A 144,179-nucleotide genomic window follows, 5' to 3' on the forward strand; every position below is an offset into this window, starting at 1 on the left:
AGCCTCCAACTCCATGACTCTCTGAAAGAAATCAAACACAGTATGTGTAAATGTTTTTCAGTATGTCCTACTGTATGTACTGTAACCCATGTTTACATGTAGAGTAGCATAGTGTAAAACTCACTACAGAACAAGACTTTTTGGACAGACACCATACCTGGACGTATTGCTGCCAGAGTTCCTTGACCCGCTCACTGTACATCACTGGGGCCAAGCTTCCTGCCATCCAGGACCTCTATACCAGGCGGTGTCAGAGGAAAGCCCTAAAAATTGTTGAAGACTCCAGCCACCCTAGTCATAGACTGTTCTCTCTGCTACTGCACGGCAAGTGGTACTGGAGCACCAAGTCTAGGTCCAAGAGACTTCCAAACAGCTTCTACCCCCAAGCCATAAGACTCCTGAACATCTAATCAAATGGCTACCCAGACTATTCCTGTAGTCCATGATCAGCTTCTTTGTCTTGCTCACATTGAGAGAGAGGTTGTTGTCCTGGCACCACACTGCCAGTTCTCTGACCTACTCCCTATAGGCCGTCGCATTGCTGTTGGTGATCAGGCCTACCACTGTTGTGTTGTCAGCAAACTTAATGATGGTGTTGGAGTCATGTTTGGCCACGCAGTCGTGGGTGAACAGGGAATATAGGAGGGGACTAAGTACACACCTCTGTGGGGCCCCAGTGTTAAGGATCAGCGTGGCAGACGTGTTGTTGCCTACTCTTACCACCTGGGGGCGGCCTGTCAGGAAGTCTAGGATCCAGTTGCAGAGGGAGGTGTAAAGTCCCAGAGTCCTTAGCTTAGTGATGAGCTTCGTGGGCACTATGGCGTTGAACGCTGAGCTGTAGTCAATGAACAGCATTCTCATATAGGTGTTCCTTTTGTCCAGGAGAGACAGGGCAGTGTGGAGTGCGATTGAGATTGCGTCATATGTGGCTCTGTTGCGGCGGTATGCGAATTTGTGTTGATGTGATGCTGTTGATGTTGATGTGAGCCATGAACAGCCTTTCAAAGCACTTCATGGTTACCGACATGAGTGCCAAGGGGCGGTAATCATTTAGGCAGGTTACCTTCGCTTCCTTGGGCACAGGGACTATGGTGGTCTGCTTGAAACATGTATGTATTACAGACTCGGTCAGGGAGAGGATGAAAATGTCACTGAAGACACTTGACAGTTGGTCCGCGCATGCTTTGAGTACACATCCTCGTAATCCGTCTGGCTCAGTGGCTTTGTGAATGTTGACCTGTTTAAAGGTTTTGTTCACATCGGCTACCGAGAGCGTTATCACACAGTCATCCAGAACAGCTGGTGCTCTTGTACATGCTTCAGCGTTGCTTGCCTCAAAGTGAGCATGAAAGGCATTTAGCTCGTCTGGTAGGCTCGCATCACTGGGCAGCTCGCGTCTGGGTTTCCTGATTTAAGTTGGCCTTATAGAGATGGTTGAGAGCCCGTCTTAGTGCCAGCTTCGCTTTGTGGTGGTAAATAGATGGCTCCGAATAATACAGGTGAGAACTCTCTTGGTAGATAGTGTGGTCGACAGCTTATCATAAGGTACTCTACCTAAGGCGATCAATACCTCGAGACTTCTTTAATATTAGACATCGCGCACCAGCTGACAAAAAGACACACCCCTTGTTTTACCAGAGGTAGCGTCTCTGTTCTGCCGGTGCATGGAAAATCCCGCCAGCTCTATATTGTCCATTTCTTCATTCAGCCATGTCTAGATGAAACATAAGATGTCACCGTTTTTAATGTCCCGTTGGTAGGATAATCTTAATAGTAGGTCATCAATTTTATTTTCCAACGATTGCACGTTAGCAAGGAGAATAGAAGGCATTGGGAGTTTGCTTGCTCGCCTCCGGATTCTCAGAAGGATCCCTGATCTGCGTCCCCTTTTCCGCCGTATTTTCTTCACGCAAAAGGTGTAGATCTGCGCCTGTTCCAGAGAAAGCAGAATGTCCTTCTCGTCACCCTCGTTAAAGGAAAAAGTTTATTTCAGTCCGTGGTGAGTAATCGCTTTTCTGATGTCCAGAAGTTATTTTAGGTCATAAGAGACAGTAGCAGCAACATTATGTACACAATAAATAAAAAAATAAGTTACACAAAATTAAAAAACATTGGTTGGAAGAATGTAAAACGTGAGCCATGTTCTTTGGCGCCATCTAGCTTGTCGGATCTAGAAGCATAAGCATTTTGCAACACTCGCAATAACATGTGCTAACCATGTGTATGTGACAACAACATGGTAGCAACACAACATGGTAGCAGCACAAAACATGGTACAAACATTATTGGTTACAGACAACAGCACAAAGGGCAAGAAGGTAGAGCAGTTAGCGGTTATTATATAAAGGTTTGGTTTGGAAACATTTTCTCGCCTGGTCACAGAGCGTTAAAAAAAAAGTTAAAAAGAAGAAAAACTCGTAGGAGGTGAAAGCTATTTGAACTCCCAGAGTTGTGACATTATTCCATAACAGCGAGATGTGGGAAGAAGAAATGAATGCCCGTTGCAAAATGCTCGCTAATGGCTGACAGGTTCAGGGGTTGTTTTTACGACTGTGTAATTATAAACTTCAACACTACCCTGGTCTGCGGCCAACACACACAGTGACCCATGCAGACGTTGCATTTTTAGAAGATGTAAATTGGTCCTTTTCTATTGAATAGAATATGAATATGATTATCACCAGACTTTAGCTTCAAAGAGGGATTTATGAGAGCATCACTGATGAGTGTGTGTGTGTGTGTGTGTGTGTGTGTGTGTGTGTGTCTGTCTGTCTGTCTGTCTGTCTGTCTGTCTGTCTGTCTGTCTGTCTGTCTGTCTGTCTGTCTGTCTGTCTGTCTGTGTGTGCATCTGTGCGTCCATTTGTGCATGGGTGTTCGTGCGTGTGTGATCATATGTGTGTGTTTACTTTTCCATATGGCTCCAGTAAAAACTGTGGAAGTGGAAGAAGCCTTTGTTTCCAGTGACAGTTTGTCTTGGCCGTAGGGAAGAGTGGACAGGACAATGAACAAAAAGAAGAGCTAAGCTCTCCTTATGTCAGAAGCACATCTTGGTTATTTTAGGCTCCAACCTTAAACAAGCAACCAAATGGACCATTAAGGAGGCAATCAATGAGCTCATTGCAATGTCTCCGGAAAGAGTGAAGAAAGTCAAACTGAAAATAATTCATATTTTATTGGGAAGAAGTCTAATTAACAAACACACTAGGTTGACAGGTTCTCTCTTGAGTATATAATTGTTATACATTTCTTAACTCTGGTGCCAGATACTGGACTAATTTAACTCCTGTAGTCATCCTCTCCTCTCCTTGTCACACCTTGCCCCTCCTCTTCTGTCCGCTCCTCCCTTCCCCTCTCCTCCATTCCCCTAACCCTCCTCTCCTCTGTCATCCTGTGACCTTGACTAGTCTGGCCACGAGGCGCTTCACCCTCTCCACTGACCACTTCCTGAAAGCATCAGCTTTAGCATCAACTAGATTTGGCAACAGGGAGCAAGAGAGGAAGAGAGAAAGTGAAAGGGCAGAAACCCAGGTGAGTTGAGCTCTCTGGGGGCAGTCGGCAGTAGGAGTTATGACAGAGAGAGTTGGTGGAGCGCTTCAGTGTTAATGCCTTCCATTATGTTTCTGGGCTTGGCTGCAGCGTCAACCGCAGCTCCTAAGTGATTGGCTTTCTGCTTGGCGGAGTAAGAAGGCGGGCGCCGCTCGTCGCAGGTTAGAATCAGACCCTCGCTCTGTTGTTCTAACAGCTGTTAAAAGGGAGAGTGAAGAATGACAGCTCCTACCTCTTTGGCCAGGTGTACTACATCACCCACTAACCCAGTCTCTCGCCCGGCCACCCTTCCTCTCAGCCACCATGCCTCCCTGCCTCCCAGCCACCCTGCCTCTCAGCCACTCTGCCTCTCAGCCACCCTGACTCCCTGCCTCCCAGCCACCCTGCCTCCCAGCCACCCTGCCTGCCAGCCACCCTGCCTGCCAGCCACCCTGCCTCTCAGCCCTCCTGCCTCTCAGCCACCATGCCTCCCTGCCTCCAAGCCACCCTGCCTCCAAACCACCCTGCCAGCCTGCCTCTCAGCCACCCTGCCTCCCAGCCACCCTGCCTCCCAGCCACCCTGCCCCTCTGCCTCTCAGCCATCCTGCCTCCCAGCCACCCTGCACCCAGCCATCCTGTCTCCCTGCCTCCCAGCCTCCCAGCCTCCCAGCTACCCTGCCTCCCAGCCACCCTGCCTCCCAGCCACCCTGCCAGCCTGCCTCTCAGTCACCCTGCCTCCCAGCCACCCTGCCTCCCTGCCTCACCAGCCACCCTGTCAGCTTCCCTCCCAGCCTCCCAGCCACCCTGCCTCCCAGCATCCAAGCCAGCCTTCCTCCCAGCCACCCTGCCTCCATGCCTCACAGAAGCCCAGCCACCCTGACTTCCCAGCCACCCTGCCACCCAGCATCCCAGCCACCCTTCCTCCCACCCACCCTGCCTCCCAGCCATCCTGCCTCTAAGCCACCCTGCATCTCAGCCACCATGCCTCCCTGCCTCCCAGCCACCCTGCCTCCAAGCCACCCTGCCAGCCTGCCTTTCAGCCACCCTGCCCCCAGCCACCCTGCCTGCCAGCCACCCTGCCTGCCAGCCACCCTGCCTCTCAGCCCCCCTGCCTCTCAGCCACCATGCCTCCCTGCCTCCAAGCCACTCTGCCTCCAAGCCACCCTGCCAGCCTGCCTCTCAGCCACCCTGCCTCCCAGCCACCCTGCCTCCCAGCCACCCTGCCCCTCTGCCTCTCAGCCATCCTGCCTCCCAGCCACCCTGCACCCAGCCATCCTGCCTCCCTGCCTCCCAGCCTCCCAGCTACCCTGCCTCCCAGCCACCCTGCCTCCCAGCCACCCTGCCAGCCTGCCTCTCAGTCACCCTGCCTCCCAGCCACCCTGCCTCCCTGCCTCCCAGCGACCCTGCCTCCCAGCCACCCTGCCAGCCTGCCTCCCAGCCTCCCAGCCACCCTGCCTCCCAGCATCCAAGCCAGCCTTCCTCCCAGCCACCCTGCCTCCATGCCTCACAGAAGCCCAGCCACCCTGACTTCCCAGCCACCTTCCACCCAGCATCCCAGCCACCCTTCCTCCCACCCACCCTGCCTCCCAGCCACCCTGCCTCTAAGCCACCTTGCGTCTCAGCCACCATGCCTCCCTGCCTCCCAGCGACCCTGCCTCCAAGCCACCCTGCCAGCCTGCCTTTCAGCCACCCTGCCTCCCAGCCACCCTGCCCCTCTGCCTCCCAGCCACCCTGCCTCCCAGCCTTTCAGCCACCCTGCCTCCCAGCATCCAAGCTAGCCTGCCTCCCAGCCACCCTGCCACCATGCCTCACAGAATCCCAGCATCCCAGCCACCCAGCCGCCCTGACTCCCAGTCACCCTGCCACCCTGCCTCCCAGTCTCCCTGCCTCCCAGCCTCCATGTCTCCCAGCCACCCTGCCTCCCAGCCACCCTACCACCATGCCACCCTGCCACCCTTCCTCCCAGCCAACCTGCCTCCCAGCCACGCTTCCTCCCAGCCACCAGCCACCCTTCCTCCCAGCCACCCTTCCTCCCTGCCTCCCAGCCACCCTGCCAGCCGGCCTCTCAGCCACCCTGCCTCCCAGCCACCCTGCCTACCTGCCTCCCAGCCACCCTGCCTCCCAGCCACCCTGCCAGCCGGCCTCCCAGCCACGCTGCCTCCCAGCCACCCTGCCAGCCTGCCTCTCAGTCACCCTGCCTCCCAGCCACCCTACCTCCCTGCCTCCCAGCCACCCTGCCTCCCAGCCACCCTGCCTCCCTGCATCCAAGCCAGCCTGCCTCCCGGCCACCCTGCCTCCATGCCTCACAGAAACCCAGCCACCCAGCCACCCTGACTTCCCAGCCACCCTGCCACCCTGCCACCCAGCATCCCAGCCACCCTTCCTCCCAGCCACCCTGCCCCCCTGCATCCCAGCCACCCTGCCTCCTAGCCACCCTGCCCCCCTGCATCCCAGCCACCCTACCCCCCTGCCACCTGCCACCCTCCCTCCCAGCCACAGGGCCAGAACAATGACAGTTCAAAGAAGGCGAAATCACTCCTTCTCTCTCTCTTTCTGTCTTTCTCTCTCTGCTAAGGTCTTCCTAATGCACTGCATAAAAAATCCTTCGCTCTACCCACATCAATTCAATGGGAATTATTAGCATGGGAAACATATTTATTATTAATTTAACTAGGCAAGTCAGTTAAGAACAAATTCTAATTTAGAATGACCGCCTACACCAGCCAAACCCGGATGATGCTGGGCCAATTGTGCGCCACTCTCCATCACATTCAGTTGTGAAACAGCCTGGATTCAAACCAGGCTGTCTGTAGTGAAGCCTCTAGCACTGAGATGTAGTGCCTCAGACCGCTGCGCCACTCAGGAGCCCATATGTTTACATTGCCAAAGCAAGTGAAATAGATAATAAACAAAAGTGAAATAAACTATAAAAAATGAACAGTAAAAAATACACTCACAAAAGTTCCAAAAGAATAAAGAAATGTCAAATGTCATATTAAGTCTATATACAGTTTTGTAATGATGAGCAAATAGTACAAAAGGGACAATAAAAAAAGGGTTTTGTTCTTCACTGGTTGCCCTTTTACATTTATGTCATTTAGCAGACACTCTTATCCAGAGCGACTTACAAATTGGTGCATTCACCTTATGATATCCAGTGGAACAACCACTTTACAATAGTACATCTATATCTTTTTTTGGGGGGGGGGGGTTAGAAGGATTACTTTATCCTATCCCAGGTATTCCTTAAAGAAGTGGGGTTTCAGGTGTCTCTGGAAGGTGGTGATTGACTCCGCTGTCCTGGCGTCGTGAGGGAGCTTGTTCCACAATTGGGGTGCCAGAGCAGCGAACAGTTTTGACTGGGCTGAGCGGGAACTGGGCTTCCGCAGAGGTAGGGGGGCCAGCAGGCCAGAGGTGGATGAACGCAGTGCCCTTGTTTGGGTGTAGGGCCTGATCAGAGCCTGAAGGTACGGAGGTGCCGTTCTCCTCACAGCTCCGTAGGCAAGCACCATGGTCTTGTAGCAGATGCGAGCTTCAACTGGAAGCCAGTGGAGTGTGCGGAGGAGTGGGGTGATGCGAGAGAACTTGGGAAGGTTGAACACCAGACTGGCTGCAGCGTTCTGGATGAGATGTAGGGGTTTAATGGCACATGCAGGGAGCCTTGACTAGGACCTGTGCCGCTTCCTGTGTAAGGCAGGGTCGTACTCTGCGAATGTTGTAGAGCATGAACCTACAGGATCGGGTCACCGCCTTGATGTTAGCGCCAAGGCTCTTAGCACTCTGGGAGGAGGACACAATGGAGTTGTCAACCGTGATGGCGAGATCATGGAAAGGGCAGTCCTTCCCCGGGAGGAAGAGCAGCTCCGTCTTGCCGAGGTTCAGCTTGAGGTGGTGATCCATCATCCACACTGATATGTCTGCCAGACATGCAGAGATGCGATTTGCCACCTGGCTATCAGAAGGGGGAAAGGAGAAGAGTAATTGTGTGTCATCTGCGTAGCAATGATAGGAGAGACCATGTGAGGATATGACGGAGCCAAGTGATTTGGTGTATAGCGAGAATAGGAGAGGGCCTAGAACTGAGCCCTGGGGGACACCAGTGGTGAGAGCACGTGGTGCGGAGACGGATTCTCGCCACGCCACCCGGTAGGAGCGACCTGTCAGGTAGGACGCAATCCAAGAGTGAGATGCCCAACTCGGCGAGGGTGGAGAGGAGGATCTGATGGTTCACAGTATCAAAGGCAGCAGATAGGTATAGAAAGATGAGAGCAGAGGAGAGAGTTAGCTTTAGCAGTGCGGAGAGCCTCCCTGACACAGAGAAGAGCAGTCTCAGTTGAACGACCAGTCTTGAAACCTGACTGATTCGGATCAAGAAGGTAATTCTGAGAGAGATAGCAAGAGAGCTGGCCAAGGACGGCACGCTCAAGAGTTTTGGAGAGAAAAGAAAGAAGGGATACTGGTCTGTAGTTGTTGACATCGGAGGGATCGAGTGTAGGTTTTTTGAGAAGGGGTGTAACTCTCGCTCTCTTGAAGACGGAAGGGACGTAGCCAGCAGTCAAGGATGAGTTGATGAGCGAGGTGAGGTAAGGGAGAAGGTCTCCGGAAATGGTCTGGAGAAGAGAGGAGGGGATAGGGTCAAGCGGGCAGGTTGTTGGGCGGCCGGCCGTCACAAGTCGCAAGATTTCATCTGGAAAGAGAGGGGAGAAAGAGGTCAAAGCATAGGGTAGGGCAATGTGAGCAGGACCAGCGGTGTCATTTGACTTAACCTGTTGGGGATAGGGGGCAGTATTTGCACGGCCGGATAAAAAACGTACCCGATTTAATCTGGTTACTACTCCTGCCCAGTAACTAGAATATGCATATAATTGTTTGATTTGGATAGAAAACACCGTAAAAATTCTAAAACTGTTTGAATGGTGTCTGTGAATATAACAGAACTCATTTGGCAGGCCAAAACCTGAGAAGATTCCAAACAGGAAGTGCCCTCTCTGACCATTTCCTGGCCTTCTTGATCATCTCTATCCAAAACAGGGGATCTCTGGCATAACGTGACATTTTCTAACGCTCCCATAGGCTCTCAGAAGGCGCCAGAACGTTGAATGATGACTTTGCAGGCCATGGCTGAAAAACAGTAGCGCATTTGGATAGTGGTCGATCTGAGAACAATGAGACTGGGGCACGCGTGCACGAGACTCCACCATGTTTACATTTGCAGTCTTTGAACGAAAACAGGATTTCCCGGTCGGAATATTATCGTTTTTTTACGAGAAAAATCGCGTAAAAATTGATTTTAAACAGCGTTTGACATGCTTCGAAGTACGGTAATGGAATATTTTGAATTCTTTTGTCACGAAACGCGCCGGGCTCGTCACCCTTCTTTACCCTTCGGATAGTGTCTTGAACGCACAAACAAAACGCCGCTATTTGGATATAACTATGGATTATTTGGAACCAAATCAACATTTGTTATTGAAGTAGAAGTCCTGGGAGTGCATTCTGACGAAGAACAGCAAAGGTATTCCAATTTTTCTTATAGTAAATCTGAGTTTGGTGAGTACCAAACTTGGTGGGTGTCAAAATAGCTAGCCTGTGATGGCCTGGCTATCTACTCAGAATATTGCAAAATGTGCTTTCACCGAAAAGCTATTTTAAAATCGGACATAGCGATTGCATAAAGGAGTTCTGTATCTATAATTCTTAAAATAATTGTTATGTTTTTTTTTATGTTTATCGTGAGTAATTTAGTAAATTCACCGGAAGTGTTCGGTGGGAATGCTAGTCACATGCTAGTCACATGCTAATGTAAAAAGCTGGTTTTTGATATAAATGTGAACTTGATTGAACAAAACATGCATGTATTGTATAACATAATGTCCTAGGAGTGTCATCTGATGAAGATCATCAAAGGTTAGTGCTGCATTTAGCTGTGGTTTTGTTTTTTGTGACATTATATGCTAGCTTGAAAAATGGGTGTCTGATTATTTCTGGCTGGGTACTCTGCTTACATAATCTAATGTTTTGCTTTCGTTGTAAAGCCTTTTTGAAATCGGACAGTGTGGTTAGATTAACGAGAGTCTTGTCTTTAAAATGCTGTAAAATAGTCATACGTTTGAGAAATTGAAGTAATAGCATTTCTAAGGTATTTGAATAACGCGCCACGGGATTCCACTGGCTGTTGAGTAGGTGGGACGCCCACCTAGCCCAGAGAGGTTAACAAACGAGGATCGGATGTCGTCAACCTTCTTTTCAAAATGGTTGACAAAGTCATCCGCAGAGGGAGGAGGGGGGGAGGAGGATTCAGGAATGAGGAGAAGGCGGCAAAGAGCTTCCTAGGGTTAGAGGCAGATGCTTGGAATTTAGAGTGGTAGAAAGTGGCTTTAGCAGCAGAAACAGAGGAAGAAAATGTAGAGATGAGGGAGTGAAAAGATGCCAGGTCCACAGGGAGGCGAGTTTTCCTCCATTTCCGCTCGGCTGCCCGGAGCCCTGTTCTGTGATCTCGCAATGAGTCGTCAAGCCACGGAGCAGGAGGGGAGGACCGAGCCGGCCGGGAGGATAGGGGACATAGAGAGTCAAAGGATGCAGAGAGGGAGGAGAGGAGGGTTGAGGAGGCAGAATCAGGAGATTGGTTGGAGAAGGATTGAGCAGAGGGAAGAGATGATAGGATGGAAGAGGAGAGAGTAGCAGGAGAGAGAGAGCGAAGGTTGCGACGGCGCAATACCATCTGAGTAGGGGCAGAGTGAGTAGTGTTGGAGGAGAGCAAGAGGGAAAAGGATACAAGGTAGTGGTCGGAGACTTGGAGGGGAGTTGAAGTGAGATTAGTAGAAGAACAGCATCTAGTAAAGATGAGGTCAAGCGTATTGCCTGCCTTGTGATTAGGGGGGGACGGTGAGAGGGTGAGGTCAAAAGAGGAGAGGAGTAGAAAGAAGGAGGCAGAGAGAAATGAGTCAAAGGTAGGTTAAAGTCACCCAGAATTGTGAGGGGTGAGCAATCCTCAGGAAAGGAACTTATCAAGACGTCAAGCTCATTGATGAACTCTCCAAGGGAACCTGGAGGGCGATTAATGATAAGGATGTTAAGCTTGAATGGGCTAGTGACTGTGACAGCATGGAATTCAAAGGAGGAGATTCAAAGGAGGAGAAAGAGAGAATGTCCACTTGGGAGAGATGAGGGTTCCAATGTCACCACCCCGCTGACCAGATGCTCTCGGGGTATGCGAGAACACGTGGTCAGACGAGGAGAGAGCAGTAGGAGTAGCAGTGTTTTCTGTGGTAATCCATGTTTCCGTCAGCGCCAAGAAGTCGAGGGACTGGAGGGTAGCATAGGCTGAGATGAACTCTGCCTTGTTGGCCGCAGACCGGCAGTTCCAGAGGCTGCCGGAGACCTGGAACTCCACGTGGGTCGTGCGCGCTGGGACTAGCAGGTTAGAGTGGCAGCGGCCACGCAGTGTGAAGCGTTTGTATGGCTTGTGCAGAGAGGAGAGAACAGGGATAGACAGACACATAGTTGATTGGCTACAGGAGAGGCTACGCTAATGCAAAGGAGATTGGCATGAAAATTAACTAAACAACTGGGGAAGCGAGAGAGCAGGGCCTCCCTCACTAACCATTCACTGAAACACTCTTTTGTCAACAGGTCACAAATCTTGCTGCTGTGATTGCACACTGCGGTATTTGACCCAATAGAAATGGGAGTTTATTTATTACTGGATTTGTTTTCTAATTCTTTGTGGGTCTGTGTAATCTGAGGGAAATGTGTGTCTCTAACAAATCCTTAATTTTGGGTCAGTCACAGTGGTCAGGTATTTTGCCAATGTGTACTCTCTGTTTAGGGCCAAATAGCATTCTAGTTTGCTCTGTTTTTTTGTAAATTCTTTCCAATGTGTCAAGTAATTATCTTTTTGTTTTCTCATCATTTGGTTGGGTCTAATTGTGTTTCTGTCTTGGGCTCTAAGGGTTCTGTTTGTGTTTGTGAACAGAGCCCCAGGACCAGCTTACTTAGAGGGCTCTTCTCCAGGTTAATTTCTATGTAGGTGAAGGTTTGGGAATCGCTTCCTTTTAGGTGTTGTAGAATTTAACGTCTCTTTCCTTGATTTTGAAAATTAGTGGGTATCGGCCTAATTCTGCTCTGCATGCATTATTTGGTGTTTAACGATGTACACTGAGGATATTTGTGCAAAATTCACATTGTTGAATTTTATGTTCCTTTTGATGGCATATAAGGCCCTTCTTACCTTGTCTCTCAGATCGTTCACAGCTTTGTGGAAGTTACCTGTGGCGCTGATGTTTAGGCCAAGGTATATATCGTTTTTGTGTGCTCTAAGGCAACGGTATCTAGATGGAATTTGTATTCGTGGTCCTGGCAACTGGACCTTTTTTGGAACACCATTATTTTTGTCTTACTGAGATTTACTGTCAGGGCTCAGGTCTGACAGGATCTGTGCAGAAGATCTAGGTGCTGCTGTAGGCCCTCCTTGGTTGGGGACAGAAGCACCAGATCAGCAAACAGTAGACATTTGACTTCAGATTCTAGTAGTGTGAGGACGGGTGCTGCAGCCCTCGCCAATTCGTTGATATATATGTTGAAGAGGGAGGGGCATAAGCTGCATCACTGTCTCACCCCCCCCCCCGGCCCTGTGGAAAGAAATGTGTGTTTTTTGCCAATTTTAACCGCACACTTGTTGTTTGTGTACATGGATTTTATAATGTCGAATGTTTTTCCCACAACACCACTTTCCATCAATTTGTATAGCAGACCCTCATGCCAAATTGAGTCAAAATACTTTTTGAAATCAACAAAGCATGAGAAAACGTAGCCTTTGTTTTGGTTTGTTTATTTGTCAATTAGGATGTACATGGTGAAAATTTGATTAAAAGCCAATTTGACATTTGCTCAGTACATTGTCTTCGCTGAGGAAATGTATGAGTCTGCTGTTAATGATAATGCAGAGGAGCCAAGCCAAGGTTGCTGGTTTAGAGTTTTCACATTTTCCCAGAAGAGGTTAGATTCTATGGATTCTTCAATTACATTGAGCTGATTTCTGACATGCTGTTCATTCTTTTTCCGTAATGTATTTCTGTATTGTTTTAGTGATTCACCATAATGAAGCCATAGGCTCAGGTTTTCTGGGTCTCTATGTTTTTGGTTGGTTATGTTTCTCAATTTCTTTCTTAGGTTTTTGAATTCTTCATCAAACCATTTGTCATTGTTGTTCATTTTCTTAGGTTGTCTGCTTGAAATTTGATAGGGAAGCTGAGAGGTCAAATATACTGTTTAGGTTTTCTACTGCCAAGTTTACGCCTTCACTATTACAGTGAAACATTTTGTCCAGGAAGTTGTCTAAAAGGGATGAAATCTGTTGTTGCCTAAACATTTTTTGGTTGATTTCCACACTACTTTCGCTCCAACTATAGCATTTCTTAATATTATTCAGTTACTTTGGCTTTGATGCCTCATGATTGAGCAAAGCTCTGTTCAAGTAGAGTGTGAATTTGCTGTGATCTGATAGGAGCACACATGAGGACATTTTTCTCTGTTGAGATAATTTCCTTAATAATTTCTATCCATATTTAAATTGTTCCTGTTTTGAGTAATTTAATGGAGTGGGTTAGGTCTGCTCTATACCAAATTAGAAACCACCTGAGTCTCTTCCTTCATTCACAACTGATAGTTTGGTGGATGGGACTACCAGCTCTTTGTAATCTAGAGGGCAACCAGTGGGTCTGTCTTCTTTATACCATGTTTCTTCTTGGAATTTATTTGATAAAGTCTTGGTTCCTGCTCTTTAGGCCAAAGGCAGATGACCTCAGACCCTGTATATTCCTGGATGAGAGAGTAAAAGCTTTGTGTTCCATAGTCTCTAGTGTTGTTTTTGTGGTTTAGGCCCGGACTATCACAGTACGTGTGAGCAGAGCATGTTGAGCATCTGATCCACACCTCTCTGCTCACGGCCTGGGCATATGTCCTGCTGTCACGTTGAGGTTCTTTCCACAGTGGCGGGGGGCATGGGTTGGGCAGAAGGAGCATAGGTCTAATATGGGGGGCCTATATAGGGTGTGGCCAGGGTTTGCTTGGAGTTGTCTTAGCTGGTTGGGGTGTGGCTGGTGATGCTGTGGTCTGTTGTTCTGTTGCTCCTGTGTGAGGTGCTGGGGCTACGGTTGAGGGTGACGTCTTCCAAGATTGCTGCCTTGTACAGGTGGACCTGATCGTAAAGGCTGTTCAAGTCCAGGGTGGAGTGGCGTGCCAGGTAGACATTAGGTTTTGAGGCACAGTCTCGCGAAATGCTTGCATTCACCGGCTGTATGGTGGCAGGGTAAAAGTATCTTTGTGGTAGCAGGGTGGAGATAACCATTTATTGTGTTGGGGAAAGTGAAAGAAGCCTTTTCAGTTACTCCCTTGAATGCTGTGGCCACCCTTTCCTGCTGGGCCCTCAGGTCATTTGTGCCCATGTGAATTATGATGTGGCTGGGGGACCCTAGTCTGTCCTCTGACAACAGCTCCAGCACATGCCTAGTGTTTGGTCACCAGAGTTTAGCCACTTTGTGTTTGGGAAAAAGTTTATCCTCTTGAATGTATTTGCCATTTGAGTCAATGAGGAGCACAATCTCAGTGGATGTGGGGGGGTTGTCAGGAGGGCTATCACGGGAGCTGACAGGAGGGCTGTTAGGAAGGGGTGGGGTCTGTTGGGTTGGTGGGTCCTGTGTTGTCTGTTTCATTGCGGTGTTGAGGTTGTGGTCGGGGTCTGAGGTGGGCTGTTCTGCTGGCTTCTCTGGGGGAGTGTCCTGCTCTCTGTCACACCTCAGCTTTCTAACCTCAACCTTCAGTGCCATGTGTGACTCTTTAAGTTCTCTCACCTCAGTCCAAAGAGCAGCCAGCTCTCTCAGACAGCCGTCCATCTCCACCTTCTGCCCTCCGGGTCTTGTTGGGGGGGGGGGGGGGGTGTTGTTGTGCTGGTCGGTTTTGTGGGTATTTTTGTCTGGATTGTATGGACTTGCTCTCTGAGCTCCACCATTTCTCTCTCCAGTTCTGTGAATTTATCCCTCTCGATGATGGAGGAGCATTGTATTTGTGGGACCTGGGTGTGTTCAGTGTTGGGGGGGTGACTATCCTCGTCTGCAGGACAGTTTGAGAAGGTGTGAACAGACTGGCTCAGGATGGTGGAGTCATCAAGGAGAGATAGCTTTTCCTGCTGTGCTCTCACTTTAATCCTGTAAAAGTCCTGGTGGAACTGCATGAGGATGCCCTGCACCATTACTGTCCCAGACTTGTATACGTTGACAGAGGTTTTTTCAATTTCCTCAATGTCTAGTATTCAGAATTTCCACCCTGGGCCAATGCCCTCTCTCTCTCTTGACATAGTGTTAGTGTGCTCTTATAGCACTGTGCCATGCCAGGGGATGGTCTGTGTGGAAAATGAAGTTGCTTACGTCCCCCTCTTTGTAGCAGTCAGCTAATAGTGTCTCTGTACTGTCCTTGAGGAGCTTTTTTGTACTTATTCCATGCAGTGTTATTTTTAATATCCATGGGGTACTGTATTGTAATGACCTCTGCACAGGGGGCTTCAAAGGCCTCTGCATTTGGGTGGGGGGGATGTGAGACTCTCCTGCCATTGTTGGGCTCAAGTGTTTTCACACATCTGACTTCACACTTCAGTGCTAATTGAAGTTGCAGCCAGTCGGTTCTGTTATTGACTTAGCTTTATATAACAAAATTACCTAGAAATTGGGCTCCCGAGTGGCCCACAATTGGCCCAGCATTGTCCAGATTAGGATTGGGGTAGGCCATAATTGTAAATAAGAATTTGTTCTTAACTGACTTGCCTAGTTAAATAAAGGTGAAATAAAAAAATAAACAATAAAAAAACACTGGACCGACCTGTTAAAAGCCTAGTTCAAATCAGGGTCGCATACACATATTTAGAATATGTTATTGCGTTTAATTTTCTGCTCTCCTCTACGAGGGTTGAACGACTGAGGAGGTGTCACTGTGAATACGGACATCACCATGGAGTGTCTGCCCATAGTGCCACAGTCTTCTGGCTGGCATTGGAAATTCACAAGAAACTTAAAATTCATGAGCCTTCTAGGTTGAGCAAGGTGCGGAAACGGAGAGTATCACTTAATACACAGCCTGGAGAGGAGAGTGGGGCGATGTTGCAGAGAGACGAGTGGCTGGGCTGACAGTCCGGAAGGCAGTGTGAGAACCAGAGGGGGTGTTGATCATTGGCTAATGATTTGGGCCAATTATTTGATAGGGATTTATCCCCCACTCTCCTGGAGCATGGTAAGTGAGGGAGGCAGAGTGAGAAAGAAAGAGGGCAAGGGGGTAGTGTAAGAGACAGACATAAAGAGAGAGAGACAGAGAGAAACAGAGAGAGAGAGAGACAGACAGACAGACAGAGAGAAAGAAAGAAAGAGACAGAGTGACATAGAGAGAGACAGAGAGCCATTAGACTGCAAATGTTTTTACTTTTTATTCAACCTTTATTTAACCAGGTAGGCAAGTTGAGAACCAGTTCTCATTTACAATTGCGACCTGGCCAAGATAAAGCAAAGCAGTTCGACACATACAACAACACAGAGTTACACATGGAGTAAAAAAAACATACAGTCAATAATACAGTAGAAAAATAAGTCTATATACAATGTGAGCAAATGAGGTGAGATAAGGGAGGTGAAGGTAAAAAAGGCCATGGTGGCAAAGTAAATACAATATAGCAAGTAAAACACTGGAATGGTAGATTTGTAGTGGAAGAAAGTGCAAAGTAGAAATAGAAATAATGGGGTGCAAAGGAGCAAAATAAATAAATACAGTAGGGGAAGAGGTAGTTGTTTAGGCTAAATTTAGATGGGCTATGTACAGGTGCAGTGATCTGTGAGCTGCTCTGACAGCTGGTGCTTAAAGCTAGTGAGGGAGATAAGTGTTTCCAGTTTCAGATATTTTTGTAGTTCGTTCCAGTCATTGGCAGCAGAGAACTGGAAGGAGAGACGGCCAAAGGAGGAACTGGCTTTGGGGGTGACCAGAGAGATATACCTGCTGGAGCGCGTGCAACAGGTGGGTGCTGCTATGGTGACCAGTGAGCTGAGGTAAGGGGGGACTTTACCTAGCAGGGTCTTGTAGATAATCTGGAGCCAGTGGGTTTGGCAACGAGTATGAAGCGAGGGCCAGCCAATGAGAGCGTACAGGTCGCAGTGGTGGGTAGTATATGGGGCTTTGGGGACAAAACGGATGGTACTGTGATAGACTGCATCCAGTTTATTGAGTAGGGTATTGGAGGCTATTTTGTAAATGACATCGCCGAAGTTGAGGATCGGTAGGATGGTCAGTTTTACGAGGGTATGTTTGGCAGCATGAGTGAAGGATGCTTTGTTGCGAAATAGGAAGCCAATTCTATGGACTATATCAGATGAGGATGATGTCATATTGATAGACTACACCTAATTTACCATAGTGTGAAGAGAGATAACCTCACCAGTGATGAGAATAGTGTCCTATTGCATGTTTCTGGGGCACTCCTCTAGTATGGTAATGTGTCCATGTGGATGGATTAGATCTTTCCATATGACAATATTTGAACCTACAGAAGGGAGCGAGAAGTGAGCAAGGGAGGGGGAGAGAGAGAGAGAGAGAGAAGGGGAGGAGGAGGAAGAAAGAGACATGCAAACAGTTTATTCTAATCTGATAACACTCTTCTTTGTCATTAACCTTAGAGCGGCCTCAGCTGATCCAATTTTACCTTCCTCTTTCTCCCCCTTCTCTCCTCCCTCTCCCGCTCTCCCTCTCCCTCCCTCCCTCCCCAATAGGGAGGGAGAGGCCACTGTGATGAAGGAGAAAGGGAGTAGACAGAGGAAAGAGAGAGAATATTAGATAGTGTGACCCCGGACCTCTGGCATTCCGCTTCCATTCTTCTCCATGCACAGTCATCATTAAAGGTTCATCCAATACCAACAGGCCACAAATACGTCCCTCCTCAGTGGTGGCACTACTGGTGTCACCACACATACTGTAGATGTAATGAAGAGAGACAGTTGAAATAAAGAGAGGGAGAGACAGGTCTATAGAAAAGGTGAGTGCAAGTCAGCCATGTGTATGTGTGGAGGGAGACTGAGCTATATGCAAAACCATACAACAAACATCCTGATAAAAAAAACATGCAACAAAATTCCAAGATGGCGTAGCAGTCAGACGTCTTTTGTCTTCGTCTTGTCGTGTCCCGTGTATATATCTTTATATATATATTTTTTCTTCGCATATATTTTTTTATATTTGTCTTAACCCTAACTTCAACATACTCTCCTGCAACCCGCCTCACCCAATGTGGTATGGATCTGCTATTTTTTTTTTACCTCTGAACCGGAACCAGAACTGCTAGCGGTCATCAACTAACCTTTAGCCAGGACAACTCTTGTCAGTCTGTACAGCGTGTTTCAACTCAGAGCTTATCAAACTTGTTTTTCTCCATATCACTGGACTCCTACTGCAAGCTCTGAACCTCTTCACCTGGATCACCGCAGCTAGCTAGCTGCTATCCGATTGGCTTCTCATGGCTAACGTCCCTGTCCCGAAGCAAGCACCAATTAGCCTGGAGCTAGCCTATGCTAAGCCCATCTCCCGGCTAGCTGAAGAGGACCATCAGCCACTCCTTGGGCTACAATACCTATTTTCCCAATTGGCCTGGACCCCTTTTATTGCTGATACAGAGCCCCGCTGATCCATCACGACTGGACTACTGATGTAATCCGCCCGTGGGGGATTTTCAAATGGCTCCTTCGTTGCGACGTCCTCTGAATGCCCATCTGCTAGCCGTGGCCCACTAGCTATCTAGAGTATACCGGACTGTTAGCTGGCCCATCAATCAATTTATTGGGCTACCATTCCTATTTTGCCAATTTGCCTGGACCCTTTTACTTCACGGACACCTGCTGATCCAGCACGACTGGTCTGCCGACGTAACCGCATGAGGGGGCTATAACAACTGACTTCTTCCATTGCGACGTCCCTCTAAGGCCCTTCTGCTAGCCTGCTAGCCCCGGTCCGCTAGCTGTCTGAATCGCCCTGTTTCCAGCCCGTCCAGCTACTCATTGGACCCTATGATCACTCGGCTATGCATGCCTCTCCCTAATGTCAAAATGCCTTGTCCATTGCTGTTTTGGTTAGTGATTATTGTCTTATTTCACTGTAGAGCCTCCAACCCTGCACAATATGCCTCAGCTAACCCTCTTGTCCCACCCCCCACACATGTGGTGATCTCACCTGGTTTAATTGATGTCTTTAGAGACAATACCTCTCTCATCGTCACTCAATGACTTGGTTTACCTCAACTGTATTCACATGCTACCATACCTTTGTCTGTACATTATGCATTGAATCTATTCTACCGCGCCCAGAAACCTGCTCCTTTTACTCTCTGTCCCGAACGTACTAGACGACCAGTACTCTCTTGCTTTTATGTGCACATGGCTCTATCTTAGACTGCACTGTTGATATATCTGAAATACTGTAGTGTTTTTACATTTGGTCATTTTTTGGCCCTTAGCCATACCCTTATCCTACTCCTCCTCTGCTCCTCTGGTGATGTAGAGGTTAATCCAGGCACTGCAGTGCCTAGCTCCACTCCCATTACCCAGGCCCTCTCATTTGTTGACTTCTGTAACTGTAAAAGCCTTGGTTTCATGCATGTTAACATTAGAAGCCTCCTCCCTAAGTTTGTTTTATTCACTGCTTTAGCACACTCTGCCAACCCAGATGTCCCAGCTGTGTCTGAATCCTGGCATAGGAAGGACACCAAAAACCCTGACATTTCCATCCCTAACTATAACATTTCCCAACATTATAGAACTGCCAAAGGGGGCGGAGTTGCAATCTACTGCAGAGATCGCCTGCAGAGTTCTGTCTTACTATCCAGGTCTGTGCCCAAGCAATTTGAGCTTCTACTTTTAAAAATCCACTTTTCCAGAAACAAGTCTCTCACCGTTGCCACTTGCTATAAACCACCCTCTGCCCCCAGCTGTGCCCTGGACACCAAATGTGAATTGATTGCCCCCCATCTATCTTCAGAGCTCGTGCCGTTAGGTGACCTACACTGGGACATGCTTAACACCCCGGCCATCCTACAATCTAAGCTTGATGCCCTCAATCTCAACCCCAAATCTGTAAACACGGGCACACTCATAGATATCATCCTAACCAACCTGCCCTCCAAATACACCTCTGCTGTCTTCAACCAGGATCTCAGCAATCACTGCCTCATTGCTTGCGTCCTTAATGGGTCTGCCGTCAAACGATCACGCCTCATCACTGTCAAGCGCACCTTAAAACAATTCAATGAGCAGGCCTTACTAATCGACCTGGCCCGGGTATCCTGGAAGGATATTGACCTCATTCCGTCAGTAGAAGATGCCTGGTTATTCTTTAAAAGTGCTTTCCTCACAATCTTAAATAAGCATGCCCCATTCAAAAAATATAGAACCAGGAACAGATATAGCCGGAATGGCGCCGGAAGAAATGGCAGCAGTTTTACGAGCGCCCAACCAATTGTGCTATTATGTGTTTTTTTTCGCGTTATTTGTAACTTGTTTTGTACATAATGTTTCTGCAACCGTATCTTACAGCAAAAAAAGAGTTTCTGGATATCAGGACAGCGATCACTCACCTCGGATAGGACAAACACTTTTTCTTCAACAAGCAAGACGCACAGGACATTCTCCAAACACCCGACAGGGCCAACATCCCCTTTATTTGCAAGAGGAAGCGACACAGGTACAGAGGACAAAGAGCCGGATGCCTGGTCAGGACCCGAAAAAGGCGAGTGGGATAGCTGCCGTTACCGTCAATACTACTCGCCAACGTGCAATAATTGGACAATAAACTAGACGAGGTATGATCAAGAATATCCTACCAATGGGACATCAAAAACTGTAATATCCTATGTTTCACAGAATCGTGGCTGAATGACGACATGGATATTCAGTTAGCGGGATATACGCTGCACTGGCAAGATAGAATAGCACAATCCGGTAAGACGAGGGGGGTGGTCTGTGCATATTTGTAAACAACAGCTGGTGCACGAAATCTAAGGAAGTCTCTAGATTTTGCTCGCCTGAAGTAGAGTATATTGTGATTAATTGCAGGCCACCCTACTTGCCTAGGGAGTTTTCAGCTATACTTTTTGTGGCTGTTTATTTACCACAACAGACAGATGCTGGCACTAAGACCACACTCAGTCAGCTGTATAAGGAAATAAGCAAAAAGGAAACCACACCCAGAGGCGTCGCTCCTAGTGGCCGGAGACTTTAATGCAGGGAAACTTAAATCAGTTCTACCAAATTTCCATCAACATGTTAAATGTGCAACCAGAGGGAAACAAAATTCTAGATCACCTTTACTCCACACACAGAGATGAGTACAAAACTCTCCCTCGCCCTCCATTAGGTAAATCCGACCACAACTCTATCCTCCTGATTCCTGTTTACAAGCTAAAATTAAAGCAGGAAGCACCAGTGACTCGGTCTATAAAAAAGTGGTCAGATGAATCAGATGCTAAACTACAGGACTGTTTTGCTATCACAGACTGGAACATGTTCCGGGATTCTTCCGATGACATTGAGGATTACACCACATCAATCACTGGCTTTATCAATAAGTGCATCGAGGACGTCGTCCCTTCTCATCGAGGACGTCGTCCAGCTGCCCACTGCACTGAGGCTAGGAAACACTGTCACCACCGATAAATCAACAATAATTGAGAATCTCAATAAGCATTTTTCAACGGCTGGCCATGTTTTCCACGTGGCCCCACCTACCCTGGTCAACACCCCTACAACCCCCACAGCAACTTGCCCAAGCCTCCCCCATTTCTCCTTCACCCAAATCCAGATAGCCAATGTTCTGAAAGAGCTGCAAAATCTGGACCCCTACAAATCAGCAGGGCTAGACAATCTGGACCCTCTCTTTCTAAAATTATCAGCCAAAATAATTGCAACCCCTATTACAAGCCTGTTCAACCTCTCTTTCGTATCATCTGAGATCCCCAAAGATTGGAATGCTGCCGCGCTTATCCCCCTCTTCAAAGGGGGAGGCACTCAAGACCCAAGCTGCTACAGACCTATATCTATCCTACCCTGCCTTTCTAAGGTCTTCAAAAGCCAAGTTAACTTCTTTGGGATAGGGGGCGGTATTTTGACGTCCGATGAAAAGCGTGCCCAAAGTAAACTGCCTGCTACTCAGGCCCAGAAGCTAGGATATGCATATAATTGGTCGATTTGGATAGGAAACACTGTAAAGTTTATTAAACTGTTAAAATAATGTATGTGAGTATAACGGAACTGAAATGGCAGGCGAAACCCCGAGGACAAACCATCCCCCCCAAAATAAATTCATCCTACCACTGATTTCAATGGCTGGCACTTTTATAATAGGGTGAAATTGTGCCGGATTGCAGTTCCTGGACCTTCCACTAGATGTCAACAGTCTTTAGAAAGAGTTTCAGGCTGGTTTTTGGATGAATGACCCAGAAATTGTAGTTTTTCTAGGTGGCTCCCATTTTGGCTGTAGTGTTTCCAAGCGTGTGAATGAGAGCGCGTTCTTTGGTATTTTTCTCCGCTAAAGAAAATAACGATTCTCCGTCTTAAATTGTATTGTTTATTTGCGTATTAGGGTACCTAAGGTTTGATTATAAACATTGATTGACTTGTTTGGATAAGTTTATTGGTAACGTTTGGGATTAATTTTGTATGCATTTTGAAGGAGGGAAACCGAGTGGATTATTGACTGAAGCTCGCCAGCTAAACTGAATATTTATGGATATAAAAAAGGACTTTATCGAACAAAAGGACCATTTGTAATGTAACTGGGACCTTTTGGAGTGCCAACAGAAGAAGATCTTCAAAGGTAAGGCATATATTATATTGCTATTTCTGACTTCCATGTCGCAACTCCCTGGTTGAAAATTATTTGTTATGCATTTGTGTGCTGGGCGCTGTCCTCAGATAATCGCATGGTTTGCTTTCGCCGTAAAGCCTTTTTGAAATCTGACACCTTGGCTGGATTAACAAGAAGTTAAGCTTTATTTTGATGTATAACACATATATTTGAATATAGTATTTTTGAATTTCGCGCTCTGCAATTTCACCGGATGTTGCCCAGGTGGGACGCTACTGTCCCATGGATCCGAAATTAACAAACAGATCACCGACCATTTTGAATCCCACCCTACCTTCTCCGCTATGCAATCTGGTTTCCGAGCTGGTCATGAGTGCACCTCAGCCACGCTCAAGGTCCTAAACGATATCATAACCGCCATCAATAAGAGACAATACTGTGTAGCTGTATTCATCGACCTGGCCAAGGCTTTTGACTCTGTCAATCACCACATTCTTATCGGCAGACTCAACAGCCTTGGTTTCTCAAATGACTGCCTCGCCTGGTTCACCAACTACTTCTCAGAGAGAGTTCAGTGTGTCAAATTGGAAGGCCTGTTGTCCGGACCTCTGTCAGTCTCTATGGGGGTGCCACAGGGTTCAATTCTCGGGCCGACTCTTTTCTCTGTATACATCAATGATGTCGCTCTTGCTGCTGGTGATTCTCTGATCCACCTATACTGATCCACGCAGATGACACCAGTCTGTAAACCTCTGGCCCTTCTTTGGACACTGTATTAACTTACTTCCAAACGAGCTTCAATGCCATACAACTCTCCTTCCATGGCCTCCAACTGCTCTTAAATGCAAGTAAAACTAAATGCATGCTCTTCTACCGATCGCTGCCCGCACCTGTCCGCCTGTCCAGCATCACTACTCTGGACGATTCCGACTTAGAATATGTGGACAACTACAAATACCTAGGTGTCTGGTTAGACTGTAAACTCTCCTTCCAGACTTACATTAAGCACCTCCAATCCAAAATTAAATCTAGAATCGGCTTCCTATTTCGCAACAAAGCATCCTTCATTCATGCTGCCAAACATACCCTCGTAAAACTGACTATCCTGCCGATCCTTGACTTCGGTGATGTCATTTACAAAATAGCCTCCAACACTCTACTCAGCAAAATGGATGCAGTCTATCACAGTGCCATCCGTTTTGTCACCAAAGCCCCGTATACGACCCACCACTGTGACCTGTATGCTCTCGTTGGCTGGCCTTTGCTTCCCATTCGTCACCAAACCCACTGGCTCCAGGTCATCTATAAGTCTTTTCTAGGTAAAGCCCCGCCTTATCTCAGCTCACTGGTCTCCATAGCAGCACCCACCCGTAGCACGCAATCCAGCAGGTATATTTCACTGGTCACCCCCAAAGCCAATTCCTCCTTTGGCCGCCTCTCCTTCCAGTTCTCTGCTGCCAATGACTGGAACGAATTGCAAAAATCACTGAAGCTGGAGACACATATCTCCCTCACTAACTTTAAGCACCAGCTGTCAGAGCAGCTCACAGATCACTGCACCTGTACATAGACCAGCTGTAAATAGCCCATCCAACTTCCTCATCCCCATACTGTTATTTCTTTATTATTATTATTTTTTGCTCCTTTGCACCCCAGTATCTCTACTTGCACATTCATCTTTTGCACATCTATCACTCCGGTGTTAAATTGCTAAATTGTAATTATTTCACCACTATGGACTATTTATTGCCTACCTCCCTTATCTTACCTCATTTGCACACACTGTATATATACTTTTTCTCTACTGTGTTATTGACTGTATGTTTGTTTATTGTATGTGTAACTCTGTGTTGTTGTTTGTGTCGCACTGCTTTGCTTTATCTTGGCCAGGTCACAGTTGTAAATGAGAACTTGTTCTCAACTAGCCTACCTGGTTAAATGAAGGGGAACTAAAATAAATAAATAAATAAATGATCTTCTTCAATGGGTTAGTGCTCCTATGGAGTTCGAATAGGTTAGTGCTCCTACTGAGTTTCAATAGGTTAGTGCTCCTACTGAGTTTCAATAGGTTAGTGCTCCTATTGAGTTCCAATAGGTTAGTGCTCCAGTTGAGTTTCAATTGGTTAGTGCTCCAGTTGAGTTCCAATAGTTTAGTGCTCCAGTTGAGTTTCAATTGGTTAGTGCTCCAGTTGAGTTTCAATTGGTTAGTGCTCCTATTGAGTTCCAAAAGGTTAGTGCTCCTATTGAGTTCCAATAGTTTAGTGCTCTTATTGCGTTCCAATATGTTAGTGTTCCTATTGAGTTCCAATAGGTTAGTGCTCCTATTGAGAATGCACTGCCGGAGTCTGGTGCAGTGGTTAAGCTCCCGACTCAGGACCACACACACTGCCATGGTGGTTTGAGCCTCAGCTTGGCCGACTGTCTGTGCCCTTCTAACTTGTTCCTCCTCTTCCATTGTCTATCCTTCTGTTGTACTATCCAGTCTTTAAAAAATCTACAAAAGAACATCAGGAAGTTTGGAACACTTTTTAGAATGCACAGAGGCTACTTGTGGATTCTCCTCCGTCCCTCCTCCTCCGACCGAACAGCAGGCTACTCCCTAACATGGCTACTTCTCGGCCCTCACGCTCGGCCCTGTATCCCTGATAAGGCCTTGGTACAGGATAGTTCAAGAAATCTCTTATTTTTACACTGCACTCAGTTCCCTGAGTGTTAGCATTGCATTGCACACACAGCACGTAAGTATACACACATACACATATACACACATTGCAAGCATGCACGTATACTCACAACCTGGCCTTGAACTGGCAACAAAACCAGGGACACTAGCTACCTCCTTATAGAATAATTACAAACACCACCACCCACCCTACTAGCCCATAGAGAACACAGCACTATGGTTTATCAACGCTTTATTATGTATTATTATGTATGCTGAAAGACTGCATTAGCAAGTAGGACAGTAATGATGGGACCTTGAATACCAAAATGTGTGTATATCATCTGCAAGGGAGAATATAAAATTGCTGTACTGTATATTTTGTTTGCCGATTTGCATAATAGCAGGACGTAAATCAGTGGACAAAATGGCACACGTATTTGCTTTACATTTTTCATGACCTCATGTTTATGTATACGGTTAGAGTAGTAAGGCATATAGGCTAAGACTGAACATACAGTACAGTATATAAATACCTGTGTGACTGTGACTGTCTGAGTCATAGGCCTCTTCTGCCCATGTGCAGGTCTTGCTACAGTAGTAGGGGAGAGAGAGGGAGAGGAAGAAAGAGAGGGGATGGAGAGGTTGGCGTGAGGGTAGAGGGGATGGGAAAGGGGGAGAAAGAGCAAGAGGTGGTAGAGGGAAAGAGGAGGGAGAGGAGGGAGAAATAGAGGGGGAGAGGTGGGGAAGAGGAGGGAGAGAGAGAAAGAGCAGAGGGGGAGAGGAGGGAGAGGATGGAGAGGAGGGAAAGAGAGAAAGAGGAGGGAGAGGGAGAGAGGAGGGAGAGGCGTGAGAGGAGGTAGAGGAGGGAGGGTGGAGGTGGGAGAGGGGGAGAGGAGGGAGAGGAGGATGAGAGAGTAAGAGGAGGGAGAGGGGGAGAGGAGGGAGGGTGGAGGTGGGAGAGGGGGAGAGGAGGGAGAGGAGGATGAGAGAGTAAGAGGAGGGAGAGGGGGAGAGGTGGGAGAGAGGGAGAGATGGGAGAGGGGAGAGGAGGGAGAGGAGCGAGAGAGAGCAAGAGGAGGGAGAGGAGGGAGAGAAGGGAGAGAAAGCAAGAGGAGGGAGAGGGGAGAATAGGGAGAAGAGGGACAGAGAGCAAGAGGAGGGAGAGGGAGAGAGAGGAGGGAGTCGAGAGGAGGGAGATGGGGAGAGGAAGAAGGAGAAGAGGGACAGAGAGCAAGAGGAGGGAGAGGGGGAGAGAGGAGGGAGTCGAGAGGAGGGAGATGGGGAGAGGAAGAAGGAGAAGAGGATGAGAGGAGGTAGAAGAGTAGAAAAGGTAAGAGGGAAGAGTGGGAAGGGGAAGGAGAGGAGGGGAGGTACCAGCGTTAGTTTGCCTCAGTGCGTCACAGGTCCCCGGGCTTCATGGCAGACAAGCAGAGTGCACCGACATCAAAGCACACAAGAGTAGAAACGTGTCCTCTTATCAGACGCAGTCCCATTACCCAGCCCTGCATACATCTGAGCAGGGGGCACTCACTGCACCGCTACACCGTAGCCCCAGCAGCCCTTGTCCCCATACACCCTTTTCCCCAGCCCCACGACACCACGCTGACAGCTAATTTAATTAGATGAGATAAACGACAGCAGAGGCTTCTGAGGTAAACTTGAAACTATGATTTCCTGGTGGTAATAGGAGAAAATGTGTTAGTCTGCTGGAGAACATTGTGTGTGTGTGTGTGTGTGTGTGTGTGTGTGTGTGTGTGTGTGTGTGTGTGTGTGTGTGTGTGTGTGTGTGTGTGTGTGTGTGTGTGTGTGTGTGTGTGTGTGTGAGGCCTTGAGTCCGTGAGTCCGTGTGTGCCTGCGTGTGTGTGGGAAAATTGATTTGCATGGATGGACCTGGGTAAATGAAAAGGCCAAGGGCAAATATAGAGACGCAATAGAGTCAGAGGAAATCTGGAGAATGACATTTAGGTCGGACTGGATGACGTCCTCGACACAATCAATCTGGATCCACTCTCTGAATGCCTCGTTCAGACTACAGATTGTCTTTGACGACGTGAGGAGAAGTGTTAGCACTGTGAAAGATAGGACTGCTATGGGAGTGAAAGTCTTCAAGTTTCCTATTTTCTCTATTCAAAAGGCCAAACACACTGCCTGAATTAACAGACTGATATTTAAAACACAGATGTAAACCTGGGACGGACAGAATGTGATAAATATTCATGATGTAGTTTGAAAATCGTTTTGTCTACTTGTTGTTCTTCTTCCAAATTTTGAAATAAATGAATGTACAAATGGGAGAGTGATGAACTCAGAATCTCATTGTCTATACTATTGAAAGCCTGAAAGAGGTTCTGTAAAGAACTCTCCAACCATTCTAATATAAAATATAGTTTGTCTGACAGTCTACTTAGTGTAGAATGGCTGTTAGGCCAACAAAACCATGCAAGCAAACGTCACACTATTTTAGTTCTTTTTTTGTGTAATATCTCAGATTTGATTATGTAAGACCAAGGGGAGTGAAGGTAGGGGGGTGCTGGAAGAGTGGACAGCTGTATTACTAGAGGCAGTTAGTTACCTGCTGTTTCTACCTCAGGTTGTTGTGGCTGTAGGCGTTGTTATGTACACAACGTCCTAACTCATACTATCCACATAGTAGCTGCAGCAAGCCTCTCAGCAGGAGATGAATACTGTAGTGGGAAAGGAAAATAAAGAGATGGGGGAGAGAGAGAGAGAGAGTGAAACACAGAGAGCATGGGCTCCTGAGTTCTCCTGAAAAAATATAGAATTAGAGAAAGGATAAATGTAGATAAACATGAATTTTAAAACCTTGATTTTGGACAAAATTACCTGAATGGACTATTACTACCAAGGACTATCAAGAAAAAAACTTCTAACAAACCAAAACCTGCAAAAGAAACACAGCCGAGGCTGGAAATACCATCCAACACAAAACTGAGTGAGTAATGTTCAGTCCGAACCTACTTCTGAAGGCTAAAAGTAAAATACAATAATCTCTAGGGAATTTTGTTACAAAAAGCTTAAGAAATAATGCTACTAAGCTAGGTGGGAACTGACCTGATCAGTTAGCACTGAAGTGTGAAGTGAGAGGTGTGAAAACTCTTGAGCCTAACAATGGCAGGAGAGTTCCAAGAGCTGGCTGCTCTTCAGACTGAGGTGAGAGAACTCTTGAGCCTAACAATGGCAGGAGTTCCAAGAGCTGGCTGCTCTTCAGACTGAGGTGAGAGAACTTAAAGAGTCACACATGGCACTGAATGAAGAGGTGAGAAAGCTGAGGTGTGACAGAGAGCAGGACACTCCCCCAGAGAAGCCAGCAGAACAGCCCACCTCAGACACGGACCTCAACCACAATGGGACAGACAACACAGGACCCACCAGCCCAACAGACGCTACTCCCTCCTTACAGCCCGCTCTCCACCCTGCGACCACAAAAATACTTTCACCCTGCCACCATACAGCCGGTGAATGCAAGCATTTCGCGAGACTGTGCCTCAAAACCTCATGTCTACCTGGCCCACCACTCCTCCCTAGACTTGAACAGCCTTTACGACCAGGTCCACCTGTACAAGGCAGCAATCCCAACTTTTGCCAGGACCCTGAAGGACGTCACCCACAACAGTAACCCCAGCACCTCACACAGGAGCAACAGAGCAACGGACACCCGGCCCAGACCAGCGAGACACCCTCCCAGACCTGCAAGACCCCCGCCTGAAGGACCTACACAGAGAGAACCCACGCCAAGAGGACCTACACCCAGACCACATCATTACCAGCCACACCCCAACCAGCTAAGGCTGTGAACAGAGAAACAGGCCCAACACCCACTATTACACCCGCCCAAGCCCCATCCTGCGACCTACAGTAAGAGGTATGTATCAGATGCTCAACATGCTCTGCTCACACCTACTGTGATGGTCAAGGCCTAAACCACACAAAAACAACACTAAACACTAAGGAACACAAAGCTTTTACTCTCTCATCCTGGAATATACAAGGTCTGAGGTCACCTACCTTTGGCCTAAAGAGCAGGAACCCAGACTTTATCAAAGAAATTAGAAATACAGACATTGTCATCCTACAAGAAACATGGTATAAAGGAGATGTACCCACTGATTGCCTTCTGGGTTACAGAGAGCTGCTAGTCCCATCCACCAAACTACCAGGTTTGAAACAGGAGGTATGCTAATTTGTCAAAACAGAAACATTTTACATCTGGCTAGAAATTAATAAGGAAATTATCTCAACAGAGAAAAATGTCCTCATGTGTGCTACCTATATCCTCCCAATAGGATCCCCATACTTTAACGCTGACAGCTTCTCAATCCTAGAGGGGGAGATCAACAATTTCCAGGCCCAGGGACACGTACTAGTCTGTGGAGACCTACATGCCAGAACTGGACAAGAAAATTGATGTAATCATTTTATCACTTGCCACTTTATATTATTTATATTAGATAATGTTTACATAACCTACATTACTCATCTCTTATGTATATACTGTATGCCATACCATCTACTGCATCTTGCCATCTTGATGTAATTAGATGTATCACTAGCCACTTTAAACAATGCCACTTTATATAATGTTTTCATAACCTACATTACTCATCTCATATGTATATACTGTACTCTATACATCTACTGCATCTTGCCATCCTGATGTGATGTATCACTAGCCACCTTAAACAATGCTGCTTTATATGTTTTCATACCCTACAATACTCATCTCATATGTATATACTGTACTCCATACCATCTTTACATCTTGCCTATGCCGTTCAGCCATCACTCATTTATATATTTTTATGTACATATTCGTATGCATTCCTTTACACTTGTGTGTACAAGGTGGTTGTTGTGGAATTGGTAGATTACTTGTTAGATATTACTGTATGGTCGGAACTAGAAGCACAAGCATTTCGCTACACTTGCATTAACACCTGCTAACCATGTGTATGTGACAAATAAATTTGATTTGATTTGAACCTGACACCCTCAGCACCACAGGGGGACAAACACCTACCTGGAGGTGACAGCCTTCCCTCCTCCATATGACCCCTAGACACAACTACGACAACATTACCAACAAAAACGTGTCACAACTCCTGCAGCTCTGTCAGACGCTGGGTATATGTACATAGTCAATGGTAGGCTTCGAGGGGACTCCTATGGTAGGTACATATTTAGCCCATCTCTTGGCAGTAGTACTGTAGACTACTTTATCACTGACCTCAACACAGAGTCTCTTAGAGCTTTCACAGTCAGTCCACTGACACTCCTATCAGATCACAGCAAATTCACACTCTACTTGAACAGAGCTTTGCTCAATCATGAGGCATCAAAGCCAAATAATATTAAATTAATAATATTAATGGAAGGAGAGTAGAGGAAATCTACCAAAAAACAATTAGGCAATAACAAATTCAAACCCTTCTAGACAATTTCCGGGACAAAATATTACACTGTAACAGTGAAGGTGTAGACTTGGTAGTAGAAAACCTAAACATTATATTTGACCTTTCAGCTTCTCTATCAAGTAAAAGAAATGTCAAGCAGACAACCTACTGTAAGAAAATTAACAACATTGACAAAAGGTTTAATGAAGAATGCAAACACCTAAGAAAGAAATTGAGAAACCTATCCAACCAAAAACATAGAGACCCAGAAAACCATACCCTTGTACACAAACATTTATTTAACTAGTTAAGAACAAATTCTTATTTACAATGACAGCCTACCCCAGCCAAATCCTGACAACGCTGTGACAAATTGTGCGCCGCCCTATGGAACTCCCAATCACAGCCAACCAGGGACTGTAGTGACACCTCTTGTACTGAGAGGCAGTGCCTTAGACCACTGCGCCACTCGGAAGCTCCAAGTGTGCTGTTAAAATTGGCAAAACACAGACACATTTCTTTCCACAGGGCCGTGGAGTGAAAAAGGGATGCAGCTTAAGCCCCACCCTCTTCAACATATACTCTACCAGTCAAAAGTTTTAGAAAACCTACTCATTCAAGGTTTTTTCTTTATTTTTACTATTTTCTACAAAAACACAAAAAGCATCTTTCTCTAAATTTTTCTGCACAAAATTGTTTACATCCCTGTTAGCAAGCATTTTCTCCTTTGTCAAGATAATCCATCCACCTGACAGGTGTGGCATATCAAGAAGCTGATTAAACAGCTTGTAGAAGTGTTCTAGTGAAGACATCCAAAAAGGTTACAAATCAAAATATATTTTATATTTGAGATTCTTCAAATAGCCAACCTTATTGCTATTTGTGTTATTCCATATGTGTTTTTTTCATAGTTTTGATGTCTTCACTATTATTCTACAATGTAGAAAATAGTAAAAATAAAGAACTTCCACAAAGGTGTGAACGATCTGATAGACAAGGCAAGAAAGGCCTTCCATGCCATCAAAAGGAACATAAAATACAACATACCAATTAGGATCTGGCAAAAAAAATACTTGAATCATTTATAGAATCCATTGCCCTTTATGGTTGTGAGGTCTGGGGTCCGCTCACCAACCAATAATTCACAAAATGGGAAAACCAAATTGAGACTCTGCATGCAGAATTCTGCACAAACATCCTCCGTGTACAACGTAGAACACTAAATAATGCATGCAGAGCAGAATTGGGCTGATACCCGCTAATTATCAAAATCCAGAAATGAGCTGTTAAATTCTACATCCACCTAAAAGGAAGCAATTCCCAAACCTTCCATAACAAAGCCATCACCTACAGAGAGATGAACCTGGAGAAGAGCCCCCTAAGCAAGCTGGTCCTGGGGCTCTGTTCACAAACACAAACAGACCCCACAGAGCTCCAGGACACCAACACAATTAGACCCAACCAAATGATGAGAAAACAAAAAGATAATTACTTGACACATTGGAAAGTATTTACAAAGAACAGTGCAAACTAGAATGCTATTTGGCCCTAAACAGGGAGTACACACACCTGACCGCTGTGACTGACCCAAAATTAAGGAAATCTTTGACTATGTTCAGACTCATTGAGCATAGCCTTGCTATTGAGAAAGGCTGCCAAAGGCAGACCTGGCTCTCAAGAGAAGACAGGCTATGCCCACAAAATAAGGTGGAAACTGAGCTGCACTTCCTAACCTCCTGCCAAATGTTTGACCATATTAGAGACACATATTCCCCTCAGATTACAGAGACCCACAAAGAATTTGAAAACAAATCCAATTTTGATAAACTCCCATATCTATTGGGTGAAATACCACGGTGTGCAATCACAGCAGAAAGATTTGTGACCTGTTGCCACAAGAAAAGGGCAATCAGTGAAGAACAAACATCACTGTAAATACAACCTATATTTATGTTTATTTTCCATTTTGTACTTTAACTATTTGCACATCATGACAACACTGTATATATACATAATATGACTTTTGAAATGTCTTTATTCATTTGGAACTTTTTTAAGTGTAATGTTTACTGTTCATTTTTTATTGTTTGTTACACTTATGTTTATTATCTATTTCACTTGCTTTGGCAACGCAAACATACCTTTCCCATGCCAATAAGACCTTGAATTGAATTGAAATTGAGAGAGAGAGGGTGAGGGCGAGGGAGACAGAAAGGGGGGTAATGAGACTGGTTTACAGCCTAGTATCAGAATTCTCTTTCAAAACGGAATTTCTCCCTGAGAAAATAAATAGGGATAAACCAAAAGCACCATATAGAAACCAGTCTGACACCTGTTCAATAAAATGACACGGAGCAGCTTTACTGAGCAAAAGATAACTGAATCTATAAAGGGAAAACATCAAAGCATCACCCGTAACCCAAGGCCATATATTTACATACAAAAGGCCTATATACGTGTATAGCATAAGATTGCAATGGTAATATGCTGGTAAGAGGCAGTTGGGAACCCATTAATGACCTTTTACTGCTGTGGGCTACCGTAAGTCAGGGTCACGCAGAGTGTTTCTTGGTAGACTTAAACAAATCTACTTTGAAACAAAAGTACACACCTCACACACATGGTGATGGGATCAACAAAAAGAAGACACCTCTACCATGTCAGATATAGAGGTGAAATGTATCACATTTTGAGTTTGCGTCCCAATATTACACTTTATATACACTACAGAAGACTGAAGTATAACAAAACCATTTGACATAGAAACATCGTATTTTCTGCTTTTTTAAATTATGTGATGTTTAATAATTATTAAATTATTAAATATTAATAACATTCCACCCATGAGGCCACTAGGTCATTTGACTACAAGAAAGGGCTACTAATGACAGCACTCTATCAAAACAATATTTTCAGTAGCATCTACACATCGTTAGAGTATAACAGAGGCTTAACACACCCACACAAACAATGGCATAGACAGAGAACAGAAACACAGACAAGCATCACACTTAGAAACACACACGTGCACTCACACACACACGCTCACACACAGGCACACACACAAACACACAAACACACACACATGCACACACACACAAACACACACAGATGCACGCACACTTGCACACACACACACACACACACACATCATCCAGCACAAACAGATAACAGTCCCACAGCGTGTTTTCTTGAGAAGAGAGAAGACTCAGAGGCTTTTACCTACCTTTATACTATCACACATAACCTATGCTCTGAGTTTTACCTTCAATATAACATGAATCTACATTAGCAGCAAGTTAGCCACCATAATGTGTCCCATTAATCTTACAGGGTAATTCTGAAATGACACTGGGATGCCTCCTTTAAAATGAGTAGAGTGGGAAAGGAGGAGAGGAGGGACGGAGGAGAAAAGGAGAAAAGGAGAAAGATGTGTGGAGGAGAGGAAAAAAGGAGCAGAGGAGGAGTGGAGGGAGGTGTGTGGAGGAGAGGAGGGAGGTATGTGGAGGAGAGGAGGAGAGGAGGAGAGGAGAGGAGGAGAGGAGGAAAGGAGGAAATTAGGAGAGGAGGGAGATGTGTGAAGGAGAGGAGGAGGGAGGTGTGAGGGAGAGAGGAGGCAAAGAGTCAGATGCGTTTGGAGGAGAGGAGGAGAGGATGAAAGGAGGGAGGTGTGAGGGATAACCTGAAGAAATCTCAAATGTACACACAGGCATGCACACACACACACACACACACACACACACACACACACACACACACACACACCACTGGCATAGCGGAAAGTGTGGGGGCCCACAAGGGCCCATGTGGGCCCATGTGCACATCATCTCACACCTATGTTTAAATTGTGTAACTTTTTTATATATTTATTGAATTTTTCCACATAGCAAGCGAAGTGGTTGTGTTGTCCAATCTATATGGGTAGTAGGTGACTCAGACAGACTATATAGTTTTCAGGTATGCAATTAGCCTATTGCTCAGCAGCGCTGGGGGCAATGCCCCTCGGCCTCCCCAGCCAACCAAAATTGGTTCTGTGCAGGTTCCCAGAACATTTACTAGTGTGGAGTATTCTACAATGTTTCTTTTAGGTTGCAAAAAACATTCACCTGAACGTTCCCAGAAGACATTTAATCGGTTCTTTAAAGGTTCCCAGAATGTTTCAGTAGGCTGTGGGAACAGTCTGGTGGGAACATTGTGGGGACATCACAAAAGATATACTCCCAAAATACAGAAACTGTCCAGATGTGCAGATGATTCTACAATGTTTCTTTTAGGGCGCAAAAAATACCCACCTGGTGTTATAAGAACATTTTGGGGACATGACAAGACCAAGTGGTGCATAAAAACATAGCATAAAAAGCTTTATCTGATCAAGCTCGTGCCAAATTACCAAAGATAACCACAAAGACAAAGCTATCACCTTGTCCTCGACTGACAAAACACCATGGATGGCAGGTGGAAGCTAGTAGGCCTACATATGCAGCAGCTAGCCCTAACAGCCTTCCAGTCCCGACAGAGATCTCACTGCCCGGGCCCGGCAATGACAGTGGCCTTGCTCCTCCTCTTCTTCCTCCCCTCGAGAATAGTGACAGTTCCTCTTGTGTGAGTTGCAGCCCTCCTTCTCTTAATCCTCCTCTCTGAGAAAACCAGGCTGATGACTGCCAGAGACCCAGCGGCGCTAATGAGCGCAAACCCTTTTCTGTGAACAGTGGAAAGCCCAACTAGCTCTCACAGTCTCGCGTCAAAATTAGACGTCCATCCATGTTTCTCAAACGTCAAATTTCGAAGTTATTCCAAAAATCACATTTCCAAGTGTTTAAACTGACAGTAGAGGTGTGAGGGTAAAATCACTGAGGAAGCCAAGCCCCCCACCAAAAAGACATACTACAACCTATGCGTTGTGATAATTGCATTGTCAAACACACCTTTGTTTTTATCACAAAACCGGCTAGCAACCTCTGTGCAGTTGAGTCCACAAAACATATTGCATGTACAGTAACAGACAGTTACTTGACCTACAGCTTGGTCCAGCAAGTTAATGCTTCTGACATTTTCGGGCCACTAAACAACTATGGATTTAGAGCCACAGACTTTAACATTATCAAATATCATCAAAGCTAAATATGATGTGGCTGTCCATGGTTCTGATTTCTGTGTGTGCGTGTGTATGCGTGCGGGTGCGGTCGTGCAATTAGAAAACATGTTGACTCACCCAACTTGTAGAGAAACGCCAATGCAGTCCTCCTCTCTTTCATGTTGACGAAATGGTCTATCACTCTGTCATACAGTACACATTTTTATTTTTTGTTGTCCTTGGCTACCTGGCTAAAATGCTTGCTCGCTAGCCTAACTTCTGTTCATGGGCAACGTTAGCTAGTTAACATAAGCCTTCTACATCTAGCTACATATTGAACTTCCATCCTCTCAGGCCAGGGGCACAACAATGGATGGATTAATGGATGGAACAGAATCGCCATTATAATAATTGGCCAGTGTGGAGAATTAAGTAAAACCACAAGTCCAAATCCCAATCTCCATCCATGGCTAATTTAGGAAATGGACAAATAGCTAGCCACCGGAGGACAACACAACAAGATGCAACAATTCAAGTTTTTCTGCCAATGACGTATGCTCTCAATGGGATTTGATAGGAGTGTTGCCAAATCCAAGCTGGCTTCTCTTGACACTTTTTTTTTGGTGTGCCAGGACCATTCACAGCTGAGCTAGCTCAGCGCACATTTTGTAAGATTTTTTTGTCAAGGGAGGCCAAATGCTCGCTGGCTTCCCTTGCCTTCAATGCTATGGGCGGCAACAATGTCATACTAATATTTATTTCATCTTTACTTAACTAAGCAAGTCAGTTAAGAACAAAATCTTATTTACAATGACAGCCTATTCCTGCCAAACCCTCCACTAACCTGGACGATGCTGGGACAACTGTGCGCCGCCCTATGCAGTTTTACGTAGCATAAACTTTCTATCCAAGCTGCGAGAAAGCGTGAGGATGGTTAAGGTACAGGACAGTTGTACAGTTGAAGTCGGAAGTTTACATACACTTAGGTTGGAGTCAATGAAACTCGTTTTTCAACCACTCCACAAATTTCTTGTTAACAAACTATAATTTTGGCAAGTCGGTTAGGACACCTACTTTGTGCACGACACAAGTCATTTTTCCAACAATGGTTTACAGACAGATTATTTCACTTATATTTCACTGTATCACAATTCTAGTGGGTCAGAAGTTTACATACACTAAGTTGACTGTGCCTTTAAACAGCTTGGAAAATTCAAGAAAATTATGTCATGGCTTTAGAAGCTTCCGATAGGATAGTTGATACCATTTGAGTCAATTGGAGGTGTACATGTGGAAGTATTTCAAGACCTACCTTCAAACTCAGTGTCTCTTTGCTTGACATCATGGAAAAATCAAAAGAAATCAGCCAAGACCTCAGAAAAAAATAAATAAAAATTAAGTTAAATTGTAGACCACCACAAGTCTGATTCATCCTTGGGAGCAATTTACAAACGCCTGAAGGTACCACATTCATCTGTACAAACAATAGTATGCAAGTATAAACACTATGAGACCATGCAGCTGTCATACCGCTCAGGAAGGAGACGCATTCAGTCTCCTAGAGATGAACATACTTTGGTGCGAAAAGTGCAAATCAATCCCAGAACAACAGCACAGGTCCTTGTGAAGATGCTGGAGGAAAAAGGTATAAAACTATCTATATCCACAGTAAAACGAGTCCTATGTTGGCATAACCTGAAAGGCCGCTCAGCAAGGAAGAAGCCAATGCTCCAAAACCACCATAAAAAAGCCAGACAACAGTTTGCAACTGCACATGGGGACAAAGATCCTACTTTTTGGAGAAATGTCCTCTGGTCTGAGGAAACAAAAATAGAACTGTTTGGCCATAATGACCATTGTTATGTTTGGAGGAAAAAGGGGGAGGCTTGCAAGCCGAAGAACACCATTCCAACCGTGAAGCACGGGGGTGGCAGCATCATGTTGTGGGGGTGCTTTGCTACAGGAGGGACTGGTGCACTTCACAAAGTAGATGGCATCATGAGGCAGGAAAATTATGTGGATATGTTGAAGCAACATCTCAAGACATCAGTCAGTCAGGAAGTTAAAGCTTGGTCACAAATGGGTCTTCCAAGTACAACAAAGTCAAGGTTTTGGAGTGGCCATCACAAAGCCCTGACCTCAATCCTATAGAAAATTTGTGGGCAGAACAGAAAAAGTGTGTGCAAGCATGGAGGCCTACAAACCTGACACAGTTACACCAGCTCTGTCTGAAGGAATGGGCCAAAATTCACCCAACTTATTATGGGAAGCTTGTGGAAGGCTACAGAAAACGTTTGCCCCAAGTTAAACAATTTAAAGGCAATGCTACCAAATACTAATTGAGTGTATGTAAACTTCTGAACCACTGGGAATGTGACAAAAGAAATAAAAGCTGAAATAAATCATTCTCTCTACTATTATTCTGACATTTCACATTCTTAAAATAAAGTGGTGATCCTAACTGACCTAAGACAAGGAATTCTTACTAGGATTTAATTGTGTAGTTTAGAGTAATAATCGAGGTTAGCTAGCCAGCTATTTTCGTCCGCCACGACGCGACCCCGTTCCCCAGACTCCAGACTTAGTCAACACACCTAGTCATCATCAAACCCACTGCTAGCTAGCCAACCTTTACCGACTAGCAGCACTGTAGAAACTAATACATTACAACGGAACGATTTGACTAGTGCAGTGTTAGCTAGCTACATAGTTGTCTTTGTCATAGTTTGATAATTGTGTAGTTTAGAGTAATTATCGAGGTTAGCTAGCCAGCTATTTTCGTCCCCCGCGACGCCATTTTTCCAAACCTAGCCAACTATTACCGACGAGCAGCATTGTAGAAACGAAATACATTACAAAGGAACGTCTTGATTAGTGCAATGTTAGCTAGCTACATAGTTGCTTTTGTATCATGATAAGGTGTTGTACTGAAACTATCGAGGTTACCTAGCCAGCTACACGTTCAAACAAAGTCAACAACGCAGCCACTGCTAGCTAGCCTACTTCACCAGCCAGCAGTACTGTATCATTTTCGTCCTTTTAGTCAATAAGATTTTTGCAACGTAAGCTGAACTTTCTGAACATTCGAGACGTGGAGTCCACTTGTCATTCCAATCTCCTTTGCATTAGCGTGACCCATCTGTCTATCTCCTCATTTGAATTCCATGCTGTCACAGTCACCAGCCCTTTCAAGCTTAACATCCTTATCATTTATCGCCCTCCAGGTTCCCTTGGAGAGTTCATCAATGAGCTTGATGCCTTGATAAGTTCCTTCCCTGAGGATGGCTCACCTCTCACAGTTCTGGGTGACTTTAACCTCCCCACGTCTACCTTTGACTCATTCCTCTCTGCCTCCTTTCCACTCCTCTCCTCTTTTGACCTCACCCTCTCACCTTCCCCCCCTACTCACAAGGCAGGCAATACGCTTGACCTCATCTTTACTAGATGCTGTTCTTCCACTAATCTCATTGCAACTCCCCTCCAAGTCTCCGACCACTACCTTGTATCCTTTTCCCTCTCGCTCTCATCCAACACTTCTCACTCTGCCCGTACTCGGATGGTATTGCGCCGTCCCAACCTTCGCTCTCTCTCTCCCGCTACTCTCTCCTCTTCCATCCTATCATCTCTTCCCTCTGCTCAAACCTTCTCCAACCTATCTCCTGATTATGCCTCCTCAACCCTCCTCTCCTCCCTTTCTGCATCCTTTGATTCTCTATGTCCCCTATCCTCCAGGCCGGCTCGGTCCTCCCCTCCTGCTCCGTGGCTCGACGACTCACTGCGAGCTCACAGAACAGGGCTCCGGGCAGCCGAGCGGAAATGGAGGAAAACTCGCCTCCCGGCGGACCTGGGATCCTTTCACTCCCTGCTCTCTACATTTTCCTCTTCTGTCTCTGCTGCTAAAACCACTTTCTACCTCTCTAAATTCCAAGCATCTGCCTCTAACCCTAGGAAGCTCCCCTCCCTTCTCCTCCCCGTCACCTTCTCCTCCCTCCTGAATCCTCCCCCCCCCCCCTCCTCTCTCTCTGCGGATGACTTCGTCAACCATTTTGAAAAGAAGGTCGACGACATCCGATCCTCGTTTGCTAAGTCAAACGACACCGCTGGTCCTACTCACACTGCCCTAGCCTGTGCTTTGACCTCTTTCTCCCCTCTCTCTCCAGATGAAATATCGCGTCTTGTGATGGCTGGCCGCCCAACAACCTGCCCGCTTGACCCTATCCCCTCCTCTCTTCTCCAGACCATTTCCGGAGACCTTCTCCCTTACCTCACCTCGCAAGTCAACTCATCCTTGACCGCTGGCGACGTCCCTTCCGTCTTCAAGAGAGCGAGAGTTGCATCCCCTCTGAAAAAACCTACACTCGATCCCTCCGATGTCAACAACTACAGACCAGTATCCCTTCTTTCTTTTCTCTCCAAAACTCTTGAACGTGCCGTCCTTGGCCAGCTCTCCTGCTATCTCTCTCAGAATTACCTTCTTGATCCAAATCAGTCAGGTTTCAAGACTGGTCATTCAACTGAGACTGCTCTTCTCTGTGTCACGGAGGCTCTCCGCACTGCTAAAGCTAACTCTCTCTCCTCTGCTCTCATCCTTATAGACCTATCTGCTGCCTTTGATACTGTGAACCATCAGATCCTCCTCTCCACCCTCTCCGAGTTGGGCATCTCCTACGCGGCCCACGCTTGGATTGCGTCCTACCTGACAGGTCGCTCCTACCAGGTGGCGTGGCGAGAATCTGTCTCCGCACCACATACTCTCACCACTGGTGTCCCCCAGGGCTCTGTTCTAGGCCCTCTCCTATTGTCGCTATACACCAAGTCACTTGGCTCTGTCATATCCTCACATGGTCTCTCCTATCATTGCTATGCAGACAACACACAATTAATCTTCTCCTTTCCCCCTTCTGATAACCAGGTGGCGAATCGCATCTCTGCATGTCTGGCAGACATATCAGTGTGGATGACGGATCACCACCTCAAGCTGAACCTCGGCAAGACGGAGCTGCTCTTCCTCCCGGGGAAGGACTGCCCGTTCCATGATCTCGCCATCACGGTTGACAACTCCCTTGTGTCCTCCTCCCAGAGTGCTAAGAACCTTGGCGTGACCCTGGACAACACCCTGTCGTTCTCCACTAATATCAAGGCGATGACCCGATCCTGTAGGTTCATGCTCTACAACATTCGCAGAGTACGACCCTGCCTCACACAGGAAGCGGCGCAGGTCCTAATCCAGGCACTTGTCATCTCCTGTCTGGATTACTGCAACTCGCTGTTGGCTGGGCTCCCTGCCTGTGCCATTAAACCCCTACAACTCATCCAGAACACCGCAGCCCGTCTGGTGTTCAACCTTCCCAAGTTCTCTCACGTCACCCCGCTCCTCCGCTCTCTCCACTGACTTCCAGTTGAAGCTCGCATCCGCTACAAGACCATGGTGCTTGCCTACGGAGCTGTGAGGGGAACGGCACCTCCGTACCTTCAGGCTCTGATCAGGCCCTACACCCAAACAAGGGCACTGCGTTCATCCACCTCTAGCCTGCTCGCCTCCCTACCTCTGAGGAAGCACAGTTCCCGCTCAGCCCAGTCAAAACTGTTCGCTGCTCTGGCACCCCAATTGTGGAACAAGCTCCCTCACGACGCCAGGACAGCGGAGTCAATCACCACATTCCGGAGACACCTGAAACCCCACCTCTTTAAGGAATACCTGGGATAAGATAAAGTAATCCTTCTAACCCCCCCCCTTAAAAGATTTAGATGCACTATTGTAAATTGGTTCTTCCACTGGATATCATAAGGTGAATGCACCAATTTGTAAGTCGCTCTGGATAAGAGCGTCTGCTAAATGACTTAAATGTAAATGTAATGTCAGGAATTGTGAAAAACTGAGTTTAATTGTATTTGGCTAAGGTGTATGAAAACTTCCGACTTCAACTGTATATATATATTTTTATCTATTGGTTATTGATTGGTATGCTGTTGCATCAAAAATTGAAATAGCTGATAGATCACCCCCCTATCCACATCGACGGGACAGCAGTGGAGAAGGTGAAACGTTTGATGTTCCTCGCCGTACACATCACGGACAAACTGAAATGATCCACCCACACAGACAGTGTGGTGAAGAAGGTGGCAATAGTGCCTCTTTAATCTCAGGAGGCTGAAGAAATTTGGCTTGTCACCTAAAACCCTTACAAACCTTTACAGATGAACAATTGAGAGCATCCTGTCGGGTTGTATCACCGCCTTGAACGGCAATTGCACCGCCCACAACCGCAAGGCTCTCCAGAGGGTAGTGCGTTCAGCACAACGCACCACCGGGGGCAAACTACCTGCCCTCCAGGACATCTACACCACCCGATGTCACAGGAAGGCCAAAAAGATCATCAAGGACAACATCCACCCAAGCCAATGCCTGTTCACCCCGCTACCATCCAGAAGGCAGGGTCAGTACAGGTGCATCAAAGCTGTGACCGAGAGACTGAAAAACAGCATCTATCTCAAGGCCATCAGACTGTTAAACAGCCATCACTAACACAGAGAGGCTGCTGCCGACATACAGACTTGAAATCACTGGCCAATTTAATAAATGGATCACTAGTCACTTTAATCGTGCCACTTTAATAATGTTTACATATCTTGCATTACTCATCTCATATGTATATACTGTATTTTATACCATCTACTGCATCTTGACTACTGTATGCCACAAGGTCATCGCTCATCCATATATTTATATGTATATATTCTTTGTGATTTGTGTGCATTAGGTAGTTGTTGTGGAATTGTTAGGTTACTGTTAGATATTACTGCACTGACGGAGCTAGAAGCACAAGCATTTCACTACACTCGCAATAACATCTGCTAAACATGTATGTGCATGTGACCAATAAAATTTGATTCGATTTGAAAACCAACTTTATAAGAGGTTTAAAAAATTGGTTCTATTTGACTCATCATTCCATGACGTACACTAAGGCATAAGGCATTGTTGACAAAATAGGTGGATGGAGTTCAATGCATGATTAATATAACTCACCAATACATTTCTTGGCAGTGCAAAGACATTGCTATCAGGTTGTAATTGTCACAGCTGGCCTGGTACATTGTTTGTTGCCTCCATTTGGGATGCACTGTTTCAGTTTCAAGGGCTCAATATTTGGACAAAAACAAACAAATGTAACTAAGCCTGGGAATGTCAATACAATCAGACTAGCAAGGTCAATGATCACAAGTCAGTCATAAAGTTGCTAATTTTGCTAGCGTATCTATATAAGTAGCAAGCTAAAAACAAGGAGCCTGACGTTAGCTAGATAGCTAGCTAGCTATCTGCCAGGAGGATGTTAGGTCATTGGAGGAGTGGGTGAGTGACAGACTTTTTACCCTCATATCGTTTTTCGGTGGCTATACACGTCTAAAGATGCATGTGTCATTTGGTTAGCTAACAAGAACTTGCACGACTATTTTCCAGTTAGCTAGCATATCTCAAATTCACTCTGGCTATCTAGCTAGCTACTCCGATTTCAGAGTACTCTCGTCTGAGTGTGCCAGAGCGCAGAATAACTGATTAATTTACAAATGAGCATAACCTGCTGAATATGACCAGTGTCAGTAAACATAGGCAAAAAAAGTACTAGTAAAGTAATAGTTAATCACGAACGCTCTAGATAACATGTCAACATAGATAACATGTAAACAATATAGGGTCCTGTGTGGCTCAGTTGGTAGAGCGTGGTATTTGCAACGCCATGGTTGTGGGTTCGATTCCCACGGGGGACCAGTATGGAAAAAATAATAATAATGTATGAAATGTATGCATTCACTACTGTAAGTCGCTCTGGATAAGAGCATCTGCTAAATGACTAAAATGTAAAAACAGCCTAACCAACTCTGCTAAGGTGAGTAAAATGGTCAGAGGGTGTTTTCACATATACTCCACTTCAAAAGAACCGATCTCAGTGCAGAACAAGCCATTCAATCAGAATGTGTTATCTGACAGCTAGATATACCTACTTACATTTTGGAAACTAATAGATTGCATTTAAATAAAATATGAGACATAATAATTGTAATCAGAAGATATTATTAACATGTACACTACCGTTCAAAAGTGTGGTGTCACTTAGAAATGTCCTTGTTTTCCATGAAAACATATATGAAATGAGTTACAAAATGAATAGGAAATATAGTCAAGATGTTGAAGAGGTTATAAATAATGACATTTAATTGATATAATTATTGTGTCCATCAAACTTTGCTTTCGTCAAAGAATCCTCCATTTGCAGCAGTTACAACCTTGCAGACCTTTGGCATTCTAGTTGTCAATTTGTTGAGGTAATCTGAAGAGATTTCACCCCATGCTTCCTGAAGCACCTCCCACAAGTTGGATTGTTTTGATGGGCACTTCTTACGTACCATACGGTCAAGCTGCTCCTACAACAGCTCAATAGGGTTGAGATCCGATGACTGTGCTGGCCACTACATTATAGACAGAATACCAGCTGACTGCTTCTTCCCTAAATAGTTATTGCATCGTTTGGAGCTGTGCTTTGGGTCAATGTCCTGTTGTAGGAGGAAATTGACTCAAATTAAGCGCCGTCCACAGGGTATGGAATGGCGTTGTAAAATGGATTGATAGCTTTCCTTCCTCAAAATCCTTTTTACCCTGTCCAAATCTCCCACTTTACCACCACCAAATCACCCCAGACCATCACATTGCCTCCACCATGCTTGACAGATGGCGTCAAGCACTTCTCCTGCATCTTTTCATTTTTTCTGCATCTCACGAATGTTCTTCTTTGTGATCCGAACAAATCAAACTTAGATTTGTCTGTCCATAACACTTTTTTCCAATCTTCCTCTGTCCAGTGTCTGTGTTCTTTTGCCCATCTTAATCTTTTATTTTTATTGGCCAGTCTGAGATTTGGCTTTTTCTATGTAACTCTGCCTAGAAGGCCAGCATCCGGAGTGGCCTCTTTACTGTTGACATTGAGACTGGTGTTTTGCGAGTACTTTTTTATGAAGCTGCCAGTTGAGGACTTGTGAGGCGTCTGTTTCTCAAACTAGACACTCTAATGTACTTGTCCTCTTGCTCAGTTGTGCACCGGGGCCTCCCACTCCTCTTTCTATTCTGGTTAGAGCCAGTTTGCGCTGTTCTGGGAAGGGAGTAGTACACAGCGCTGTACCAGATCTTCAGTTTCTTGGCAATTTCTCGCATGGAATAGCCTTCATTTCTCAGACAAGAATAGACTGTAATCGAACCCACAAATGCTGATGCTCCAGATACTCAACTAGTCTGAAAAAGGCCAGTTTTATTGTTTCTTTAATCAGAACAACAGTTTTCAGCTGTGCTAACATAATTGCAAAAGGGTTTTCTAATGATCAATTAGCCTTTTAAAATTATAAACTTGGAATAGCTAACACAACGTGCCATTGGATCACAGGAGTGATGGTTGCTGATAATGGGCCTCTGTACGCCTATGTAGATATTCCATGAAAAATCAGCCGTTTCCAGCTACAATAGTCATTTACAACATTAACAATGTCTACACTGTATTTCTGATCAATTTGATGTTATTTTAATGGACAAAAAAAATAGATTTTCTTTCAAAAACAAGGACATTTCTAAGTGACCCCAAACTTTTGAATGGTAGTGTACATTTTATTGCAAGCAGAAATAATAGCAATAGAATAACTGCAGAATGAATAATGCTGTAATTGAAAACTGTACACCCAAGGTAGGCTACTGCCCCTTTAAGAGCTAGAATAGATTTTGTATGGTATTTTGTGATTCTCACCAAATTTGTTGGTGTTTTCTCACACTATTCAAACCCTGCAATCAATAAACAGCTTATGAAGCTCTCTTAGCCTATAGATCACATATAGATCAGATCACATTGCAAACAAATAATCTGAACTAAAAACTCCACACATTTTGGAATGTCTGTGCGTCCTTGACAATCACTAGTTAATATCCAAAAGCAGCACAGATTTTTTTACCCGGACCTGCACATCATCATCTTTTCTCTTTTGTGCCACAAATGTGAGGGTTTAGGGCAAGGGAAATGTAGTTGCAGTAGTCTAGTGTGTGGTGTGGGAATAATGACTTTGCGTTCACATTGCCCTAAAAAAGGGAACTGGACCATGGAATTCAAGCGAACAGAACTGAGACCGAACTCAGACCACATCTGGAGATGGTCTCAGTTCAAATTGCTTCGGGGGCTCTTTTGAGGGGTCTGAGTTCCTTTGGAGTGTTCACACAGCACAAAAATGAAAGCAAACCGCACTGAGTTCGCAAAAATTGTCTGAAAGGGACCAAGTGTGAAAACACCCAGAGTAAGGTGTTCTCTCATTTGTGTCTGGAAGTAGCTAGCTAGCAAGCTAGCCAACTTTAGCCAGTTAGCTTGGGTGCTTGATTGGGACAAGCATGCATCGGCAGGCAAGCTGCAGAAGGATGAGTAGGCTAAAATTCCCCAGAATTTGTCAGTGCAATTTTAATGGCCAACTAGCTGAAAATGTTTGAGAGGGTTTATCTAATGTTCCTTTGTTAGATTTTAGCACATCTTGCTCTGGCTAGCATTAGTTGTTGATCTTGTTGTTGTTGATGTGCATAACTGAGGGAGAGATAGCCTACCTTTTCATGGTTGTTTGATCAATAGGACTGCAAAGTTCTCAGATGTAAGAGGACTCCCGTGGTATTCACAGAAATCCTTTCAAGTGTGTTTTGTGGCTTTTGGCAAATGCGTTCTAATGATCTAAAGTCACGCTGTTGCAACTGCCTGTAAACACACAGTCCAGTTCAAAGTGATTGATGGCAGGCCTGTGTGGCAAATGGCTTGTTTGCATAAAGGCCTACTGTAGCTCTGATTGGCTATGGCGCAGCGATCTGAGTAGACTCTGGTCCTGGATGAGACAGATGTTTTTATTAGGTTTTATTTACTGCAGTGTCTATTAATTGTCCAAATGCATGTCCCCTTTCCCACTCTATATTGCTATAGAATTATCACAAATGCCTTAGATGAAGTAATTCCCAAACAGTCTAAGAATTTATGAAAATGTGAAATGACCATATCTAAGTGCTCACTTGTCAGATATTTTTTTAAGTGTCATATTCTTCCTGTTAGTGTATATGAACTGATTTTAATAATTTTTCATGTTGCTGTCAGTTCCACTTTACATGGTTTATTTGACCGTCAACACAGCAGCAGCAGTTTCCCCCAACAAGTGTAGCCTACGGTAGTCTGGTCTCCGCAGCCCATTTGATGCAGCAAAGTTAGAAAGCCCTAGAAACCAGTGTATGAAGACTCCTGAAGCCACCATGACAATGCTCCTCAAATAACTTTTTGCAGCTTTTTGCAGGTACTTGTATGTGTCTGTTTGAGTGTGTGTGTGTGTGTGTGTGTTTTCGCATACAAAGAGAAGAGAGTAATAAGGTATGTACACACACACACACATGGACACACACACATGGACACAGACAGACAAAGGTACACAGACACACACACACACACACACACACACACACACACACCACCTATCCAGTTCCATTACTGACTGTACATCTTTGAAACTGTGTGTTCCTAGATAAACGTCACCTCAACAAAGAAAAGAGAGAGACATTCCACATCATTCAACAGACAGTTACATTTCTTGTGTTCACAGAGGATGTCAACGATTGAACGTTTGAGGTGTTTTTAAGACTGTGGTGTTTTCCCAGGCTGCTTAACAGCTTCAGTACAGAGAGACTTGAGTCTAAACTTAAACCAAAACACATGATACCAAACACACCACAATAGACAGTAGAGAAACCATGCTTGAGTGTACAATAACTTAAACCGAAACACATGGCAGAGGAATCAAGAGGCACAGCCAACGGGGCAGAGTAGACAGACACAAAGATAGAGGTGGGAAAATGGCTGTGATGGGGGAGGTGTGGGTGGTGTTGGGGGTTATCAAATTCCACATGGACCCTCAGGGATGGGGTAGCAGGAAGACACCGCATTGGATTCCTTTTACACCCACCCTCCAAAACAATTATGAGGAAAATACAACAGATACTCTGATAGCATAGCTGCATGACTCTAAGCAATACATTTAAACTATGCCAGAAGCTTTACGAGAGTGAAAACATTGTCAGCACAGCTCAGTGGTCAACTTAATTTATGTGGACGACAGAGACAAAGAAAGCCACCTGGCTGCGGTGTTTGACAAACACAGAGTGCTTTTCAGCTGAGCAGTTAGCCTTCTGAGCCTTGTCCACTCTGAGTTCAGATCATTGAGCAAAGTCAACAACCAGGGGCATTTGAGTTCCTCTGGTAGTGTAGGATAGGAGAGAGAGAGAGAGAGAGAGAGAGAGAGAGAGAGAGAGAGAGAGAGAGTGAGAGAGAGAGAGAGAGAACGAGAGAGAAAGGAGAGAACGAGAGAGGGTATCTGTGTTTAGCTAACTTAACCAGTCTTTTAGTAGTGTTCTCAGAAGAGAGGAGAGACCACACTCAAGCCAGACTCCACTCCTCCCCTCTCCATGGAGACCAGAAGAGAGCGAGCACAGTGCCACATCAGAGAGGAACAAGATGGATCTGTTACTCATGCATGAGGCTGATTTAACTTTCAGATGATGTTCTTCCCCCGCCTCCCTGTCCCTCGCCTCTTCCTGTGGCTGCCCACAACACCCCTCAACACCCCCTCCCCACTCCTAAGTCTTATAAAATACTGGAAGATTGATGGAATTGAAGGGGGGGGGGGGTGTAAGTATTATAGACACATATAGACTGCATGGCACACAGGACTTTAGATAGAGGTGTAGGCCCTGGGTTTGACCTTTGTCTGAACAGTACTGACACTCATGTGGTGATAGATATTTGGATCAATACTGTATTACACAAAACACTAATGAGTGGGAGATTCGGAGTGAAAGAGTCCTCCAAAAAGTTGCGTTTGTATAATATTACAGTATATTGAAATGCTACTCTCATATTTCATTTTCTAAACCCTAGACGTATAGATTCCCACAGAGCCGGCTCTATCCTCCACCTCGCTCCCCCTACACACACTGTAAAACTAATAATAATTTTTTCATTTATTTTGGAGAAAAAAATAAATTAAATTTAGAGGTCTGATCAGCAGTGCAGCCTCTGGGATGGAGGGCAAGCGGAGGGAGAAAGGGAGCGAGGGAGCAAGGGAGACAGGGAGGTATTGTGCTACAAGGCTGCAATGGCTCACTGTTTGCTTTGGTTTCTAGGGTAACACCAGACTGCAAAGAGATAACTTAAACAGATGTGGGAGAGAGCGAGGGAAAAACTGGGAAATAACCAAAGAGAAAAGCCACTGATAAATCTGCCGGGTCTGAACGTTTTTTTCCCTTCTTTTTTTGGTTATTCAAGTCTTTCTTTCAAGAGCAGGGGAGAACGCCCAGAGAGAGAGAGACAGGGAAATGAGAGGAAACAAGCGATTCGGGAGGAGAAAAAGAGACAGCAGGAGAAAAGAGGGGGAGATAGAGATAGAAAGATGGAGATATAAAGAGGAAGGGAGTGTAAGATCGTGAGAGAGAGAGAGAGAGAGAGATAGGGAAAGAGGGAGGCAGAGATACTGCATCAGTGCATTGCCAAATCCCTCATAAGATATCTAATATACATTTTCATCTAGCGAAGAGAGCAAATGTCATACATGACTGATTGAGAAGAAGCCCCTATAGGCCATCATAGGCAAAGAGGCAAATCCAAATAAACACACTGAATCACCTGGCCTTTACCACATCTGTCAATGTATAGAGGGAGATTTTACAGATAATGCAGGGGCCCAATATCTTATAGTGGGGATGGTGCCATCATTATATGAGTTGATGTGACGGATTCAATTTAGTGTTCAACTCAGTCAATTCAGGAAGAGCGTTGAAATTCAACACATTACTTAAAAAATTCCTTATTTTTTTATATATATATTTTTTTTACCCCTTTTTCTCCACAATTTTATTGTATCCAATTGGTAGTTACAGTCTCATTGCGGCAACTCCCGTATGGACTCGGGAGAGGCGAAGGTCGAGAGTCATGCGTCCACCGAAACACAAATGCCCATTGTTTTCTACGACGATTTTGTAATTCATTGATTCAATTTGAAATCACTTCCTGAGTTAATTGCAAGTTAAAAACTGATTTGATTCCAATCCTGGTGTGCTGCACAGGTGCTATAAACATTATAAGAAGATATTGGAACTATTGATATTAGTTCAGGCACTAAACAGAGCAGAGAAAGTTCCCCCTTTGATCAAGGAAAACTGTATTGGACACCAGTTAAGAGACAAAATCAAAAGGTAAAATTCCCTTTATAGTTGGCTGGGAGGAGAGACCTTCAGCCTCTGTTGGACCTTTGACAATAAGAAAAAAACTGACAGGAAAATGTATATTTTTATTGCCGAAAGCATCACCTCAACCATAGCCCTCACTGAGCATAATTAAAAGATTAAAATACTAATTGAAAATATTCAACCCTTTTCTTTATCAGTGGCTGAGTGACAATGCATATTTTTTTCATTTCTTATAATGCTATAGAAAAATGACATAGAGAGATTTTGAATAATTGCTATTCACTGGTTAATTTATATATGTTCACTGAGAGCATTCATTGGAATTCCTTACATAAAAGTAGTTATAGGGAAAGAACAAGAACATCAGGGAACATAACAATCTCAAAAATGTCTGCCTTAAAAATCAAGAGGATTCCTCTTCAAAGACTTGGTAACACGTTGTGTGTGTGTGTGTGTGTGTGTGTGGGGGGGGGGGGGGGGGGGGGGCGTGCATACGTGCGTGCGTGCGTGTGTGCGTGCGTGCGTGGGTGAGTGGGTGCATGTGTGTTTTTTTTTGTTATTACTCAGCATCTACAACAGCAGCACAGAGGAGAACTTCTGAACAAGCCAATGGACCATCTTATTCTAAAAGTCCTAATGTGTTCTCAATCAACTTTATATTTTAAAATTAAATTAAATAGTTTGGGATTTAACTAAAGGAGGCCCAGTGTCAAATCAGAAACAGAGCAGTTTACCACAAAGTTTTCAAACGCAAAGGTCCAACAGGCTTATAATTCCAGGGAATGCCTCACGAAGCAGACTCGACAGACCAGACCGGGGTTTAGGATTTGGGAGAAGTGGGAGAAGTAAAAAATGCGTCCTTATTTGTACATTTTCTCTAAATCTAAAGGCGTAATCTAGATTTTAAAAAAATTTAGTTTCAGCTTCTTTTGGAGCAACAATTTGTGGACCTCTTTATTGAAATTGTCTTTGCATTTCCTGTTACACCCTGGACTTCTATCCTCACAAACACTACCAGTTGGACATGATCCACTCTAACTACCTTCATAAACAAGGATTGTTGTATGGGGCAGCAATAAGTAGCCTGGTCCCAGATCAGTATGTGCTGCCTTGAAAACACGTTTGGCTTAAAATTACCATAGGAGTTGGCAAGACAGCACAAACCGATCTGGGTCCAGGCTAAGCAACGATAGCTGTAACCAGTAAAATGTTATCTTCAGCTCTTAGCTCAATTAGCCTTCCTCACAGGGAATCATCACTTTATTAGCTCAATTAGCGTTCCTCGAGGGGAATCATCACTTTATTAGCTCAATTAGCTTTCCTTGGGGTGAATCATCACTTTATTAGCTCAATTAGCCTTTCCCGGGGGGAATCATCACTTTATTTGCTCAATTTGCCTTCCTCAGAGGGAATCATTATTTTATTAGCTCAATTAGTCTTCCTTGGGGGGAAATCACTTTATTAGCTCAATTAGCCTTCTTCAGGGAGAATCATCACTTTATTAGCTCAATTAGCCTTCCTATTGGAGAATCATCCTTTCATTAACTCAATTAGCCTTCTTCAGGGGGAATCATTACTTTATTTGCTCAATTAGCGTTCCTCAGAGGGAATCATTACTTTATTAGCTCAATTAGCATTCCTCAGGGGGAATCATTACTTTATTAGCTCAATTAGCGTTCCTCAGGGGGAATCATTACTTTATTAGCTCAATTAGCGTTCCTCGGGGGGAATCATTACTTTATTAGCTCAATTAGCCTTCCTAATGGGGAATCATCACTTTTTTAACTCAATTAGCCTTCCTCAGGGGGAATCATCACTGTATTAGCTCTAATGTGGATCTGATACACAGGAATCTAATATAAATCACACACTGATTACACATTTACATTGGTGCTAATGTCCTCAATTGATGTTTGTATTCCAATACAGATTCTATTTTGTGGGGGAAAGAGTAAGACATTATAGTAGCTGAAATGTGGTATGAATTTATTGGTACGGGTTTAAAGGACAAGGCACACCATAACAAACGCTGGCTGAGCGCAGTAGCTCATTTACTGGGTATCGACAAACAATGGCAATTCACATGGTCAGGAAATGAACAGAAAATGACGGCTGATGTTCTGTGGTCAGAGGCGATAGGATGGCCACAAGCTGCTTATAATAGTTGGTCGGAGCGGTCTGTTTAGTTTAGTCCATAACATAACAGTCGAGGCAACAGGCAGGGCACTCTGGCGTCACCCCAGGTGAGTTTGCACCACACTCATCCAGAGTCCTTTGTTGATCAATTGTTTGTGCCTGTTTGTTTCCCTGAGTTTTCCCCACATTCCCAGCATAAGGCGCTCGTCGATTCAGGCGCAGCTGGGAATTTTATAGACAGAGCATTAGCCATTAGGTTAGGGATCCCCATTTTTCCTATAGTTAGACCCTTCCCGGTACACGCTCTAGATAGTCGACCATTAGGGTCCGGGCTAATCAAGGAGGCCACCATCTCCTTGGCCATGGTTATGCAGGGGAGTCATGAGGAGAGAATCAGTCTCTTTCTCATTGACTCTCCTGCGTTTCCTGTGGTACTAGGCCTTCCTCGGTTGGCTCTGCATAACCCCACTATTTCCTGGCAACAGAGGGCTCTCACGGGGTGGTGGTGGGAGTGCTCAGGGAGGTGTACAGGGGTTTCTGTTGGTGCTACCACGGTGGAAAGTCCAGACCAGGTCTCCACCGTGCACATCCCCCCAGAATATGCTGATTTGGCTCTCGCCTTCTGTAAAATGAAAGCGACTCAATTACCACCTCATCGATGGGGGGGTTGTGCGATAAATCTCCTGGTATACGCTGCACTTCCCAGGAGTCACATGTATCCCCTGTCGCAAGTGGAGACGGTGGCTATGGATACATATGTCTCTGAATCCCTGCGTCAGGGGTACATTCAGCCCTCTACTTCACCCGCCTTCTCAAGTTTCTTTTTCGTGAAGAATTAGGATGGAGGTTTACGCCCGTGCATTGACTATAGAGGTCTCATTCAAATTACGCCATGGCGATTGAGTCAATGCATGGGGCGCGCTTCTTTACGAAACTGGATCTCAGGAGTGCGTATAACCTGGTGCGTATCCGGGAGGGAGACGAGTCGAAGACAGCGTTCAGTACCACCACAGGGCATTATGAGTACTTCATCATGCCATACGGGTTGATGAATGCTCCATCAGTTTTCCAGTCCTTTGTAGACAAGATTTTTAGGGACCTGCACGGGCAGGGTGTAGTGGTGTATATCGATGACATTCTGATTTACTCCGCTACACGCGCCGGGCATGTGTCTTTGGTGCGCAAGGTACTTGGACGACTGTTGGAGCATGACTTGTACGTCAAGGCTGAGAAATGCCTGTTCTTTCAGCAGGCCATCTCCTTCCTAGAGTATCACATTTCCACATCAGCGCTCGGGCACGCCACGCCGCGGAGTGCCCCTATGCTTTCTTCTCGAAGAAGCTCAGCCCAACGGAGCGTAACTATGATGTGGGGGACCGGGAGTTGTTGGCTGTGGTTAAAGCATTGAAAGCGTAGAGACATTGGCTAAACACCCTTTTCTCATCTGGACTGACCACCGCAATCTGGAGTACATCCGGGCAGCGAGGAGACTGAATCCTCGTCAGGCAAGGTGGGCCATGTTCTTTACTCGTTTTGTGTTTACCCTATCCTACAGACCAGGTTCCCAGAATAAGAAGGCAGACGCACTGTCCCGGCTGTATGACACAGAGGAGCGACCCATGGATGAGACTCCCATACTCCCGGCTTCCTGCCTTGTAGCGCCGGTCGTGTGGGATCTGGATGCGGACATTGAACAGACATTGTCTACAGAGCCCGCTCCCCTCCAGTGTCCCGTTGGGCGTAAGTACATTCCGTCTGCTGTCCGTGACCAGTTGATCTCTTGGGCCCACACATCTCCCTCCTCTGGTCATCCGGGGATCGGTCGGACGGTGCGCTGTCTGACTGGGAAGTACTGGTGGCCCACTTTGGCTAAGGACATGAGGGTGTATGTCTCCTCCTCCTCGGTGTGTGCCCAGTGTAAGGCTCCGAGACACCTTCCCAGAGGTAAGCTACATCCCTTACCCGTTCCACAATGACCTTGGTCACATCTGTCCGTGGATTTCGTAACGGATCTTCCTCCCTCACAGGGAAATACCACGATCCTGGTTGTGGATAATTTTTCTAAGTCCTGTCATCTCCTCCCTCTGCCTGGTCTCCCTACGGCCCTGTTTACACACGTCTTCCGGCACTACGGGGTGCCTGAGGATATAGTGTCGGATCGGGGTCCCCAGTTCACGTCGAGAGTTTGGAAGGCGTTCATGGAACGTCTGGGGGTCTCGATTAGCCTTACCTCAGGTTTTCACCCCGAGAGTATCGGGCAGGTAGAGAGAGTTAACCAGAATGTGGGCAGGTTTCTGCGGTCATATTTCCAGGACCGGCCGGGGGAGTGGGCAGTGTTTGTGCCCTGGGCCGAGATGGCACAGAACTCGCTTCGCCACTCCTCTACTAACCTCTCCCCCTTTCAGTGCATATTGGGGTACCAGCCGGTTTTGGCACCATGGCATCAGGGTCAGACCGAGACTCCTGCGGTGGACGACTGGTTTAGGCGCGCGGAGGAGACATGGGAGGCTGTCTGTGTCCATCTGCAGCACGCCGCGCGTCACCAGAAAGACAGCACGGACCGTCACCGCAGTGAGACCCCGGTGTTCACACGGGGGACCGGTTCTGGCTCTCGACGCGTAACCTGCCCCTCCGCCTGCCCTGCCGGAAGCTGGGTCCACGGTTTGTGGGGCCATTTAAAGTCCTGAGGAGGGTGAACGAGGTATGTTATAGATTACAGCTTCCCTCTGATTATCGTATTAACCCCTCATTCCATGTGTCTCTCTTCAGGCCGGTGGTGGCTGGTCCGCTCCAGGAATCTGAGGTGCGGAAGGTCCCTCCACCCCCTTTGGACATCGAGGGGGCCCCGGCGTATATCGTTCGTTCCATCCTGGATTCGAGGCATCGGGTGGGGGGCCTTCAGTACCTCATGGAGTGGGAGGGGTATGGGCTGGAAGAGAGGTGCTGGGTTCCGGTTGCAGATGTTTTGGATCCTGAACTGCTGCGGGAGTTTCACAGTTGCCGGCCGGATCGCCCTGCGCCTCGTCCTCCGGGTCGTCCTCGAGGCCGGTGTCAGCACACCGCTGGAGCCGCGCATCAAGGGGCGGGTACTGTCACGACTTCCGCCGAAGTCGGCTCTTCTCCTTGTTCGGGCGGTGTTCGGCGATCGACGTCACCAGCTTTCTAGCCATCGCCGCTCCATTTTTCTATTATCCATTTGTCTTGTCTTGTTTCCATACACACCTGGTTATCATTTCCCCAATCAATCTACTTGTATTTAACCCTCTGTTTCCCATCATGTTTTGTGTGTAATTGTTTCATGTTTTTCATGGTGTTTGATTTACGCGCTTTACTTTGGTTATGTTCCGTGGTTTTGATCGCATTTTTATTTATGTAGTGCTCTCGTATTTTGGAACTATAATAAAGTGCGCTTGGTTACATTTTACTTCTCTCCTGCACCTGACTTCACCTCTCATACACGCGATATTGACAGGCTTCTTCTAACCCATCGCTTCCTACTACATATAATAATATTATTAAATTATATCTTTACATTAATATATACCATTTAGAAGTCCAAAATGGATGTAGCAACTACATATTTCCCCTTTAAATCAATCAAAAGTGTAGGAGTTTGAGCATGTGTCCATTAGAGCTATGGATTTATTTTTTTATCAGCATGAATTAGATTGACAAATAAAAGGCCCACTTTTATTCCATAGACTTGGATCCGCACTATGCAGCTGTTGCAAGAGTGCATTTTCACTGGCTGTCCACTGGTTTCAAAAACAATGATTAATAGGCAGCTTTAACTTCTTGAGTTCAACCATTATCGGGTTCAAATACACACTTTGATTTCTGAACAGCCATCCACAACAACCACAATCCATAAGGCGCAAATAGCTAAATGAGAGAACAGCAGTGTGATTCACATCAATGCGCTATGTAGATATCAATAATAAGTAATATCCATATCGCCGTAGACTACATTTACATTTACATTTAAGTCATTTAGCAGACGCTCTTATCCAGAGCGACTTACAAATTGACTACACCACTGCTCTTATCCTTACCTCCAAGCGTTTATTCAAGTTGGATAATCTTTGGATGCCGACAGCAGTCGCACCATAGTGGTCGCTGACTTGTGGTCAGACACGCTCAGGTGGAACAAACTTAATCTTGCGCCTTTTTTCAATGCTGATTTGAATGTCATTGAGAAAACAAAGAAGTGTCAAAGATTTATTTCGCAAACATCCTTTCTGAATTTAAAAGTAATCCTCAAAGTAATCATCTACTTTTTCAATAGTATCTGTAATCGGAATATATACTTAAAATATTTTTGCTGGTAACGTAACGGATTACAGTTTAAAAAATTGTAATCCGTTGCTCCCCAACGCTGCTAGGTAACGGAAGTCGATATGGTTAATACCATTGCTAAAGTGGGCAATACATTCCATCAGAAAAGGATTTATCAGCATTCAGCATTTGGGTTTGGGAATATTTGCCTAGTTAAATTGGGGTCAAATTACTATATGAGGAAGCTCTCTGCCCTTGGACTCACAGCTGCTCTGCCTGCCCTCCAGATATAGGGGTCTGAGTGTGCTGCCCTCCAAATATAGAGGTCTGAGTGATCTGCCCTCCAAATATAGGGGTCTGAGGGGCTAAGATAGAGAGAGAACATTACTTACATCAAATGAGCCCATGATTCCCTCAGTGCTGAATAGTCAGATGAAAGAGAACATCCAAGTGTATTTGTTCAGTGGAATGAGAGAAGAGGTAGAGAAAGCACAACCCGAAAGAGAGAATTAGGCCAATATCCACTAATAATAAAAACTCAAAAAAGAGCAATTAAGTTTTGGAAACATCTAAAATAGTGACCCGCTCTCATATCATTACCAAGCCCTGCATTGCCAAGAGCTGAGCAAAGAAAAGAGTCATCATCCAGCTGGTCCTGAGGCTGAGTTCACAAGCCTGTTCTACTAACACACTGAAGCCTCAGGATCAGAACATCCAATCAATCAGAATAAAACAAATTACAACACAATCAAAACAAAACTACATTGTTTATTGGTAAACACAAGCACAAGCACAAAGCAAAATGCAGTGCTATCTGGCCCTAAATCGACAGTACAACGTGGCTAACTATTTGACCATGGTTACTGATCAAAACCTTAGAAAAACCTTGACAAAGTATAGGCTCGGTGGGCACAACCTTGCCATTGAGAAGGGTAGACAGGAAAACCTGGCTCCCTGTAGAGGAAAGGCTGTGCAACCACTGCACCACAGCAGAATCTGAGAAGGAGCTGCATTTCCTGACAAAATGTCAAAAATATAAAACAATTAGAGAGTGTAATTTCCCCAAATTTGAAACCCTTATTCAAGGTTTCAAAGACCTCTCTGATGAGAATAGGCTACCCGTCCTGTTTGGAGAGGATGCAGAGAGCTGTGGGTTGGCAGCGCACTACATTGCTGCCTGCCATAAGATGAGGGACAGTGTCTGACAGACCAATCAACCTGCATATGTCCTCTACTGTATGCTTATTGTTATTGTTCAATGTATGGTTATTTTGACCCTTGGTTACTGTTGTTACTGTTGTCCCGTTGACAATTTTGGTTCTTATTATCTTAATATTGTAAATATCCAAAGTAAGCTTTGGCAATATGTACATTGTTATGTCATGCCAATAAAGCAAACTGAATTGAATTGAATTGAATTGAATTGAATTGAGAGAGTGAGAGAGAGAGAGAGAGAGAGAGAGAGAGAGTGAGAGAGAGAGAGAGATGGAGGTAGGGAGTGAAACAGCGAGACAGAGAGAGTGAAAGAGAGTGAGAGAGAGAGTGAGTGTAGTATTGAGAAGACAGTGCTGAATTGCAAACATGAGCCGGTAGCAGTAGTACAGATGTAGGATCATAAGTTGGTCACCCTGTTGCAGGACATTTACAACTTGTAGTGTATTTGAGGTTTAAAAAGGCTTCTGAAGTTTGTAATTTCCACTTTGATGTTTCACCTGACTTTCCCTAATGAAAACTGTATCAACCCCTACAAAAATGTCCCTGATTTATAATCCACAAAATAATTCACATTTCCTGTTGCTGTAGGATTGTTTTCCTGCTGTAGCAGACTGGCTCAAATTTAGATCCTACATATGTACACAGTAGTGCAAACAACATGCTGAATGGATTTGTGGATATGCGTGAGAAAGTGTAGCCTCGTACAACCAGCCTAATCTCGCAAGCTTGCGTAAATGATTTGCTACCCGGAAAGCAAATCATTTACCTAAGATCACAAGATCAGGCTGGTTGTACGATGCTAGAGAAAGTGTGTGTGTGTGTGTGTGTCTACACTTTTTACAACACAATTGGCCACAAGCTACTCTTGTCTTGCTGAGTGTAGTCCAACATCCGTAATACACTCAACTAGAGCCTTAATTCGCCACTGTAGACCTGGTTTTTGATGAGCTTGTCTGAATGCATCATTCCCAATAAATCTGCCCAAATGTACACCTGTAAAACAACATAGCAGTTAAGGAGGCACATGGAGAGGTCAGACTGTCAATCAACAGTCTGTTTGCACCGACACTAAAGCTGGTTGTCAAGACAGCTTTATTATATGAAAATGTGAATCTGGGTTATCGAGCTCCAAAGGATGTGTGTAGACACAGGCGTACGTGGCAAGCGTCGAATGATTTGTCAGTGAGTCTTGGTGGATTCATTTGCCTGTCAAAAAGAGGACGTTTTAAGTCTAGAAGGCTTTATAAACTTTCCAATTAGGCTCAGCTCAGCAGATCTGTCAGTTGTCCTCACCTCCCGACCGACTCAAACCAAGACAAGATTCAGACATTTCCTGTAGACTAGAGGTTAACCGCCCCCTCCTCCTGTGAACGTTATCTATTATAGAACCCTGCAAGATATACCCTGTAAAAAGAGAGATGGGAGGATGTTGAGATGAATGAGTAAATGAATGGGAAAATTCCAAGTTTTAACTTAATTTCAGGCCCACACAGCTTTGCTCCTGCACTGATGAGCAGCAGTCACTCTCAGATGTGCATATCTCATCTATGTGTTCTCATTAACACATAGTACAGCACATACAGTACCAGTCAAAAGTTTGGACACACCTATTCATTCAAGGGTTTTTCTTAATTTTTACTAGTTTCTACATTGTAGAATAATAGTGAAGATATCAAAACCATGAAATAACACATATGGAATCACGTAGTAACCAAAAAAGTGTTAAACAAATCAAAATATATTTTAGATTTTAGATTCTTCAAAGTAGAAGAAGGCCTGATTCACGCAGTCACCTCTGAACAGTTGATGTTGAGATGTGTCTGTTACTTGAACTCTGTGAACCATTTATTTGGGCTGCAATCTGAGGTGCAGTTAACTCTAACACCATGCCCAAACATTTACATTTACATTTAAGTCATTTAGCAGACGCTCTTATCCAGAGCGACTTACAAATTGGTGCATTGACCTTAACCTGTTGGGGCTAGGGGGCAGCATTGAGAATTTTGGAAAAAATATGTGCCCATTTTTAACTGCCTCCTACACCAACTCAGAAGCTAGAATATGCATATTATTGTTCAGGTTTGGATAGAAAACACCCTAAAGTTTCTAAAACTGTTTGAATGGTGTCTGTGAGTATAACAGAACTCCTATGGCAGGCAAAAATCTGAGAAGGTTTCATGCAGGAAGTGGCCTGTCTGACAAGGAGTCGTTCTTCTTGCCTCTGTTTATTGAAGAGTAAGGATCTTAGCTGTAACGTGACAATTCCTAGGGCTCCAATAGGCTCTCAGAACCCGGGAAAAACCTGAACGATGACGAGGCAGCCTCAGGCTGAAACATATTATCGCCTTTTCCAAGTGTCCCATTAGGTGACAATAGAATTAGGCGCGTGCGCGATTCGCCCCCGTGGAGTATTTTCATTCGGCTGTTTAGCTTATTGCAGATTCCCGGTCGGAATATTATCGCTTTTCTACGAGATAAATTGCATAAAAATTGATTTTAAACAGCGGTTGACATGCTTCGAAGTACGGTAATGGAATATTTAGAATTTTTTTGTCACGTTCTGCGCCATGCGCGCGACCGTGATTTAGCATTCTGATAGTGTCTAGAACGCAAGAACAAAACGTCGCTGATGGAACATAACGATGGATTATTTGGGACCAAACCTACATTTGTTATTGAAGTAGAAGTCCTGGGAGTGCATTCTGACGAAGAACAGGAAAGGTAAGACCATTTTTCTTATAGGAAATATGATTTTGGTGAAGGCTAATCTTGCCGGGTGTCTAAATAGCTAGCCCGTGATGGCTGGGCTATGTACTTAGAATATTGCAAAATGTGCTTCATCCGAAAAGCTATTTTAAAATCGGACATATCGAGTGCATAGAGGAGTAATGTATCTATAATTCTTAAAATAATTGTTATGCTTTTTGTGAACGTTTATCGTGAGTAATTTAGCAAACTGTTAGTAAATTCCCCGGAAGTTTGCGGGGGGTATGCTTTTTCAGAACGTCACATGCTAATGTGAAAAGCTGGTTTTTGATATAAATATGAACTTGATTGAACAGACATGCATGTATTGTATAACATAATGTCCTAGGTGTGTCATCTGATGAAGATCATAAAAGGTTAGTGCTGCATTTAGCTGTGGTTTGGGTTTTTGTGACATTATATGCTAGCTTGAAAAATGGGTGTCTGATTATTTCTGGCTGGGCACTCTCCTGACATAATCTAATGTTTTGCTTTCGTTGTAAAGCCTTTTTGAAATCGGACAGTGTGGTTCGATTAACGAGAGTCTTGTCTTTAAATAGCTGTAAAATAGTCATATGTTTGAGAAATTGAAGTAATAGTATTTCAAACGTTTCAAAAATCGCGCCACTGGATTCAAGTGGCTGTTACGTAGGTGGGACGAATTCGTCCCACCTGCGCCAGAGAGGTTAAGATATCCAGTGGAACAACCACTTTACAATAGTGCATCTAAATCTTTTGGGGGAGGGGGGTTAGAAGGATTACTTTATCCTATCCCAGGTATTCCTTAAAGAGGTGGGGTTTCAGGTGTCTCCGGAAGGTGGTGATTGACTCCGCTGTCCTGGCGTCATGAGGGAGCTTGTTCCACCATTGGGGTGCCAGAGCAGCGAACAGTTTTGACTGGGCTGAGCGGGAACTGTGCTTCCTCAGAGGTAGGGAGGCGAGCAGGCCAGAGGTGGATGAACGCAGTGCCCTTGTTTGGGTGTAGGGCCTGATCAGAGCCTGAAGGTACGGAGGTGCCGTTCCCCTCACAGCGCCGTAGGCAAGCACCATGGACTTGTAGCGGATGCGAGCTTCAACTGGAAGCCAGTGGAGAGAGCGGAGGAGCGGGGTGACGTGAGAGAACTTGGGAAGGTTGAACACCAGACGGGCTGCAGCGTTCTGGATGAGTTGTAGGGGTTTAATGGCACAGGCAGGGAGCCCAGCCAACAGCGAGTTGCAGTAATCCAGACGGGAGATGACAAGTGCCTGGACTAGGACCTGCGCTGCTTCCTGTGTGAGGCAGGGTCGTACTCTGCGAATGTTGTAGAGCATGAACCTACAGGATCGGGTCACCGCCTTGATGTTAGTGGAGAACAACAGGGTGTTGTCCAGGGTCACGCCAAGGTTCTTAGCACTCTGGGAGGAGGACACAAGGGAGTTGTCAACCGTGATGGTGAGATCATGGAACGGGCAGTCCTTCCCCGGGAGGAAGAGCAGCTCCGTCTTGCCGAGGTTCAGCTTGAGGTGGTGATCCGTCATCCACACTGATATGTCTGCCAGACATGCAGAGATGCGATTCGCCACCTGGTTATCAGAAGGGGGAAAGGAGAAGATTAATTGTGTGTCGTCTGCATAGCAATGATAGGAGAGACCATGTGAGGATATGACCGAGCCAAGTGACTTGGTGTATAGTGAGAATAGGAGAGGGCCTAGAACAGAGCCCTGGGGGACACCAGTGGTGAGAGCACGTGGTGCGGAGACAGATTCTCGCCACGCCACCTGGTAGGAGCGACCTGGGGGAGAAAGAGGTCAAAGCACAGGGTAGGGCAGTGTGAGCAGGACCAGCGGTGTCGTTTGGCTTAGCAAACGAGGATCGGATGTCATCAGCCTTCTTTTCAAAATGGTTGACGAAGTCATCCGCAGAGAGAGAGGAGGGGGGGAGGGGGAGGAGGATTCAGGAGGGAGGAGAAGGTAGCAAAGAGCTTCCTAGGGTTAGAGGCAGATGCTTGGAATTTAGAGTGGTAGAAAGTGGCTTTAGCAGCAGACACAGAAGAGGAAAATGTAGAGAGGAGGGCGTGAAAGGATGCCAGGTCCGCAGGGAGGCGAGTTTTCCTCCATTTCCGCTCGGCTGCCCGGAGCCGTCGAGTCGTCGAGCCACGGCGCAGGAGTGGAGGACCGAGCCGGCCTGGAGGATAGGGGACAGAGAAAATCAAAGGATGCAGAAAGGGAGGAGAGGAGGGTTGAGGAGGCAGAATCAGGAGATAGGTTGGAGAAGGTTTGAGCAGAGGGAAGAGATGATAGGATGGAAGAGGAGAGAGTAGCGGGAGAGAGAGAGCGAAGGTTGGGACGGCGCAATACCATCCGAGTAGGGGCAGAGTGAGAAGTGTTGGATGAGAGCGAGAGGGAAAAGGATACAAGGTAGTGGTCGGAGACTTGGAGGGGAGTTGCAAGGAGATTAGTGGAAGAACAGCATCTAGTAAAGATGAGGTCAAGCGTATTGCCTGCCTTGTGAGTAGGGGGGGAAGGTGAGAGGGTGAGGTCAAAAGAGGAGAGGAGTGGAAAGAAGGAGGCAGAGAGGAATGAGTCAAAGGTAGACGTGGGGAGGTTAAAGTCACCCAGAACTGTGAGAGGTGAGCCATCCTCAGGGAAGGAACTTATCAAGGCATCAAGCTCATTGATGAACTCTCCAAGGGAACCTGGAGGGCGATAAATGATAAGGATGTTAAGCTTGAAAGGGCTAATAACTGTGACAGCATGGAATTCAAATGAGGAGATAGACAGATGGGTCAGGGGAGAAAGAGAGAATGTCCACTTGGGAGAGATGAGGATTCCAGTGCCACCACCCCGCTGGCTCGATGCTCTCGGGGTATGCGAGAACACGTAGGCAGACGAGGAGAGAGCAGTAGGAGTAGCAGTGTTATCTGTGGTAATCCATGTTTCCGTCAGCGCCAGGAAGTCTAGGGACTGGAGGGTAGCATAGGCTGAGATGAACTCAGCCTTGTTGGCCGCAGACCGGCAGTTCCAGAGGCTGCCGGAGACCTAGAACTCCACGTGGGTCGTGCGCGCTGGGACCACCAGGTTAGAGTGGCAGCGGCCACGCGGTGTGAAGCGTTTGTATGGCCTGTGCAGAGGGGAGAGAACAGGGATAGACAGACACATAGTTGACAAGCTACAGAAGAGGCTACGCTAATGCAAAGGAGATTGGAATGACAAGTGGACTACACGTCTCGAATGTTCAGAAAGTTAAGCTTACGTTGCGAAAATCTTATTGACTAAAATGACGAAAATGCTAGCTAACTAACACAACACTACACTAATCAAGTCGTTCCGTTGTAATGTAATAGTTTCTACAGTGCTGCTAGTCGGTAGAGGTTGGCTATTATACAAAAGCAACTTTGTAGCTAGCTAACATAACATAACACTAATCAAGATGTTCCTTTGTAATGTATTTCGTTTCTACAATGCTGCTCGTCGGTAATAGTTGGCTAGGTATGGAACAATGGCGTCGCGGGGGACGGAAATAGCTGGCTAGCTAACCTAGCTAACCTCGATAATTACTAAAGTACACAATTATCAAGCTATGACAAAGACAGCTATGTAGCTAGCTAGCTAACACTGCACTAGTCAAATTGTTCCGTTGTAATGTATTAGTATCTACAGCGCTGCTAGTCGGTAACAGTTGGCTAGCTAGCAGTGTTGACTAGCTAGCAGCTAGCAGCTGGCAGTGTTGACTACGTTAGGAGGACGAAAAAATAGCTAGCCTCGATTATTACTCTAATTACTCTAAACTACACAATTATCTTTGATAGCTAAGAAAAATTTCTCAGATCAAACAAACCAAACCGTTGTAATGTAAAGAAGTGTAATATTACCTGTGGAGCGAAGCGAAGTGCGACTGCTCGCTCCGGACCGGAAGTTCGTGCGCGTGTGAACTAACGTGCGCAAATAGATTTTGGCCCCCCACACCAAACGCAATCACGACACGCAGGTTGAAATATCAAAACCAACTCTGAACCAATTATATGAATAAGTGGACAGGTCGAAAAGCATTAAACATTTATGGCAATTTGACTAGCTAGCTTGCAGTTGCCAGCTAATTTGTCCTATATTGTCCTGGGATTTTACCTGAAATGCACAAGGTCCTCTACTCCGACAATTAATCCACACATAAAATGGTCAACTGAATCATTTCTAGTCATCTCTATTCCTACCAGGCTTTTTCTTCTTTGGACTTTATATGGCGATTGGCATCTAACTTTCATAGGTATAGTACCACGACAGACCGACCTCAGTTCATCTTTCATTCACCCACGTGGGTACAACCAATGAGGAGATGGCACGTCGGTATCTTCTTCCATAAACCAATGAGGAGATGGGAGAGGCAGGACTTGCACCGTGTTCAATGTCACAAACAGAACTGATTTCTATTTTTTCACTTGGCAACCCAGACGCTTGTTAGCGCACATGCACGAGCAGTGTGGGTGCAATGATGGAATAACATGTACAGCTGAAGTCGGACGATTACATACACTTACGTTGGAGTCATTGAAACTCATTTTTCCACCACTCCACAAATTTCTTGTTAACAAACTACAGTTTTGGCAAGTCGGTTAGGACATCTACTTTGTGTATGACACAAGTCATTTTTCCAACAATTGTTTACAGACAGATTATTTCACTTGTAATTCATTGTATCACAATTCCAGTGGGTCAGAGGAATAAATACACTAAGTTGACTGTGCCTTTAAACAGCTTGGAAGAATCCAGAAAATGATGTCATGGCTTTAGAAGCTTCTGATAGGATAATTGATAACATTTGAGTCAATTGGAGGTGTACCTGTGGATGTATTTCAAGGCCTACCTTTAAACTCAGTGCCTCTTTGCTTGACATCATGGGAAAATCAAAAGAAATCAGCCAAGACCTCAGAAAAAAATTGTAGACCTCCACAAGTCTGGTTCATCATTGGGAGCAATTTCCAAACAACTGAAGGTACCACGTTCATCTGTACAAACAATAGTACGCAAGTATAAACACCATGGGACCACGCAGCCGTCATACCGCTCAGGAAGGAGACGCGTTCTGTCTCCTCGAGATGAACGTACTTTAGTGTGAAAAGTGCAAATCAATCCCTAAACAACAGCAAAGGACCTTATGAAGATGCTGGAGGAAACAGGTACAAAAAAGTATCTATATTCACAGTAAAACAAGTCCTATATCGACATAACCTGAAAGGCCGCTCAGCAAGGAAGAAGCCACTGCTCCAAAACCGCCATAAAAAAGCCAGACAACAGTTTGCAACTGCACATGGGGACAAAGATCGTACTTTTTGGAGAAATGTCCTCTGGTCTGATGAAACAAAAATAGAACACCATCCCAACCGTGAAGCACGGGAGTGGCAGCATCATGTTGCGTGGGTGCTTTGCTGCAGGAGGGACTGGTGCACTTCACAAAATAGATGGCATCACGAGGCAGGAAAGTGATGTAGAGATATTGAAGCAACATCTCAAGACATCAGTCAGGAAGTTAAAGCTTGGTCGCAAATGGGTCTTCCAAATGGACAATGACACCAAGCATACTTCCAACGTATTGGCAAAATGGCTTAAGGACAACAAAGTCAAGGTATTGGAGCGGCCATCACAAAGCCCTGACGTCAATCCTATAGAAAATGTGTGGGCAGAACTGAAAAAGCGTGTACGAGCATGGAGGCCTACAAACCTGACTCAGTTACACCAGCTCTGTCAGGAGGAAGGGGCCAAAATTCACCCAACTTATTGTGGGAAGGTTGTGGAAGGCTACCCAAAATGTTTGACCAAAGTTAAACAATTTAAAGGCGATGTTAAAAGATACTAACTGATTGTATGTAAACTTCTGACCCACTGGGAATGTGATGAAATAAATAAAAGCTGAAATAAATCATTCTCTCTACTATTATTCTGACATTTCACATTCTTAAAATAAAGAGGTGATCCTAATTTTTACTAGGATTAAATGTCAGGAATTGTGAAAACTGAAATTAAATGTATTTGGCTAAGGTGTATGTAAGCTTCCGACTTCAACTGTATGTGTACATTTATTTTGCAACGCTCTCGCATGCAACGCAAGCAGTGTGGTCAGCATGTAATTAACTTATCGTCTGCAGCAGAGGTAACTCTGGGTCTTCCTTTCCTGTGGCGGTCCTCATGAGAGCCAGTTTCATCATAGCGCTTGATGGTTTTTGCAACTGTAATTGAAGAAACTTTAAAAGTTCTTGGAATTTTTCCAGATTGAATTGACCTTCATGTCTCAAAGCAATGGTTCCTGTACCCTTTCAAACATTCAACCTCCAGCGGCATACCCCCTGTAGCAGCAGGGTCAGCGCACTCTCAAATGTTGTTTTTTGCCATCATTGTAAGCCTGCCACACACACACTATACGATACATTTATTGAACATAAGAATGAGTGTGAGTTTTTTTGTCACAACCCGGCTCGTGGGAAGTGACAAAGAGCTCTTACAGGACCAGGGCACAAATAATAATATAATAATAATCAATAATTTAGCTCTTTATTTAACCATCTTACATATAAAACTTTATTTGTTCATCAAAAATGGTGATTAACTCACCACAGGTTAATGAGGAGGGTGTACTTGAAAGGATGCTCATAACTCTGCAATGTTTGGTTTTATTGGAGAGTCTCAGTCTTAAATCATTTTCCACACACAGTCTGTGCTTGTAATTCGTTTTCATGCTAGTGAGGGGCGAGAATCCTCTCTTACATAGGTACGTGGTTGCAAACGGCATCAGTGTCTTAACAGTGCAATTTGCCAAGGCTGGACACTCTGAGCGCAGCCCAATCCAGAAATTTGGCTGTGGCTTCTCATTAAATTCAATTTTGACATAACCGCTTGTTGCAATTTCAATGAGGCTCTCTTGTTCAGATATCGGTAAGTGGACTGGAGGCAGGGTATGAAAGGGATAACGAATCCAGTTGTTTGTATCATCTGTTTCGGGAAAGTACCTGCGTAATTGCGCACCCAACTCACTCAGGTGCTTCGCTTCATCACATTTGACATTGTCCGTAAGCTTGAGTTCATTTGCACACAAAAAATAATACAACGATGGAAAGACCTGCGTGTTGTCCTTGTTAATGCAGACAGAGAAGAGCTCCAACTTCTTAATCATAGCCTCAATTTTGTCCCGCACATTGAATATAGTATATAGATTCAGATCATTCAGGCGAGAAAAAACATCACCAAGAAAGGCCAGTCATGTGAGAAACTCATCATCATGCAAGCAGTCAGACAAGTGAAAATTAACGTCACTAAAGAAAACTTTAAGCTCATCTCTCAATTCAAAAACACGTGTCAATGCTTTGCCCCTTGATAATCAGCGCACTTCTGTATGTTGTAAAAGCGTGACGTGGTTGCTGCCCATATCATTGCATCGTGCAGAAAATACACGTGAGTTCAGGGGCCTTGCTTTAACAAAGTGTCTAAAACGTCTTTCAAGCAGTCAGGTGTTCCCTTGGCAGAGCCTCTCAGTGGATTCTGCAGTGCACCCAAGTGGCGTCGGGAGCAACGGGTTGCAGGCGCGTTACCACTCCACTATGTCTCCCTGTCATGGCCTTTGCACCATCAGTACAGATACCACATCTTGACCACCAAAGTCCATCTGATGTCACAAAGATGTCCAGTACTTTAAAATATCCTCTCCTGTTGTCCTGGTTTCCAGTGGTTTGCAGAAGAGGATGTCTTCCTTAATTGACCCCCCATAAACCTTCTTATTAATGGTATCTGTTGCTTTTATACATGTCTTACTACTCAAAAGTCATGTTAATTCTTAATAAAAAAAATCTCCCGTGGGTTATTTTTCAAATTGGCATGTTTTGTTTCTAAATGTCTACGGAAGAGTGAAGGTTTCATCGAGTTGTGAGATAGTACTTTTGCACATATAACACACTGTGGCTGAGGAAAGGCACTACTCCCAATATAAGTGAACCCCAAATCAATGTAGTTCTCATCATATTTGCGCTTCTTCGATGGTCCAACGTCCCTGTCTGTTGTTCGGTGCTTTCCCAGGTAAGGGGGCAGTAGCTCTTTGGCTGCATCAGATTCACAACTGTCAGTGTCCATGCTAGCTGGGCTAAAAACAAATGTAGAATTACTGATGCTAGCATTGGATGTGCTCGTGGAAGCAGAACAACTTGTGTCGTTGACAGGTGCAGGTGTAGTACTGCTGGCAGTAGCAGTACTACCAGTAGAGCTGGTATGTGTCTCTATGGACGCAGGCTTTACTAAATGGATTGTTTGAAAATGTGAAGAAACTGTTTTTGCGGGGGGCGTACCCCTGACGGCATTGTACATACCCCTGTTTTAAAGTAATGATCGACTGTCATTTCTCTTTGCTTAATTGAACGGTTCTTGCCATAATATGCCATAATACCACTCCTACCTTGTCACAACACAACTGATTGACTCAAACGCATTAAGAAGGAAAGAAATTCCACAAATTATCTTTTAACAAGTCACACCTGTTGATTGAATTGTATTCCAGGTTACTACCTCATGAAGCTGGTTGAGAGAATGTCAAGAGTGTGCAAAGCTGTCATCGAGCAAAGGGTGGCTATTTTGAAGAATCTCAAATATAAAATATATTTTGATTTGGTTAACAATTTTTGGCTAACTACATGATTCCATATGTGTTATTTCATAGTTTTAATGTCTTCACTATTATTCTACAATGTAGAAAATAGTAAAAATAAAGAAAAACCCTGGAATGAGTAGGTGTGTCCAAACTTTTGACTGGTACTGGACAGTGGTGGAAAAAGTACCCAATTGTCATACTTGAGTAAAAGTAAAGATACCTTAATAGAAAACGTAAAAGTAAAAGTCACCCAGTAAAATTCTACTTGAGTTAAAGTCTAAAAGTATTTGGTTTAAAATATACTTAAGTATCAAAAGTAAAAGTAGAAATCATTTGAAATTCCTTATATTAAGTTAACCAGACTGTCACGTATGCTCCCTCTCCGGCCTCTAGGTCACCAGGCTGCTTGTTATGGCGCACACCTGTCACAATCGTTACGTGCACCTGCGCGTCTTCAGACTCACCTGGACTCCATCACCTCCCTGATTACGTTCCCTGTATATGTCACTCCCTTTGGTTCCTTCCCCAGGCGTCATTGTTTCTGTTTCTGTGTCATGTCTGTGTGCTGTTAGTGTTTCTTGTTTTGTATTATGTGGTGTTTATTTATTAAAACAAGCACTCCCTGAACTTGCTTCCCGACTCTCAGTGCACATCGTTACACAGACGGCACCATTTATTTTATTTACGGATAGCCAGAGGCACACTCCAACATTCCAACATAATTTACAAACGAAGCATGTGTGTTTAGTGAGTAAACTAGATTAGAGGCTGTAAGGATGACCAGGGATGTTCTGTTGATAAGTGTGTGAATTGGTGCACTTTCCTGCCCTGCTTAGCATTAAAAAACGTAACGAGTACTTTTGGGTGTCAAGGAAAATGTATGGAGTACATTTTTTATTTTTTTTATTCTTTAGGAATGTATTGAAGTAAAAGTAAAAGTAGTCTAAAATAGATATAGTAAAGTAATGTACAGATACCCAAAAAAAACGACTTAAGTAGTACATTAATAAAATGGCGCCGGAGAAGAAGGCAAACGTTTTATGTGTCCTCAACCGATTGTGATTTTTAGTTAGTTTATTTGCGTCTTCTGGAGCTTATTTTTTTACTTACTTTGTACATAATGCTGCCGCTACCGTCTCTTGTGACCGAAAATAACTTCTAGACATCAGGACTGTGATTACTCACCACAGACTAGCAGAATCCTCTTTTTCCTTTCATGACTCTGACGAGCCCGACGTGAAGGATACACTGCTTCCACGGGAACAGGCAAGACAGCATTGAATGAGCTGTATTTCGCCATAAGCAAACAAGAAAACGCTCACCCAGAGGGGGCGCTCCTAGTAGCCTGGGACTTTAATGCAGGGGAACTTAAATGCATTTTACCAAATTTCTATCAGCATGTTAAATGTTTAACCAGAGGAAAAGTGGCTTCTTCCTTGCTGAGCGGCCTTTCAGGTTATGTCGATATAGGACTCGTTTTACTGTGGATATAGATACTTTTGTACCTGTTTCCTCCAGCATCTTCACAAGGTCCTTTGCTGTTGTTCTGGGATTGATTTGCACTTTTCGCAACAAAGTACGTTCATCTCTAGGAGACAGAACACGTCTCCTTCCTAAGCGGTATGACGCCTGTGTGGTCCCATGGTGTTTATACTTGCGTACTATTGTTTGTACAGATGAACGTGGTACCTTCAGTTGTTTGGAAATTGCTCCCAAGGATGAACCAGACATGTGGAGGTCTACAATTTTTTTTCTGAGGTCTTGGCTGATTTCTTTTGATTTTCCCATGATGTCAAACAAAGAGGCACTGAGTTTGGAATTTTCCAAGCTGTTTAAAGGCACAGTCAACTTAGTGTATGTAAACTTCTGATCCACTGGAATTGTAATACAGTGAATTATAAGTGAAATAATCTGTCTGTAAACAATTTTTTGAAAAATGACTTGGTGTCATGCACTAAGTAGATGTTCTAACCAACTTGCCAAAACTATAGTTTGTTAACAAGAAATTTGTGGAGTGGTTAAAAATTGAGTTTTAATGACTCCAACCTAAGTGCATGCAAACTTCCGACTTCAACTGTAGCTCTTCCTCGCCCTCCATTTGGAAAATCTGACCATATTTCTATCCTCTTGATTCCTGCTTCCAATCAGAAATTAAAGCAGGAAGCACCAGTGACTAGATCAATAGAAAAAATGGTCAGATGAAGCAAATGCTAAACTACAGGACTGTTTTGATAGCACAGACTGGAATATGTTCTGGGATTCCTCCGATGCCAGTGAGGAGTACGCCACATCAGTCATTGGCTTCATCAATAAGTGCATCGATGACTTCGTCTCCCACAGTGACTGTTCATACATACCCCAACCAGAAGCCATGGATTACAGAAAACATCCGCACTGAGCTAAAGGCTAGAGCTGCCGCTTTCAAGGAGCGGGACTCTAACCCGGAAGCTTATAAGAAATCCCGCTATGCCCTCTGATGAACCATCAAAAAGGCAAAGTGTCAACACAGGACTAAGATCGAATCATACTACACCGGCTCTGACGCTCGTCGAATGTGGCAGGGCTTGCAAACCATTACAGCCAACAAAGGGAAGCACAGCTGAGAGCTGCCCAGTGACACAAGCCTACCAGACGAGCTAAACTACTTTTATGCTCGCCACGAGGCATATAACACTGAAACATGCATGAGAGCACCAGCTGTTCCAGAAGACTGTGTGATCACGCTCTCCACAGCCGATGTGAGTAAGACCTTTAAACAAGACCTTTAAAGACCTTTAAAATTCACAAGGCCGCAAGGCAAGACGGATTACGAGGACGTGTACTGCGAGCATGCGCTGACCAGCTGGCAAGTGTTTTCACTGACATTTTTAACCTCTCCCTGTCCGAGTCTGTAGTACCAACATGTTTTAAGCAGACCACCATAGTGCCTGTGACCGAGAACACCAAGGTAACCTGCCTAAATGACTTCTGACCCGTAGCACTCACGTCTGTAGCCATGAAGTGTTTTGAAAGGCTGATCATGGCTCACATCAACACCATTATGCCAGAAACCCTACACCCACTCCAATTTACATACCACCCCAACAGATCAACAGATGATGCAATCTCAATTTCACTCCACACTGCCCTTGCCTACATGGACATAAGGAACACCTATGTGAGAATGCTATTCATTGACTACAACTCAGCATTCAACACCATAGTGCCCTTAAAGCTCATCAATAAGCTAAGAACCCTGGGACTAAACACCTCCCTCTGCACCTGGATGCTGGACTTCCGGACAGGCCGCCCCCAGGTGGTAAGGGTAGGTAACAATGCTGATCCTCAACACAGGGGCCCCTCAGGGGTGCGTGCTCAGTCCCCTCATGTACTCCCTGTTTAGTCATGACTGCACGGCCAGGCACGACTCCAACATGATCATTAAGTTTGCCGATGGCACAACAGTGGTAGGCCTGATCACCGACAATGACGAGACAGCTCATAGGAAGGAGGTCAGAGACCTGGCCGTGCGGTGCCAGGACAACAACCTCTCCCTCAACATGATCAAGACAAAGGAGATGATTGTGGACTACAGGAAAAAGAAGACCAAGCACGCCCCCATTCTCATCGACGGGGCAACAGTGGAGCATGTAGAGAGCTTCAAGTTCCTTGGTGTCCACATCACCAACAAACTAAAATGGTCCTAGCACACCAAGACAGTTGTGAAGAGGGCATGACATAACCTATTCCCCCTCAGGAGACTGAAAAGTTTTGGCATTGGTCCTCAGATCCTCAAAAGGTTCTACAGGTGTACCATCGAGAGCATCCTGATTGGTTACATCACCGCCTGGTATGGCAACTGCTCAGCCTCTACGTACACACTACAGAGTACATCACTGGGGCCAAGCTTCCTGCCCTCCAGGACCTCTATCCCAGGCGGTGTCAGAGGAAGGCCCTCAAGACTCCAGCCACCCTAGTCATAGACTGTCCTCTCTGCTACCGCACGGCAAGTGGTACCAGAGTCCCCCACCCTTTTTACACAGCTGCTACTCTCTGTTGTTATCATCTATGCATAGTCACTTTAATAACTCTACCTACATGTACATGTTACCTCAACTAAACGGTGCCCCCGCACATTGACTCTGTACCGGTACCCCCCTGTATATAGTCTCGCTATTGTTATTTTACTGCTGCTCTTTAATTACTTGTTACTTTTATTTCTTATTCATATCCATCTTTTTTTAAACTGCATTGTTGGTTAGGGGCTCGTAATTAAGCATGTCACTGTAAGGTCTGCACCTGTTGTATTCGGCGCATGTGACTAATAAAATTAGATTTAATGTAAAGTCTTTTTACTTAAGTACTTTACCCCACTGGTACTGTACGTAACTACGCCATTGACGTGACCCTCTGCAAATGACCTTTCTACCTACCGCTGCTACTGTTGCTACTTCTACAGTACCTCCTCCCTCCCCTGCTCTTTCCTTCAACCATCAACTGGTGGTGAGAATGGCAGAGGATCCTCTCCCCACTCTAACGGATGCTCTCCTTTCCACCTAAGCAGGCAGGCCCCTTTAATCCATGGCTGAGTATGCAGCAGCCACTAAAGAGGATAACGTCTACCCTTAGAGATAGTGAAGAGAACACACCCTCGCTGACACACTCTCAAACATCAGGGATTTAGCTGCAATGGCCCTATGGCCAGAATCAACCTGCCTTGATGCCAGTGACACACACACACACACACACACAGCAGAAAAGGATAAAACATACTGCCATACGCCCCCTCACAACATGGCATAAAGGCACACACACAAATATGAATCTGGTAGTGAATTTAAATATCTTGTCGACTGAATAAATATACACATAAACGCCATAAGTTGCCAGCCCCAAAAATATTGCTTTAATATATTCACAGTGTACAGGACTAATCGGTTTGAAACATGCACTGTACTAGATTACATCTACATCTTGTACTAAACAAACCAAAAGTTCATTCTGAATCAGACACTGGCTCTGGCTAGTAGCAGCTAGGAGTCCTTTCTCCATTATTTTAGTTACTTTGAGATCTGTCACCTTCGTGCCAATCTTCCCGGGAGTTTCAGGAGCCACATACACATACACATACACATACACACACTCCCAACGGTCATCTGAATGCCTTTATTGTCCGTGTGGAGCATGTGGTATGGTGGATTGGCTGAGGGGAGGGGAGAAGATTATTACTGCAGGCCTTGCATAATGAAAAGGAGAGGACTGTTACTGCAGGCCTTGCCTCATGGAAAGGAGGGGATTGTTACTACAGGCCTTGTCTTATGGAAAGGAGAGGATTGTTACTACAGGCCTTGCCTTATGGAAAGGAGAGGACTGTTACTGCAGGCCTTGCCTCATGGAAAGGAGAGGACTGTTACTGCAGGTCTTGCCTTATGGAAAGGAGAGGACTGTTACTGCAGGCCTTGCCTCATGGAAAGGAGAGGACTGTTACTGTAGGCCTTGCCTCATGGAAAGGAGGGGATTGTTACTGCAGGCCTTGTCTCATGGAAAAGAGGGGATTGTTACTGCAGGTCTTGCCTTATGGAAAGGAGAGGATTGTTACTGCAGGCCTTGCCTTATGGAAAGGAGAGGATTGTTACTACAGGCCTTGCCTCATGGAAAGGAGAGGACTGTTACTGCAGGCCTTGCCTCATGGAAAGGAGAGGACTGTTACTGTAGGCCTTGCCTCATGGAAAGGAGAGGATTGTTACTACAGGCCTTGCCTTATGGAAAGGAGAGGATTGTTACTACAGGCCTTGCCTCATGGAAAGGAGGGGATTGTTACTGCAGGCCTTGCCTCATGGAAAGGAGGGGATTGTTACTGCAGGTCTTGCCTTATGGAAAGGAGAGGACTGTTACTGCAGGCCTTGCCTTATGGAAAGGAGAGGATTGTTACTACAGGCCTTGCCTCATGGAAAGGAGAGGATTGTTACTACAGGCCTTGCCTTATGGAAAGGAGAGGACTGTTACTGTAGGCCTTGCCTTATGGAAAGGAGAGGATTGTTACTACAGGCCTTGCCTCATGGAAAGGAGAGGATTGTTACTACAGGCCTTGCCTTATGGAAAGGAGAGGACTGTTACTGTAGGCCTTGCCTTATGGAATTAAAAGGAAGTGGGTGACCTAAGACATCGGAACAAGTTGAACCGGAGAGGAAATTTACAGAGAGGGGGAGATGAAGGAGGAGAGGAGTGGGGGGGGGGGCTGAATAACAGTTAGGGTTTTGTGCTTGGACACAGCCACCCCACCACGTACCTCCCTCCACCCCACACATTACCCACCCAATCCACTCAACAATCGGTCCAATAATCAGAGACCTGAGATGGAGGTAGGTGGGCAGCTGAATGATTCGCTCGCTGGAGAGCCGGTGCGTGTGGGAGAAGGGGGGTGGAGAAGGGTTGAGGGGTATAAGTCCGTCTTGTCATAAATGCTGCTTTACGTATCCACCCCACCCTATCCCACTCCACCCCTCCCCTCCACACCCATCCCCCTCTTTCTGCCTCAGAGAGAAGGCTGGAGGAGGCAGACATCTGGTGGAGATCCACAGTGAGACGAGGGGCGTCATTAGCATGGAGGGTCAAGAAGGGTCCCTAACGTCACAATGAGGAGGGGGGCAGTTCCAGGAGCGAGCCAGCACCCCTCAGGCATTCCTAAAGGTACACATCAGCACTCCGATAGCAAGAAAAATAAACAGAGCGGAGGAAACCCTGTCTAGACGGGGCTGCTGCTGGGGCTGCTGCACACACTGACCTGCTATTTACACAAAGGGGAGACTGCCAAGCACAGCCAAGGAGAGAGGATGGAGAGAGAGAGAGAGGGAGTGAGAGCGAGAGCGAGAGAAAGAGAGCGAGAGAAAGAGAGAGAGAGAGAGAGAGAGAAAGAAAGAAAGAAAGAAAGAAAGAAAGAAAGAAAGAAAGAAAGAAAGAAAGAAAGAAAGAGGGAGAGAGGGAGAGAGGGAGAGAGGGAGAAGGACCAGAAAGTGGAGAATTGGAGGGGGATAGAAAGTAAAAAGGGAGATGGGCGGAGGGAGGAGGGAGAAAGAGGACAGAAAGAAAAGGCAATGATTGATCAAGAAGGAGAAAATGGGTCATTTTTAAAGGGCTGATAAGTACAGTAGAGAAATTAAGGAGGGAGATAAGAAGGCTTCTGTAGGAGAGGCAATGCCTAGGCTTTAGCTCAGCAGGCTAAAGAGCAGCCTTGTACCACGCAGCAGACCTGGGTTCGACAGTCGGTTCACAGTCCCAGGGATGGGATTCTAAATTAAAGAATAAGTCAACTTTTTCCGCAGTGTTATATTCTATGCTCTTGGACTCGAGTGATACTTTTTAGTGTGTGCATGCAAGGGTCTAACAAAATGGAATATAATGTTGCGGATAAAGTTCAGAGTGACACAACTTCAGTATTAGGGAGTCGTGAACTACAACTACATGTTGTTAAACTATTAACTACATTTGGCATGAACTTAATTCAAATCTAGGTCCTTTTAGTAGTTCATTACTTTTTACCATGTAGCGGTGTAGCTAACTACTGGAACTACACACTAGGCAATCATTTCCTTTCTTTTCGGCATCAGACTTGCCTAATTCTCACTTGAAACATAATTTTTGTGTTTAATAGGCTAAATTACACATTCTATTAACATATGACCCCCAAAGTGATTTGTTCTTGCAATTTGTAGTCTATGGCATTTCCGATATAAATATGATCATTTCAGTGGAGTTTGGTTGTCGGAGATATACAGGAGGACAGGCTCATCATAATGTCTGGAATGGAATGGATGGAAAGGTATCAAACACATGGTTTCCATCTATTTGATACCGTTCTTTTTACTCCATTCCAGCCATTACATTTTCACAAAGTAGTTTGGATGTAGTGAACAACTTTTTCAAAGTAGCTTTGGTTAAGCAAACTATATTTTTCTTAAGGGTAGCTTTAGTGTCGCTTAACTTCTTCCAGTGTGAAGTAACTGTAAGCTTGGTAAACTATATTTTCAGAGTAGCTTCCTCAACACTGAACAACTTCATGTGTACAACATCTTAAGACCTGCATCACTATACTGAGAGCGTTGCCGTTTCTCAAGTTATGTATTTGGGTGTTTTTTGGAGCCTTTGTTTGTGCTTTATCTGTGCCCCTGCAACTGCAGAATGAGCATGAGGAAGTGTATTGAACTTGTCCTTTAAGAAGCTCTCAGACTCGATAAGATTGTCTGGAATGACCCTCTGATATATCTGTCCCTTCATCCTAGCAAAGCTAAACAAGACAGACATCCCCTCTATCCCTGCTTCATCCTCCCTCAGACACTGTGTGTATTCTAGACAGGTGGAGTATGGGCCCAGGCAAGGCAAGGCAAGGCCCTTGGCTTTTTAAGGACAGCCTGTCTTTATTTGCCTGTCCGTCCATTCGTTTACAAGCAATGCTGACCCCAAGAAGCAGCTAGTGCGGTCCAGCCAGCTGAGCTTTCTGACAGAACAGTGATATGTGGAGAGAAGGATGGGGGAGAGAGGGAGGGTGGAAGAAGGAAAGATGGAGGGCCAGGCTTCTGCTAGTGCAGTGTGGACAGTAGGTGCCATGCGGGCTGGACTGTAGACTGTAGGAGGGAGCAGTGGGGGGTGGGGGGGCAGTGGTGCTTTGTGTGGACTGGGTCTGCTGTAGGAGCACACATACCAGTACACACAGACACATACACACACAGTACACATAGACAGGGCAGACTATGGGCTGCAGGGTGGATATTTTAGTATCGTGGTCTGATCCGGGCTGAACTGTCCGTCACACGCCGTGCCAACTCTGGCAACGTCTCGGAAAACACAGCCATAAATTGCCCTGCGGACGGCACCATGGGCACACTGGACACACACACACATACACACATTTGCACACACACACTCACACACACCACTGGGCATACTGTACACACACACACCCGCTGGGCACACACACACAAACACCACACAGAGCAGCAGGCTGCCACATCAGGAGTGGCAAGGAGGGAGCATCCACATGATTCAATACGTACACTGTGCCTCCTGTTTCCTCTACACCCACCAATTACAGTACATGTCAGTGTGGTCAGGTACAGACAGTGAAGTGTACAAATACAGACAAGTGAGACAAGTATTTTTATTAAGTAAGACAAGTATTTTTAGTAACCTTTCCAGACTTGAGATCCAAAGTCAAAAGTGTATTTGAGTGTCAAGAGCTCAGTGCTCCTTCACAAGCTTTGCTTCTAAATGTGGGGATTGGTCTAACAGGGTGGTGTGAAAGAACCTACCTGGTTAAAGGGACAGTTGTTGCTGAGTGGACCATCCTGACTAAATAAACAGAATTGAATTGAAGAATAGGCTATCAGAGAGCCTGAAGAGCTAGAATGGTTCAACATGATGTGGGGTCCATTGACTTGCAATCGATGGAATAAAGAGAGCGCTGAGAACTGTGGCCAGTTACGTTAGGGGAGGAATGGGACCACCAATGGCGGATTAGTTGTTGTTTGTCCTCAGGCATCAAGATATTCATTTCAGACAACAACATGTATACTACTGCCATGGTGTGAGGACAAACTGACTGTGCCATCTGAGAGGGAGAAACTAGTAAGAACGCGTCTTACAAAATGTACGCACACACTACTTCAGAAGTGGCTAGCCTCACTGGCATTCCAATGTGTTGCATAGATTTGAACCGCAACCCAGATTTCTCAAGGACAGAGTAGATGTGTGCAGGCCTAAGACAAAACTCCAAACCCAGAAAACCACCAAAACATTTGAAACAACAACACAAAAAACAAGATAATGAGAGTCTAGCTGATTTCATCCTGTAATTATCTGACATTCTCAGTAAGAACACACTACCCCCAAAAAAAAGCCAAAATCCACCATATTTCAACATGAAAGAAATTGGCGTTTCACTAGCAAATGACAAATGGCGTTTGAGGCTTGTCATAAAAATCTTAATTTACAGTACACTGACTGCAGGCTTCCAAGGTGCTTTTTGGGAGGGGGTGAAGGGGGACAAAATGTTAGATATAACACAATTACATTTTTGTCATTTACCAGATGCTCTTATCCAGAGCGACTTACAGTAGTGAATGCATAATTTCTTTATTTTTTTCCCATACTGGCCCCCCGTGGGAATCGAACCCACAACCCTGGCGTTGCAAACACCATGCTCTACCAACTGAGCCACAGGGAAGGCTATTAAACACACTACAAAACAGAACACTATACTACACTGAACAAAAATATAAACGCAACATGTAAAGTGTTGGTCCCATGTTTCGTGAGCTAAAATAAAGGATCCCCGAAATTTTCCATACGCAAACGCTCACATTTTTTGCACAAATTTGTTAACATCCCTGTTAATGAGCTTTTCTCCTTTACCAAGATAATCCATCCACCTGACAGGTGTGGCATATGAAGAAGCTGATTAAACTGCATGATCATTACACAGGTGCACCTTGTGCTGGGGACAATAAAATGCCACTCTAAAATTTGCCGTTTTGAATGCACTGAAATACCATGACAAGATCCTGAGGCCCATTGTGAGGCCCATTTTTTAAAGTATCTGTGACCAACAGATGCATATCTGTATTCCCAATCATGTGAAATCCATAGATTAAGGCCTACTGAATTTATTTCAATTGACTGATTTCCTCATATGAACTGTAACTCAGTAAAACCTTGAAAATTGTTGCATGTTGCATTTATGTATTTGTTAAATATACAATGGACAAAAGTCTGACTCTTGATAAATCGACTAAATCTTGCCAAACCCCCTCTAGGTTATGATGAACATTGACAGCAGAGTCTGAGATTGTTACTAGTGGTTCTTCAACTGCTGATCCTCTCTCTCTCTCTCGCTCTCTCTCTCTCTCTCTCTCGCTCGCTCTCTCTCTCACTCTCACCACCAGTGATGGAAAAAGTACCCAACTGTCATACTGGAGTAAAAGTAAAGAGACCTTGATAGAAATGACTCAAGTAAAAGTCAAAGTCACTCAGTAATATACTACTTGAGTAAAAGTCTAAAAGTGTTTGGTTTTAAATACACTTAAGTATCAAAAGTACATTTAAATGCTAAAATATACTTAAGTATAAAAAGTAAAAGTATAAGTAATTTCAAATGCCTTTTATTAAGCAAAACAGACAGCACCATTAGGAATGTAGTGAAGTAAAAGTAAAAGTTATCAAAAATAGAAATAGGAAAGTACAAATACCCAAAAAAGGACTTTAGCAGTGCTTGAAAGTAGTTTTATTTAAGTACTTTACACCACTGCGCACCACTATCGCTCACCTAAATCTGCTTCTGAGTTCCTTTGTTGTGCTTGATAGATCTTTCACTCAGGAATACATCACTAACCACATTATGAAGTAGCAGAGCTACTGATCTACGTCACTAACGTCTTCCTTATGGACATTAACATAACATTTCCCAGTGAAGACTATTTTCAATGTTTTGACAGGCAAAGAGAGAGAAAGGCAGTTTCCCTACAAATACAAATAGGTTTACTGTTCATTCTATTCTCTACAATCCCATCAACAGTGGAGGTGATGATATTACTGTGGAGCCTCGCTGGGCTCCCAGCCCTGAATACAGCACTGCTCTTGCTGTATATTTAAACCCCTGCATAGGGGGCTCATAGCTTAGCAGCTCAGTGCTCAGTGTGGCCTGGTCTGGCTGGCTGCATTGTGAGCCCATTAGTTTAGGAGAGTGGCTGTGCAGTGTGAGAGGCGAGGTTTGGAGAAATAGATTTGCCTACTGCCACCCTCATTTGTGTCAAATTCATCCATGGGCTATGGGGCTGTACTGCAAGTGAGTGCAGAGCATGTGACTGTTGCACAGTGCACCATAGAAATAGAATGAATAGAACCGTCTTGGAACCTCTAACCCTGGTTTTGTGATACAATAATTTAGATTGGTAATGTAGAATGTTCATTCAAATGATGCTAACTGATGTGATTCATGCAATGGGATGTGTTTTTTGTAATGTCAGTTGAGTTGATTCAACAAATCACAGCACAGATTGATGGGGTACACTTCCTGCTTTGCTCCTATGGTTACACTCGCAATGGCCGCCAGTTCACCCATTTTGCCATCATTAACTTGAATGGGGACGTCCGTTCTATTCATTCTATTTCTATGCTGTGCACTGTCTGAGTCCGCTCGAAGCCGATAAGTGTGTCTGAAATGGCACCCTATTCCTCATAGAATAGAAGACAATAATAGAATACAACTTTATTGTCCATATGTTACGGTCAACAACAGCAATGTGTCTTCTGCTCTGTTCCTAGTAGTGCACTATAAAGGAATAAGGACACTACTGTACTATACGGAATAGAGTACTACTGTAGTGCACTAGGTAGATAATAGGGTGCCATTTCAGCTAATGAGGAATTGACTGACTGAAAGTGGCCGCTGTTTTTTTGTATGAGAGCTAAACGAGTAGGCGAACTCGGGAACATACCAGTAACTCAACATCAAAGAGGACGTCAGCGTGGAAGATGTAGCAGAGAAAGTGTTATACGTGTGCGCTTCACAGCTTCTCCCCCATAGCTTGAACACATCATTATATGGAGCCTTGTACTGTATGCCCATCCATTTCAAATCCCAGATCCTCAGACTGACAGACTTTGCTCTCTTCTCCCCTCCTGTGTGATGTGTGTAAGAGGCTCTTGGCAGCTTCATCGCAGGGCCTGTGTGTATGTGTGTGTACCCAGGCCAGATGTGCTGCTCAGCCCTAAGTGCCATCGTGCTTCTGTGCCTCTGGTTCTGTGGGCCTGCAGTTACCATACAGTATGGGGCTTTGTGCCTGCATGGCTGTGTGTGGCTGTGTCTCTCCGGTGATCTGTGGCACAGAGGCACCACGATGGCTCCTTGCCTCCTTACCACAGGGGCAGTATTGTTCTGTTCTGTGTGTTGCTTTGAGAAAGAGATAGAGAGAGAGACAGAGAGAGAGAGAGAGAGAGAGACAGAGAGAGAGAGAGAGAGACAGAGAGAGAGAGAGAGAGACAGAGAGAGAGTGAGAGAGAGAGACAGAGAGAGAGAGAGAGAGAGACAGAGAGAGAGACAGAGAGAGAGAGAGAGACAGAGAGAGAGAGAGAGACAGAGAGAGAGTGAGAGAGAGAGACAGAGAGAGAGAGAGAGAGAGAGACAGAGAGAGAGAGTGAGAGGAGAGAGACAGAGGAGAGAGAGAGACAGAGAGAGACAGAAGAGAGAGACAGAGAGAGAGGACCGAGAGAGAGACAGTAGAGAGAGACAAGAGAGAGAGAGACAGAGAGAGGAACAGAGAGAGAGACCTATAGAGGGAGAGAGAGAGGACAGAGAGAGAGGACCAGAGAAGAGAGTGAGAGAGAGAAGACAGTAGAGAGAGAAGAGAGAGAGGAGACACAAGAGAGAGACAGCGAGAGAGAAGACAGAGAGAGAGACGAGAGAGAGAGAGAGGAGAGACAGAGAGAGAGACAGAGAGAGAGGAGAGAGAGAGAACAGGAGAGAGAGAGAGAACAGACAGGAGAGACAGAGAAGAGAGACAGAGAGAGAGAGAGAGAGAGAGAGAGACAGAGAGAGAGACAGAGAGTAGAGACAGAGAGAGACAGAGAGAGACAGAGAGAGAGACAGAGAGAGAGACAGAGAGAGACAGAGAGAGAGAGAGAGACAGAGAGAGAGACAGAGAGAGAGACAGAGAGAGGGAGAGAGAGAGAGAGAGAGAGACAGAGAGAGAGACAGAGAGAGAGTGAGAGAGAGAGACAGAGAGAGAGAGAGAGAGACAGAGAGAGAGACAGAGAGAGAGACAGAGAGAGACAGAGAGAGAGACAGAGAGAGAGAGAGACAGAGAGAGGGAGAATATCATCCTCCTCTGCAATGTTCTAAGGCTACCCTTTTACTTTCATATCTCAACAATCTCCAGAGCTGTGGCCAGCAAGATGGATTTGGTAGCTCAATTGGTGTCAGGGTGGTCCAGTGTCCCTTGTCATATGAGCACATATACACACTTCAGTCAATATGACGGAGACAGAGGGGAAGACAAGAGAGAGGTGGAGAGAGTGGAGAGGAGAGGAGTGGAGAATAAAGGAACATGAGAGATGAAGAGGTGGACATGAAGGGGTTAAAGAGGCACTGTGTGCTGCCATCTGTCTGCCAGCCTCCCGCTGTATCCATGCTTTCTAAACCCTTATTTAGCCTCCGAAGGGAAGGGGTCATGCCGCCATCTAGTGAATACTTTTTCGCTTGTGCGTACTCACTCACACACACACACAAACGTAGTATATACACTACCGTTCAAAAGTTTGGGGTCACTCAGAAATGTCCTTGTTTTTGAAAGAAAAACACATTTTTTGTGCATTAAAATAATATCAAATTGATCAGAAATACAGTGTAGACATTCTTAATGTTGTAAATGACTATTGTAGCTGGAAACAGCAGATTTTTTATTTAATATCTACATAGGCGTACAGAGGCCCATTATCAGCAATCATCACTCCTGTGTTCCAATGGCACGTTGTGTTAGCTAATCCAAGTTTATCATTTTAAAAGGCAAATTTTTCATTGTAAAACCCTTTTGCAATTATGTTAGCACAGCTGAAAACTGTTGTTCTGATTAAAGAAGCAATAAACAACAATGTCTACACTGGATTTCTAATCAATTTGATGTTATTTTAATGCACAAAAAATGAACTTTTCTTTAAAAAATAAGGACATTTCTAAGTGACCCCAAACTTTTGAATGGTAGTGTACTTATAGGAGAAATCATCTCATCCACCACCACCACCATCGGTACAGTAAAGACCCTGGCTTTAGACACAGGCTCCTCTCTGCATCGCAGGTAGGTACCTGACTCACTGCTGGGCACTGGGGCGTAGCTAGCTACCACTATGGGGGAAGCTTACTCTGGATGTAAGGGAAATGTCTGCACCTCAGTACCCATCCCTGGGTAAGTCTGGTAATGGTATGGACAGGGGGGATGAGGGAGAGGAGGGAGTAAGGAGGAAGTGAAGTCTAGTAATGGTACGGACAGGGGTGGGGGAGAGAGGAGGGAGTAAGGAGGAAGTGAAGTCTAGTTATGGTATGGGCAGGGGGTGAGGGAGAGAGGAGGGAGTAAGGAGGAAGTGAAGTCTAGTAATGGTATGGACAGGGGGTGGGAGAGAGAGGAGGGAGTAAGGAGGAAGTGAAGTCTAGTTATGGTACGGATAGGGGTGGGGGAGAGAGGAGGGAGTAAGGAGGAAGTGAAGTCTAGTTATGGTACGGACAGGGGTGGGGGAGAGAGGAGGGAGTAAGGAGGAAGTGAAGTCTAGTAATGGTATGGGCAGGGGGTGAGGGAGAGAGGAGGGAGTAAGGAGGAAGTGAAGTCTAGTTATGGTAGAGACAGGGGGTGGGAGAGAGAGGAGGGAGTAAGGAGGAAGTGAAGTCTAGTTATGGTACGGACAGGGGTGGGGGAGAGAGGAGGGAGTAAGGAGGAAGTGAAGTCTAGTTATGGTACGGATAGGGGGTGGGGGAGAGAGGAGGGAGTAAGGAGGAAGTAAATTACTAGTTTGGGTGAAGGTCAGACCACATGAAGGGCGATCTATACAACCAGCCTGGGACCTGGCCCTTATCAGGAAGACATGAAGAGCAAATGTGGAGGCATTACACACCAAGGAGCTAGTGAATATGTGTGAAATGAGTATGACTGGGGGGTAGGGAGAAAGATGGGGGAATAAGGGGGGGGGGGGGGGGATTTCTCAGCTCTTTATGCATCCTAACAGACAGAAGCCCCACAGATGTATCCATTATCAATGCTCCTGTGTGGAATACTGCAGTTCTTCACCATAGAATTAGGAATTAGAATACTAGAATGGACATGAAACTTGTTATGATGGTCAAAAGGTCAGCCATGTTGGTCAGGGTGTTGGTCAACCATGGTTTGCCAGTGTTATGATAAGATATTGCATAAAATAATGCATTTGAAGAATTTATCTGCACTGTATGTTTGTTAGCTAGCTAGCCAAATTAACTGCCAATATGCTAACATTACATTCAAACAATGCAGTCAATCCATAGCCGTACACTGGCTGAAATCAGTTGATGATAGGATTTAGACAAGTACTGATATTACATCATATAATAGCACTTGTAACAAAACAAAAAAAAATACATTTATGGTCAATTTACTGTACATATATATTTTAGAGGCTATTTATACAGAAAATGTGTATAGAACCCATATAAAATGTACTTATAATTATATGACAATATTTAAGTTTGGCAATAATACTTTTACACAATTTCTGATATATCATATTCCTCATTTTTATTTTTATGCATAAGTAAAATCAGGATTATGCCTCTACTGCCATTAATTCCAATTAGACTGGGTTGGATTTCTTCCTGACCAACATAGCTGCCATTTTGACACCATTCCGGGAACTTTTAGGGTTGATGACATAGCCCTTCTAGTAATTTATTGGGATCTCTATGTTATTCACTATTTATACAACAGGTGAGTCTAATCATGAATGATGATTGGTTAAAACCGCATTCCAGCCGGTGTCTATTCCACAAGTTACCACTGGCTAAAACTATGATGTTAAAATTCTTATTTACTCTGTTCCATCTGACTGCTCAGTCCACTGTCTCATTAGCCCAGCCAGACAATTTATAAACTTCATCTCCACTGTAAAAATCAGCTAGACATTATCTCACATTTATTTTAGACTAACATTTCATTTTCAACAGAAGAGATTTGTATAAACCTTGCTGTCTGTCTCTCCGACATTTGCAACATTGTTTCAATATTCAAATTAGATCTCCAGGTGTCCCATAGTAATTAACGTGTCGGGAGTCGGGACGAGACGGACAGACAGGCACCGTTTCTCAACCAGTCGAAATCATGAATCAGCTGGCACAATTTTTATGGATATACTGTACATACAAAGAAATGTAAATTGAAAAAAAAGTCTAACGAAATGAAGTGCAGCTAGTTTGCAGTCTTTCCAGCATCAGTTTGAAGTGATTGTGTTAGCTGTGTTGTTGGTTAGCTCCTCTGAACAACAGTTTCTTCATTAGTGAACAAATTTTTTATGTCAGGCGAAATCGCGCCTCATTAGCTCATTAATATGGATGCATCCAAATCAATGTCACTAGAAAACAGCTTAAACAAATGCAAATGTGCTATTTTGCTGTTATTCTAGCTGAACTTCTTGAATTGACTGTAGCCTAAGTTGGCCGTAGTTGGCTAGCTAGCAAGCAAGAGAGAAGAACATTGACAGCCAGTATGGCAATGGAACATTTAGAACGAACGACCGAGTTGCGTCCATACAGTAGATACAGAACACAAAGACTGAATGACTTACATTTTAGTCATTTAGCAGACGCTCTTATCCAGAGCAACTTACAGTAGGGAATACATACATTTCATTTTAATACATTTTTTTTTTGCCCTGGCCCCCCATGGGAATCGAACTCACAACACTGGCATTGCACACACCATGCTGGCATTGCAAACACCACGCTGGCGTTGCAAACACCATGCTCTACCAACTGAGCCACAGGGAAGCCTCCTTCAACCTACCTCTTCTCTGGCAACCGAACCGATAGAACGAACTACCAGCCGGCTTGGGTAGCAACCCTAGATTTGTGTAGGAACTATATCTTGTGGAAGGATGAAATAGTATGAATAAATTAAATTTGTTTTTTAATTTAAATATGACAATCAGTATTTGAATATGTTGGTAAACCTTTGTATAAAAGTGATAATGTCTTTGAAGCCGGTGTTTGGAGGATACATTGGCACAGTTTGCCAGCCCTCAACTTCGTCTCAGGCCTAACAACACCCGTGCCAATACATCTTCCAAAAACCGGCTTCTCGGACATTATCACTTAAGTACAGTATTACCATGTCATATTGAGATATCCATGAGATGGAGTGGCTTTAGAGCTGAGACAGACAGAGCAACTGTCAGAGGTATGTTGAAGGAGGCTTCTTATGTCTTATTCACCTTATTCAAGTGTGTGTGTGTGTGTGTGTGTGTGTGTGTGTGTGTGTGTGTGTGTGTGTGTGTGTGTGTGTGTGTGTGTGTGTGTGATAAGCCCCCAATGGCAACAAGGACACAGAATCCCAGTCAATTAAATGTTATGCCCCAAAGCCAGCAGCGGGCTCTACCACAGAACCTTGGCCAATTAGGAGAGCTAAGCGGTGCTAAGCAGTGCAGCTCTGAGAGGTTACAACTCATTACTTGTCAATCATGTCTGTCTCATACATCCCTATGTCAGGAAGAAGGAAGGGGAAAAGAGAGAGGGAAATGGTGGGAGAAAAGGGGAAGAGGAATGGAGAGAGAACGCAAGAGTAAGGTAAACAAAAAAGAAGAGGAGAGAGGGATTAAAAGAGAGAGAAAGAAAGAGAGCGAGAGAATGAGACAGAGACAGAGAACGAGAGAGAACGTTAGAAAGAGAGAGAGAGAGAGAGAGAGAGAGAGAGAGAGAGAAACACGTAACTCCCCTCAGCCCAGAGTCAAACCCAAAACCCAGCACTGACTGACTGAGAAAACAGCACACCTCACACATCCCTCACAAACACATTTGTTTTACTATCCCCGTGTGGACTCAAAAATGTATTCCCATTCAAGATCATATTTTCCCTAACCTTAACCTTATCCCTTAACCTTAACCCTAAAACTAAGCCTAACTCCTAACTCCTAACTCTAACCCTAAACCTAACCCTAACCTTAATTATAACCCTAACTCTAAATGTAACCCTAAACCTAACCTCCTAAGCCTAAAATAGTCTTTTTGCTTGTGGAGACTGGCGAAATGTCCCCACTTGTCCGAATTTGCCTTGTTCTACTTTCCTTTTGAGGACGTTTGGTGCCCACAAGAATAGTAAACCCAAACCACACACACGCATCTTTAACACACACACACAAACATACACACACACACATCCCTCACACACACAGACATCCCAAACCAACTCTGCTTTCTGTCAGCAGACCGATGAGAGACGCCTGTTTTTATGACACACAGGGCCCCTGAAAATAACACACAGCACAATAACATACTAGAGGGGCCCACCATTAGAAAGTCATCTGTGGTGACCGGGGAGGATGGGGAAGGAGGAGGGAGGGACGGGTGCGGTGATAAGGCAGTTTCTGGGAACCCGCGGCTCCGGTCAACCCTCTCAGATGGGCCTCACTGATGACCCAGACACAGCCTGAGAAAAGAGACAGAAACCAGAAGGTCTCTGTGCAGATTCCAATTGAAATGAGAAGAAGAAGAAGAAGAAGAAGATGAAGAAGAAGAAGAAGATCATGTCATCATGGTAGCAGGGAAATAGTAGAGGATTCCACAATTTATGTCAGTTCCCATGAGATCAGCTAAGAACTAAGTAAGGGGCAGCATTAAGTGCAGTTCCCTGCATTAATCTTAGATAGGAAATCAGGGCACATATTTGGTCTTATGAAGCAAAATTTGAAATTGTGTTTTTTACATTGGATAAAAGTAGAGACTCAGAGCTAGAACATGGTATATCATACACTACACTTGAGGAACAATAGGAAAATAAATCTGCTTTGAAAGTTGATAATCTTGTAAAATCACTTTTGAGAAAATGGCCCTTGAATGTTTTGGTACACATACTGGAGAGCTCTTCTTTGTCTACACCCATTCATAATTGTTCACACCCTCTTAAGCTTTAGCCCCACCCATCTCTTTAAGGATTCACGTGTGTTCGTAAATTTAATCTGGAGTGCCAGAGTGTTTTCTGGGCATTCGCAAACTCAGAGCGTTGTCAGATTGTCCATTCGTAAATTCAGAGCATTTCGCTCTCGAAGTGTTCCGACCTGATTTGAGCGTTCTGACCTAACAGCAGTCAAGCACCCAAGCTAACTGGCTAACGTTAGCTAGCTTGCTAGCTACTTCCAGACACATGAGAGAACAGCTCACTCTGACAATTTTACTCACCCTAGCAGAGCTGGTTAGGCTGTTCATATTTTTTTTTTAAAAACACATTTAGATTTTTTACGTTTATGTTCAAATGGCTCTCCTGTGAATTAGTGACGCGCAACATACGCCTAGTTTCCTGAAACAAGTCAAAATTATCATACATATTCCAAGCTCCCATTGAGGCAATAAAGAACGGTCCCATTGTAATCAATCGGGGTTGTCCTGACCAGCTATACCTGATAGGAAACTGTGTTACCTTGTTTGGACTGTGGATCAAGGGCCAGATCCTCTATTTCCACCCATTCACTAAAATAATCTCTGAACATTTCAAATATGTTTCAAAGACCCCTCAATTATGTCTGTAACTCAGCAGCCTTACCCTGCTCTGCTCTGACATGCTCCCCTGTCTGACTGGCTAGTGCAGACAGACACACACACGCTCTCTCTTTCTCTCTCGCACACATACACACACATTCACACAACCCCTCACGTTTGACTGGGCACTGGGCTAAGGGGGTTTGAGGCTAGCAGCTCAATAGGCAGCCAGTGGTGCCAGTATTTGTGTACGTGTCCACAGGAGCTTTGTTCTGGCTACTTTACCTCCAGCCAGGCTTCACCCAGAACAACTGGCGAGCTAGCAGGCTGGAGAGACACACACAGCAGCAACAAGCCATACATACAAACAAGAACATCAGTTTCACTCAGCAGACAGACCGACAGTCAAGTGTTAAGAGTTTCTGTGTGTGTGTGTGAGCGCGTGTTACTAGTTCATTAACGGGTCATTAACAACTAATTAGAGGATAACATGGTGATAGCATTAGCTATATTACCATGGCGATATTAGGTTCTAACTTCTGCTGCAGCCTCCGTTGCCACGACAACACTAATTAGCTCCTCCCACATCTCCAATGGATTCTTCCAGGCTGAACCAGACACAGGCCATCCAACAGCAGTGGATGGATGACCAGAGCGTTCGACCCTCTTGTTGGAGTCAGCTGGCCCAGAACAGAGGTCTTTCTGGGGTGAGAATGCAGGCCACTGCAGGGCAGGCTGGGTGGCTGGGTTTGTTGTAGTTGCCCTGTGATCAGGATGGGTGAGGGAGGGAGGGACCCATAATGGATAGCAGCTGCTGCCTCTGATTGAACTCTGGCTCTTGTCTCTGATGTGCTCTTATACTGGTCATTATAATCACACCAGCTAGCATGACCTTGGAGACGTGTATGAGAGGAGCCGTTGTGATTTGGAATTTGCCTTCCAGACTAGAGAGTTCTAGCTTTTGGTTTAACATCACTTTAGTAATTCCATGGTTCAACTAATCTCACATTTGTAAACTCTCTTTTTCTGGTGCACATCACTCATTTTCCACTGTCTCCCTCTTTTTTCTGGTCTCCACGGAGAGGGGAGGAGTGGAGTCTGGCTCGAGGGTGATCTCTCCTCTCTTCTGAGAACACTACTAAAAGACTGGCTAAGTTAGCTAAACACAGATACCCCCATCTCTTTCTCTTTGTCTCAATCTCTGTCTCTCTCTCTCTTACTTGATTCCCTCATCAACAAACCCTGATAGACACACAAACACGCACGCACACACACGCACCCCTACACCATGCTCAGTGGCACTGAGTCACTCAATGAGTCAGTGTAGTCGCTGCTTAACCGACAGCTGAGGAAGTGTGTGTGTGTGCGCGTGTGTGCGCGTGTGTGCATGTGTGTGTGTGCTGATCATGGCTAGTGTGTTTGCTTGTCTATGAGTGGCAACGTGCATGCCCCGCCCACCTGAGGATCTGTCTTTTTCAGCGGAAATGTTTGTAATGATCTGTCAAACACCCTGGTAATGGCTGAAATGGGCTCAATGGAATACATTGTCTTTCTGTTGCATCTATAAGAACCCTCCATCTGGGATTTAATGCATCATCTAGACACTTACATCACAAGAAAGAGAAGTAAGATAACTTAATTTTGATGGGTGTTCATTTTTGTGGACTTTAAAAAAGTTATAATTTAATACAGTTGAAATGTTTACAAATTAGATGCATTGAAATTACAGCAACTTCTGAAAATGAACAATCGGATTATTGTGATATTATGTCTGATCTCACAAACAATGTAAAGGATGTATAGATAGGTGTAATCTGGAGCCAAGCCTGTTGATTTTTAATCTGAGAGTATCCTGCCATTGACACACTTGTTAAATCATCCAACAGAACGTGACTACAACAGTAATTAGGGTTTGTAAGTAAGCATTTCATGGTAAGGTTTACACCTGTTGTATTTGGCGTATGTGACAAATATAATTTGGTTTTGATATGATTTGATTAATGAGGCCGTCTAGACAGCGCAGGTGTGTGCAGGTAGCATAGACAGAGCATGTTTTAGGTGGCTGCAGCCCTGCTCCACACCTTTAAGGTAATCTTTTCAAATATGCAAATACATCCAATGTATTTATGCAAATGAGGCACATATAATTTTCTTTATTTTACCACAAAATATTTTTACATAAACATACCTGATACCATTAGAACAAGTATATATGACTGCATTTGTCACGCCCTGACCATTGAGAGCCCTTGGTTCTCTATGGTGTAGTAGGTCAGGGCGTGACTAGGGGGTGATCTAGTATGTCTATTTCTATGTTGGTGCTAATATGGTTCCCAATTAGAGGCTGCTGTTTATCGTTGCCTCTGATTGGGGATCATATTTAGGTAGCTATTTCCCCACCTGTGTTTTGTGGGATATTGATTGTTTGTTAGTGTGTTTGGGCACTACGTCCTCACGGTCTGTGTAAGTTTTGTTATTTTGTTTTGTTAGTTTCACTTAAATAAATATGTGGAACTATACTCACGCTGCGCCTTGGTCCGCTCATTTTCAAGAACATGACAACATTCTAAGAAAACAAAAGTGAAATTTGACAATAAATTGAATACATGAATTCCCACCAAAATCCCTGAACTTCATTATTTGTCCGTGCCAGTAAATTGTCTTATGTGCTCTAATTCAGTCACTATCTGATAGATTTTTTTTTAAAAAGTAAAGGTTGGAGTATCCTATTGTCCAACTGTTGCATTTCTTGAATCATTTTTTTTTACCATTTAACAATTTTGATGACCGTTGCAAGTCATTAGCAGCATTAGCCCTTTTCATCCTATTAGTTGCCAAGGTGCGAAACAAAACCCTCTTAGGACCCCCTTCACGTCACCCCTGCCTTCCTGCCATCCCTCCATCCTTCCACAGAGCCTTCCAGCTTCACTTAAAGACCTGCCAGCAGAGGAGGGTGAGAGGAAGTGGGGAGGGAGGGAGGCAAGGCGAGTGCTGAGGGGCAAAGCGTGGCGAGCACAGAAGTTTATCTGCTGACTGACACACACACACACACACACACACACACACACACACACACACACACACACACACACACACACACACACACACACACACACACACACACACACACACACAAAGGAATGCATCCGTCCCAATCGTACAGGAGCACCGCCACTCCCCTACCAGCACCTTGTCAGAGTTGCGAGGTGAGACGACAATTAAGGAGGTGTGTAAATTAAGCTGGAGTGAAGCTATTATCTAGGGGAGCATGTAAGGACACTTACTGATGTGCATCCCAAATGGGACCCTATTTCCTATATAGGGTACTACTTGTAGGCTCTTGTCAAAAGTAGTGCACTATGTAGAGAATAGTGTGCCATTTAGGACACAGAATGGATCACCAATGCCATGCCAGCCTGGGCCACTGACTCATAACCTTTGGAAGGAATCTGCTCTAACACACTCAGTCTATGGACCCGAGGACTGATAGGTTATCTCATAGAGGAAGGCTATGATGTAGAGACAGATATGGTATCATATTCAGTGAGTCTATGATATCTGCCAGATACTCAGTCAAATGAAAACAAGAGCGTAAATCTACTTATTGTAAAAATGAACTTCATTTATAAGGTTTTTTCTTGTATTTTCTTGTCCTTTTCTTGCCTTCTAATAGGAATACTTGAGTATGATCCTAGGGAAGCACAAAGAACTCCATAATCCGCTACTACTGACTGGCTTATGAACTAGTAACACACACAACTGTAGTTATTCAGGCACTGGTCTTGATTACTGTCCGGTAAAATGGTCAAATGCAGCAAGAAAAGACCTAGCCATGCTGCAGCTGGCTCAAAACAGAGCAGCACACTTTGCCCTTTACTGCACATACAGAACTAACATCAACAACTTCCATGCCAGACTTTCCTGGTTGAGGGTTGACGAGAGATTAACTGTTTCTCTTCTAGTTTTTATAAGACATTTTACTGTGATGAAAATTCCAGATTGTCTGCATAATCAAATAACATTCAGCTCAGACACCCATATATACCCCACAAGTCCAAAACAAATTCAAGACAACACACAGTATTATACAGAGCCATGATCACATGGAACTCCCATCTCCAAGCAAACAGCAAAATGACCTTAAAAAACGGATTAAAAAACATCTCATGGAATGGCGGGACTGTGAGAGGACACACACATAAACACATGCACACGAAGACACACTCTAAAACACACATAATTGTTTTGTTGTATTGTTTGTATATCGTTGTATTTTAAATTTGTGTGACTGTCCTTGTCTATCAGTGTATCAGTGTTTTGTTACTTGTCATGTTTTTTGTTTTGTGTGGACCCCAGGAAAAGTAGCTACTGCTTCTGCAAAAGCTAATGGGGATCCAAACACTCAAATAAACACACCTTTCATGAATAACACCAGGAATTAACATGTGCATTCCTGTTGCCCTCCAGCACTGACGTGAGCACAGTCAGCAGGCACCTGGGGTCAAAGGAGACACACATTCAGAGAGACTAGGTGGACATTTCCCCCTCCTGGGCACTCATTACCCAGGCAGCACCATCCCTGTTGGTGAAGGTGATGGAGAGGAGCACAATAGAGGGAAAATAGCCTGGAGGAGGAACATGAGAGATGTGAGTTCCATGACCCTGAAGACAAGCCACAACATGATGTGTTGGAAAGCAAATTCACTAGCTCTCCCATGGTGTTGGCTCTGTGGTGTGTGTGTGTGTGTGTGTGTGTGTGTGTGTGTGTGTGTGTGTGTGTGTGTGTGTGTGTGTGTGTGTGCGTGCGTGCGTGAGTGTTCCAAAATGTACAATCTGTTAGGTTATGAATTGATAGGTTACGAATTCTAGCTAGGTGGATAGGTGGCTAACATTAGCTAGGCTAGGGATGAGGATTATTGGTTAAGTTTAGGGTTCAATTTAGGAGTTTGGTTATAGGGTTAAGGTTAGTGTTAGGGGAAGGGTTAGCCAGAAGAGTTAAGGTTAGGGTTAGAGGAAGGGTTAGCTAAAAGGGTTAAGGTTAGGGTTAGGGGAAGGGTTAGCCAGAAGGGTTAAGGTTAGGGTTAGAGGAAGGGTTAACTAAAAGGGTTAAGGTTAGGGTTAGGGGAAGGGTTAGCCAGAAGGGTTAAGGTTAGGGTTAGAGGAAGGGTTAGCTAAAAGGGTTAAGGTTAGGGTTAGGGGAAGGGTTAGCCAGAAGAGTTAAGGTTAGGGTTAGAGGAAGGGTTAACTAAAAGGGTTAAGGTTAGGGTTAGGGGAAGGGTTAGCCAGAAGAGTTAAGGTTAGGGTTAGAGGAAGGGTTAGCTAAAAGGGTTAAGGTTAGGGTTAGGGGAAGGGTTAGCCAGAAGAGTTAAGGTTAGGGTTAGAGGAAGGGTTAACTAAAAGGGTTAAGGTTAGGGTTAGCTAACATCCTAAGCAGTTGCAAAGTAGCTAAAAAGTAGTAAGTAGTTGAATAGTTTCTAATTAGATATAAGGCTAAAGTTGTTCGTGATGAGATTTGAACTCACAACCTTTGGGTTGTTAGACATTCGCAATATACGCCCCCCTTCCCCATGGACCCTGGCCAAGCACCCTACGTTTGTTTTTGCCTTAAGTAACCATCTGTCTCATGTAACTATACCAAACATAACATATTATACTAATTTGAGTGTCCCAGATTTATTTCTACTATGTTACGTCTTGTCCATGAGACCAGGCTGATTATTGGAACTGGCAGCTAAACTTACCAACACTAAATAGACACTTTTTAACTTTTAACTATACATGTCACTATTCCAGAGGTAAAAATGACAAGTCTATTTTCTGGCAATTTATCCGCTTACTTTCCAAGCATTGTTTTGCGCGCAAGTATAATAGACTTGTTTTCTAATTTGAAACGCATGACACCATTGATGGCATTAACGCTTGCGGCCAATCTGTTTTCTCTCATTCACTACCGTGCATTCTAACTCCAGTATCGGTGTGAAAAAACAGGAGCTGCTCCACTATTCTAGCACCAAGTAAAAAAAAGCACCATTTCAACTTCAATATTTTAAACTTCAATATTTACTTTAGAAACTTCAATATTTAAACCTCATCAAATCACCTATGATTAGTCTAGTATAGTAACAACTAAGATACCAAAAACTATTTAGTCCAATCAATGTAAGCTAAATATGATATGGCTGTCCATGGTACGGATTTCTTTGTGTGTGTGTGTGTGTGTGTGTGTGTGGGGGTGTGTGTGTGTGTGTGTGTGTGTGTGTGTGTGTGTGTGTGTGTGTGTGTGTGTGTGTGTGTGTGTGTGTGTGCGTGTGTGCGTGCGTGTGCACGTGTGTGCGCAAGTAAAAAAATACATGTTGACTCACCCAGAAACCCCAATGCCATCCTCCTTTCTTTCATGGCTTGGTCATACAGTACACACTTTTGTTGTCCTGTAGGCTAACTGGCTAAAATGTTGCTCACTAGCCTAACTTCCTTTCATGGGCAACGATTCACCAGGCCAGCTGTTAACATTAGCCTACTACATCTAGCTACAGTACATATTGAACTTCCATCATCTCGGGATAGGGGTGCAATGTATGAATTTATGGGTAGATCAGAATCCCCATTAAAATCATTGGCCAGTACAGAAAATTTATTAAAACCACAAGTCAAAATCCCTATCTCCATCCATGGCTAATTTAGGAAAGGGACGATTTTAGCTAGCTAGCTAGCCACCGGAGGACAAAGACACAATGAGATGCAACAATTCAAGTTTTTTCTGTAAATGACATTAGGCTTGTGATTGGTGTGAAGCCAAATCCAAAATGGCTTCCCTTAGTACTTTTGACCATTCACAGTTGAGCTCACTAAGTTTAGCTCAATGCTGATTGGCTATTATTTTATTTATTTTTTATCAAGGGAAGCCAAATGCTCGCTGGCTTCCCTTGCATTCAATGCTACAATGTCATACTCTTTTTGATCAGAAAGGATCAGAGAGATGTCCTACACATCCTGAGATAGAGGGGAGTTGTTCGCTCTGGATTGAGCTACACACAGTCCAAAGCTAGGCTACTTTCCTCTGTAGCTACATTATAGACCTACTGCTGGTGTAGTGTTCTGAATTCTTTAATTTATTTCTGAAGAGACAGCAGTAATTTCATAACTTTGGCAAATGTATTTATCAGGAGTGCTGGTGCACCTCCAGCACCCTTTCCGCGGCTATGATTCTATGAGGAAATAAATATTAAGTTTGATGCTGGAGAGATGCGAGTTTCAGGCTCTTGTCTATCAGAGCACAGAGATAGGGAGAGAGATCATAGAGCATGAATCTCATTGTAGTTCTGTGAGAGATGCAGGCACGCTTCTCTCTCTCTCTACAATAATTGCCACAAGTTGGTCTATACAGGTTACAATGCTGCACAAACCATAAACTCGGGCTGACCCAACACAAATAAATTGTTAGAATATCAGGCACGTTTTCACATTAAGGTTATTAGGGGGCAGGAGAATTACAGAGGCGGCAACTTGAATTTACTCTGATTGATTTAACTTTTTTTTCATGCCAAGAGAGGTATTGAATTCTGGCAAAAGTTAGCCCTATTTGGTAAAAGACCAAGTCCCTATTATGGAAAGAACAGCTCAAATAAGCAAAGAGAAATGACAGTCCATCATTACTTTAAGACATGAAGGTCAGTCAATGTGGAACATTTCAAGAACTTTGAAAGTTTCTTCAAGTGCAGTCGCAAAAAACATCAAGAGATATGATGAAATTGGCTCTCATGAGGACCGCCACAGGAAAGGAAGACCCAGAGTTACCTCTGCTGCAGAGGATACGTTCATTAGAGTTACAAGCCTCCGAAATTGCAGCCCAAATAAATGCTTCACAGAGTTAAAGTAACAGACACATCTCAACATCAACTGTTCAGAGGAGACTGCGTGAATCAGGCCTTCATGACCGAATTGCTGCAAAGAAACCACTACTAAAGGACACCAAATAAAAGAAGAGACTTGCTTGGGCCAAGAAACATGAGCAATGGACATTAGACCGGTCAGAATTTGTCCTTTGGTCTGATGAGTCCAAATGTGAGATTTTTGGTTCCAACCACCTTGTCTTTGTGAGATGCAGAGTAGGAGAACGGATGATTTCTGCATGAAACATGGAGGAGGAGATGGGATGGTGTGGGGGTGTTTTGTTGATGACACTGTCTGTGATTTATTTAAAATTCAAGGCACACTTAACCAGCATGGCTACCATAGCATTCTGCAGCAATACGCCATCACATCTGGTTTGCGCTTAGTGTTGTTTTTCAACAGGACAATGACCCAACACAACTCCAGGCTGTGTAAGGGCTATTTGATCAAGAAGGAGAGTGATGGAGTGCTGCATCAGATGACCTGGCCTCCACAATGCAACGATGGGTGCTGAGAGTCGGGAAGCAAGTTCAGGGAGTGAGTGTTTTAATAAATAAATGCAACATAATACAAAACAATAAACACGAACAATGCACAGACATGAAACTGAAACAGAAACAATAACACCTGGGGAAGGAACCAAAGGGAGTGACATATATAGGGAAGGTAATCAGGGAAGTGATGGAGTCCAGGTGAGTCTGATGACGTGCAGGTGTGCGTAACGATGGTGACAGGTGTGCGCCATAATGAGTAGCCTGGTGACCTAGAGGCCAGAGAGGGAGCACATGTGACAGTACCCCCTCCCCGACGTGTGGCTCCAGCCGGAGGATGCCGACCAAAATGACGATCCCAGGGATCAGCAGGAGCGGACACCTCTGCAGAGGGGCGGGAAACCTGTCAATCTGGCTGAGACGCAGGAGCATGGCGACCTAGAGCGCCGGAGACAGAGCATACCTGACTTTACCCCCTTCCTGGCGCGTTCAGCTCCAGCCGCAGGACGCCAACCCAAGGGACGATCTCGGGGTTCAGGAGCGGACCGGTCACCCCTGCCAATGTGCAGGAACCTGTCACCGGCTTGGACACGGGAACCTGAAAGACCAGCTGAGGCAGGGGAGCCTGACGATCCGACTGAGGCACGAAAGCCTGACGAGCCAGTGGACGCAGGGGAGCCTGGCAATCTGGCTGAGGCATGAACGTCTGTAGCGGCTCCCAGACCCAACATCATTCCACCTGACACAAAAAATAAATATTAAATAAAAAAACACTCCCTGATGCTTTCCTTAGGTGAGGCGTTATTCTGTAATGATTTGTGCTGAGAGTCGGAAAGCAAGTTCAGGGAGTGAGTGTTTTAGTAAATAAACGCAACATAATACAAAACAAGAAACACGAACGACGCACAGACATGAAACTGAAACAGAAACAATAATGCCTGGGGAACGAACCAAAGGGAGTAACAAATATAAGGAAGGTAATCAGGGAAGTGATGGAGTCCAAGTAAGTCTGATGACGCGCAGGTGCGCGTAACGATGGTGACAGGTGTGCACCATAATGAGCAGCCTGGTGACCTAGAGGCCGGAGAGGGAGCACACGTGACACACAATCACCCAACCTCAACCCAATTGAGATGATTTGGGATGAGTTTGACCGCAGAGTGAAGGAAAAGCAGCCAATAATGCTCAGCATATGGGGGAATTCCTTCAAAATTGTTGGAAAAGCATTCCAGGTGAAGCTGGTTGAGAGAATTCAAAAAGAGTGTGCAAAGCTGTTATCAAGGCAAAGGGTGGATCTACTTTGAAGAATCTAAAAAATATAATATATTTTGATTTTTTAAATACTTTTTTGGTTACTACATGATTCGTGATATGATGATATGATATCTGTTATTTCCTAGTTTTGATGTCTTCACTATTATTCTGCAATGTAGAAAATAGTACAAATAAATAAAATCCTTGAATGAGTAGGTGTGTCCAAACTTTTGATTGGTACTGTATATGCAGAGAAAACATACAGTGTAAGTCGAAAGTTTACATACACCTTAGCCAAATACATCTAAACTCAGTTTTTTACAATTCCTGACATTTAATCCTAGTAACAATTCCCTGTCTTAGGTCAGTTAGGATCACCACTTTATTTTAAGAATGTGAAATGTCAGAATAATAGTAGAGAGAATGACTAATTTCAGCTTTTATTTCTTTCATCACATTCCCAATGGGTCAGAAGTTTACATAGACTCAATTAGTATTTGGTAGCATTGCCTTTAAATTGTTTAACTTGGGTCAAACATTTCAGGTAGCCTTCCACAAGCTTCCCACAATAAATTGGATGATTTTTGGCCCATTCCTCCTGACTCACTGGTGTAACTGAGTCAGGTTTGTAGGCCTCACACACACTTTTTCAGTTCTGCCCACAAATTATCTATAGGATTGAGGTCAGGGCTTTGTAATGGCCACTCCAATACCTTGACTCTTGACTTTGTTGTCCTTAAGCCAATTTTCCAGAACTTTGGAAGTATGCTTGGGGCCAAGCTTTAACTTCCTGACTGATGTCTTGTGATGTTGCTTCAATATATCCACTTAATTTTCCTGCCTCATGATGCCATCTATTTTGTGAAGTGCACCAGTCCCTCCTGCAGCAAATCAACCCCACAACATGATGCTGCCACCCCCGTGTTTCACAATTGGGATGGTGTTCTTCGGCTTGCAAGCCTCCCCCTTTTTCCTCCAAACATAATGATGGTCATTATGGCCAAACAGTTCTATATTCGTTTCATCAGACCAGAGGACATTTCTCCGAAAAGTACGATCTTTGTCCACATGTGTAGTTGCAAACCGTAGTCTGGCTTTTTTATGGTGGTTTTGGAGCAGTGGCTTCTTCCTTGCTGAGCGGCCTTCCAGGTTATGTCGATATAGGACTCGTTTTACTGTGGATATAGATACTTTTGTGCCTGTTTCCTCCAGCATCTTCACAAGGTCCTTTGCTGTTGTTCTGGGATTGATTTGCACTTTTCGCACCAAAGTACGTTCATCTCGAGGAGACAGAATGCGTCTTCTTCCTGAGCGGTATGATGGCTGCGTTGTCCCATGGTGTTTATACTTGCGTACTATTGTTTGTACAGATGAACGTGGTACCTTCAGGCATTTGGAAATTTCTCCCAATGATGAACCAGACTTGTGGAGGTCTACAATTTTTTTATGAGGTCCTGGCTGATTTCTTTTGATTTTCCCATGATGTCAAGCAAAGAAGCACAGAGTGTGAAGGTAGGCCTTGAAATACATCCACAGGTACACCTCCAATTGACTCAAATTATGTCAATTAGCATAACAGAAGCTTCTAAAGCCATGACATTATTTTATGGAATTTTCCAAGCTGTTTAAAGGCACAGTCAACTTAGTGTATGTAAACTTCTGATCCACTGGAATTGTGATACAGTGAATTAAAAGTGAAATAGTCTGTCTGTAAACAATTGTTGGAACAATTACTTGTGTCATGCTCAAAGTAGATGTTCTAACCAACTTGCCAAAACTATAGTTTGTTAACAAGAAATTTGTGGACTGGTTGAAAAATGAGTTTTAATGACTCCAACCTAAGTGTATGTAAACTTCCGACTTCAACTGTATATGTCTATGTGTTTAAGAACAGAGTAGTAACAGTCTGTGCTGCTGGCCACAGCACAGGGAGGCAGCAGCGATGCACAGGGCCTCCCCCACTACCTGCAGAGGCTCTACAAAGTGGTACACTGCTGTAACAAGACTCAGTAAGACATGTTTCCCTATTGAGCAGGACACATACAGTATGTCCGCACACATCGGACCCTATAAGGCACACTGGAGGTGGGTCATACATGAGAAATGCAACGTAGTGACAGTAATACAGAGACACAGAGCGAGAGTGACAGTCTACAGGCGCGGCATGGGCAGAAAGCAAGCCTAGGTAACAAGAGACCAAGACACTACCATGCTTTGAAGAAACAGACTTTGCAGTGCAGTGGGTATTACAGCAGGAGCTGACCTAGGATCGGTTTTGCCCTTCAACCCTTGTGTGGTGTTCATGTTTTTGTTATTCACCCAATGTTGCGGGTCTGACGGACCCACAACATTACTGGGTTTTTAATACAATACAGGCATAACAATTTACGTAAAAATACTGAATACGTAATACTTAGATGTTGACATATCAATTACAAGCAATTACAACATATATGTTTTTTTTTTATAAAACATTATTTTTGTAAACAAAAATCAATCATAATCATGACATGGGTGGAGTAAATCATCTTTATCTTGAACAAATTGTGTAATTGTGTAAATTGTGTGAATGAAACAAGGTTTTCATCACTATTGATGTTTATTGCTTTGAACTGAACAATTTGGAAGGACAAATTTTACATACAGTATTTTATGGAAATGATAAATGAGCCCCATTGAACACAAATTAAGACCGGTATACACACCACATGAGGGACAGAGTTTTACTGTGTGTTTTTTGCAAATGTATTTCTTGCACTTGATGCATGTGTACTGTGTCTTCCTGTCCTTCTTGGGTCCACACACATCACAGTGCTTCTTCTTGTTGCTACCGGCTGCAATCTAGAATGATGAAAACACTTAGTTCAGGAATTTTACTAACTTCTCACTCACTCACATATATAGTTACAGCAGGCCAAGGTAGGAGAGTCACACACACACACACACACAACAACATCACTCACACTTACTTCCGGTATTGGAGTTGTTGGTTCTATGGGTCAGGTGGATGGGGCACCAGCATCCTCCTCCTGAATCCTCCTCACAATGGCTGCAGAAGCTGGGGTCCTTGGGTTATGTTGCCTGCTCTAGATTTTAGGGCTTACCAATGCCTTGCCCAGCTCCTAGAGAAAGAGCCGTCTCCTCTGAAGCTTCCCCCTGTTCCAATCTGATTTCAACGCCATCCAGATGACAAACACGTTGTACGCCGAGATGTCCAAGATGTTGAAGAATTTCACAAGTGGCCAGCGTAGGGTCCTTCTTTTGCAGCTGTAGCCAGTCACCAGCTTGTCTAAATTGTTCACCTCTCTTTTTGTGGCATTGTAATCCATTATGATTTCTGGTTTTTGATGTTACTGGCCACAGATTCTTCCATCCCTATGCAGCGTATTCATGAGTAGCACATTTTTGCCTTTCTTTGGCACGGAGGACACTAGGAATGTGTCGGCCGTGAACACGAACTTAGAGAAATTGATAGGCCTGTTCCGTGTATTCAACAGCTGAGGTGAGAGCTCTGGCTTGTTTTTTCTTATTGTTCCTACCATCGTCAGCTTCCTCTTGAAGAGCCCCTGTCCCAGCTTGTGAGAAATAAAAAAGTTAGCGCGTGTGATGTTGTGGCCACAGTCCCTGAGTCACATCCAGGACAACCTGCATTCCTTGGTTCTTTTCAGGGGCTCCTCCATCTGGCTTCCCTGTATACACTTGCAAGTTCAACGCGTTGGATGAAGCAGCATCACAGGCACCCCAGATCTTGATTCCATATTTAGTGGGTTTAGACAGTATGCACTGCCTGAAGGGGTAGCGGCCCCTAAATGGCATAAGCTGCTCATCAATAGTGATGTTGGGCCCAGGGTTGTAGAACAGGGGAAGACAGTCCACCCACTTGTCCCACACTGACCTGATTGCAGCTAGCTTGCCTCTCTGCCGCCAAGCTGGTCTGGTGTCTCGGTTATCAAGGCGGATAATCCTGGAAATAATGTTGAAGTTTTCCAGAGACATTGTTGCACAGAAAGGTTATCTGCCAGTTTCTGCATCCCACAGGGATTCTGTGGATTCCCCATTGTATCTGAAAACACCAGCAAAGATAAGAACCCCAAAGTATGCATGTAAATGAGTTTGGTCCATTTCCTTCCATCTCTCTCCAAAAACACGCCTTCCCTCCAAATTAGTGCCATTCGGAATGATTTTCTGGATGGTGTCTAGGATGAACAGTTCAAAAGAAGAGTTTATGTCCTGATCATGAGTAACCGCCATCTGCGTCGGCCCTGGTTGCATCCTTATCACATTGGCAGCCATGTGGGGTGGCTCATTCCTTGGGCAAAAAGACCATTCAATTTCAAAATGTTTTGACATCCATATTTCTCCTCCTGCAGGCTGCTGATGAGCTGGTTGCTAACAGGCTGGTCCTGGGGCTGGCTGAGGATCAATCTCATCCTCTTCTTCCAACTCACTGTCAGACTCCGAACTGACAGATACATAATCCTCATATTCTGGAAAATTCTTAATCTTCCAAAGTGGAAGACGTTCCTTCCACATTAGCTTCTCTCTCTGCAAAAAATATTTGTAAGGCCCTCTGAGCAGAGATCATTTTTGCCATACTGATTGATTGTTGTAAGGAACCACACATGCAAAGCTATTTATTTGTTGTGTCCCTTCCACAATTTGCACCTGGCTGGGGTAGAGTGTGGGAAAATACAGCATTTTTTACAACGTATTGAAATAATGTATCGAAATAATGTATTGTAATAACATTGTGCAGGTTCCCGCAAGACATTGTGTAGTTTCACACACTACAGAGGGTAAAGGGTGTGAGAAAAGAGGCAGACAGGCAGACAGGCATGGAGACAGACAGGTTATTGGTGCTATGTTGAAACAACAGGTCCAAGGAGGAGGAAGACACATAGCAAACCTTTTTGTTTCATTTTTACTTGTTTTCACCTACAAACACACTTTTATTACCCTCGGGTCCAGTGGACCCGAACACCACATACAGTTGAAGTCGGAAGTTTACATACACCTTAGCCAAATACATTTAAACTCAGTTTTTCACAATTCCTGACATTTAATACTAGTAAATATTCCTTGTTTTAGGTCAGTTAGGATCACCACTTTATTTTACAAATTTGAAATATTATAATAATAGTATAGAGAATGATTAATTTCAGCTTTTATTTCTTTCATCACAATCCCAGTGGGTCAGAAGTTTACATACACTCAATTAGTATTTGGTAGCATTGCCTTTAAATTGTTTAACTTGGGTCAAACATTTCGGGTAGCCTTCCACAAGCTTCCCACAATAAATTGGGTGAATTTTTGCCCATTCCTCCTGACAGAGCTGGTGTAACTGAGTCAGGTTTGTCGGCTCCTGGCTCGCACATGCTTTTTCAGTTCTTCCCACAAATTAGTGCTTTGTGATGGCCACTCCAATACCTCGACTTTGTTGTTCTTAAGCCATTTTACCACAACTTTGGAAGTATGCTTGGGGTCATTGTCAATTTGAAAGACCCATTTGCGACCAAGCTTTAACTTCCTGACTGATGTCTTGAGATGTTACTTCAATATATCCACATAATTTTCCATCCTCATGATGCCATCTATTTTATGAAGTGCAACAGTTCATCCTGCAGCAAAGCATCCCACAACATGATGCTGCCACCCCTGTGTTTCACGGTTGGGATGGTGTTCTTTGGCTTGCAAGCCTCCCCCTTTTTCCTCCAAACATAACAATGGTCATTATGGCCAAACAGTTCTATTTTTATTTCATCAGACCAGAGGACATTCCTCCAAAAAGTATGATCTTTGTCCCCATGTGCAGTTGCAAACCGTTGTCTGGCTTTTTTATGGCGGTGATGGAGCAGTTGCTTCTTCCTTGCTGAGCGGCCTTTCAGGTTATGTCGATATTAGACTCGTTTTACTGTGGAAATAGATACTTTTGTACCTGTTTCCTCCAGCATCTTCACAAGGTCCATTGCTGTTGTTCTGGGATTGATTTGCTCTTTACGCACCAAAGTACGTTCAACTCGAGGAGACAGAACGCGTCTCATTCCTAAGCGGTATGACGGCTGCGTGGTCCAATGGTGTTTATACTTGCGTACTATTGTTTATACAGATGAACGTGGTACCTTCAGGTGTTTGGAAATTTCTCCCAATGATGAACCAGAATTGTGGAGGTCAACAATTTTGTTTCTGAAGTCTTGGCTGATTTTTTTTTGATTTTCCCATGATGTCAAGCTAAGAGGCACTGAGTTTGAAGGTAGGCCTTGAAATACTTCTACAGGTACACCTCCAATTGACTCAAATGATGTCAATTAGCCTAACAGAAGCTTCTAAAGCCATGACATAATTTTATGAAATTTTCCAAGCTGTTTAAAGGCACAGTCAACTTAGTGAATGTAAACTTCTAACCCACTGGAATTGTGATACAGTGAAATATAAGTGAAATAATCTGTCTGTAAACAATTGTTGGAACAATTACTTGTGTCCTGCACAAAGTAGATGTCCTAACCGACTTGCCAAAACTATAGTTTGTTAACAAGAAATTTGTGGAGTGGTTGAAAAACAAGTTTTAATGACTCCAACCTAAGTGTATGTAAACTTCCGACTTCAACTGTATGTAATATAAATGTTTAGGGGGGTGCACAATGTGCACTCAATGAAAATGTGTTATTTTACATGTTCTTCACAGAAAATGAGCCAAGGCCAATGAGTCTCAGGTTGAACAAAATAATTCATTGTATCATTTTTCTTTTAGTAAATATTGAAAATGGGTCCCACAGACCCGAACACAAGACAAGGGTTAAATCATAATGAATAAGATTACATGGACAGGGAAGACCTGATCCTAGATCAGCACTCCTAGTCTGAGACACTTTATGAATACGGGCACAGGTCTGCAGAGGGCCAGGATCAAGCATCCCTCCGTACCTCCTTCCAGCCTGTGTGTGATGTTAATGATGAAGACCTGTGAAATGACACTTAGAGAGGCAGGCTGTGTAGCCTTAGCTAGCGCTAGGAGCCAGAGCACTGCTCTAATCAATTAAAGCATTTAAATAATCAATATGATGTGATGGAGGCAGCTAGCCCGCAGAGGGGATAATCTCTTCCTCCTCCATGCCCAGGGTGAGTTGATGAATGGATACAACACACACCTACTGTACAGATAGACCTTATATATTCTTCCTAAACACACTCATGCAAGTACATAGAAAACATACACACATGTATCTTAACGTGTACACACATGGGCATACACATATGGGCAGTTGGGCACACACACATACATAGGAAATAATTAAGACAACTCAACACTGCGGCGGTGTGATAAGAACTCGAAAATCACATTTTCATCAATGTTCCAATGCAGCTAGTATAATTTTCACACACCTAACACACTCACACACTGGTGTAATGTTCTTCCCCTCCATCACGTATAACCGCAGTTCACCCAGTGGCCCATCCTCCCTGCCAGATCATTACTACAGCCATAATGCCCACCCGTCAGGCCAACACAAACTAACAAACAGCCCAAATTGCAGATCCATTCCCATCAGCGCTCTCCCAGGACTGATGTTAATGAAGCACATCATTTCCACAATGAATACTCCATTTTTTTGAAAGGATATATGGCTTTGGGGTCATCTCAGACAGCATGAAGCGGCAATCTTTAAACCATCTACATTATTATTTATGTGTTTATCAAACCCAACTCCCGCCGCCCTCTCTGTCAGTGTGAGTGTGTGTTTGCATGTGTGTGTCTGTGTAAGTGTGTGTTCCCTCACTCTCAGTCTCCAGTCTCTACGCAGCAGCGCATACAACTCCTCTGCAGTGCCACAGTGCCACCTGGGGGTTCAGGAGAGGTAGTGCGGTGCAGCAGGCGGTGGAGGTGACTTCATTCTGATGCAGGGCAGATGACATATGTGACTGACTGACTGACTCTTATAGCATTTGAAGCTTGGTTATTCATGTCACAGTTCTCTGTCTGTGTCATCTCTTTGCCTACACCGCTAGGATGCAAATATGGAGAAAATGTTCACTTTTAGCCAGAGGCGAGCTTCTTCAAGTAGAAAGAGACTGCTGTGTGTGTGTGTGTGTGTGTGCATATGGACCTGCATGCATTCATTAGTACGTACGTGCATGCGTGAACATGTAACAGTCTGGCTTCCGTCCCTCTCCTTGCCCCAACCTGGGCTTGAACCAGGGACCCTCTGAACACATCAACAACTGCCTCCCACGAAGAATCATTACCTATTACTCCACAAAAGCTGCGGCCCTTGCAGAGAAAGGGAAACAACTACTTCAAGGTCTCAGAGTGAGTGACGTCACCGATTGAAATACTAATAGCGCGCACCGCTAACTAGCTAGCCATTTCACACCGGTTACACTTACCCCCCTTTGACCTCCTCCTTCTTTGCAGCAACCAGTGATCCGGGTCAACAGCATCGCTTTAACGGTGTTGCTTCTGTCCCTCTCCTCGCCCGACCTGGGCTCATACCAGGGACCCTTTGAACATTGACAACAGTCACCCTCCAACTGACTAGGTATCCCTCATTTCCCTTTCCCGAGAAGCATCATTACCTATCGTTCCACAAAAGCTGCGGCCCTTGCAGAGCAAGGGAATCAACTACTTTAAGGACTCAGACGTCACCGATTGAAACACTACTAGCACGCACTGCTTACTAGCTAGCCATTTTACACTGGTTACATACGTACGTGTCCATCTTCTTGTCCATGTGATGATGTGCATGATGTGCAACTCCCTTCCATGTTACTGTACAGCCACCCTACATATCATTCAAAGCAACCCTCATTCATTACAGCCTGTCTCTGCTGCCTTTGTAAAAGGGGGATCCACAACAAAAGAAGCTAATTAAGTTCTCACAAGTGTAGCACCGCTGCTAATGCAAAATCTTTTTCATCAGGGACTTGCTGGCTGGCTGGGAGCGTGTGGGGCTTGAGAGCATTCTGTAATTACTACTGCCGATAAATCCTGCTAATAAAAAAGACAGAGGGAGACTCAGGGGAGAGCTAGCTAGCTAGCACAATGTAACACAGAGCAGAACAGCATCTATCTGGCTTGGTGGAGGAGAGGGAGGGAGGGAGGGAGGGAGGGAGGGAGGGAGGGAGGGAGGGAGGGAGGGAGGGAGGGAGGGAGGGAGCAGAGAGAGAGAGGAATGGGGTGCTATGCATTTAAGATTTCTGTGTAATGTGAACCTAGTGTTCCACTGTGTACCGAGGCGCTGATGTGGGTCAAAACGTCTACTAATCAGTGTTGTATCAAGTGATACATCATCGGCATGGCAACATCAGACAGCAGACATTGCAACACACAAGAGCACAGTCTCTCTTTGTGCCTCTTCATCTCAGTCATACTCACACACACAGAGAAACACACAGAGAAACATACACACACACACACACCCACACCGGCATAAGCCCTCCTCAGCCGCTCTGTGTGGTCCCCTGCTGTTGCATGCTAGGAAGATGGAGGACCTGATGCCGGTGCCAGAGTGACAGCCAAATCCAGCATTGTGTTAAGCCAGCCCATCGTGAATCATACCTGCAACAGGGCTTGTAGACGCAGCCGTCAAATGTGGCGGGGGGGTGTGGGGGGGTAGCAAATAACAGCTATCACATCCTCTAAAAGCCTGACTCTGGCTGGCATATGACAGGAGCAAGCCTCTGTGAGGAGAGAGAGAGAGAGAGAGAGAGAGAGAGAGAGAGACAGAGAGAGAGGGATAGAGAGAAAGACAGAGGAGAGAGCAGACAGACAGACAGCCAGACAGCCAGACAGACAGACAGACAGACAGACAGACAGACAGACAGACAGACAGACAGACAGACAGACAGACAGACAGACAGACAGACAGACAGACAGACAGACAGACAGACAGAGACGGAACGAGAGGAGAAGAAAGAATGAGGCAGACAGCTGGAGGCAGCCCCATACTAGCTGTCCTCTTCCAGCCAGAGCAGAGCTCACCTAACAGAGCATCATTAGACACAGCAGCCCAGTAAACAGCCAGCACCAACCAGAATTATGAGAGGCCAACACACAGACCAGGCTGAACACAGAGGCTGGTTCAAAAAGAGAGGAAAGGAGGAGGACTGGAGAGTGGAGAAGGAGAGGAATGAGGAGACAGATCAACTCTCGTGAGGGAAACGAGAGCCCTAAGGAAAAGGATAAAGGAGGAGGGGAGGGTGCACTAATAAATAAGGCAGTTGGAAAGAACAGTGAACCACCAGACTGCTCGTTAAAGGGGTTGAATGTACATATTTTGCGGCCCATATAGTTTAAGCCCCCTGCCTTCCATATGAAGTCCGTTTAAATATCCATTAGGATCTATAATTCTGCTAGGTCTTTTACAGTGACTGAGAGGCTGGGGCTAGGGCTGAGGCTGGGGCTGAGACTGGGGCTGAGTCTGGGGCTGAGGCTGAGAATGGGGCTGAGGCTGAGGCTGGGACTGAGGCTGAGGGATGGAATCTAGCACAGGGGAGGGTGCTCTGCCACCTCATTTGCCTGGTTATACACATAGGCACATTAAGGGGAGGACAACACCATCCCCATCACATTAAAGGATGGGTTGGAGAGATGCATCAGTTGAGATTGATTCCCAAACAATAACAAACAGCAAAAACAGTGTCCATAAATAATCATCTTTACCCAATGGTCCCTGACACCTAAGCTTAACTCAATATGACCGGAGGTTGGGTAGAAACCCGCTACCCATCATGCATTATTTCATCGCTTCAGCACCTGTCATACACCGCCTGAGGTGGTAGTGGTTGGCCAATGACCACATACACACACACACACACACACACACACACATGTCCCGCACCGCCTGAGGTGGTACTGTTACTGTAGTAGTGACCGAAGATAATCTCATTAGCTTGGTGTTGCTAGCAGAAGATCCCAAACCCACACGCCCTGCCAACCCCGGTCAGTCCGATTGATCCCTCTTGTCCTGTCCTCATACAGTAAGACCCTCCACTCTCTCTCCTTCCCACCCTCCCAAATACCCTCCCTGCCTCCTGGTATTATTGTTGAGGGGTTGTTTCGAGAACTACAGCAAGCTCTGATGCTCTCTGTGGTGCCCCAAACATCGGGACAGAACAACCAATAGGCACCCAATCAGATTGAGCACACACACACACACAAAAATATTATGCTGTACTTGTCTGTGTTCCAAACGGGACATCATTTGTCTTTTTACCTAAGCACAGTATTTGACTTGCTCAAAAGTATTGATAGCACCTATTTCAGTCCAAGTCAAGCACTGGCCTAAACATGCATACACCATCAGATAGAATTCATAGCAAGCAGTAGGGAGGCCAGGAGGTGGGGAAACGAAAGGGATATTCAGTGCATTCGGAAAGTATTCAGAGCCCTTGACTTTTTCCACATCTTGTTACGATACAGCCTTATTCTAAAATGTATACAAATATATATATAATCCTCTTCAATCTACACACATTGGCAACCCCCACCTGTTTAGCTAAAAAATATATATACACTACCATTCAAAAGTTTGGGGTCACTTAGAAATGTCCTTGTTTTTGAAAGAAAAGCAACATTTTTGTCCATTAAAATAACATCAAATTGATCAGAAATACAGTGTAGACATTCTTAATGTTGTAAATGACTATTGTAGCTGGAAACGGCAGATATTTTATGGAATATCTACATAGGCGTACAGAGGCCCATTATCAGCAACCATCACTCCTGTGTTCCAGTGGCACTTTGTGTTAGTTAATCCAAGATTATAATTTTAAAAGGCTAATTGTTCATTAGAAAACCTTTTGCAATTATGTTAGCACAACTGAAAACATCGTACTCTCAAAATCAAAGCTACCTAGCTAGCAGTCATCATCATGAATGAAGTCGACAATCTACTGGCAAATCCTTTTCAAACCTTGTCATGTGAAGAGAAATTATAGATAAAACATATCGGTGCGGGGGCCTCTCGAGTTGTGCAGCGGTACATGGCACTGCATCGCAGTGCTTGAGGCGTGACTACAGACCCGGAGTCGATCCCTAACTATGTCGCAGCTGGCCACGACAGGGAGACACAGGCGGCGCACAATTTGCCCAGAGTTGTCCGGGTTAGGGGAGGGTTTGACACGCTGTGATGTCCTTGTCCTATCATGCTCTAGTGACTCCTGTGGCGGGGCGGGCGCATGCACGCTGACACAGTCGCCAGTAGTAGTGTTTCCTCCGACACATCGATGCGGCTGGCTTGCGGGTTAAGCGAGCAGTGTGTCAAGGAGCAGTGCGGTTTGGCAGGGTCGTGTTTCGTAGGACGTATGGATCTCGACCTTCACCTCTCCCGAGTCCTTCCATGAGTTGCAGTGATGGGACAAGACTGTAACTGTAAGGGGTGCGTAACTGGTGGCAGTGAAGTCAGATGCAGGAGAGCAGAACTAGGTAATAGCCGGAGCAATTTCATTTAAAAACCAAAGGCATAAAGAAATAACCGACATGGGTACAAAACCCAACGCGCACCAGTAAACATGTGCACAAGCACTTACAAACAAACAATTCCACACAAAGACATGGGGGGAACAGAGGGTTAAATACACAACACTTAATGAGGGAAATGAGAACCAGGTGTGTAGGAAAACAAGACAAAACAAATGGAAAATGAAAAGTAGATCGACGATGGCTAGAAGACCGGTGACGCCGACTGCCGAACGCCGCCCGAACAAGGAGAGGAACCGACTTTGGTGGAAGTCGTGACAGTAACTACCAATTGGATATCATGAATTAGGAGTAAAAAGTTTAAACGTAAATAAACGTATCGGTGCTCATCGGCCATTGCACATAAACATTACACAACAAGGTGGAAATCACAAATTCAACAATGAGTGGTTTGGAAGGAATCAGTGGCTAACTGCAAGCATTGCAAAGCAATCTCTAGCCTGCTATTCAGTGGAGTGGGTTTCTGGTCCAAGTCTGAGTTTTAGGGTCTTTTTTCCAAGCTTAAAAGGATAAACATTCAACATTGGCTATGCTGTCAAACCAGCATGACTTCTTCCGTGTTCAAAACAACTGGAAACTCAGAACTGGGAGATATCAGACTTCAGTGAGTTCAAGAGAACTGGGAACTAGCTCCGACTGAGATAATACTTTTTCAACGGTCATCCAACTCAGAATTGCAAGTCGGGATCTCTGGTCTCTTTCTAGAGCTCCAACCTGAAGATCACTGATGTCATGATTTGATCTTGTTTTTTTCTGAGTTCCCAGTTGTCTTGAAAGCACCATAAATACAGAGAATGCCAGACTTTAATGACAAAGTTTGATTACAAAATTTGCCCACGAAGGACCTCCAAGGTGAGTCCAAAAAAGTGAGTCCAACAAGGTGTGTCCAACAATGTATTGTATGCTGCTGCATAAATGATGTAATATGCCATGGAGATATGTATACAGTAGCTAAGTGTATGTTGTGTAGTAACCTGTTAGTAGCCCATGTGCCTTACCCTAATAATTTGGTCCCTTTCCCTCTCATATTTTAGCCTACTGGTGGTGCTCATGTAGCCTATAACTTGTTTTAGAGAAATGTAATCATTGAATATAGTAAGAGCTTTCATTGTCTGCTTATATGCCCCCTTTATTTATCCTACGGTTCTGAGTTGGTGTACAAGGAGAATACTGTAAGAATGGCCCATGTTCTGAATTCTGTCGCTGTACATTTCAAAAGTCCTAAACAAATAGTTACAGTGCATTCGGAAAGTATCCCTTTTTCCACATTTTGTTAAGTTCGAGCAATATTTTAAAATTGTAAGGCTTGGGTGTCGTACTGGAGGAATCAAATGCAGGAAGCAGCGATACAGGGTAGTGTCTTTAATAAGCACAACGGCTAAAACACAAGCCTTCCCAAAACAGCGATCAAAGCGCACAACAAAACAAGGTGCCCCAAACACAGGGGACAAAACACTGTTGGCGCAAACACACGCACTACTGCAAAATACAAAATCAGAGTGTCACCAAGCAAAGCAAATAGAGAAACAATCCCACACAAAGAGCAGGCAGGCCTGCTGGCTGATAAAGCCCGCTAATCAGCCCAACTAGGAACAGGTGCACCTAATAACAAAAAGGGGGGGAAAACAAAAAGGGAATCAGTGACGACGACCGCCGAGCGCCACCCGAGCAGGAGGGGGAGCCACCTTCGATAGGAGTCGTGACAAAAATGGATTACATAAAACATTCTCCTCATCAATATACACACAATACCCCATAATTACAAAGTGAAAACAGGATTTTAGAATTTTTGTTAAAACATTTATTAAAAATTAAAAACAAAAATACCTTATTGACATAAGTATTCAGACCCATTGCTATGAGACTCAAAATTGAGCTCAGGTGCATCCTGTTTCCATTGATCATCCTTGAGGCCAGCTCTAAGAAGAGTCTTGGTGGTTCCAAACTTCTTCCATTTAAGAATAATGGAGGCCACTGTGTTCTTGGGGACCTTCAATGCTGCAGAAATGTTTTGGTACCCTTTCCCAGATCTGTGCTTAGACACAATCCTGTCTTGGAGCTCTACGGACAATTCATTCAACCTCAAGGCTTGGTTATGGAAAAGTGTATGCCTTTCCAAATCATGTCCAACCAATTGAATTTACCACAGGTGGACTCCAATCATGGATGATCAATGGAAACAAGATGCACCTAAGCTCAATTTCGAGTCTCATAGCAGAGGGTCTGAATACTAACGTAGATAATGTATTTCTGTTTTGAAATTTTTATAAATGTGTTAACATTTCTAAAAACCTGTTTTCGCAGTGTCATTATGGGGTATTGATGAGTAAAAAAAAATATTTAATACATTTTAGAATAAGGCTTTAAAGTAACAAAGTTTAGAAAAAGGGAAGGGGTCTGAATACATTCCGAATGCTGAGTATACCAAACATTAGGAACACCTTCCTAATATTGAGTTTCACCCCCAGCCCCACCTTTTTGCCCTTAGAACAGCCTCAATTCATCGGGACATGGACTCTACAAGGCGTCGAAAGTGTTCCACAGGGATGCTGGCCCATGTTGACTCAAATGCTTCCCACAGTGTCAAGTTGGCTGGAACTCCTTTGGGTGGTGGACCACTTTTGATACACACAGGAAACTGTTGAGTGTGAAAAACCCTGAAGCGCTGCAGTTCTTGACACAAACCGGTGCGTCTGGCACCTACTACCATACCCCGTTCAAAGGCACTTAAATATTTTGTTTTGCCCATTCACACTCTGAATAGCAAACATTTTTTATTTTATTTTATTTATTTCACCTTTATTTAACCAGGTAGGCAAGTTGAGAACAAGTTCTCATTTACAATTGCGACCTGGCTAAGATAAAGCAAAGCAGTTCGACAACATACAACAACACAGAGTTACACATGGAGTAAAACAAATATATAGTCAATAATACAGTAGAAAAAGAAGTCTATGTACAATGTGAGCAAATGAGGTGAGATAAGGGAGGTAAAGGCAAAAAAAGTCCATGGTGGCAAAGTAAATACAATATAGCAAGTAAAACACTGGAATGGTAGATTTGTAGTAGAAGAAAGTGCAAAGTAGAAATAGAGATAATGGGGTGCAAAGGAGCAAAATAAAATAAATAAATACAGTAGGGGAAGTGGTAGTTGTTTGGGCTAAATTATAGATGGGCTATGTACAGGTGCAGTGATCTGTGAGCTGCTCTGACAGCTGGTGCTTAAAGCTAGTGAGGGAGATAAGTGTTTCCAGTTTCAGAGATTTTTGTAGTTCGTTCCAGTCATTGGCAGCAGAGAACTGGAAAGAAACAAGAAACATACATAATCCATGTCTTAATTGTCTCATGGCTTAAAAATCCTTTGTTAACCTGTCCTTCCTTTCATATGCACTGATTGAAGTGGATTTAACAAATTACATCAATAAGGGATCATAGCTTTCATCTGGATTCACCTGGTCAGTCCATGTCATGGAAAGAGCAGGTGTTCCTTATGTTTTGTTTACTCATTGTGTACTAACAATCAATAACAATAATAATAAAATATATTTGGCAGATGCCTTTCTGGACACTCAAGTACATGTTACATAAAATCTAGTGCTGTTCAAAAATCTATTTCATTTAGGCCTATGTAATGAATTTGAATTATGCTTGACTATTTACCGGGAAAAAAACTTGAAAAACTAATTGTAAAGAATTAACAATCACCTTATCAATTTCAAAATAATGGGTGGATTCTGGCACATGTCACTCCGCACTGATATCATGTGCCGTAAACAGTAGCTATCGCTTTGTAGGCTATGCTACACTGTGTAGGCTACTCACCATTAGCTAGCTAGCAAAGACTCACCAGCCAATTTGGATAGCAAAAACAAGTCAAATGGCCAAACAAAGCTCATTGTTGATTTTTTTCAAGAGAACTGTTTAGAAGATGATATTGGAGCATTTGCCTCCAGTCCACCTCAATATCAATCACTGGTTATATTGGTCTAATCCAGGGCCTTAAAGACAGTTTTAGTACATTCAGAGACAATTCTAAAGTTGTTCAGCACTGAAATACTTTATTTAGAAATCCCTTTTAGAAATCACGAAACGCGCTTCTCCACTTCGACTTGCACTCTCTCCGTCCCTCCGCTGAGACATGACAATCAGTCCAGTGAAATAAAAAACAGTTATTTCAATTTATGCTCCAAAGTGCCTCGTAGGTAAGCTAATAGGCTACAACAACTGACCTCTGACCAGTGTTATCTTATAGCCTAGCTTGAGACTTGAGTTTTGAAATATAAGGGGCTCTACGTTACTTATAATAAAGGATAGGTCTACATGGAGAAAATTAGACCTCTCTTATTATATATGAAAAGAGACAAATGCATGAAACAATATTTATTTCCAGTAAATGTAAATAGCCTATAATTTGGGGGAATTTCATTTAATTGGAAAAAGATGTTTGCCCTGTGCTTCTCCACCCATGCACTATAGTTAGGCCCTAGAGGCTACGGATCATTTCATTGATATAAAACAATACATTGTAGGTGCACTTGATCTCCAGCACACAGCAGAGAATTGCACTCGGCTTGCATTTTAAAGTGATCTCGACTAAGAAAAGGTTGTTGACCAATGTTCTAGACTATATAGGCTATGGCTGCCTATTGTGATTTTTACTCTTATATCACGGCATTATGTTCTGGTCTCATAGCCTATGAATTGTATAGACCTTGAAAGGCAAACATTATAGCGGTCCCCCTCGTGACAGAGAAGCGGAAAAATATTTTTTTAAGTTAATTTCACTGCAATTCTACACATTTTGCCATGGTGCGTAGTGAAGATTTTGCCATTTTATAACCTTTAATCACACTACAGAGAATGCAGACCGAGCGAGAGAGGGTGGGTTGAGAGAGAAAGCTAGAGAGGGGGGATTAAGAGAGAGAGCTGGGGGGGGGTGAGAGAGAGAGAGCTAGGGGGGGTTGAGAGAGAAAGCTAGAGAGGGTGGGTTGAGAGAGAAAGCTAGAGAGGGGGGATTAAGAGAGAGAGAGCTAGAGGGGGGGTTGAGAAAGAGAGAGAGACAGTTAATCTGTACTGTGATTAAAGATCTCTGTATGGGGTGAACATGCAGACCTACATTGACAATCATCATAAACATATTGCATTATTTACTCAACCTCCATTTCCCAGGACATCCTGGTTTTGCATCATAATGATTTAATTAAAGGGGATGTGTCCCCTGTGGGCAACCTATAGGTCACATTAGAACAACATGACAGATGCACATATGCCCAGGCCGTGAGCAGAGCAACAGGCCCAACCCCCACTAATACACCCACCCAAGCCCCATTTGAGACCTAATGGGTATGTATCAAATGCTCAACATGCTCCATTATATGACATTTGAAATGTCTCTATGCCTGTGAAACTTTTGTGAGTGTAATGTTTACTGTTCATTTCTGATTGTTTATTTCACTTTTGTTTATTATCTATTTCACTTGCTTTGGCAATGTAAACATATGTTTCCCATGCCAATAAAATATTTTGAATTGAATTGAGGGAGTGAGAGAGAGAGAGAGAGAGGGGGGGGGGGAGAGAGAAATTGAGAGACCTCTGCATTATTTCATTGTTGGGGGTCTGGAGGGGAGTAGAGAAAACAGCTGCAGGCAAAAGGAGCCCCACATGACTGGGATGAGCATGGTACCAAGTCCGAAGCCTGCCAGAGTTTTACAGGAAAATCGGATTAATCCCAGGCTTATAGTTGGAGCAGCGACGCGATTCTGTCAACAAAGCACCATTGATTTCTATTTTCAGAGAAGTGCTAATTTCATAAACAATAACTAAGACAAAAAATATTAGTCAACAACCTATTTTTCCAGATGAAAACTAATGATGATAATGAGACGCCATGAAAAAAACTATTACTGTAACAAATGAGTTTTAATTTGTGACGAAACAAGAATTCTAAGTGAGACTAATGGACATTTAATTTGACATGAAGCTCCTTTTCATGTTTTGTCCAATCATAAGCAAGCATGCTTTTGCAGAATATGTAATGCAATCCTCTAATTGGACAAATTCATTTCTTTCAGTTGTGCAGTCTGATTGAGCTGATCTGCCTGGCTCTCCCACACACCTCCTGGGCAGTCACTCTTCAGTCTTTTAAACGGATGCGCAGCCAGCAAGCCAAGACATTTAAATTGTAACTAACCTCAATTAGAAACAATAATGTTTACTCTCTCTAACTTCATGTAGGCTATTTTTGCTTTGATCAAATGTGAGTCCAGTAGTTTTTTCTGATTGGAAATATTAATGCTATTTGTTGAATATTAGGAGTACAGTATTAATTCTGCAAATGTCGTGAAGCTCAGATTGTCCCCTTTTTAAGTGAAGCACTGTTACTTATCCCCATCCCAGGGTAATGATAGGGAGAAAAGAGCTGTATGCCTAAATTGTTTAACCTGTAGCCAAGGCTTTGTAGACTACAGATTTTAACAGTGATGTGTATTCATGGATGCCAATGGTAGCCACGCTTCCCCCCAAAAATGTACCAATAAACAAATATATATAAATACTGTTGTATTTGTAATACACTCCAGGTCAGTCAATACAGGTCAGTCAATACAGAACATTTCAAGAACTTTGAAAGTTTCTTCAAGTGCATTCGCAAAAACCATCAAGCACTATGATGAAACTGGCTCTCATGAGGCCCGCCACAGGAAAGGAAGACCCAGAGTTACCTCTGCTGCAGAGGATAAGTTCATTAGAGATAACTGCACCTCAGATTGCAGCCCAAATAAATGCTTTCCAGAGTTCAAGTAAGAGACACATCTCAACATCAACTGTTCAGAGGAGACTTTGTGAATCAGGCCTTCATGGTCTAATTGCTGCAAAGAAACCACTACTAATGGACACCAGTAAGAAGAAGAGACTTGCCTGGGCCAAAAAACAGAAGCAATGGACATTAGACCGGTGGAAATCTGTACTTTGGTCCAATGAGTCCAAATTTGATATTTTTGGTTCCAACCGCCGTGTCTCTGTGAGACGCAGAATAGGTGAATGGATGATCTCTGCATGTGTGGTTCCCATCGTGAAGCATGGAGGAGGAGGAGTGATGGTGTGAGGGTGCATTGCTGGTGAAACTGTCTGTGATTTATTTAGAATTCAAGGCACACAACCAGCATGACTACCACAGCATTCTGCAGCAATACACCATCCCACCTGGTTTGCGCTTAGTGAGAATATCATTTGTTTTTCAATAAGACAATGACCCCAAACACACCTTCAGGCTGTGTAAGGGCTATTTGACCAAGAAGGAGAGTGATGACCTGGCCTCCACAATCACCCAACCTCAACCCAATTGAGATGATTTGGGATGAGTTGGACTGCAGAGTGAAGGAAAAGCAGCCAACAAGTGCTCAGCATATGTGGGAACTCCTTCATGATTGTTGGAAAAGCATTCCTCATGAAGCTAGTTGAGAGAATGCCAAGAGTGTGCAAAGCTGTCATCAAGGCAAATGGTGGCTACTTTGAAGAATCTCAAACATGAAATAGATTTTGATTTATTTAACACTTTTTTGGTTACTACATGATTCCATGTGTGTTATTTCATAGTTTTGATGTCTTCACTACTATTCTACAATGTAGAAAATAGTAAAAATTAAGAAAAACCCTTGAATGAGTAGGTGTGTCCAAACTTTTGAGCAAACAACGCAATTATCCCAACACAAAGGTTGTAATATGGCTTTTATTCCCTGGCTTGGCTTCCCCAATGATTTTACCCATGCATTGCTACTGCAGATGTAGGATCTTAATTTGAATCTTAAAATAATCCTGCAGCAACAGGAAATGTGAATTATTATGTGGATTATAATTAATGGACATTTTTTGAGGGGGTTGATACATTTTTCATTAGGGCAAATCAAGTCTGACATTTAAAGTGGATATGTAAACCTTCAATGCACTACAAGTTTGCATTTCCTGCTGTGCATGAAAATTGTCAGCAACAAAAGAATGATAAAATTAAGATCCTACATCTGTATATGGTAAATCATGGCTGGTATTGGTTACACATCTGCTACAATAGCAATGTGCCAGCTATATGAGGAGATAGTAGTAGTAGCACACACACACAAACAAACAAACACAGACACACACACAACATCTGTTCTGGTTAACTACTCTGAGAACTTGACCAGGATTAGAGGAACAGAGAAAAAAACAATAGAGGACACACAGATTTTCACCTTTAACACCTTTCAATTTGGGTTTGAAGCCATTTACTATCTGCATGAGGGCAGACAGTGTTTGAAATCCAACCCAAAAATTTTACGTTGATCAAAACAAACATTACCCCCATTATGGCGAACACATCCTTGGTATTTGACTGGTATGGAACCATTTAACACGTTTCTAATAGGCCTGGTAAAGAATACTCTTTCTAAGTTTTTCATAGTGCAATGGTCAAAACTGACTGAAAACATCAAAAGATGTTGCATTTCTGTGAATCAACTAACTCTACTAGTGTAATGAAGGTGAATTGGACTCACACTGTCGTTTTGAGGTAACCCTGCGTGCAACTTAAAATCTGTTTCACCCTGGGTCCAATAGGGAATTTCCTCTGGTGAAGTTGGCTTTCATGAGTGTGAGACTGAGGTTCAGATCAGTTACACTAGCATGTAGTTAACCGCTGAGTAGCCAAAAGCCTGGTACATATTTAACAGCCAAGATGAGAAGATATGGTTTTATGTTGTTTTAGAATGAAGTTTGCTTGATCTGAACGGTCTACAAAACTGGCTAGTTTTGTCTGGTCTCTACTTTCGTCAGCTGTTATAGCTGAAACCTTAACACAGTATCCTGTGCTCTTTGGGAGGGAAGATGTGGTGTAATTCCTCTACCACACCCTCCCTCCCAATAAAGCTCCTTGGCTGGGGATGGATGTTTCACAATATGAGGGATGACCAGGGGTGGGCTGGAGGGGTGTGGCTACTGGATAGACAAGATCCCTTGCACAATGTTATTTCTTCCACAGCACAAGCTCAAGCCATTAGATTGCTACCACCCTACCACAGTACAATTATGAAACCAACAATAAAACAATAAAAAGCCCACCATATTCATTATTATGAGGATGACACTTAGCAAGAAAGTGGGTGTTTGGTTGAGCAATAAATTAATAACGCATGATCACAGTTCCAGATGCAACAGTTGAGCGAGTTGAGTCCAAAATATGGATTGGTGCTAATCAGTCAAATTGCTGCCCTCTAACAGAGTTAGATGTGGCTGTAGGGCTAAGTGGGCTTTGGACAGCTGCCATGTACTTCCGGCGCCAACAGAGATGGATGCCTCGCTTCGCGTTCCTAGGAAACTATGCAGTATTTTGTTGTTTTATGTGTTATTTCTTACATTGTTACCCCAGGTAACCTTAGGTTTTACTACATACAGTCGGGAGGAACTATTGGATATAAGAGCAACGTCAACTCACCAACATTACGACCAGGAATACGACTTTCCCGAAGCGGATCCTCTGTTTTGCCCACCACCCAGGACAATGGATCGGATCCCAGCCGGCGACCCAAAATAACGGCGCCGCAGAAGGGGCAGACGGAGCGGTCTTTTGGTCAGGCTCCATAGACGGGCACATCGCGCACCGCTCCCGAGCATACTACTCGCCAATGTCCAGTCTCTTGACAACAAGGTAGATGAAATCATCCGTGCAAGGGTAGCCTTCCAGAGAGACATCAGAGACTGTAACGTTCTTTGTTTCACAGAAACATGGCTCACTCGAGGCACGCTATCGGAGTCGGAACAGCCAGCAGGTTTCTTCACGCATCGCGCCGACAGAAACAAGCATCTTTCTGGTAAGAAAATGGGCGGGGGTGTATGCCTTATGATTAACGAGACGGGGTGTGATCATAACAACATACTCAAGTCTCAAGTGAACAGAAGGAACTCAAGTCCTTCTGTTCACCTGACTTAGAATTCCTCACAATCAAATGCCGACCGCATTATCTACCTAGAGAATTCTCTTCGATTGTAATCACAGCCGCATATATCCCCCCCAAGCAGACACATCGATGGCCCTGAACGAACTTCATTTGACGCTGGGGATTTTAACAAGGCTAATCTGAAAACAAGGCTCCCTAAATTCTATCAGCATATCGATTGCGCAACCGAGGCTGGCAAAACCCTAGACCATTGTTATTCTAACTTCCGCGACGCATATAAGCCCCTCCCCCGCCCTCCTTTCGGAAAAGCTGACCATGACTCAATTTTGTTGCTTCCAGCCTATAGACAGAAACTAAAACAGGAAGCTGTCTGTTCAACGCTGGTCTGTTCAACGCTGGTCTGAACAATCGAATTCCATGCTTCAAGATTGCTTCGATCACGTGGACTGGGATATGTTCCGCATTGCGGCGAACAACAACATTGATAAATATGCTGATTCAGTGAGCGGATTTATTAGCAAGTGCAGCTGCGATGCCGTACCCACAGCATCTATTCGCAAACCAGAAACCGTGGATTGATGGCAGCATTCGCGCAAAACTGAAAGCGCGAAGCACTGCTTTTAATCAGGGCAAGGTGACCGGAAACATGACCGAGTACAAACACTGTAGCTATTCCCTCCGCAAGGCAATCAAACAAGCTAAGCATCAGTATAGAGAGAAAGTAGTCGCAATTCAACAGCTCAGACACGAGAGGTATGTGGCAGGGTCTATAGTCAATCATGGACTATAAAAAGAAAACCAGCCCCGTTGCAGACCAGCATGTCTTGCTCCCAGACAGACTAAACAACTTCTTTGTTCGCTTTGAGGACAACACAGTGCCACTGACACAGCCCGCTACCAAAACCTGCGGGCTCTCCTTCACTGCAGCCTACGTGAGCAAAACATTTAAACGTGTCAACCCTCGCAACGCTGCAGGCCCAGACGGCATCCCCAGCCGCGTCCTCAGAGCATGCGCAGACCTGCTGGCTGGAGTGTTTACGGACATATTCAATCAATCCTTTTCCCAGTCTGCTGTCCCCACATGCTTCAAGGGGGCCACCATTGTTACTGTTCCCAAGAAAGCTAAGGTAACTGAGCTAAATGACTACCACCCCGTAGCATTCACTTCCGTCATCATGAAGTGCTTTGAGAGACTAGTCAAGGACCATATCACCTCCACCCTACCTGACACCCTAGACCCACTCCAATTTGCTTACCGCCCCAATAGGTCCACAGACGACGCAATCGCAATCACACTGCACACTGCCCTAACCCATCTGGACAAGAGGAATACCTATGTGAGAATGCTGTTCATCGACTACAGCTCAGCATTTAACACCATAGTACCCTCCAAACTCGTCATCAAGCTCGAGACCCTGGGTCTCAACCCCGCCCTGTGCAACTGGGTCCTGGACTTCCTGCCTGGCCGCCCCCAGGTGGTGAGGGTAGGTAACAACATCTCCACCCCGCTGATCCTCAACACTGGGGCCCCACAACGGTGCGTTCTCAGCCCTCTCCTGTACTCCCTGTTCACCCACGACTGCGTGGCCATGCACGCCTCCAACTCAATCATCAAGTTTGCAGACAACACTACAGTAGTAGGCCTGATTACCAACAATGACAAGGCGGCCTACAGGGAGGAGGTGAGGGCCCTCGGCATGTGGTGTCAGGAAAATAACCTCACACTCAACGTCAACAAAACAAAGGAGATGATCGTGGACTTCAAGAAACAGCAGATGGAGCACCCCCCTATCCACATCGACGGGACAGTAGTGGAGAGGGTAGAAAGTTTTAAGTTCCTCGGCGTACACATCACGGACAAACTGAAATGGTCTAACCACACAGACAGTGTGGTGAAGAAGGCACAGCAGCCCCTCTTCAACCTCAGGAGGCTGAAGAAATTCGGCTTGTCACCAAAAACCCTCACAAACTTTTACAGATGCACAATCGAGAGCATCCTGTTGGGCTGTATCACCGCCTGGTACGGCAACTACTCCGCCCATAACCGTAAGGCTCTCCAGAGGGTAGTGAGGTCTGCGCAACGCATCACCGGGGGCAAACTACCTGCCCTCCAGGACACCTACACCACCCGATGTCACAGGAAGGCCAAAAGATCATCAAGGACAACAACCACCCGAGCCACTGCCTGTTCACCCCACTATCATCCAGAAGGCGAGGTCAGTACAGGTGCATCAAAGCAGGGACTGAGAGACTGAAAAACAGCTTCTATCTCAAGGCCATCAGACTGTTAAACAGCCATCACTAAAATTGAGTGGCTGCTGCCAACATACTGACTCAACTCCAGCCACTGGAAAAATGTATGTAATAAATGTATCACTAGCCACTTTAAACAATGCCACTTCATATAATGTTTACATACCCTACATTACTCATCTCATATGTATATACTGTACTCTATACCATCTACTGCATCTTGCCATCTTAATGTAATGTATCACTAGCCACTTTAAACAATGGCACTTTTATATGTTTACATACCCTACATTACTCATATGTATATACTGTACTCTGTACTCTATACCATCTACTGCATCTTGAAGGTGATTCCTCTCCTTGTTCGGGCGTAGCTCGGCGGTCGGCGCATTTTTCCTTTTCTGTTGGTTTTGTCTTTGGTTCATTCACACCTGGTTTTCATTTGCTTTAATTTCTGTGTGTATATTTACCCGTTTCCCCGCTTAGGTTTATGTGTGTCACGGGAGTCGTATTGATTAGACCAAAATGCAGCGGGAACGTGTATACTCATCTTCTTTTTATTTGGCAGAAAGAAGGAAAACAAAACACGTATACAAAAACAACGACAACAAACAGTCCTGTAAGGCATACAGCTATACACGAAACAACTACCCACAAAACACCCCTACTAAATAGGACCTTCAATTAGAGGCAACGAGGAACAGCTGCCTCCAATTGAAGGTCAAAACAATAAACTAGACATAGAAATAGAAAAAATAGAAAATAGAACATAGAAATACGAAAACATTGAACACAACCCCAAAACCCCGACAACACAAAACAAACACACCCCTGCCACATCCTGACCAAACTACAATAACAAATAACCCCTTATACTGGTCAGGATGTGACAGTGTGGGGTTATTTTCATGTTGCGCGTGGAGGTTTTTTCCTCAGTTTATTTCACGTGTACCGTGTGTTAAGTATAGTAGGAGCGTTGTTTTCCTCCTTCCGTGAGTAACGGTGTGTTCCATTGTCTCGGGCGTTTATGGACCTTGTACCTGTACCATTTTGGGACTTGCCTATTAAAGACGATACATTGACATCTCTGCTCTCCTGTGCTTGACTCCTTAGCTACCTTCAGTACGATTACGCAACAGTTCTATACCATCACTCATTCATATATTTTTTTATGTACATATTTTTATTCATTCCTTTACACTTGTGTGTATAAGGTAGTTGTTGTGAAATTGTTAGGTTAGATTACTCGTTGGATATTACTGCATTGTTGGAACTTGAAGCACAAGCATTTCGCTACACTCATATTAACATCTACTAACCATGTGTATGTGACAAATAAAATTTGATTTGATGTGATTATCAATCAGTGGGCGCTGGGCACATTTTCACAACACACACACATACAATATTCATACAATATTTCACTTATTCACTTGATTGCTGCCTGCACCTGCCCGCCTGTCCAGCATCACTACTCTGGACGGTTCTGACTTAGAATATGTGGACAACTACAAATACCTAGGTGTCTGGTTAGACTGTAAACTCTCCTTCCAGACTCACATCAAACATCTCCAATCCAAAGTTAAATCTAGAATTGGCTTCCTATTTCGCAACAAAGCGTCCTTCACTCATGCTGCTAAACATACCCTCGTAAAACTGACCATCCTACCGATCCTCGACTTCGGCGATGTCATTTACAAAATAGCCTCCAATACCCTACTCAACAAACTGGATGCAGTCTAACACAGTGCCATCCGTTTTGTCACCAAAGCCCCATATACTACCCACCACTGCGACCTGTACGCTCTCGTTGGCTGGCCCTCACTTCATACTCGTCGCCAAACCCACTGGCTCCAGGTCATCTACAAGACCCTGCTAGGTAAAGTCCCCCCTTATCTCCGCTCACTGGTCACCATAGCAGTACCCACCTGTAGCACACGCTCCAGCAGGTATATGTCTCTGGTCACCCCCAAAGCCAATTCCTCCTTTGGCCGTCTCTCCTTCCAGTTCTCCGCTGCCAATGACTGGAACGAACTACAAAAATCTCTGAAACTGGAAACACTTATCTCCCTCACTAGCTTTAAGCACCAGCTGTCAGAGCAGCTCACAGATCACTGCACCTGTACATAGCCCATCTATAATTTAGCCCAAACAACTACCTCTTCCCCTACTGTATTTATTTATTTTATTTTGCTCCTTTGCACCCCATTATCTCTATTTCTACTTTGCACTTTCTTCTACTACAAATCTACCATTCCAGTGTTTTACTTGCTATATTGTATTTACTTTGCCATCATGGCCTTTTTGCCTTTACCTCCCTTATCTCACCTCATTTGCTCACATTGTATATAGACTTCTTTTTCTACTGTATTATTGACTGTATGTTGTTTTTACTCCATGTGTAACTCTGTGTTGTTGTATGTGTCGAACTGCTTTGCTTTATCTTGGCCAGGTCACAATTGTAAATGAGAACGTGTTCTCAACTTGCCTACCTGGTTAAATAAAAGGTGAAATAAATAAAATAAAATACATATACCGTACACACACGTATTCATATATAAGACTTGGCTTTCCTTTATTGTGGCCTGATTCACCCCTTGAAGTAGCTAGTGAATGTCTACACACCCTTTCCACAGTCTTCACATTTAGCTGCCTTAAAATGTCATCTAAAACAGGATTACATTTGAATTTCTTCCTACAGATCAACACATCGTTCACATTTTCGAAGTGAAAGAAACATTCTAGAAAAACTTGAAAATTATTACAAAAAATAAAAATGGAAGACATATTGATTGTGTATTTTTTCACACCCCATAGTTAATACTTGGTTGAAGCACCTTTGACAGCCACTATAGCTGTGAATCATTTTGAATAAGATTCTACCAACCTTGCACAACTCTTAGGGCAGGGGTGTCAAACATACGGGCCGCACTGAGGGGTTCCAATCCGGCCAGCGGGTGGTTTGAGTAAAAACAAAACAATAAAACAAACTCACTATACTTTAAAATGACTAAAACCAAATCGAAACATTGTAGAAATTATACAGTTCAAATTATACAGTTCCTACATTCATACAGTTTCATGACTGTCCAGCTTGCTAACAATCACTAGACAGTCAGGGACCATAGAAAACTCCAAAAACAATGGATAGAGGACAATTTTTTGCAAATTTTGATGGCAAGGAAATATTACACATTCTGTGTAGCCCCCGGAAGAAGGAGGCAACATTAGTTTGACACCCCTGTCTTAGGGCAACATATATCCATTGTTTTTGTCAAAATTGCTCAAGCTCAGTAAATTTGGTTGAGAATCATTCATGAACAGTAATATTCAAACCTCTCAGATTTAAGTCAGGGCTGAGACTGGACCATTCAGGAGCACATACCTCTTGGAAAGCTATTTTGGAGTGTTTTTGGCATAAAAATGTGTGTGACTGTCTAGCTGAAAAATAAAACTCTATCCCAGGGTTAGGTTTTCAGAAGACTATGGTGGATTTTTCTTCTAACTTTTTAGCTGGGTTTTGCTCCTATTATATTTATTCTGATAAACTCCTCATTCCCTGCCGGCGACAAACATACCCATAACATGATGCTGCCACCACAATACTTTAAAATACACTCTGTGTTGTATTGGATTTGACACAAGCTTGTAGTTTTTAATTTAGGCCAAAAAGTGAAATGATTTGCTGTGTTGTCTTGCAGTATTACTTAACATCCTTGTTGCAAACAGAATGGATGATTTGAAGTGAATTTCTGAACACAGGCTTCCTTTTCATTTTCACTTACAGGCCAGTAATGTGGAGTAAATACAATGTTGTAGATCCTCTGTATTTTCAAGTATTGTGGTGGCAGCATCACGTTGAGGAGTGTGTCAGGATCAAAAGAAATATGACAGGAGCAAAGCCCAGATAACAGTGAAAATAAACTCTGTCTTCTGAATACCTAACCCTGGGATAGAGTTGTATTTTTCCGCGTTACATCTACACACATTTTTAGGTCAAAGACACACCAGAATGGCTTTCCAATAGGGGTTGAGTGTTCCTGAGTGGTTCAGTCTCAGTCCCGACGTAAATTTGCTTGAAAATCAGAGACAAAGTTTGAATATTGCTGTCGATCAATGATTCCCAACCAAATGTACTAAGCGTGAGCAATTTTGATATAAACAATGGATATATGTTGCCCTAAGAGTTGGGCAAAGTTGGTAGAATATTATTCAAAATGATTCACAGCTGTAATGCCTGCAAAAGGTGCTTCCACCAGGTAATAAATATGGGGTGTGAAGACATATGCAATCAAGGTATCTTTGTTTTTATTTATTTTTCTTCATTTGGAAAATATTCTATCATTTTCTTTCAGTTTGAAAATGTGGAGTAGGTTGTGTAGATCTGTATGGAAAAAAAGGCAGCAAAATGTGAAGACTGTACAAGAGGTGTATAGACTTTCACTAGGCACTGTATATGCATGTTACACACACACACACACACACACACACACACACACATACTATATCCAGCTGACCTGAGAAAAACACCACTATCGCTTTCCGATGAGCATTATATTATATTTTTGCTCAATTTTCTTCTATTTTATTCCATTGAGCTTAAATTTGTATTTTTATTCATTTTTAACCTCTTTCAGATCAAATTTAACCCGCTTGAGTTCCTGCTCATTTTCCCCCCAGCTAGACTGCCATGACCTGTTTACACCGCTGGAAGAGACTGCTGCTGAAGCAGAAAACAGGGACAACTTCCCACAGTCAGTGGCTTGCCGATCTCCTGAGGGAGACAGAGACAGAGAGAGAGACAGAGAGAGAGAGAGAGACAGAGAGAGAGAGACAGAGAGAGAGACAGAGAGAGAGACAGACAGAGAGAGAGACAGAGAGAGAGACAGAGAGACAGAGACAGAGAGACAGAGAGAGAGAGAGAGAGAGAGAGAGAGAGAGAGAGAGAGAGAGAGAGAGAGAGAGAGAGACTTTGACTTTTTGTCTTTCTTTATTGAACCATTCTCATTTCATTTAAAACTCACCACCCAACCCCCCCTTAAAAATAAAACCAAAAATACATCCTGTGATTCATACATGTACCACATGATACAAACCAACATCACAATACTCAAAACAATACCCACTCCTATAACCGTATATCCAAAACATCTTCCCCAGCTATACAGACAGCCCCCCCAACACACCATATCTCCTGAAACATCTCCACACTTTTTATCATTTTATAGAACTCAAACTCAACCCTAAGGCGCGCAGAGACCATCCCATTAAACAATAGTAAAGGGTCTGTTATCCCCCCACCTTTGACCCTGTTCCTCCTTGTTAGCCAAATAGACAACTTCGCCTGAGCAAACAGAAAATTCAACAAAACACATTTGGCCTTCTCCTTATTTGAATACCTGTATCCCATTATGAACACCCCAACAATAAATAACACCCCCAACCTCTCACACAGACATTCCAACAGAGACATTAATGGCATCAACCTGGTGCACACAGAAAACACATGGTGCACTGTTTCTTTCATTTTACAGAAAGGACACTCCTGCCCAACTCCCGGTTCAACCCGTGCCAGCCAGCTGTTAGTGGCCAGGGCTCCATGTAGAACCCTCCACTGGAGGTCCCCTGACCTCTTTGGTGCTGGGGGTTTGTAGAGCCCCCTCCATCTAAAACCCACCATACTCTCCGCCCCACATACCCGCTGCCACTGATGTGCCTTTACTCCTGTTAGGCTCCTAATGTTCCTCACCTTAACACAGAGGTTGTAGAGGGCTTTACCTCCCACCCCTTCAAACTCGCCCAGGCTCGGAGTGTTAAGATCTAACAAGTCCTCCAGACCCCCTTGCCAGTCTCCAGTCTCTGCCGTCACCTGCAGTGGCGGAAAACTTGGTGGCCCCTCTCCCTTTGGCTGCTCAAACATCCCTCTTACCGGCTCAGACAGTGCCTCCTGGACCTCCTCCAGGAATCTCTCCAGCAGCCTAAGAGACATTATTCCTGTTTGCTGTGCCAAGACTTCCGGGCTTTTCCACCCCTCCTCTCCCAGCAGTCTCAAGTCACCCAGCCTTTTTACACCCCCTGCCATCAGTTGTCTCTGCAGGGTGGCCGACTGGACCGATCTCAAAGGGATGGCTGGGTTGTGGAAGATAGGCTCCTCCCACACCCACAGCCCAGGCTCCACACCCCCTTCTCGTGTGGGCCTTAGCAGCTGCCAGGCCCTCAGCACCCCAGAGTAAAAATCTGAGAGACCTGCTGTACTCAGCCTCTCCAGCTTCATGAGGAACAGCTGCCGATCCAAACCTAATCCGCCAGCTCTCCTCAGCAGCGCGCATGCTGGTTCCCTCCAGCCAACATCAGTATGGTACAGCAGTCTCTGCACCGCCTTTAGCCGGAACGCAGCCATCCTGCTCTCCAGTTCCACCAGGCCCTGTCCTCCTTCGTGGACGGTCATATACAACACTGCTGCCCTCAGCCAGTGATGGCCCGACCAGAAGAAGTCCACCAGCTTGCGTTGCAGGTCTGCGAGCAGACCGACGGGGGGGTTGAGGACAGCCAGTTTATGCCACAGGGAAGATGCCACCAGGTTGTTAATTATCAGCACCCTCCCTCTATATGACACTTGGGACAGGAGCCACCTCCACCTGGCCAGTCTTGACACCACTGCCTGTGACAGCCCCTCCCAGTTCTTCCTGACCCACCTCTCCGAGCCCAGGTACACCCCCAACACTTTAAGCCCTTCACAACCCCACTGCAAACCCCCTGGAAGCAGAGGAGGAGCCCTATCCCCCCATGCCCCGCATAACAGAGCTTTGCTCTTGCCCCAGTTTACCTTAGCTGAAGAAGCTCCCTCGTACACCTTCAGACTGGTCTCCAGTGCCTGCATATCTTGGCCATCCCTGACCATCACAGAAACATCATCTGCATATGCTGACACTGCTATTCCTGTCAACACATCCATGCCTGTCCAGCACACTCCCTGCAGTCTCCTGCGTAGCAGTCCTAAAAAAGGCTCAATGGCTAGTGTGTATAACTGCCCAGATAGAGGGCATCCTTGTCTAATGCCCCGTCTCACCCAGACTGGCCTACTGAGCCCCCCTCCCACCTTGACCATGCATGACGCCCCAGCATACAACAGCTTCACACAGGTCAAAAAACTCCTCCCAAACCCAAACACAGACATCACATTAAACAGATACTCATGGTCCACTCTATCAAAAGCCTTCTCTTGATCTAAAGAGACCAGTCCGAAGTTCACATTAGACCCTCTCGACAAGTCCAACATGTCCCTAATTAAGAACAAGTTGTCCGTGATTGAGCGTCCCGGTACACAATATGTTTGGTCCTTATGTACTATCGAGTCCAAGTGGGACTTCAGTCTGTTAGAGAGGACCTTGGCAAATATCTTGTAGTCCGCACAGAGCAATGCCACAGGCCTCCAGTTCTTAAGTTCACACAAGTCCCCTTTTTTGGGCAGGAGAGTCAGAGCCGCCCGACGGCAGCTCATCGGCAACTCCCCTACCCCGACGCATTCACGCAACACGCAAAAGAAGTCCCGTCCAACTATTCCCCAGAATTTTTTATAAAACTCCACTGGGAGTCCATCAACCCCCGGTGCACGACCGGTGGACATCTGGGTTACGGCCTCTGCCAGTTCATGGGACAACAGAGGAACGTCCAAATCATCCCTCTGTGCCAGAGAGAGTTTAGGGAGTCCTGTGAACAAGACCTGAGCACACACAGGATCACACTCTTCTGCCCTATACAATTCAGTATAAAACTCCACAGTCCGCTCCCGCATCTCACCCACCACAGAGGTCACCCGCCCATCAGACAGCCGTAGACAATGCATACCCTTGGCTTCACTGCTCTGTCTTTCCAAACCAAAGAAGAAGGAGCTGGGAGCATCCATCTCCTTGAGCATGGAGAATCTAGCTCTTACAAGTGCTCCCTTTGCTTTAACCTGGAAAAAACTGCCCAGGTCCCTGCGTAATTCAGCTAAATTAGCCTGGAGGCCTACATTGCCTTGCCCCACCATCTGTACCTCCATCTCACTAATACAACGCTCTAGTTCCCCCAAAACTCTCCTAGCCTCTGAGGATGAGAGAGCTGTGTACTGTTGACAGAAAAGCCGAATTTGGACTTTCCCCACATCCCACCATTGGCTCAGAGACTCATAATCCTCTATTCGCTGCCTCCACCTTTCCCAGAAGGTCTGGAAACCTGCGCAAAAAGTGGCATCTTGTAAGAGCTTTACATTGAACTTCCAATAGGATGCCTGCCGGGGCCCTGGTGAAATAGACAGCCGAGCCATGGTTATATGATGATCGGAAAACCCCACCGGGAGAATGGTAGCGCCCAACAGCCTATTGCTCCGATTCCTAGACATATAAAACCGATCAAGTCGGGCTGCACTCACCCTAGCCCCGAAAACCTTCACCCATGTATACTGTCTTGTGTTCGGATGTTTAGTTCTCCAAACATCCACTAGGTCAAACTGATTAATAATATCCCTTAACACTCCCACTGACACTGAATGAGGCTCTTCCCCATTTCTGTCTTTTGTAAAATCTATTGTGCAGTTCCAGTCCCCTCCAACCACCAGTGTCTCCTCAGGCGCTACCTGTGAGAGTTCCTGTCTAAGACTCCCAAATAGAACCCCTCTTTCTCTCCCTGTGTTAGGCGCATACACATTTATAAAGACAAACCCCATATTGTTAATTTCTGCTTTAACAACAAGGAGCCTACCCCTACACACCTCCTTTGAGGAGCAAATTTTTACAGACAGACCCGGTGCAAAAAGGACTGCCACTCCTGCACTAAGATTTGTCCCATGGCTCAACACACTTGCCCCTTTCCACCAGAGCCCCCAATCGACTTCATTCAATACATCACTATGTGTCTCCTGCAGAAACAACACCTGTACTTTTTTTTGTTTTACATATTCACCCAACACACTCCTCTTTCCCGCATCTCTGGCGCCATTTATATTGAGCGAGCCTACCCGTAGAGTCTCCATAAGAAGTGGGAGAAAAGCCAGCAGAGAAAGAGACCAATAGCAAAGCTCAAAAACCCCAGTGTCAGAAAGAAAGTATACATCTAAACAGTGTCCGAAGGTAGACCCTTACGCACTGTTGTGACCCACTTCCTCAACCTAAACCGTTTCCTGGGTGAGAGGACACCATGCCCCTCATTTCTCACAGCATGTTGTACTGATCGTACAAACTTTCTTGAATCAGGGAAAAAAGCCTCAAGATTGACTTTTTTCCCCTTGGTCTCATTCAGGAACCTTGTCAGTTCCCTCACCGTGTACTTAGACCCCTCTGCTTGACTGGCTGTCAGCTCCGGGCCTATTGAAGAGGAGTCTGAAAAAAATAACTCCTCATCCTCTTCCTCAGACTCACTTTCCTCCTCATCTCTATCTCCCACCCTGACCACCTGCCCTTCCTCTCTGGTCAGGGCATCTCCCACAGCAACAGGCAAAGTTTCCATTGTGCCTTTAACCACACCCTTTTTCCTTTTCCGCTTGGCACCCTCCTCCTCCCCCCCTAGTCTCTTACACTTCCCCACTGTACTCTCTTCATCCACTGTCATAACCTGACTAGACTTAGCATCCTCTACACCACCCTCCATTTCATAGCTAAGCCCAGCCTCAGCTACCCCACCATCTCTAGCCTGACAAGGCTCAGCCTCCACTACCCCACCATCTCTAGCCTGACTAGACCCAGCCTCCACTACCCCACCATCTCTAGCCTGACTAGACCCAGCCTCCACTACCCCACCATCTCTAGCCTGACTAGACCCAGCCTCCACTACCCCACCATCTCTAGTCTGACTAGACCCAGCCTCAGCTACCCCACCATCCCTGGTATGACTAGGCCCAGCCTCTGCTGTCTGCATCTCATTACCCCCTGCACTTTGATCTCGATTTCCCCCACCAGCGCTTGTACCCTCACTTTGTCTACGGCCTTTATGTGGGCATGCAAAGCTCTTATGCCCCAAATCCCCACACTCAAAACACCGTAGACTGTCTGTGCTGGCAAACCCTGCATAGAGCCCCTCCCCATGCCTCACTTTAAAATGCACATTTAGCTGTTGCTCATTGTTGTTCAGAAACATAAACACTTGCCTCCGGAACGAAACAACGTGCTTAACAGCAGCTGCCTGAAAGCCTGCCGACAGTACACGAAACCCGCTAGCAAACTTACCAAAACGACTCAGCTCTTTCCTGATCTGATCGTCCGTAATAAACGGAGGTAAATTTGCAACGACTACTCTTGTCGAAGGGGTAGAAAGAGGTAAAACAGGCACCAACACATCCCTTACAAATATTCCGCTAGCAATTAGCCTACCAACCAAATTTTCTCTTTTCATGAACACAACCACAGCTTTGTTCATTCTAGAAGCAGAATGTATAAATTCAGCTCCTACCTGTTCGCCGACCGCGAGCAGAACCTCCTCCACCTTAACTCCATTCTCAGGAACACACCTGAATCCATGCCGTATAGACAGCATCTCCTCCGCGCTAGGCTGAGAAGCCATCGCGCATACCACGCCTTGCAAACCCCAGAAAACTTACTCTGTCCTCTTCCACCCTAACTCTGAAAAAAAACTGTGGATACCGCTAAAACAAATATTGCATTAACCATATACCATAGAAAATAAAATGTAAGGAAAAGATCAAGACAAGAGTCTAGAAAGTTAGTTAGGACAGAGTCCTCCTCACCAAACACTCAAACTCCCAAAAATTCCCAGCATGCACAGAGAGAGAGAGAGTGAGTGAGTGAGTGAGTGAGTGAGTGAGTGAGTGAGAGAGAGAGAGAGAGAGAGAGAGAGAGAGAGAGAGAGAGAGAGAGAGAGAGAGAGAGAGAGAGAGAGAGAGAGTGAGTGAGTGAGTGACAGAGAGAGAGAGAGAGAGAACTGAAACGGAGTCCTTGGACAGGTCTGTATACATGGTTAATGAGGCGAGAGAAGGTAACACTAGTAAAAGACACCAGACATCCTCTGAATCATTAATTCATACACAGGCCTCCTGCAGGGTACAAATAAACACCAAACACCAACATCTGGAATAAGACCAGCAGAAAGAGAAACACCGGAGTCTGGATCAGGACCAGGAGAGAGACAAACACCTAAGGCTGAGTTCAGATTCTCCACTTTCTCTGTGGTGAACACTGTGGTGCAAGCATTGGCTGAAGAGAATTTATACCATTGTTAAATCCATGACGGGAAGTGTGCACTCTAGGGTGGAGAATTGGGACTCAGCATGAATCTGGATTAGGCCCAGCAGAGAGAAGAACACAGGTGACCCAGACTTAACACATCTCTCCCTATGCTACAAAGTGTCAGGAATTCAGGGAGTTTTAAAAAGGTTTTGTAGCATTCCCAGTGTGTAACTGGGTAAGAAACACCTAAGTCTGGATCAGGTCCAGCAGCGAGACAAACACAAGTGACTCATGACAGTTAGCACCTCTCTCCCGATCCTCTCCCCCTACACTACAGTGTCAAGAATCCATTGAGGCAGTGAGAATAATTAAAATAGTTTTAAAATAGGTTAAGGCTTTGTCATTCCCCCAAACACATTCTCCAAAGACACTATGAAGAGATATAAAGGGCAAAAGTTCATACGAAGTGATGTTAGAATACAGTAAAAGGTAGATTCAGATTACGCAACAATATAGATTACATTGCCCGGCTTCTACTTGTGAAGAGAGATTTCAATATCTGAAAGCAAAACTAGAGTATAGCTCTCCCTTGCGGAGAGACAAGATCAAGGGAGGATCGGGCCACTGTGGCCAGGTGAAAGAGGAAAAGCAGGTCACCTGTCTTTCTCACACGCACATGCATGCGCTGTCATGAATCCCGCTTCCTGAGTCTGTTTTCTGCCTGAGTTGCCTGTTTTCTGTCTTGGAGTCTGTTTCCTGAGGTTCCTGAACGCACCCTGTCTGGTTGCCGGGCAACGAAGCTAGGCGGGAGATCTCTCGATTACCCGCACCTGCATCTCATCAGCTATCTGCACACCTGGTCCTGATCATTACCTCTACACTTCATAAGCTCTTACCTGACATCCATTCGCTGCCGGATCGTTAGCAATGAGCAGTATGTTGTGTCAGCGTATCAGCGCCAAGTTTACTAGAGTTAGTTTTGTTGTTCTGTACTTCTTGCTTGCTGTGTACTCACCTCCGTTTACTCTGTCTACAGCAGTGGTTCTTAACCTTGTTGGAGGTACTGACCCCCACCAGTTTCATATGCGCATTCACCGAACCCTTCTTAATTGGAAAAATGGCTCTCTTCACCTTGAATTCAGCGAGCGTTGTGTTCTTGTATTGTCCATCTCCATGCAGCTTAAGGAAGTGTTCTCTTAGTTTTGCCGGTGCTAGACTAGAATTGCTCAACTTGGCATTGCAAATCATGCAGTTAGGACGCTGACTCTCATCACGTTCCGTTATACATGTGAATCCATATTGTACATATTCGTCCGACCACTTTCTTTTTTTGCTCGACATAGTTAGTATGAAGGGATTAAAATATTAAGAAAGAAATCACACGACGTACCATCACGACAGTCACAATTCGACTACTGAGCGCGCCAAATTCCCTGCAGCACAGATAGGCCAAGCGATGTTGCGTGATCACCTGCAGCCAATGATGGCCAAGCGGGGCGTGTCATCACGAATCATATGAGTCGGGTGTGTGTCTTGACCTCCGCCGAACCCCTGAGACTGACTCACCGAACCCCTGGGGTTCGATCGAACCCAGGTTAAGAACCACTGGTCTACAGTCATTCTCCCGGAACATTCACCCCACCCCTGCCTGGTCGTTGGTGGCTTCTGTGACATCATTTGATCTGCCTATTCACTCTCACCAACTCACCTCCGCTGCCCGCTCCGTCTCCTGGATAATTCTGCTTTCACATTTGAGTCTGTAAATAAATACCTTCGTTCAACTCACCTGGTCTGCTTCTGGGTTCTGCTTTAGAGAATCATGACACGCGCACACACACACACTTCTACAAGGTCTTCAGGGTTCAAGAGAGCACTGAGTGCTGCTCCCCTGGGTCTGTGTGTCAACCAGGCTGTCTTGCACAGCTCCATCCACACAGGAAAACAATGTGAATACTGAGAGACAGCAGGGCTAACACAGTAAGAGAGCAGTGAAACAGTATCTGCTCATAATGCTGCTGTTGTAAGACATTCCCTGCTTAGACTGTTAGTGGCACTAGTTATGAATTCCTCTCAATAACCTATGACTATAGGGAAGGTGGTCTGGGTTGTTTAGCCAATGGCAATACTCTTCCATATACAGATAAATACATGTATATATACACTGTGCAGGCACATTCAGACGCACGCAGCCCAACAGATGCTACAGAAGCCGTTCAAGGACACAGAGAAATTTGAGTTTTGTCTATTTCCTCTTCTGCCAAGCAGCCTCTCCTCAGAATCCTCCTCGCTCAGCATTACAGACATCAATCTATTTTACACAGACTTCAGATGTGTGCAGGGCTTTACAGCCAAATCAAGTCTTCCATCCCAACTATTAATCTGGGTCTCGGGTGAATCGTCCCTGACCTCTCCAGCTTTTTAGTGACCCTCAGGACAGCTGCATGGTGCACACTCAGATCAGGACCTCATCTTTACTTTCTTGGCCTTCTGTAGTCCAAAGAGAAAGCTAAAATAACACCAGGGACATTTGAATAAAGAACAGGGGCTCCCATGTCATCCATCTTAAATTGTGATGTGTTAGGCTACGTCTCCCACAGGGGATGCCGGGTAGGTAGTGTGAATTCCCAGAGTTCAAACCCAGATCTACTGAGTTAGCCCACTGAGCTGAAGCCTATGAATAGCTTGGGGAGCTAACACAAGTCTTCAGGTCTCAAACAACGTTAATTGTCATGCAAGCGTGGTTCTGAACCACCTTCCTTAAATTAGCTCCTCTCCAGGGCAGGGCACTGTAGCTCTGGGAGCGAGAGAGAGAGAGTGAGAGAAGGGGGGGGTTAACACCCAGGCCCTGGTCCTCTAACTCTGCTCTGAGAGTCACCACCCTCACCTTCCTCACCTGCCCACCTGCCACCAGCTTCTGCTGATCAGAGTAGTAATTAACAGAGTTTCCATTTCAAAACAGAGCAGATGCTTATTTTAAAAACCTGATCGATTGGCCACTTGGTCAGCATGGTGCTCCAACTCCATAGAGAAGGCCAATTACAATAACAACAATCGCCCCTGAAAAAATGTGCACCGCTTAATCAGTGGTCAGAGTATAGCTAGCTTAGATATTGCCTAATCCAGCTGAGAATACAAAATGATTTTTAAACAATCCAACTGACACTGAGGAGACAACCCCTCTCTCCCCTGCACCTAGCTCGCTGGCTCTCTGTCACTCTGTCACTCTGTCCCCTCAGTAGGGCTATCGTGGTAAACTTCCAGTCTCAGGGGTGAAGATAAACACCAACAGCTGGCTGCCTAATGGGGTTGAGAGGGACTGCCTCTGACCTCCGTCAGCTTGGCACGGACGTTGGTTGAATGGATAATCAGTATGTTAAATAGTAATTTATCAGCTTGTTTCTCTCTCTCTCTCTGCTCTCTCCTCTCTCTCTTCCCGTCTCTCTTCTCTTCTCTCTCTCTCAATTCAATTCAATTTCAATTTAAGGGCTTTATTAGCATGGGAAACATATGTTTACATTTCCAAAGCAAGTGAAATAGACAAACAAAAGTTAAATAAACATTACAAAAATTAACACTAAACATTACACTCACAAACGTTCCAAGAGAATAAAGACATTTCAAATGTCATATGTCTATATACAGTGTTGTAATGATGTGCAAATAGTTAAATTACAAAAGGGAAAATAAATAAACATAAACATGAATATAGGTTGTATTTACAATGGTGTTTGTTCTTCACTGGTTGCCCTTTTCTTCTGGCAACAGGTCACAAATCTTGCTGCTGTGATGGCACACTGTGATATTTCACCCAATAGATATGGGAGTTGATCAAAATTGGATTTGTTTTCAAATGTTTTGTGGGTCTGTCTGTGTAATCGGAGGGAAATGTGTCTCTAACATAGTCATACATTTGGCAGGAGGTTAGGAAGTGCAGCTCAGTTTCCACCTCATTTTGTGGGCAGTGTGCACATAGCCTGTCTTCTCTTGAGAGCCAGGTCTGCCTTTGGCAGCAAGTGAGAATATATTTGCTATTGAGAAAGGTCGTCGAAGGCAGACCTGGCTCTGAAGAGAAGACAGGTGAAGACAGCATCCCTAAACGCATCCTGGTTTGTTTATGGGCATATTCAATCTCTCCCTATCCCAGCCTGCTGTCCCCACATGCTTCAAGATGGCCACCATTGTTCCTGTACCCAAGAAGGCAACGGTAACTGAACTTAATGACTATCGCCCCGTAGCACTCACCTCTGTCATCATGAAGTGCTTGAGAACTCTTGTCAAGGATTATATCACCTGTACCTTACCTGCCACCCTAGACCCACTTCAATTTGCTTACCGCCCCAATAGATCCACAGACAATGCAAATGCCATCACTCTGCACACTTCCCTATCCCATCTGGACAAGAGGAATACCTATGTAAGAATGCTGTTTATTGACTATAGCTCAGCATTCAACAACATAGTACCCTCCAAGCTCATCATTAAGCTCAAGGCCCTGGGTCTGAACCCTGCCCTGTGCAACTGGGTCCTGGACTTCCTGACGGGTCGCCCCAGGTGGTGAAGGTAGGAAACATCACCTCCAATTCGCTGATCCTCAACACTGGGGTCCCACAAGGGTGCGTGCTCCTGTACTCCCTGTTCACCCATGACTGCGTGTCCAAGCACGCCTCCAATTCAATCATCAAGTTTGCAGATGACACAACAGTAGTAGGCTTGATTACCAACGATGACGAGACAGCCTACAGAGAGGAGGTGAGGGCTCTGGGAGTGTGGTGTGTGGAAAACCATCTCTCACTCAACATCAACAAAACAAAGGAGATGATCATGGACAGGAAACAGCAGAGGGTGCACCCCCCTATCTACATCGACGGGACCACAGTGGAGAAGGTGGAAAGCTTCAAGTTCCTTGGCGTACACATCACTGACAAACTGAAATGGACCACCCACACAGACAGTGTGGCGAAGAAGGCGCAACAGAGCCTCTTCAACCTCAGGAGGCTAAAGAAAGTTGTCTTGTCACCTAAAACCCTCACAAACTTTTACAACAAGGGTTTTGCCACCAAGTACTAAGTCATGTTTTGCAGAGGGGTCAAATACTTATTTCCCTCATTAAAATGCAAATCAATTTATAATTTATAACATTTTTGACATGCGTTTTTCTGGATATTTTTGTTGTTATTCTGTCTCTCACTGTTCAAATAAACCTTCCATTAAAATTATAGACTGATCCTTTCTTTGTCAGTGGGCAAACGTACAGAATCAGCAGGGGATCAAATACTTTTTTCCCCCACTGTAATTGGTAGATTTGGATAGACACTCTAGATTTGGAAAAACACTCTAAAGTTTCCAAAACTGTTAAAATAATGTCTGTGAGTATAACAGAACTGATATGGCAGGCGAAAACCTAAGAAAAATCCATCCAGGAAGTGTTTTTTTTCTTCTTTTTTTTCTATTGAATGTCATTACAGTGTCCCCTGACTTAGGACTCAAATTGTACTTCCTATGGCTTCCACTAGATGTCAATAATCTTTAGAAATTGTTTCAGGCTTGTATTCTGAAAAATGAGGGAGTAAGACCACTTTGAATGAGTGGACCCTGCCGTGTCCCTGAGGTTTTTCATGCGCACGACCGAGAGCACACCTTTCTTGTTTTCCTTTTATATTGATGAAGCTATTGTCCGGTTGAAATGTTATTGATTATTATGACTTAAAACAACCTGAGGATTGATTATGAACATCGTTTGACATGTTTCTAAGAACTTTACTGATACTTTTTGGATTTTTCGTCTGTCTGTTGTGACTGCCTTTGAGCCTGTTGGTTACTGAACAAAACGCGCAAACAAAACTGAGGTTTTTGGATATAAAGAGGGACTTTATCAAACAAAACAAACATTTATTGAGTAAATGGGAGTCTTGTCAGTGCAACCATATGAAGTTCATCAAAGGTAAGTGATTAATTCTAGCACTATTTCTGACTTGTGTAACTCCTCTACTTGGCTGGTAACTGTTTGTAATGATTTGTCTGCTGGGCGCTGTTCTAAGGACAATCGCATGGTATGCTTTCGCCGTAAAGCCTTTTTGAAATCTGTGGTTGGATTAACAACAAGTTCATCTTTAAACCGATGTATAACACTTGTATGTTTTATGAATTTTTATAATGAGTATTTCTGTTTTTGAATTTGGCGCTCTGCAATTTCACTGGACGTTGGCAGGTGGGACGGTAGCGTCCCACACCCCCTAGAGAGGTTAAACAGCCATCACTAGCACATTAGAGGCTGCTGCCTATAGGCATAGACTAGAAATCACTGGCCACTTTAAGTAATGGAACTTTAATAATGTTTACATATCTGGCATTACTCGTCTCATATGTATATGCTGTATTCTATACTATTCTCATTCCCTTAATAATGTTTACATATCTTGCATTACTCATCTCATATGTATATACTGTTTTCTATACTATTCTACTGTATCTTAGTCCGTTCTGCTTTGACATCGTTCGTCCATATGTATATAGTCTTAATTCATTCCTACTTAGATTTATGCGTATTGGGTATATGTTGTGTAATTTGTTAGATATTACTGCACTGTCGGAGCTAGAAGTACAAGCATTTCGCTACACCCACAATAACATCTACTAATCACATGTATGTGACCAATAAAATTTGATTTGATGATTTGGTTGGGTCTAATTGTGTTGCTGTCCTGGGGCTCTGTGGGGTCTGTTTGTGTTTGTGAACAGAGCCCCAGGTCCAGCGTGCTTAGGGGGCTCTTCTCCAGGTTAATCTCTCTGTAGGTGATGGTTTTGGTATGGAAGGTTTGGGAATCGCTTCCTTTTAGGTGGTTGGAGAATTGAACGGCTCTTTTCTGGATTTTGATAATTAGCAGGCAACGGCTTAATTCTGTTATGCATGCATTATTTGGTGTTTTACGTAGTACACAGAGGACATTTTGGGTAGGTGAGCGAACCCCAGACCTCAAAACCATTAAGGGCAATTGGTTCTATAAGTATTTTTTGCCAGATCCTAATTGGTACTTCAAATTTTACGTTCCATTTGATGGCATAGATGGCCCTTCTTGCCTTGTTTCTCGAATCGTTCACAGCTTTGTGGAAGTTACTTGTGGCACTGATGTTTAGACCGAGGTATGTATCGTTTTTTGTGTGCTTAAGGGCAACGGTGTCTAGATGGAATTTGTATTTATGGTCCTGGCAACTGGACCTTTTTGGAACGCCATTATTTTTGTCTTACTGAGACTTACTGTCAGGGCCCAGGTCTGACAGAATCTATGCAGAAGATCTAGGTGCTGCTGTAGGCCCTCCTTGGTTGGTGACAGAAGCACCAGATCAACAAACAGTAGACATTTGACTTCAGATTCTAATAGGGTGAGGCCGGGGGCTGCAGACTGTTCTAGTGCCCTCGCCAATTCGTTGATATATATGTTGAAGAGGGTGGGGCTTAAGCTGCATTCCTGTCTCACCCCCCGGCTCTAAGGAAAGAAATGTGTGTGTGTTTTTTGTCAATTTTACCTGCACACTTGTTGTTTGTGTACATGGATTTTATAATGTCGTATGTTTTTTCCCCAACACCAATTTCTATCTGTTTCAATAGCAGACCCTAATGCCATATTGAGTCGAAAGCTTTTTTGAAATCAACAAAGCATGAGAAGACATTGCCTTTGTTTTGGTTTGTTTGTTTGTTAATTAGTGTGTGCAGGGTGAATACGTGGTCAGTCGTATGGTAATTTGGTAAAAAGCCAATTTGACTTTTGCTCAGTACATTGTTTTCGCTGAGGAAATGTACGAGCCTGCTGTTAATGATAATGCAGAGGATTTTCCCAAGGTTGCTGTTGACACATCCCACGGTAGTTATTAAGGTCAAATTTGTCTCCACTTTTGTGGATTGGGGTGATCAGTCCTTGGTTCTAAATATTGGGGAATACGCCAGAGCTGAGGATGATGTTAAAGAGTTTAAGTATAGCCAATTGGAATTTGTGGTCTGTATATTTTATAATTTTGGATACCATCAACCCCACAGGCCTTTTTGGGTTGGAGGGTTTATATTTTGTCCTGTAGTTCATTCAACGTAATTGGAGAATCTAGTGGGTTCTGGTAGTCTTTAATAGCTGATTCTAAGATTTGTATTTGATCATGTATATGTTTTTGCTGTTTGTTCTTTGTCATAGAGCCAAAAAGATTGGAGAAGTAGTTTATCCATACATCTCCATATTGGATAGATAACTCTTCGTGTTGTTGTTTGTCTTCCAATTTTCGCAGAAGTTGTTAGATTCTATGGATTCTTCAATTACATTGAGCTGATTTCTGACGTGCTGTTTCTTCTTTTTCCGTAGGGTATTTCTGTAAATGTTTTGTGATTCACCATGGTGAAAGCGTAGGTTCAGGTTTTCTGGGTCTCTATGTTTTTGGTTGGATAGGTTTCTCAGTTTCTTTTTTTTTTGCATTCTTTATCAAATTATTTGTCATTGTTGTTAATTTTCTTAGGTTGTCTGCTTGAAATTTGATAGGAAAGCTGAGCGGTCATATATACTGTTTAGGTTTTCTACTACCAAGTTTACACCTTCACTGTTACAGTGAAACATTTTGTCCAGGAAATTGTCTAGAAGGGATTGAATTTTTTGTTGCCTAATTGTTTTCTGGTAGATTTCTACACTACTTTCCTTCCATCTATAGCATTTCTTAATATTATTCAGTTCTTTTGGCTTTGATGCCTCATGATTGAGTATTGCTCTGTTCAAGTGGAGTGTGATTTTGCTATCATCTGATAGAGTTGTCAGTGGACTGACTGTGAACGCTCTAAGAGACACTGGGTTGAGGTCAGTGAAAAGGTAGTCTACAGTACTATTGCCAAGAGATGAGGTATAGGTGTACCTACCGTAGGAGTGCCCTCAAAGCCTACCATTGATTAGCATACCCCCGGAGTCTCTTCCCTGTTTCACACCTGGTAGGTTGGTGGATGGACCTACCAGCTCTCTGTAACCTAGAGGGCACCCAGTGGGCACATCTCCTTTTTAACCATGTTTCTTTGATAAAGTCTGGGTTCCTGCTCTTTAGGCCAAAGGCAGATGACCTCAAACTTGTATATTCCAGGATGAGATAGTAAAAGCTTTGTGTTTCATAGTGTCTAGTGTTGTTTTTGTGTGGTGTAGGCCAGCACCATCAGTAGGTGTGAGCAGAGCATGTTGAACATCTGATACATACCTCTTAGGTCGCAGGATGGGGCTTGGGCGGGTGTAATAGTGGGGGTTGGGTCTACTCTCTCTCTCTCACCAAGCATGTCTGTTCATTACCAATCAGAACCCATTAGCTCTTGATAGAGGCTAATCTATCATGCATATTTAGCTTTTGGCCTACAGTAAAGCACATGGAAGCATGGATAGAACATACTCAAGCAGTAGTGTATGTTTAGGCAGATTTTTAATGGTAGAAAAATATATGGCGATGGATAGCACATACTCAAGCAGCAGCTCCATCAGCGTCCAATGTAAAACAATTGAGGGAAAAAGTCGATAGCAGAACTCTAGAGTCTGTCTGGCTTTAATTGTATTTTTTGCCTGAACCAACCCTTGAAACCTGATGAATGAAAGAGGGACCTCTCCTCTCTGTAGGTGTGGGTTCCTCCTTCTCTTCTACAGCCCTCCGGGCTATGACCTGAACCACTTGCAGTGCATGGCT

At 44.6% G+C, this 144,179-nt stretch overlaps 1 protein-coding gene across 1 annotated transcript; it reads left to right on the forward strand.

Annotated features, from left to right (window-relative positions):
• Positions 1 to 3,764: 3,764 nt before the first annotated feature.
• LOC115175437 (proline-rich protein 36-like) lies at positions 3,765 to 98,127 on the forward strand. Its single transcript, XM_029734667.1, has 3 exons — positions 3,765 to 4,299; positions 4,470 to 6,025; positions 97,756 to 98,127. The coding sequence occupies exons 1-3, from the start codon at positions 3,765 to 3,767 to the stop codon at positions 98,125 to 98,127; spliced, it is 2,463 nt and encodes an 820-aa protein (XP_029590527.1).
• The last annotated feature ends 46,052 nt before the right edge of the window (positions 98,128 to 144,179 follow it).

This window comes from Salmo trutta, chromosome 36 (genome assembly GCF_901001165.1).
Source record: "Salmo trutta chromosome 36, fSalTru1.1, whole genome shotgun sequence".
NCBI lineage: Eukaryota > Metazoa > Chordata > Actinopteri > Salmoniformes > Salmonidae > Salmo > Salmo trutta.

Coding starts and splice junctions, on each gene's coding strand:
- LOC115175437 (XM_029734667.1), top strand. CDS start 3,765: ATGACAGCTCCTACCTCTTTGGCCAGGTGTACTACATCACCCACTAAC. Junction 4,300..4,469: donor CCTGCCTCACCAGCCACCCT/GTCAGCTTCCCT, acceptor CCTGCCTCCCAG/CCATCCTGCCTCTAAGCCAC. Junction 6,026..97,755: donor CCCTCCCTCCCAGCCACAGG/GCCAGAACAATG, acceptor GTGTGGCTCCAG/CCGGAGGATGCCGACCAAAA.